General features: G+C 46.8%; 1 protein-coding gene across 1 annotated transcript; it reads left to right on the top strand.

Annotated features, from left to right (window-relative positions):
• Nucleotides 1–64,855: 64,855 nt before the first annotated feature.
• On the top strand, nt 64,856–126,885 carry PARP1 (poly(ADP-ribose) polymerase 1). Its single transcript, XM_044290258.1, has 27 exons — nt 64,856–65,130; nt 69,032–69,194; nt 69,380–69,501; nt 79,824–79,986; nt 93,103–93,224; nt 98,008–98,170; nt 98,343–98,458; nt 99,937–100,154; nt 106,293–106,389; nt 106,591–106,707; nt 106,986–107,162; nt 108,752–108,887; nt 108,971–109,111; nt 111,003–111,230; nt 111,363–111,431; nt 111,640–111,772; nt 112,360–112,555; nt 112,727–112,855; nt 113,402–113,485; nt 113,614–113,736; nt 113,826–113,954; nt 114,296–114,394; nt 115,620–115,772; nt 115,893–116,020; nt 117,851–117,912; nt 118,080–118,194; nt 126,366–126,885. The coding sequence occupies exons 1-27, from the start codon at nt 65,011–65,013 to the stop codon at nt 126,448–126,450; spliced, it is 3,588 nt and encodes a 1,195-aa protein (XP_044146193.1). The 5' UTR covers nt 64,856–65,010; the 3' UTR covers nt 126,451–126,885.
• The last annotated feature ends 17,294 nt before the right edge of the window (nt 126,886–144,179 follow it).

The raw sequence follows: 144,179 nt of genomic DNA, 5'->3' as shown, positions 1-144,179 counted from the left end.
AAGGTGTTTAATATACCTGCTTCAACAAAATATTAATTGAGGTCTGCGATATAACTGCTTCCACAAAATACTGATTAAGGGGATTGATATGCCTGCTTCCACAAATTACTAATTAACCACTTGCTATCTGGGCCATTTGCCCCCTTTCTGACCAGGCCTAATTTTGCTAAACTGACATATCTCACTTTATGTGGTAATAACTTTGGAACACCTTTACTTATCCAAGTCATTCAGAGACTGTTTTCTCGTGACACATTGTACTTCATGACAGTCATAAATTTGAGTCAATATATATCACCTTTATTTATGAAAAATCCCAAATTTACAAAAAAAATTGAAAAATTTGCAATTTTCTAAATTTCAATTTCTCTGCTTATAGAACAGAAAATGATACCTCATAAAATATTTATTACTTAACATTCCCCATATGTCTACTTTATGTTGGCATCTTTTTGGAAATGTTATTTTATTTTTTTAGGACGTTAGAAGGCTTAGAAGTTTAGAAGCAATTCTTCAAATTTTTAAGAAAATTGCCAAAACACACTTTTTAAGGACCAGTTCAGGTCTGAAGTCACTTTGTGGGGCCTACATGGTGGATACCCCCATAAATGACCCCATTGTAGAAACTACACCCCTCAAGTTACTTAAAACAGATTTTACAAACTTTGTTACCCTTTAGGCGTTCCACAAGAATTAAAGGAAAATGGAGATCAAATTTTTAAATTTCACTTTTTCGGCAGATTTTTCATTTTAATCCAATTTTTTCTTTAACACATCAATGGTTAACAGCCAAACAAAACTCAATATTTATTACCCAGATTCTGCGGTTTACAGAAACACCCCACATGTGGTCATAAACTGCTGTATGGGCACACGGCAGGGCGCAGAAGAAAAGAAACTCCACATGATTTTTAGATGCAATGTCCCATTTGAAGCCCCCTGATGCACCCTTACAGTAGAAACTCCCAAGAAGTGATCCCATTTTGGAAACTAGGGGATAAGGTGCCAGTTTAATTGCTACTATTTTTGGGTACATATGATTTTTTGATCATCCATTATAACACTTTATGGGGCAAGGTGACCAAAAAATTGGTTGTTTTAGCACAGTTTCTATTTATTTATTTTTACAGCGTTCACCTGAGGGGTTCAGTCAAATGACATTTTTATAGAGCAGATTGTTACGGATGTGGCGATACCTAATATGTATACTTTTTCTTATTTATTAAAGTTTTACACAATAATAGCATGAAACAAAAAAATTATGTTTTAATGTGTCCATGTTCTGAGAGCTATAGTTTTTTTATTTTTTGAGAGATTTTCTAATGTAGGGGCTCATTTTTTGCAGGATGAGGTGATGGTTTTATTGGTACCATTTTGTGGGACATACGTGTTTTTGATCACTTGGTGTTGCACTTTTTGTGATGTAAGGTGACAAAAATTGCTTGTTTTGACACCGTTCTTTTTTTCTTTTTTTTACGGTGTTCACCCGAGGGGTTAGGTCATGTGATATTTTATAGAGCTGGTTTTTACGGATGCGGCAATACCAAATATGTCTATTTTATTTTTTCTATTTTTAACTTTTTTTTTTTATTCCTTACTTGGGGAATTTTTTTTTTACATGTGAAACCTTTTTTTTATTTTATTTTTTCAACACTTTATTTTTATTTTTTTTATTTTACACTTTTCGTCCCCCCATAAGGTCATACAAGACCTCTGGGGGACATTTACTTCACTTTTTCATTTTTTTTTTCACTGTTGATTTCTCCTGTAACTCGGGCTGACATAGTAGCCCCAGTTACAGGAGAAATACACCCCCCAGAGAGGCTGTACAGCGCAATACAGCACTGTACAGCCTCAGTGCAGGGCTGATCGAGTTCTCTGAAAGACCTAACACAGCTCCTGCACTCTCCGGTCCCGGCGATCACATGACCGACGGGCCAGAACAGGAAGCACATAGCGCTTCCTGCTCTGCATACACAGCGCTCGGTCAGTGCTGTGTATGCAGCGATCCAGAAGGCAGGGACAACTGGGCAGTGTCCCTGCCTTCTCTTAGGGGTGCCCTGCTGTCACTGACAGCAGGCAACCCGATCAGCAGCTGCACGATTAGCGTGCAGCTGCAGTTTCTGAACGAACGTTCTGGAACGTCCATTCAGAAATAGAGATCCACCTCCCGGACGTTTATATCCTATGGGCGGACGGGAGGTGGTTAAGGGGATTAATATACCTGCTTCCACCATATATTGATTGAGGCCTGTGAGATACCTGCTTCCACAAAATACTGATTAAGGGGTTTGATATACCTGCTTCCGCCAAATATTGATTGAGGCCTGCGATGTACCTGCTTCCATAAAATTCTGATTAAGGGGATTGATATACCTGCTTCCACAAAATACTGATTGAGGGGAATTTATATAACGGTTTCCACCAAATATTGATTGAGTTCCACAAAATACTGATTAGGGGAATGATATACCTGCTTCCACAAATTACTGATTAAGGGGATTGATATACCTGCTTCCACAAAATATTGATTAAGGGGATTTCTATACAGTACCTGTTTTCACCAAATATTAATTGAGGCCTGCAAGATACCTGCTTCCACAAAATATTGATTGAGGGCTGCAATATATACCTGTTTCATAAAAATTCTGATTAAGGGGATTTATATACCTGCTTCCACCAAATATTGATTGAGCCCTGCGAGATGCCTGCTTCCACAAAATACTGATTAAGGGCTGCGATATACCTGCTTCCACAAAATATTGATTAAGGGGATTTATATACAGTACCTGTTTTCACCAAATATTGATTGAGGCCTGCGGTATACCGGCTTCCACAAAATACTGATTAAGGGGTTTGATATACCAATTTCCACCAAATATTGTTTAAGGCCTGCGATATACCTGCTTCCACAAAATACTGATTAAGGGGATTGATATACCTGCTTCCACCAAATATTGATTGAGGCCTGTGAGATACCTGCTTCCACAAAATACTGATTAAGGGGACTGATATACCTGCTTCCACAAAATACTGATTGAGGCCTGCGATATACCTGCTTCCACAAAATACTGATTGAGGCCTGTGAGATACCTGCTTCCACAAAAAATATGCAGTACGCAGCCCTGCAGGGTGAGCGAATGTGAGGTCACAGGGGTAGTTACTAAACCGAGGGTGTTCTTGGTACTCACAGTTTTTATATACCCTGGGCAGGCGTACAGCAGTGATGGAGAGGCTGGCACATGGATCCTCTGGGGCACTCTCTATGTATAGGGATCAGGCCGGGTGGTAGGTGAGGTGCCCTGGGTGTTGCAGGTTTAGTGCGCCGGTGGCAAGATCCCTTAAAGTTCGTGACGCCAGTGCCGGTAACGGTGGCACACCGATTTGTTGTAGGAATAATTGAGGAACACAAGTTGCAGTGAACCAGAACTTCTTTTTACTGAACAGTTCAACTATTTACAGTCTTTAGTTAGTTCCACATGTAAAAGGTTGGTAACAGGCAGGCTTCATATAAATGGCAGGCAAAGTCCTTGCAAGATACTCAGAGGGAATAACACTTACAGATCAGGCTGTATTTTCCTTAAGTCCTGTCTGGCTTTCTCCAAGGCCCGTATGCCCTATTGCTGGCTTTATCCTTGGGTAGGGAAACCTTCCTCTGGTATATATCCTCTTGCTGTAAAATATCCTTCTGCCCTTCAGCTCTCTACTCAGCTGGGTAAAAGTGGCTCTGCACTGTTCTTTTAAAGGAACTAGATATCTTCAGGAGGCAACTTCTTCCCCTGGATGCAAGCTAGGAACCTGGGATATCTAGCTGCATGTTAGAAGCTGATCTTAAGCTCCTCTCTAGCTAAATTGTTAATTTCACTCCCTTCTGGACTGACTATTTCCTGTCTGGGCCTAACTATATATACTAGGGGGTTCTCTAGCTCCCTCTACTGCCTAGGAGGAGGAACTATACCCCTAACAGGCCTGGTACAGGAGATAACAGAAAAATACCCATTAAAAATACCATATAAAATACAATGAACATGTTCCACAGGAGGAGGCGAACAATGTAACCCAATTTACCCTTCTGTAGTGCCCACATTTACGTAGTGGGACACTACATATTGATTAAGAGGTTTGATATACCTGTTTACACCAAATACTGATTAAGGGGTTTGATATACCGGTTTCCACCAAATATTAATTGAGGCCTGCGAAATACCTGCTTCCACAAAATATTGATTGAGGGCTGCAATATATACCTGTTTCCTTAAAATACTGATTAAGGGGATATATATACCTGCTTCCACCAAATATTTATTGAGGCCTGCGATATACCTGCCTCCACAAAATACTGATTAAGGGGTTTGATATATCTGTTTCCACCAAATATTAATTGAGGCCTGCGAGATACCTGCTTCCACAAAATATTGATTGGGGGCTGCAATATATACCTGTTTCCTTAAAATACTGATTAAGGGGATTTATATACCTGCTTCCACCAAATATTGATTGAGGTCTGTGATATACCTGCTTCCACAAAATACTGATTAAGAGGTTTGATATATCTACTTCCATCAAATATTTATTGAGGCCTGCGAGATACCTGCTTCTACAAAATACTGATTAAGGGGTTTAATATATCTGCTTCCACCAAATATTGATTGAGGCCTGCGAGATACTTGCTTCCACAAAATACTGATTAAGGGGTTTGATATACCTGCTTCCACCAACTATTGAATGAGGCCTGCGATATACCTGGTTTCACAAAATACTGATTAAGGGGATTGATATACCTGCTGCCACAAAATACTGATTGAGGGGATTTATATAACTGTTTCCACCAAATATTGATTGAGTTCCACAAAATACTGATTAGGAGAATGATATACCTGCTTCCACAAAATATTGATTGAGGCCTGTGATATACCTGCTTCCACAAAATACTGATTAAGGGGATTGATGTACCTGCTTCCACAAAATACTGACTGAGGGCTGCGATAGACCTGATTCCACAAAATACTGATTAAGGGAATTGATATATCTGCTTCGACCAAATATTGATTGAGGCCTGCGAGATACCTGCTTCCACAAAATACTGATTAAGGGGTTTAATATAACTGCTTCTACAAAATATGAATTGAGGTCTGCGATATAACTGCTTCCACAAAATACTGATTAAGGGGATTGATATACCTGCTTCCACAAAATACTGATTAAGGGGATTGATATACCTGCTTCCACCAAATATTGATTGAGGCCTGCAAGATACCCACTTCCACAAAATACTGATTAAAGGGTTTGATATACCTACTTCCACAAAATACTGATTGAGGTCTGTGATATACCTGTGTTCGCAAAATACTGATTAAGGGAATTGATATACCTGCTTCCACCAAATATTGATTGAGGCCTGCAAGATACCTGCTTCCACAAAATACTGATTAAGGGATTGATATACCTGCTTTCACAAAATACTGATTGAGGCCTGCGATATACCTGCTTCCACAAAATACTGATTGAGGGGATTGATATACCTGCTTCCACCAAAATTAGATTGAGGCCTGCGAGATACCTGCTTCCATGAAATACTGATTAAGGGGATTGAAATACCTGCTTCCACAAAATACTGATTGAGGTCTGCGATATACCTACTTAAAAAAAATACTGATTAAGGGCAGTGGCGTACCGCCCATATAGGCAGACCACGCCGTTGCTATGGGGCCCGGAGAGCACAGAAAGCCCCGCCCCCTCCGTTTATTTTAGCCAGTACTGTAGTACACACACTGTGGCGCAGGTGCAGCGGGCCCGCGGCACTTGCCTTTGATGGGCGGCATCCCCTTCAGCCACCCGCCCACCCCCGCTCGCATCTTGTATTCACCAGCCTCACTAGTCACTTCAGGAACTTGATTTTTCCGGCCAGGCTGCGGGTGTGTTCTAGTCTTCACACTGGCCAATCAGTGCAAGTCAGCTGCACAAAGAGGCAGCTGCTGATTGGCCAGTGTTTGCAGGCAGCAGAAGCGGCGCAATACATACCCATACAGAGCGTGACCAGAGTGAGAGAAGTAGGCTGCGCGCCCTGCACTCAGCCCAGCCCCAGACTAAAGGACTGCCCGCTCCTGACCGGACACGGAGTCCCGGACGGTGGTCTACTAATTGGTTGGTGCCTGTGGTTTGTTGTGTATGGGAAGGGAAGGGAAGGATTAATGAGCCTCCCCCCCGAGTCCTCTATGAGTCCCCCCAACCCTTAATGCCCCACCGAAATGCCCAGAGGGGTGGAGGAGTAGGAGGAAAGCACACTGTCCTGAGCATTTTGGGGGGCATTAGGGGTTGGAGGGGCTCATAGAGGACTCGGGGGGGGGGCTCATAGAGGACAGTGTGCTATCCTCCTACTACCTCCCTGGGCATTTGGGGTTGGAGGGGCTCATAGAGGCTCATAGAGGACTCAGGGGAGGGGGGAGGCTCATAGAGGACAGTGTGCTTTTCACCTATTCCCCCCCCCCCCCGGGCATTTTGGGGCATTAGGGGTTGGATAACTCCTTGCTGCTGATGCTGAGTGTACACATAGCCACCAATCATATTCCCCCAACCCCCCCCCCCCCCCAACACATCAGTCACCTTTGGGGGGAGATATGATTGGTGGCTATGTGCCCACATTTAGCATCAGCAGCAAGGAATTAAAGGGGTTTGGGGTAAGATAAGTGATGACAAAATGGCGCTGGTGGCAAAGGGGTTAAGATGTGGGGGGTGGCCTACGTCTGGCTTTAGCCAGTGGACACAGGAAGGAGGAGCGATGTGTATGCGGGCTCCTGCCCTGCACTCGTTCCGCTGTGCTCACATACATATTGCGTCCTGTGTCCACTGTCCTGTGCCCACTCTGCTAAAACCTGACATAGCCCACCTATGCCTGGCTTTACCAAAGCAGACAGGCAGGAGCAGTGATGTGTGATGTGATCATATTTATTGTATGTATGTGTGTGTGTCTGTCCCTGTGTGTGTGTCTGTCCCTGTGTGTGTGTCTGTCCCTGTGTCTGTGTTTGTGTCTCCATCACCATGCCCACAGTGTTCCTATGTCTTGACGCAGCTGCATTAGGACGTTCTGTGCGGGGCAAGAAGAAGGTGGAAGAGGAGGCAAATATGCCAGCATAGAGTCCTTGGGAGAGGCACATGGAGGCACACTAAGGACTAAGGTAACACTACAACATGATCTACACTAGTATTATCTGTGGTTTTACATAGGACTGCAGGTAACACTACCACATTATTAGCACTAGTGTTATCTGTGGTTTTACATACGACTGCAGGTAACACTACCACATTTTCGGTAATCAGAGAGCAATCACTGTGTTATCTGTATTCAGAGAGCTATTGCAATGAGCAGGACACCGGTACAGTGGGTCAGTTATGCAATGGGTCAGTTTATATGTGTAATAGTTTGTGGCGCCAATTGCAGCTTGCGCAGGTACTGTAGCAGGGCCCTTTAAGATGTTATAACTCACGTACCAGGTGAGGAATGCCAGAGGGGGATAATGTCTCTGTATAACAGTAGGTATAGTGTCAACTGTGTCTCCTACCTTGGTACGGCTGGACTCCTGGATCCTGGCTCACTTGCAATAAATTTGAGTGTGGTTAGCAGGAGTAATTGAGGAATAATTGAGATCCAAACCGGTAATAGAATCCAACTTGAGTTTACTTGGTGATATTCAGCTTTGATCCATACAGGTACAGCAATAGTCTAGGATCCCAGCAGGTGTCGGCAATATGTGGCAGGAATTTATCTATTCTGCTTCTTGTACATACGCCTAGTAGAATCTGGCAGGTATCTATCTTCTGCTCTGTCTTTGTTTGGGCCTGACTAGCTGAAGAGGTATCTATCTTCTCTTTGTCTGTGGATCTGTACTTACAGGACTGCTCGCAGGGTATGGTGTCTTCTTCCTGGAGATCTATAGTTCTGTAGATGGCTGCTTTCTTGTCAACCAGCTGAGATAGGTGACTCAGTCTGGGAAGATGGATCTTTACCTCAGCTGAGGCGAGATCCAGGGTTGGGATCCCTGTAACTGGGAGCTCCTACTAACACACCCTACCCCAGCAGGGGGTGGCTGGTACACTGACTACACTTCCTTCTCCTCCTCATGAGACAGGACATGGGACGTCCCACTTCTGCTCACACAGGGGAGCCTAGACTGGAATAGACTATTCCAGCCTAGATATATTAACTAAACATAGACTGCTTACACATTGCTGCCACCTGCTGGTGTACATGAAAAACTACAGCAATAATATAAAACAGGCATAGAAATTACATATAATGGAAAATGTAGATCAAGACTACACAAGATGATAATAATGTACACTTAACATATTATGAAGCAGGGTGACAGAAGTTTAGTGACATATTCAGGATGTTACACTATCACTTTTTTTGTGGTGTTACATAGGACTACAGGTGACATCTACTACATTATCTGTACTCAGAGAGTTATCACTGTGTTATTTGCAATGTTACATAGGACTGCAGATAAAACTTTTATGGAATATCCAAAGGAGTCCCATAGATTCAGAAAAATCCCCCCCCCCCCACCATACCAACCCGAACCCCACTGTGAATCCAATATGTGCAATAAATCAAGAACAAGCTTAAAATATGCCAGCACACTACTTACAATTTCCGCAATCATCCTCCTTTACCACATCAACAAATATCACTCAACTACCTCAAAATATAATACCAGAGGGTTTTTAAGGAATGGGAATACAATTGAGAGACAGAGAGAAATGGGGCTACAATCAAAAGATCTGAACTCAAGAGCAATACAGCTAGAGGATGGGAACCTAGGAATAAATGTAGTACAGAATGAAAGAACTGAGGGAGCAATGCAGATTATCAATAAAACTGAGATAGAACTCAAATCTGAGCATATAAGCCTTATACAAAAAGGCCTCTCATTCACCCCAGCACCGTACTTTAACTGTTTCATGTGGGTAAAGGATATCAACCTGTTTGCCCAGAAACTAGCACTATACAAGGAATTTAACTCTAAGGCCTCTTTCACACGGGCGTCATGTTTTTTGCCCGGATAAGAGGCTTGTGCGTTGCGGGAAAATGCGCGATTTTTCAGCGCGAGTGCAAAACATTGTCATGCGTTTTGCACTCGCGTGAGAAAAATCGCGCATGTTTGGTACCCAAACCCGAACTTCTTCACAGAAGTTCGGGCTTGGGATTGATGTTCTGAAGATTGTATTATTTTCCCTTATAACATGGTTATAAGGGAAAATAATAGCATTCTGAATACAGAATGCATAGTAAAACAGCGCTAGAGGGGTTAATTTTTTTTTTAACTCACCTTAGTCCACTTGATCGCGAAGCCCGGCATCTCCTTGTGTCTCCTCTGCTGAACAGGACCTGGGGTGAGCCGCTCCATTAAATACAGGTTAAGGACCTTTGATGACGTCACTCCGGTCATCACATGGTCTTTTAACATGGTGAATCACCATGGTAAAAGATCATGTGACGTACCATGTGATGACCGGAGTGACGTCATCAAAGGTCCTTAACCGGTATTTAATGGAGCGGCTCACCCCAGGTCCTGTTCAGCAGAGGAGACACAAGGAGATGCCGGCTTCGCGAGCAAGTGGACTAAGGTGAGTTAAATTATTTTTTATTTTTTTTTAACCCCTCCAGCCCTATTGTACTAAGCATTCTGTATTCAGAATGCTATTATTTTCCCTTATAACCATGTTATAAGGGAAAATAATAATGATCGGGTCTCCATCCCGATCGTCTCCTAGCAACCGTGCGTGAAAATCGCACCGCATCCGTACTTGCTTGCGGATGCTATGCGATTTTCACGCTTCCTATTCACTTCGATTTTCACGCGATGCAGGCCCCATAGGACAATATAGAGCATGCTGCGATTTTCACTCAACGCACAAGTGATGTGTGAAAATCACCGCTCATGTGCACAGCCCCATAGAAATGAATGGGTCAGGATTCAGTGCGGGTGCAATACGTTCACCGCACGCATCGCACCCGCACGGAAAACTCGCCCGTGTGAAAGGGGCCTAAGGAGCATGAAATGGAAAATATACAGAGACGTGAGAGAGAAGCAGTTGATACACTCAATTACTGTTGAGGGAAGGAGAAGGCGAAATAATAGCCCCCAATCCCCCATTCAGTACGTTGACCCCAATGTCAAAATGTACCCCCCCCCCCCACCTTTGGAAAACATGCGAATATCCAATCTTTTGTGGATGTGGTCACTAGGGACTTACGAAAAATTCGATAGAGAAGTAAGGAAAAGAACAAACAGCAGGTGGCGCTATACAGAGATGTTTTATTGAATAGGTCAGTGGCTAGACTACATTTTTTACTACATGCAATTACAATCCAGGCGCTGGTTTGAATACTGTAGAATATTTTTTTATTGGGACAACCCCTTTAAGAGCAGTCACTGAATGAATAATACTCTTAAGATTCTGTTAGGAAACAAGGAATCAAATTTTTGTCTTGGAGAAATGAAGGCGCGTCGCATTACTGGATTATCGGACATTCGTGGATATGTGGGTTTCAGTGCATTTTCTACACTGCAATCCGCAGATTTAAATACTTTATAATACAGTGCCTATTTTTCGCTGTGCAGATTGGAAATCACTTCTTGCCACGGTTTCCGCTGCGACCACACACGGTTTATCCCTGGTGTTCAGATTTGTGGCAGACGCCAGAGGTGAGCCCCGGTTTTCTGCCGCAAATGCAACAGCAAATAGACGTCAACGAGTTTAACGATTTATATTTACCCCATTCTAATATACAGTGGAGGAAATAATTATTTGACCCCTCACTGATTTTGTAAGTTTGTCCAATGACAAAGAAATGAAAAGTCTCAGAACAGTATCATTTCAATGGTAGGTTTATTGTAACAGTGGCAGATAGCACATCAAAAGGAAAATCGAAAAAATAACTTTAAATAAAAGATAGCAACTGATTTGCATTTCATTGAGTGAAATAAGTATTTGAACCCTCTAACAAAAAAGACTTAATACTTGGTGGAAAAACCCTTGTTTGCAAGCACAGAGGTCAAACGTTTCTTGTAATTGATGACCAAGTTTGCGCACATTTTAGGAGGAATGTTGGTCCACTCCTCTTTGCAGATCATCTCTAAATCCCTAAGGTTTCGAGGCTGTCTCTGTGCAACTCTGAGCTTGAGCTCCCTCCATAGGTTTTCGATTGGATTAAGGTCCGGAGACCGACTAGGCCACTCCATGACCTTAATGTGCTTCTTCTTGAGCCACTCCTTTGTTGCCTTTGCTGTATGTTTTGGGTCATTGTCGTGCTGGAACACCCATCCACGACCCATTTTCAGTTTCCTGGCAGAGGGAAGGAGGTTGTCGCTCAGGATTTCACGATACATGGCTCCGTCCATTTTCCCGTTTATGCGAATAAGTTGTCCTGTGCCCTTAGCAGAAAAACACCCCCAAAGCAAAATGTTTCCACCCCCATGCTTGACGGTGGGGACGGTGTTTTGGGGGTCATAGGCAGCATTTTTCTTCCTCCAAACACAGCGAGTTGAGTTAATGCCAAAGAGCTCTATTTTGGTCTCATCAGACCACAGCACCTTCTCCCAGTCACTCTCTGAATCATTCAGGTGTTCATTGGCAAACTTCAGACGGGCCTGCACATGTGCCTTCCTGAGCAAGGGGACCTTGCGAGCCCTGCAGGATTTTAATCCATTGCGGTGTAATGTGTTTCCAATGGTTTTCTTGGTGACTGTGGTCCCTGCTAATTTGAGGTCATTAACTAACTCCTCCCGTGTAGTTCTAGGATGCTTTTTCACCTTTCTCAGAACCATTGACACCCCACGAGGTGAGATCTTGCGTGGAGCCCCAGAGCGAGGTCGATTGATGGTCATTTTGTGCTCCTTCCATTTTCGAACAATCGCACCAACAGTTGTCACCTTCTCTCCCAGCTTCTTGCTAATGGTTTTGTAGCCCATTCCAGCCTTGTGCAGGTCTACAATTTTGTCTCTGACATCCTTGGACAGCTCTTTGGTCTTTTCCATGTTGGAGAGTTTGGAGTCTGCTTGATTGATTGATTCTGTGGACAGGTGTCTTTTATACAGGTGACTAGTTAAGACAGGTGTCCTTAATGAGGGTGACTAATTGAGTAGAAGTGTCTAACCACTCTGTGGGAGCCAGAACTCTTAATGGTTGGTAGGGGTTCAAATACTTATTTCACTCAATGAAATGCAAATCAGTTGCTATCTTTTATTTAAAGTTATTTTTTCGATTTTCCTTTTGATGTGCTATCTGCCACTGTTACAATAAACCTACCATTGAAATGATACTGTTCTGAGACTTTTCATTTCTTTGTCATTGGACAAACTTACAAAATCAGTGAGGGGTCAAATAATTATTTCCTCCACTGTATAGCCTAAGTAATAGTAGAGAAAGGAAGAAGACCCAATATGAAATCCTTACATGAAATGTGCGCATTCAATCTTTTTTTTTAAATCCTTTAGGCTACTTTCACACTAGCGGCACAGACCGTCGGGTGAACAGCCGCTAGTGAACGCGTGCCCCCGGACTGCCGCTCCATCCCCATTGACTATAATGGGGATGGGGTTCCGGTGGAGGCACGGAAGCGCATGGCAAGAGGCTGCCGGAATAAAACTACGACATGTCCGACATTTACGCTGCCGTGCCTCCGCCGGAAATCCGCCCCGCCCCCATTATAGTCTATGGGGACAGAGCGGCAGTCCGGGGCCACACGTTCACTAGCGGCAGGACGGATCCGACAGGCTGTTCACCCGACGGAACAGCCGGCTGGAGGTCCGTGCCGCTAGTGTGAAAGTAGCCTTAGCTGCTGGTTCAAAGTTTTGCGCATTGTGAAAATACCACCCAGCCCCGAACAACCGTCAGCGCCAGGATGCCATCACGCATCAAAGTGTGGCTATGGTTCAGATCCAAGCAGAATACCAGGTGCACTACACCTACAAGAACAACACCACAGGGGTGTGGATATATGCAACTGCTGAACTTCTTAGGGTCCTGTCAGCCTCAAATGAGCGCCGATAACGATGTACTAGTCGATCGATGCTTGTTTAATGGGAACCTGTCATCAACTTTATGCTGACCTCACTGATTTCAGCGCTGTGTCACTCATGAGCTAAAAGTAAGTGGTCGCCGAGAACCAGCATCATAATCATTAAAGCCCAGGCCTTAAAAAGAGTCACATCTACTTGAGAAGAGTCCTGGTTATTGATAATCTCCTGCTCTCCCCGACCATCAGCTGATGATTGGCAGTTCTCTCCTAGAGAGAAAGAGAGAAAACTAGGTAGAAGACTGTCAGCCATCAGCAGGTGGGCAGGAGAGCAGGAATTCATGAATAACCAGGACTCTTCTCTGGTGGCCGTGACTCTTTTCCAGGCCCAGTCTGCAATGATTGTGATGTTGGTTCTCGGCAACCGCTTACTTTTAACTTATAAATGCCAGACCGCTGAAATCAACTCATCTGTCACTACTTTATACTGTCAATAGTATGGGTACCATAAAGTTGATGACAGGTTCCCTTTAAAATGCCTTTCACATGGCCCAATGCACTAAACTAGGGATAAATGATCATTACTACGATCATTCATCCCCCATATTGATTGCAGCACATCTCCCGTTTAGACGGAGCCACGTGCTGCCGATAAATGCCGATTTTTGATGATGCAAAAAAGATTAGATCACCCGACAAACAAATGTCTGCTCATTGGTCGGGTGATTGGCAGCCGGTGTTCACGGACCGATTATGGGGAACACACGTTTGCACAAATAAGCACTGATCGACATGCCATGAAGCCTTCTGGATGATAAAATTAAGGGATCATGCATGCGAATGTGTGCCGGCCGTACCCGTGCTGCAGACCACAATGCACGGGAACGGACCGTGTGCCCACCGTCTGGTTCGCACAACCAAAAAGTAGTGCATGCGGAGCGGAGGCACGGACAGAAAACCCTTGGAAGCACTCCACAGTGCTTCCGTGGGCTTTAGATTCCACACCGCACCATATCTTCCAAGAGAGAGACAGCAATAATGCCACCTATATGACGGTATCCCCCATATAATTTCCAGCCACAGTGTCGCAATAGGATTGACAGCCACAGCGCTAACCACAGGACACCCCATTATTAGTGCCAGTCACAGTGCCCCTTCTCTTACCCGAGCATTGGTCATGACTTCATTGGCTGCTTAGTATTGGCAGGGATTGGCACTTGCCCTTGGCAATTTCCGATAAAATGCTTTCATAAGCAGGGCCGGCCTTTGGGGTGTGCGGGCTGTGCGGCCGCACAGGGCGCCATAGCAACAGGGGCGCCGGGCGGCCGACAGCCCGCAGTGACGCGAATATTTATTCTGCAGGGGGCAGGGCCTGCGGGCGGGCGGTGGACTTACAACACAGTCACACAGGGCGCCGGGCGGCAGCCTGCAGTGACGCAAATCTTTATTCTTCTGCGCTCCGGTCCGGACTGAAGGAGTGAGGAGGGGGCGGGGCTCGCGGCCGCTCTGAGCTCCGTTCTGCTGCCTGGCTGGCCTGCCTGTCTCTTTAAGAGAGCAGACCAGTGGCTGCTGGAGCGTAGCCACTGAGCTCCGCCCCCAGAGAGGAGACAGAGCGCGCCCAGCCAGCAGAGTCAGCAAGGCCCACGCGGCAGCACTAGTCTACAGCTAGAGAACAAGTAGATATTTTTTATTTGAAGAAATGATTATGATTTATGTGAATGTGCCAACAGTGCCATGGGGGATGGGGGGACGGGACAGAGATGTGCTGATGCTGCCCAAGTGGAGGGGACAGGGAGAAGTGTGCCAATGCCATGGTGACTGGGGGGGGGGGGACAGAGTCTCTGTTGTCCCGTCCCCACAGTCACCATGGCATTGGCACATTTCTCCTCCAGATGGGCAGCATCAGCACATCTCTGCCCCCCCCACCCCCGCTCCCCCAGTCACCATGGCATTGGCACATTTCTCCCTGTCCCCTCCAGATGGGCAGCATCAGCACATCTCTGTCCCCCCCCACCCCCGCGTCACCATGGCATTGACACATTTCTCCTCCAGATGGGCAGCATCAGCACATCTGTCCCCCCCCCCACCCCCGCGTCACCATGGCATTGGCACATTTCTCCCTGTCCCCTCCAGATGGGCAGCATCAGCACATGATGTGCTGATGATGCTGCCCATCTGGAGGGGACAGGGAGAAATGTGCCAATGCCATGGTGACGCATCTGGAGGGGACAGGGAGAAATGTGCCAATGCCATGGTGATGCGGGGGTGGGGGGGGACAGAGATGTGCTGATGCTGCCCATCTGGAGGGGACAGGGAGAAATGTGCCAATGCCATGGTGATGCGGGGGTGGGGGGGGACAGAGATGTGCTGATGCTGCCCATCTGGAGGGGACAGGGAGAAATGTGCCAATGCCATGGTGACTGGGCGGGGGGATGTGCTGCTGCCAGCCCACTGGCCCATCTGGAGTCGGAAAAGTGTGCAATGGGTGAGGGGGGGGGGGGGCTCAGAGAGGACCAGGGGGGGCTCATAGAGGACAGGGGGACAGTGTGCTTTCCTGCTACTACATCAACCCCCCCAGGGATTTTGGGGGCCATTAAGGGTTGGAATTTAACTCCTTTCTGCTGATGTTGAGTGTGCACATAGCCACCAATCATATTCCTCTCCCCCAGCACATCAGTTACCTTTAGGAAGGGGGGGGGGGGGATATGATTGGTGGCTATGTGCACAATCCGCATCATCCAACCACTAATGCCCCCAAAATACCCGGTGTGGGGGGGGGGTATGACAGGCAGTAGGAGCAATGTGTATGCGGGCCCTTGCCCTGCACTCGCTCAGCTGTGCTTGCATACATATCGTGCCCTGTGTCGACTGTCCTGTGCCCACTCTGCTAAAGCCTGGCATAGCCCAGCTATGCCCAGCTTTACCAAAGCAGACAGGCAGGAACTGTGATGTGATCATATTTATCATATGTATGTGTGTGTGTCCGTCCCTGTGTGTGTGTGTGTCTCTTCCTGTGTGTCACCATCACCATGCCCACTGTTCCTATGTCTTGACGCAGCTGCATCAGTACGTTCTGTGCGGAGGAAGAAGGAAGAGGAGGCAGCGCCGCCAGCATGGAGTCCGTGCGATAGACACAGGAAGGCACACTAAGGACTAAGGTAACACTACCACATTATCAGCACTAGTGTTATCTGCGGTTTTACATAGGACTGCAGGTAACACTACCACATTATCAGCACTAGTGTTATCTGTGGTTTTACATAGGACTGCAGGTAACACTACCACATTATCAGCACTAGTGTTATCTGTGGTTTTACATAGGACTGCAGGTAACACTACCACATTATCAGCACTAGTGTTATCTGTGGTGTTACATAGGACTGCAGGTGACAACTACTACATTATCTGTACTCAGAGTTATAACTGTGTTATATGTGGTGGTAAATAGGAGTGCAGATAAAACTTTTATGGTATATTCACAGGAGTCCCATAGATTCAGATACCGTATCGTGTAGTAGCAGGTAGCAGCATCATGGGTCCCAAAAAACTCTCTGGTATCCAAAATCGAAAACGTAAGGTGCTTATGAATTTAGAGGACCAGAAGAGTGCAGGGGCTTTAAAAAAGTTATTGGGAAGATCAGCACATAGTGCTTCCGAAGCAACTGAAGAAGAAAAACTAGATGACGTTAGCTGCAGCAGTCAAGCTGATGATGTCCATCTTGAGAAGAATGAACCTTCAACATCAAGTTCATGTCTACAAGATCTGGATTCAAGTGCTCTCTCTAACCCACTGTCTTCTAATAGTCCCCCTGACTCAGTGTCTTCTGAGAAAACATCTGAAAGTCTATCAGATCCTGCTTTATGGCCGAAATTAATTTCCAAGAATGTTGACCGTATTTTGGAATTTGGCCCTGTGCAGGTGACAAATATGGAGTTTAAAAAAGATGTTCATAATCGCCACTTCTCTGCTACATTCTATAAGCGAAAGTTAGAAAGTGGAGAAGAGCAGACAAGGCGATGGCTGGTGTACTCTCCATTTGCAAATAAAGCTTTTTGGTTTTCTTGCAAGTTATTTGACTGGAATGCAAAAAGTTATTTGGCTTCAGGAGGGTCAGAAGACTGGAGACATATGGCAAATATTCTCAAATCTCATGAAACCTCCAGCAGTCACTTTTTAGCTCAACAGATGTGGATGGAAACACAACTGAGATTGAAGTCCAAAAGTGCAATTGATCACAATTTGCAATCTCTTATGAGCCAAGAAAGAAAACATTGGAGATCAGTAATGGAGAGGCTACTAAACATTGTTCACTTTTTAACTGAGCGTAACTTGGCATTTAGAGGATCTTCAGATCGTTTGTTTACACCCAATAATGGCAATTTTCTTGGGCTTGTGGAATTACTGGGAAAATATGACAATGTGATGGCAGAGTACTTACGCCGTGTGGCCTCAAAGGAGACAGCAGACCACTACTGTGGAAAAACAATTCAAAATGAATTAATAATCCTAATGGCAAAACAGGTACTTGAGGACATTTTGGAACGTTGTAGAAAAGCAAAATATTACTCAATAATCCTGGATTGCACCCCAGATATTAGCCACAAGGAACAGATGTCATTTACAGTTAGATTTTTGGATAACAGCACTGGGGATTTGAAAGTAAAAGAACATTTTATTGGGTTTCAAACAGTAGATGACACAACTGGAAAGGGACTGGCTGACTTCCTCCTTCAATTTCTATCTGAAAAAAAACTGGATATTGATAATTGCTGTGGACAAGGGTACGATAATGGGGCAAATATGGCAGGAAAAAACTGTGGTGTCCAGTCAAGAGTTTTAAGTATTAACCCAAGAGCCATATTTGTACCATGTGGATGTCATTGCCTTAATCTCGTCATTGGTGATGCAGCACGGTCAGGCAAGGAATCACTAGAGCTGTTTGGAGTAATTCAACGCATTTATGTTTTATTCTCTGCATCTGTAAAGAGGTGGAAGATTTTGACAGACCATGTATCTGGCCTCACGTTAAAGCCTCTATGCACTACACGGTGGGAATGTCGGATCAACTGCCTTAAACCTTTCAGGCATAATCTTGTTGAGATACAGGATGCATTGATTGCATTGTCAGAGGAAGAACACGCAGAACCAAGTGTCTGTCACGAAGCTCTGACATTGTCTCAGCAGGTTGGCAATTTCAAATGTATTATGGCATTATGTGTTTGGTATGAGATATTGTACCAAGTCAATATTGTCAGTAAGGCAATGCAGCGCGAAACAGCGGACTTGATTTTGGTTACAGAGTTAATAGAGAAATGTAAACACTTTGTTCAAATCTTCAGAGACACTGGATTTGAAAGTGCATTCCTTATTGCAAAGGAAATAGCGCAAAAGCTTGAAGTTGAGCCTGTTTTTTTATCATCTGCTCGCATTTGAATGAAGAAGGCTTTATTCAATTATGAGGGGAAAGATGAACCTTTAACTAATCCAAAGGAGAGATTTAAAATTGAATTCTTCTATGCTTTAGTGGATACAACAATTATGTCATTGGATGAGCGTTTTGACCAGTTGAAAAATCATACCAAGGTTTGGGGATTCCTGTATACCATAAAGTGTCTCCCAGCAAGGGAGAATTTGGAGGAATGCTGCTTGATGTTACAGAAGGCTTTAGAGAAAGACAGCCAATCTCTTATCAGTGGAATCGACTTAGCAGAGGAGCTTTGGCACATTCAAGGCCTTATTCCCCAATGATCAACAACGCCACTGAATGTACTTAACTTCATTGTTAAGAATAGACTCACTGACACATTCCCAAACATCTGGATTGCACTACGCATACTACTGACAATCCCTGTTTCTGTGGCATCGGGAGAACGCAGCTTTTCTAAATTAAAGCTGATTAAAACTTACCTCAGATCAGGGGCTGACTGGCAACTTTTGGCCCAGGGGGCAAGTAACACCCAGAGGCCCACTGAGCCCCCCCCCACTTTCGTCAGCCATGTAAATTAGAACACAGTAAAACAAAATAAACTAGGCATGCTCCGATATATCGGCCGCCGAAACACATCAGCCGAAAATTGCATTTTTGGTATAATGCCGAAAGTGTCATTTTCTGGCTGATACAGTGTTGCGTCCGTGTATTCTCTCCTCCCCGCTGGGCGCTGCTCTGTGTCCCCCCCCATGACACTTGATGACTTTTGCAGGAGAAACTGTATATTGTGTGGCACAGTGTAGGCTATATGTGTATAACATAAACATATTTCATTTGAAAACTTACAGTTACTTGACCCTAGGGGATCTCGGACGTCACTTCCACACTTTGGCCGGGGGCTGATGTTGTGTTTTATCCTAATGAGAAAGATTTCATAATAAGGATTTGGAGAAGGGGCAGAGGGGTCACAGAGCAGGGAGAGGCTGGGGCTGCTACTAGGGGGTCATACCATGGGGGAGTAATAAAGCCCACCATAATGCCCCACCCCCCCAGTAGAAATAATTCTCCTTATAATAGACAGTGCACAAAATACCCCCTTGTAATATCCCCAGTTGAGCTAATGTCCCCATAGTGCCCCCTATAATGTGCCAGTAGCCACATAGGGCCCCCCTATAATGTGCCAGTAGCCACATAGGGCCCCCCTATAATGTGCCAGTAGCCACATAGGGCCCCCCTATAATGTGCCTGTAGCCATATGCCCCCCCATAATGTGCCAGTAGCCATAGGTCCCCTATAATCTGCCAGTAGCCATAGCCCCCCTATAATCTGCCAGTATCCATAGCCCCCCCTATAATCTGCCAGTAGCCATAGCCCCCCCTATAATCTGCCAGTAGCCATAGCCCCCCCTATAATCTGCCAGTAGCCATAGCCCCCCCCTATAATCTGCCAGTAGCCATAGCCCCCCCTATAATCTGCCAGTAGCCATAGCCCCCCTATAATCTGCCAGCAGCCATAGCCCCCCCTGTAATCTGCCAGTAGCCATAGGTCCCCCATAATGTGCCAGTAGCCATAGGTCCCCCATAATGTGCCAGTAGCCATAGGCCCCCCCTATAATCTGCCAGTAGCCATAGGCCCCCCACTAATGTGCCAGTAGCCAGATAGGGCCCCCCCACTAATGTGCCAGGAGTAGCCAGATAGGGGCCCCTCTATAATTTGCCAGGAGTAGCCAGATTGTGCCCCCCTGCCCCCCACCCCCCTCATAAAGTGCCAGCCCAGTAGCCAGATTAGGGGGGGGCCCCCTATAATGTGCCAGGAGTAGCCACCACTAGCCAGATTGTGCCCCCGTGCCCCCCACCCCCCTCATAAAGTGCCAGCCCAGTAGTAGCCAGATTAGGGGGGGCCCCCTATAATGTGCCAGGAGTAGCCACCACTAGCCAGATTGTGCCCCCCTGCCCCTCACCCCCCTCATAAAGTGCCAGCCCAGTAGTAGCCAGATTAGGGGGGGCCCCCTATAATGTGCCAGGAGTAGCCACTAGCCAGATTGTGCCCCCCTGCCCCCCCTCATAAAGTGCCAGCCCAGTAGTAGCCAGATTAGGGGGGGCCCCCTATAATGTGCCAGGAGTAGCCACCACTAGCCAGATTGTGCCCCCTGCCCCCCACCCCCCTCATAAAGTGCCAGCCCAGTAGTAGCCAGATTAGGGGGGGGCCCCCTATAATGTGCCAGGAGTAGCCACCACTAGCCAGATTGTGCCCCCGTGCCCCCCTGCCCCCCACCCCCCTCATAAAGTGCCAGCCCAGTAGTAGCCAGATTGGGGGGGGCCCCCCTATAATGTGCCAGGAGTAGCCACCACTAGCCAGATTGTGCCCCCTGCCCCCCACCCCCCTCATAAAGTGCCAGCCCAGTAGTAGCCAGATTAGGGGGGGGCCCCCCTATAATGTGCCAGGAGTAGCCACCACTAGCCAGATTGTGCCCCCGTGCCCCCCTGCCCCCCACCCCCCTCATAAAGTGCCAGCCCAGTAGTAGCCAGATTGGGGGGGGCCCCCCTATAATGTGCCAGGAGTAGCCACCACTAGCCAGATTGTGCCCCCATGCCCCCCTGCCCCCCACCCCCCTCATAAAGTGCCAGCCCAGTAGTAGCCAGATAGGGACAGAAATAAAGAAAAAAAAAAAAAATGTCAGTCAGACATACTTACCTCCCTGCTTCTCTGGACTACTCCGGTCCCGCCTCCAGCCAGGCGCCAGCACACACTGCATACTGCAATCACTTTACGGCAGCGGCTCAGTTAGGCCGCAGGACCGGCGCAGGTGGCGCGATGACGTCATCGCGCCGATGGCGTCATCGCGCCGCCTGCGCCGGTCCGGCGGCCTGTCTGATAGGCTGCCGCAACACGCCTCCACTGCTCCCCTGCTCCCCGTCTCCCTGGCATAAAGCGGATGTTTATTCCGGCCCGGCCGGCCGGCCGGGACAGCAAGCCAGGGAGGCCCGGGGGGCAATTGCCCCCCTGCCCCCCGGCCCAGTCCGCCCCTGCCTCAGATCCTCTATGAGTGATGAACGACTAACATCGTTATCAGTGCTGTCCATTGAAAATGACGTTTTCAAAACATTGGATCTTAACAGCACCATTGATGAATTTGCAAAGGCAAAAGCACGTAGAGTTGTGTTTTGAGCTTGTGCATGTGTAATCACTTGCGTACACAGTTAAATTGTACCTATTTTTTTGGCACTTTTACATTTAAAGCTTTATTTAAAAAGCTGGCACTTTTGTAGGTTTTATACTCTGGATTATTGCACTTTCAGACTCCTCTTTAAAAGTATTAGTGCAGGAAATAAATACCAAGTGATGAGGATCTGCAAGGGGTGTCTTAGTGCTCATTTTGAGTTTGTGGAGTTCTAGTTAACATTTTACTTTGTTACACGTGGTGCACTTTGTTATAGTAACAATCTAGTCTAGGTTTTGTGTTCTGTTTTTTGTTTTTACTTTTCTAGATGCACTTGAAAAAAAGGGTCTGCGGGGCAACCTGACACTTTCTTTTATAGACTCTATTTTAGTTTGACATTTATTGTTTACCACTTGATTGTCTACTGTTGTTTTATTTAATATGAATGATTATATTGTGCTTACATGTTTAATACCTTTTGAATAAAAGTTGTATTTTTATCATAGCTTGTAATCTGTTTTTTGGGGACTTAACGGAATGGAAGGTTTTAAATTGAGCAGATATTGGAGAAATGGGTGTGACCACTGAAAGGGTGTGGTTACTGAGGGGTGTGGTTACTGAGGGGCGTGGTTACTGAGGGGCGTGGTCACTATGGGGCGCTGTAAAGCTTTCTCGCACAGGGCGCCTAAAGGCCTAAGGCCGGCCCTGTTCATAAGTGACAGCTACAGTTCACCCACAAGAAAGACAGCCATAATGCCACCTATATGAAAGCAGCACCCCCCCCCCCCCAGGTGCATTCTTTTGCCCACGTACCTACAGCCAAAATACAAAAAGAAGACAGAGCCTGCCTTCATAGGTTCCAAGCAACGACTATGCTATCGTTTCCCAATTAGCCAAAGGAGAAAACAAAATAGTAACCTACATACACCTTCTGAGCTAAGGTGCACGTCCACCTTCTGAGCTAAGTGCTGGTGGACATGCTTGCTTGATCACTCTCCTGACTAGTGATGGACGAACATACTTAAAAAAAATTGTACCCCCTCACAGTAGTATTGCCCTCATTGTACAACCTTCACAGTAGTTTTGTGCAGATGTGTGCCCCGTCACAGTAGTTATGCCCACATTGTGCCCCCTCACAGTAGTTATGCCCTCTCTGTGCCCCCTTCATAGTAATAATCCCCATTGTGTCCCCTTATGAGTAAATAGATAGATAGATAGTTGGAACGTTTTTTGCTCACTATATAATTTATAAGCAAGAATAAAAATACAGAAAGTCATCATGGAAAGAAATGTGTCGTCCTCTTAAGTGAATCTTCCTGGCTTGAAAACACTTTAGAAGCAGATGGACTATGAGTCACCAAGAGTTTGGCAAGTCCTTGCAGCGTATATTGAATAATGAGGAGGCAGCTGGAGACGAGAATGTTTGAGGGTCTCTGCTAAGCTGTCAGATTTTAGGAATGACAGAAGCACAAACAGCCCTTCGGGAATGAGATGAACTTTTCTGCTGCACTTGGTGATCTGTACTTTCCTTACAAGAAGACTGGGAAAATATTTGTATGTATATTTAATAGGGCCAGGTATGACGGCTTCCACGGAGGAATATCTAGCTGAAATGTTCACAAAAGTATAAGATGTAAAGATATGATTTTTCAGCATGCAAGAAAAATTCTATTTTTACCATATGTGCTCTAATTATACATAACTTGATCAGATCTATCAAAAGGATTGCCTACGGAAAATCTTTTAATATTAATTTTGACCATCAGGTATCATTTTTATAAGATTTTTAATAAAAATTTAAAGGGGTTGTCCATAAAGTGGACAATCCGCTTAGGATTGGCCATTTGGACCCCCATGCATTTCAATACAAAATTATAGATGGAAGGACCTATATTGACATGGCGTCCATGCTGATAATATGTCATGTGACTGCACCGTGGTCAGCCATTGGCCACGGTGACATCACTATTAAGTGCAGTTTATGTTGCAGTGTACGCAGATATCAGCAAAGCAAACTCTAAAGACACGGGGTCAAGCAACGAAATATGAGTTCTCAAAAGTTAATGGGAATCCACAAATGTTGATACAGCTCTGGATGTGATCAGAGTGGAAACACATACAGGAGACTTTTCTAATGTGCTTGAAGTTGCCCTTTAAGAGCACACAATTTGCCTGTGCCCATGAAATCCAGACATTGCACATGGCATTTTACCAGCGCATTCTATCACAGCTCTCAGTTTCCATCTCACTTCAAATCATAAGCATGGAGGTATGGTGTCACAGATGCGGTGTGGGTGGGAAACTCCACACCGAGCACAGGAGGAAAGGGGATAGATACGAGGCCTGGAAACTAGGGTAAAGGAGAAGGTCACCTCCTAGAACAACCCTAATCCAAGTCCTGACTAACTATCAGTATGAACTGACCTCGATGGTAGGAAAGTTCATACACAGGCCAGGGTTCAGTCGTTTGGCCGACTACAGGTAAGACAGATTTTTCTGATCAGTGAACACTGTAATCGGATGGATCGCCCCTTCCAACCAATGATACCATTCCTCAAAAGCCAATTTAATAGCCAGTAACGCTCTGTTACCCACATCATAATTTCTCTCAGCGGGAGAGAGTTTTTAGAGAAAAATGCACATGGTCGCCATTTACCAGGTGATGGGCCCTGCAATAAAACTGCTCCTACCCCCACCTCGGACGCGTCTAATTCCACAATAAAAGTTTGTGATACATCCGGCTGCACCAATATAGGGGCAGAAGAGAAGCATTCTTTAATCGCAGAAAAGGCTTGCAACGCCGAATCAGACCATACAGACACATCTGTCCCTTTATTAGTCATGTCAGTTAAGGGTTTTACTATTGTCGAATAATTGTGAATACATTTTCGGTAATAGTTGGTGAACCCTAAAAAACCGCATAAGAGCCTTTAGATTTTTGGGTCGATCCCAGTCCAATATAGCACGGACTTTCTCTGGATCCATTTGAAAACCTGAAGATGACAGCAGGTAGCTGTCACGGATGGTGTTGCAGAAAACAAGAAGTAACAAATAACGACCCGACTGACTTGATCCCAAACTAAGGAACAAATGGGTGAGCCCTATAAAAGCCCTAGAGCTCTCCCTGACTGCTCAGACCATGTAAAGATCTTTATGATAGAAAGTTGCATGTCCACGTACCTAGACTGAGTGACACCTGCAAACCCTATAATAGTGAGGGGACACGACCACCGGCTCCCTGCACTTAATACGGAGGGAGTCAGGGTCACCTAGAATCAAGCCAACAGGAAAACACAAATACAGAAATAGACTTATCTGAAGAACCAGCAGTAGTAGCATCTAGCAGTGAACACAATCCAGGAAGTAGTATAAACTGCAAAGTGAGGCAGTATGGGAGGGGATATAAAGGAAGGCAATCACTGCTAATAGATGACAGCTGGAAGAGGGAGAAGAGATGTCAAAGCGAAACCAAAACAAAAGAACATCATGCAGGAGGTACTGAAGAACGTCTGTCAGAACTTCTCAGAGATCTGGCGGTGACAGTACCCCTCCCTCTACGAGTGGACTCCGGACACTCAGAGCCCACCTTCTCAGGATGGGAACTATGGAACGCCCTGATAAGACGAGTAGCCTTAATGTCTGCCACTGGGACCCACATCCTCTCCTCAGGACCATAACCCTCCCAATGAACAAGGTACTGGAGAGAACCGCGGATAATACGAGAATCCACAATCCTAGAGACCTGAAATTCAAGATTACCATCTGTAACGGATATCCTGGCCCCCCGACCGGGTACCTCCGTCGATAGATGCTCCTAGTGCTTCCCGAGGACTCCAAGCACTCCACTTGACACCGTACGCACTGCAGACCCCACGAACCGCCGAAGCTTGGTTGAGGTCTCACCATCTCCTACCCACCCTGGACCTACGACAAGGCTCCAGGCTCCAGTGGGCAGGCTCGGACTGGTCCACAGGGGTACAGGGGAATCCCCCGGTGGGCCCCTGGGCAAGGTGGGCCCCTAGTCTCCCACCCCCTGCACAAGTTGAACATAACACATTAGATTTACTGCACTACATACATATATTCAATGTACAGCACCTCAACCAGCCTATGTTCATGGTGGGCCCCCAAAATAAATTTTACTGGTGGGCCCTAGGTACCTCAGTCCGACACTGCCAGTGGGTGAACCTCTCCTAAAACCAGAGAGCAGGAACAGCTCTTACAAGAGCTAGTAGTTATGCCAGGGGAGTATAGCAAATGTTCAGTGTATAGCAATCCCCCAGTGTCGATCAGTTACCCAAACACCAGCCTCAACTTGGTAAAGGATAAAACAGGAACTCTATTTGAACACACAAGCATTGATTTATACACATCTTCCAACAAGGTTACCACCCACAGGGTTTTGTAAAAACAGCCAATCACATGCATTTACAGTATTCAAACCTTCCCAGCAATTGTACACAAAATCCCCTTCCCTCTGTCTGTAACGCAATCAACAAAATACAATGAGCATTGTCTGTGACGCAATTAACTAACACACTGGCATTGTCTGAGACGCAATTAACTACCACACTGGCATTGTCTGAGACGCAATCAACAAAATACAATTACCAAACGTAATGGGCTAACTTAATCACTCACAGACAGAAAACACATATTTTTCCCCAAAACACAGAAAACACCCCAAAACCCCACATATCCCCATAATGTATACATCCATGGATAGCTCTCATCTGGGTGAGCAACATATCCAAAAATCACCCAGAGCCGAGCAGGGGTTCCCGAATTCCATGGAAGTCACATTTGGCCGACCGCAAGCATGGCTTTCCTGCCCAAAACAGTTTCACAGATTTAAAGCTGTGTGGCCGGTCTGTCTTCTCCTTCAAAGATAGTATGGGCCATAATCCAGGGGCAAGAGGCTAGTAGCCAGGCCCCTCCAAAACCCAGTGGCGAGGTTGGTTTCGCCACACATCAACCACAATCGAAGGAGGAGGCAAAGAGGAGGGTACAGTGGGTTGGACATAAGGTTTTAATAGGGACTTGTGAAAAACATTATGGATCTTCCAAGTCTGAGGAAGATCAAGACGGAAGGCAACGGGATTGATGACGGACAAGATTTTGTAAGGCCGAATAAACTTAGGACCCAACTTCCAGGAGGGAACCTTCAACTTGTTATTCTTAGTAGACAACCACACCAGATCACCAACATTCAGGTCCGGACCAGGCACACGTCTCTTATCCGCCACACGCTTATATCTCTCACTCATGCTCTTTAGATTATCCTGAATCTTTTGCCAAATAGATGACAAAGACGAGGAGAATCTTTCCTCATCAGGTAAACCAGAAGACCCCTCTCCAGAGAATGTCCCAAACTGCGGATGAAACCCATATGCACCAAAAAATGGTGACTTATCAGAGGACTCCTGACGACAGTTATTTAAAGAAAAATCAGCAAGGGACAAAAAAGAACACCAATCCTCCTGATTCTCCGCCACAAAACAGCGCAGATATGTCTCCAGATTCTGATTGACGCGCTCTGTCTGGCCATTCGACTGCGGGTGGAAAGCAGAAGAGAATGACAGACGAACCCCCAAGCGAGAACAGAAAGCCTTCCAGAATCTGGAAACAAACTGCGTGCCCCTATCAGAGACTATGTCTGAAGGAATACCATGCAATTTGACAATGTGATCAACAAATGCTTGTGCCAGCGTTTTAGCATTGGGCAACCCAGGAAAAGGAATAAAATGCGCCATTTTGCTAAAACGGTCCACCACCACCAGAATCACAGTCTTCCCCGAGGAACGAGGCAGGTCCGTAATGAAGTCCATGGAGAGATGTGTCCAAGGACGGGAAGGAATGGGTAACGGGAGGAGAGGACCTGATGGCCGTGAATGAGGGACTTTGGCACGAGCGCAGGTCTCGCAGGCTGCCACAAAACCCTCAACCGACTTACGAAGAGCCGGCCACCAGAATCTCCGAGCAATGAGATCCACTGTGGCTCTACCCCCCGGGTGCCCAGCAAGGACAGAATCGTGGTGCTCCTTAAAAACCTTATGTCGTAAAGCGAGAGGCACAAACAACCTCCCAGGAGGACAAAGATCAGGAGCCTCTGCCTGGGCTGTCTGAACCTCTGCCTCCAATTCAGGATAAAGAGCAGAGACAACCACCCCTTCAGCCAAAATGGGACCCGGGTCTTCAAAGTTCCCCCCTCCCGGAAAACAACGTGACAGGGCATCCGCCTTCACATTCTTAACCCCAGGGCGGAACGTGACAACAAAATTAAACCTTGAAAAGAACAAAGACCATCTGGCCTGTCTCGGGTACAGACGCTTGGCTGACTCCAAGTAGGCCAGATTCTTATGGTCGGTAAACACGGTATAGGGTGTCTGGCTCCCTCTAGCCAATGGCGCCATTCCTCAAAAGCTAACTTGATGGCCAACAACTCCCTATATCCCACATCATAATTTCTCTCTGCGGAGGAGAGTTTCTTCGAGAAAAAGGCACACGGTCGCCATTTGGCAGGAGAGGGACCCTGAGACAAGACCGCACCCACACCCACCTCAGAAGCGTCCACCTCAACAATGAAAGGCAGAGAGACATCAGGTTGTACCAAGATGGGAGAGGAAGCAAAACTCTCATTGATACTAGAAAAGGCCTTACGCGCATCTACCGACCAGGAGGAAAAATCTACCCCCTTTTTAGTCATATCAGTGAGTGGTTTAACAAAAGAGGAATAATTCAAAATGAACTTCCTGTAATAATTGGCAAAACCCAAAAAACGCATCAGCGCCTTCTGATTTTCAGGAAGCTCCCAATCAAGCACAGCGCGGACCTTCTCGGAGTCCATGCGAAAACCAGAAGCGGAGAGAAGAAAACCCAGAAATTGAATTTCTGGAACCGCAAACACACATTTTTCCAGTTTAGCGTACAATTTATTCTCCCGCAGGATGAGCAAGACCTGACGTAAGAGGTCCCTATAAGTCTTGAAATCCGGAGAAAAAAAATCAAAATGTCATCTAGATACACTAGTACAAATTTCCCCATTAAATGATAAAAAATACTGTTCACAAAATGTTGGAAGACGGCTGGAGCATTCATCAAACCAAAAGGCATAACCAAATTCTCAAAATCTCCTTCTCTGACCCTGACCAGGTTTTATGCCCCTCTTAAATCCAACTTGGAAAAAACTTTAGCCCCAACAATCTGGTTAAAGAGGTCCGGGATCAGAGGAAGCGGATAAGGGTCATGAATTGTGATACTGTTCAGCTCCCTGAAATCCAGACATGGCTGTACCCCCCATATTTTTTTCTTTGTAGTATATATTGGAGGCATGGCGATCTCCATGCAGTCATGCACACCTGACCAGTTAGTATGCCCTGGAGGCTGGTTTTAAAGTCAGTATATAACTGAGTCTGCTTATATAGCACCTACCAGTAGCCATTTGGCTCCAGGAGAAGTATATAGTGGGCCCAGCATGCATGTTGGTACTTGCATCCCTGGATCCGATGAAAGCTGTAATGGCACTGGACGGGGTTAAAAGCAGAGTGTGCTTGGAGTGCATGCTGTACCTACACTCCCTGGACTTTGTGTGGCTGTCATGGCCCATAACAGGTAGGAACTAGTGTTAGGGACCACTCATGGAGGCCACCTTGACATGGTGAGTGGCTTATTACGCTTTGGCCAAAATGTACACCAATGCCTTATTCAACATCCAGCATAAAGGCAGGGCAGAGTGCTGGTTGCAGAGTGCGATTGCATTTGTGTTTTTGCGTTTGTATCTGTATTTCGCCATAGCAATCTGCACCTGCATAGGGTTGTGTGGGCTGTACCCCCCATATTTTTTTCTTTGTAGTATATATTGGAGGCGTGGCGATCTCCATGCAGTCATGCACACCTGACCAGTTAGTATGCCCTGGAGGCTGGTTTTAAAGTCAGTATAAAACTGAGTCTGCTTATATAGCACCTACCAGTAGCCATTTGGCTCCAGGAGAAGTATATAGTGGGCCCAGCATGCATGTTGGTACTTGCATCCCTGGATCCGATGAAAGCTGTAATGGTACCGGACGGGGTTAAAAGCAGAGTGTGCTTGGCGTGCATGCTGTACCTACACTCCCTGGACTATGTGTGGCTGTCATGGCCCATAACAGGTAGGAACTAATGTTAGGGACCACTCATAGAGGCGACCTTGACGTGGTGAGTGGCTTATTACGCTTTGGCCAAAATGTACACCAATGCCTTATTCAACATCCAGCATAAAGGCAGGGCAGAGTTGGTTGCAGAGTGCGATTGCATTTGTGTTTTTGCATGGTCTTAAAGAACCATCTTTTTTCTTGACAAAAAAAACCCAGCGGCAACAGGTGACTTCGAGGGTCGTATGTGTCCCTTTCTCAGACTCTCAGAGATATAAGCACGCATAGCGACCCTTTCAGGTTGGGAGAGATTGTATAAACGAGATTTAGGCAGCTTGGCGCCTGGGGTGAGATTAATAGGGCAATCGTACTCCCTGTGAGGGGGCAAGTCCTGAACACCACTCTCAGAAAACACATCCGAAAATTCAGAGAGAAGATGGTAGAGTCTTAGTAGAAACCTCAGAAACAGATGTCGTGAGGCAATTCTCTCTGCAAAAGTCATTCCAACCATTTATTTGCCTCGCTTGCCAATCAATGGTGGGGTTATGTTTAGTGAGCCAGGGTAGCCCCAACACCAGAGGAGTAGGTAATCCGCTTAGGACGAAACATGACACATCCTCAACATGAGCATCACCCACAGTCAAACGGATATTGTGAACTATGCCCTTTAACGATTTTTGAGAAAGTGGAACGGAATCAATAGCAAAAACAGGTATATCCTTTCCCAAAGTGCGCACCTGGAAACCATGTGTTATTGCAAATTGATTATCAATGAGATTGACAGCTGCTCCACTATCTACAAAAATCTCACAAACAATATTCTTGCTCTCTAGCGCCACCCTGGCAGGTAGGACAAAACGGGAACTACAAGCAAACTGAAAACCTTCAATTTCCGCATCAACCTTGCTAATAGTAACAGATGGAACGTTTTTAGAGGACTTTTTTCTTTTTGTTTCTTTATTACCGTCAAAAAACTCCCTGAATCTCCAATAGGGGCAAATATTTGCCAAATGATTTATACCTCCACAACAGAAACAAACCCTCCTCTGAGAGCTGAATCCTCTATCATTAGAGGCAAGCAAACTCAGCTGCATGGGCTCCTACTCAGAGAGGATTGAGAGCGACTGAGACCCCTGCGCACTGAATGAGACCGCCGCACTGTCCTTGGACTGAGTATGACAGGAAGGAGTGATCTCTCCTCCTCTCTCTAAGACGCCTGTCAATACGAACAGCCTGAGACATGGCAGACTCCAAGGAGGTAGGTATCTCATGAAAGGCAAATGCATCTTTCAATCCCTCTGAAAGACCATGGCAAAATTGACTTCGGAGTGCAGCATCATTCCAACCAGTATCAGCTGCCCATCTCCGAAATTCTGAACAGTATATCTCTGCGGACTGTTTAGATTCAGCTAGAGCAATACGATCCGGATCATCATATATCTGACCCAGGGCTACAAAAAATTCATCCACTGAACGGAGGGGCCGTGCCCCCACCGGCAGCGACAAGGCCCAGGACTGAGCGTTATCCCTGAGCAGCGAGATGATGATCCCCACCCTCCGCTCCTCATCACCAGAGGAGCGGAGTAGGCGAAAATGGAGTTTGCAAGCCTCTCTAAAACGAACAAAATTCTCACTACCCCCGGAGAACGTATCCGGAAGCAAGATTTTAGGCTCAGAACAAATTCCATGAACGCAATCAGAAACGGTCACCTGAAACTGAGAGACAGTTTTCCGGAGATCTGCTACCTCCAGTGAAAGACCCTGCATGCGGTCAATCAAGGCTGAAACCGGATTCATGCTTAAGACGGTTATGGCGGTTTATAATGTCGTGGATGGTGTTGCAAAAAACAAGAAGTAACAAATAAAGACCCAACTGACTTGATCCCAAACTAAGGAACAAATGGGTGAGCCCTATAAAAGCCCTAGAGCTCTCCCTGACTGCTCAGCCCATGCAAAGATCTTTATGATAGAAAGTTGCATGTCCACGTAGCTAGACTGAGTGACACCTGCAAACCCTATAATAGTGAGGGGACACAACCACTGGCTCCCTACACTTAATACAGAGGGAGTCAGGGTCACCTAGAATCAAGCCAACAGGAAAACACAAATACAGAAATAGACTAACTGAAGAACCAGCAGTAGTAACATCTAGCAGTGAACACAATCCAGGAAGTAGTATAAACCGCAAAGTGAGGCAGTATGGGAGGGGATATAAAGGAAGGCAATCACTGCTAATAGATGACAGCTGGAAGAGGGAGAAGAGATGTCAAAGCGAAACCAAAACAAAAGAACATCATGCAGGAGGTACTGAAGAACTTCTCAGAGATCTGGCGGTGACAGTAGCCCAATAACTGCACCTTGTGTACTGCAAAAACACACTTCTCTAATTTTGCATACAATTTATTATCTCTTATTATCTATAACAACTGTCTAACGTGATCCTGATGTATCTCCACGTCTGGAGAATAAATTAGAATGTCATCCAAATACACGACTACAAACCTCCCCAACAGGTGATGAAAAATGCCATTCACAAAATGCTGGAACAGCGCAGGAGCATTGGTCAATTCGAAAGGCATGACCAGGTTCTCAAAGTGCCCCTCAGGAGTATTAAAAGCCGTCCTTCATTCATCCCCTCCCTTGATCCTGGCCAGATTATATGCCCCCCTTAAGTCCAACTTGGAGAACACCTTGGCATCAACAATCTGGTTAAACAAATCAGGAATCAAAGGAAGAGGGTAAGGATCACGGATAGTAATCTGATTAAGTTCACGGAAATCCAGACATGGCTGAAGACCTCCGTCCTTTTTTTAACAAAAAAGAACCCTGCTGCCACTGGAGACTTGGAAGGTCTTATATGTCCTTTGGCCAAACTCTCGGTAATATACTCTCTCATGGCCTGCCTTTCAGGTTCAGAAAGGTTATACAACCTAGATTTAGGCAATTTAGTTCCGGGAATAAGGTTGATAGGACAATCATATTCCCGATGCGGAGGTAAATCCTGGCATCCACTCTCAGAAAACACGTTGGCAAACTCAGATATAAAAGAGGGTAAATTCTTGGTAGTTACAACAGAAAAAGATGTATTAAGACAATTGTCAATGCAATAATCACCCCAATCCAGAAACTGTCTAGCTGGCCAATCAATAGTTGGATTATGCTTTCTAAACCACGGTAAACCCAGAACCACCGGCGCAGGGAGACCTTCCAACACAAAACACGAGATAAATTCTTGATGAAAGTCACCCACTTTTAATCTGATATCATGCACCACTTGAGACAAACACTTCTGAGAAAGAGGTGCAGAATCAATAGCGAATACGGGAATGTATTTTTTCCTAATACACTGACAAACTGAGCATCAATTAGGTTCACCTCTGCCCCACTGTCGATAAACACCTCAAGCCCCACAGTCTTAGACTCTAGTGCCACCCCGGCGGTCAGGACAAATCAGGTACTACCAGTAAAAGACAAATGCACATTTTCTAACTCTCCTCTTACTCCTCTAAGAGTCAAATGAGAATTAAAAGTCTTTTCTCTCCTTTTGCCGTTGCATGTCTGGACATACATTGATAAAATGTCCCTTTTTTCCGCAGAAAAAACACACTCCCTTTCTATTACCAGTGGATCCAGGGGTAGCTCCCCCTAACTGCATGGGTTCGTCTCCCGATTCAAACTCATGAGCAGCTACACCCAAAGTGTCAGAGGAAGACGATACGTTATGTAATAGAACGTCCTGAGAGAGTGGGCCCTTCGATCTCTCTCTCAGGCGTCTATCAATACGTACAGCAAGAGACATAGCAGCTTCCAAAGATTTAGGATTCTCATGAAAGGCCAAAGCGTCCTTCAGCCTTTCAGATAATTCCTGACAGAACTGACTACGGAGAGCCGGATCATTCCACTCAGTATCCGTAGCCCACCTCCTAAACTCAGAGCAATAGATCTCCGCAGAACGCTCTCCCTGCCGTAAACCATGTAACTTGGTCTCGGCCAGGGAGATCCTATCCGGGTCATCATAGATGAGACCTAAAGCTCTGATAAATGTATCCACCGATCGGAGGGACTGTTATCCAGTTGGCAGAGAAAAAGCCCCCTTTAAGCAACAGAATAATCACACCCACTCTCTGGCTCTCATTCCCAGATGAGTGTGGACGTAGATTAAAATACAATTTTCACGCTTCCCTGAACCAAATAAAATTTTCACTTCCCCCCGAGAATCTATCCGGGAGGGCAACTTTAGTTTCGGGACAGGCCTGGTAACCACCACTAGAATCAGTCGCCTATGGTCTCTGAATCTGTGAGACGGTTGTGCGGAGGTCAACTACCTCCAGAGACATCCCCTGCAGCTGTCCGGCCACTGCAGCGATAGGCATCCATGGCTGAACTGATACAGACAAACATAAATGACGGTTATTCAGCGGTTTATTATGTCACGGGTGCGGTGTGGGTGGGAAACTCCACACCGAGCACAGGAGTAAAGGGGATAGGAACGAGGCCTGGAAACTCTGGTAAAGGAGAAGTTCACGTCCTAGAACAACCCTAATACAAGTCCTGATTAACTTTCAATACGAACTGACCTCGATGGTAGGAAAGTTCATACACAGGAACCTAGAGACCTAACACATCCTGTAGGGCCCTGGTATAGTGATAGGACTTGAGACAACCTATTCCTCCGCCAGAAGGATGAACAGGAGTCTCCCTCAGGCCTAGAAACAAAAAACAGGGAAATACAACAAACAAAATACAAAGGCAACGCCAGGAGCTTAAATGAGATCCAAAGTGCAGAAACTGAAGCTATAAACCGCACCCCCAAAAGGGGTAAGCAGCAATAAATAGGGGAAGTTAAATTACCAAATCAACAACACCTGCTAGAGGAGGTGTGGTCATACCAAAACAACACAGACACAAATGATCCACAAGGAACCATTCAGATTAACCCACGTGTTGCCAATCTCTCTGATCTCCTGGCACCTATCACGGGAGTGTCTATGACATATGGACGGTCTCGCCTCTAGTTTCATTTTGTCTTTTCAAGTTCTGCCAAAAAAAGAGTTAAAATGCTATACTTCCGTACATTTCTGACCATCCAATATTTATTTGCCGCTCGGGCAGGAAAAGAAAAAGTTACATTGTCTTAAAGGGGTTGTCCATTTTGGAGGATCTTGCTTTGTTGTCTCCATAATAAGTTTGTCACAGAATGTCCTGAGGCAAGTGTTTATTTCTTCTGCGGTGCGATTTGAATTTGTGGGGGCTGACGGCCGCGCCCATACTGCGCCATTCACCAGTGGTGAGGGCAGTGCATCGCTTCTGATCCGCCACACGGCCACCGCTGCATCTCCCTGTCGCGTGCGCGTGGGAAAGGGGGGTGCTCAGCCAATAGCAGGCCACGACGGGGATGAGCCATCATAGCATAGTGATGCTAGGGAGGCTCGTCCCTATTCAGGCCCAACCCCCCCGGTGGCTGGATGTTTTGATCCACACAATGGAGAGATGCAGCTGCGCCCGTGTGGGGATCATAAGCAATGGTAAGTATAACCTATATCAGAGGTCCGGGCATTGGGAAGGGGAAGGGGGGTCATTATAGTGGTTGGATAACCCCTTGAAATATAGGCATATAGGCTCACAGGTGTTCAAAAAGTTACAAAACGGGGCTGTGTAACTTTTTAACGCCAGTTTCAGGGGGTCATAATAACTTATCCTCGCTGCCTTCACTTTTACACCCGCAATTAGGGGTCACCTGTACAGGCAGAGAATTTAGAGCATTGGATTAGATAAGGAAAGTTCTGATCCCTACAACAATAATATAACAAAAATGAACACTGAACACTATACATTTCTGTACAAAAAAAGGAAATGATGGGTACAGTAAAAAGTATTACAGTTCCATACTAGTATTTGCTGAGTGATATCAGTGTTACACTGTCACCTGGTGGATAAAAGGTGTATTACATCTCAGACTCCAGTAAAAATCTGCGTAGTCTGATCCTGCAGTCTCATGCTTTCTTCCGCTTGTCCCCTACTCAAGGCCAAGGTACATTTGTCAGGTTAGCCAGAAATAGAGGATAGATCTGGCGTCAGCTTCCTTTGGCAGTCCAGCTGCTGTGACACTACAACTCCCAGCATGCATATTTGCTTGGCTGTTCTTTTTACTTTAATAGCAGTGAATGGCGCATCCTGGGAGTTGTAGTTTCTGAACAGCTGGAGTGCCGGAGGTTGCTGAACTCTGGGATAGATAGAAAGAAACAGGAGTGCAGGGTTAGGCTACTTTCACACTAGCGTTTCTATTTTCCGGTAATGAGATCTGTCATAGGGTCTCAATACCTGAGAAAAGCGCTTCCGTTTTGTCCCCATTCATTGTCATTGGGGACAAAACGTAACTGAACAGAACAGAGTGGCGCTCCAAAATGCATTTCGTTCCGTTTGGTTGCGTTCCCATACCGGAGAGCAGCATGCTGCGGTTTGCTTTCCGTCCTGGGATGCGGCGCAAAACGGATCCGGCATCACCCCCAATGTAAGTCAAAGGGGACGGATCCGTTTTCTCTGACACAATCTTACACAATAGAAACGCATCCGTCCCCCATTGACTTTTAATGAAGTTCATGACGGACCCGTCTTGGCGATGTTAAAGATAATACAACCGGATCCGTTTATAACGGATGCAGACGGTTGTATTATCAGTAACGGAAGCGTTTTTGGCTATCCCTGCCGGATCCAGCAAAAACGCAAGTGTGAAAGTAGCCTTAGACTACACAGAGTTTGCTTGTTGTCTGTTACCATGGAGACGTATAGTCTGCATAGGAGCTGTGGAAACAAAACGGCAGGAAGTAATTCATACCTGTTTGAAAAGGCCACGCCCCAAACTGATAAGCCACGCCCCACCTATGTGAAGCCACGCCCCCATCGCTGACCCCATGGGGGGGGGAGAACTTGTGGAGGGGCCAGGGGTGTCCTGGAGGGGCTGGGGGGTGTACTGGAGCCAGCCATTCCCCCCTTCACAGTATTTATTAACCCCTTTCAGCAATGCCCGGCGACCCACAGCACAGACCCGTGAGTACCTCAGCGCAGCTGCGCTCCTCAGGGTCTGTTCCGCCACTTCCCGCGTGGCCGCACAAACTAGAATTGACTGGCGCGATGCAGGCGCTGCCGTGCCGGACGTGTGAAGTGACGTCAGTGCGCTCTGCGCTGTGAGGGATCCTTAAAGTGCCCCGTACTCGCCGAGTCTAGAGTCGCCGATAACCACAAAAAAGGAGGACTTCTGGCCGTCCATCCTGGCCTTGTGCCGGACGGAGGACCAGGAGTTTAAAAACCGGATGTCTGGCCACCCTACCGCTGATCAGCTGTCTGACGTCTACCTCACTTATGGTGTCCAGTGCAGATGTCCCTTCTGGTGCCCATGATAACTGGCTGGAGCTACAGATATGCCGGGCACTACAGGGGCAACTGCAGCAATAGTGCACAATGTCCTGCAGCAGCACCCAGGGGTGAAGAGGACCGCAAGGTGCAGGGCAGTATCTGGTCTGTGGATTGTACTATATACGGGGGTCTGGTTTGGGATTTGTATTTGTGTAATTAGGGGATCTTTCTGGGGTATACATATAGGGGGTGTAGAGGAAGCTGCAGCACCCGGGCCCTGGTGCCTAAAGGGGCCCAAAGGCCCCTCTGCCACATATGAACACACCAGTATTTCGAATGGCACATGGTCAATGGGGGACAATGTGCTCAGGAGCTTCGAGTCTGGTCTAAGGTCTGTATTTGTTTTGGGGGTCTGGTCTAGGGGTCTATTACTTGGGTTGGCATTAGCTTAGGGTGTCTGGGATGTCTATTACTTTAGGGGCTCTGGGTCTGCATTAGTTTTGGGGGTCTAGGGCATCTGTTTTACTTTAGGGGATCCAGGTCTGCATTGCCTTGGTGATTTGAGGCCTCTGCAGTATTTTAGGGCTCTGGGTTTGCATTACTTTATGGGGCCTGGGGTCCTTGTATTACTTTATGGGGGATGAGGTCTCTGTATTGCTTTATGGGGGATGGGGTTTTTGTATTACTTTATGGGGCCTGGGGTCTTTGCATTACTTTATGGGGGCTGGGGTCCTTGCACAGTCCTGATCAAAAGTTTAAGACCACTTGAAAAATGGCAAAAAAATCCTATTTAGCATGGCTGGATCTTAACAAGGTTCCAAGTAGAGATTCAACATGCAACAAGAAGAAATGGGAGTGAGACAAAACATTTTTGAGCATTAATTTAATGAAAACAACGAATAAACTGAAACAGGCTGTTTTTCAGCTGATCAAAAGTTTAGGACCACACCTCAAGAAACCCCTAAACCCCCCCAAAACATAAATCTAGGATCAAGCAAACAGGAAAACACAAATGAATGAACAGACTTGTCTGTAGAAGGATCAGTTGTAGCATCCAGCATGTACACACTCCAGGAATTTGTATAAACCGCAAAGTGATGCAGTATGGGAGGGGATTTAAAGGGATGCAATCAGTGCAACTAGATGACAGCTGAGAGAGGCTAACGAGATGACAAAACGAAAGCAAAACAAAAGAACCTCAAGCAGGAGGTTCTGAAGAACGTCTGTCAGAGCTTCTCAGATGTCTGGCGGTGACAGCTGTGTGGCCGTACAGTAGTTTACGGCCACATATGGGGTGTTTCTGTAAACGGCAGAGTCAGGGCAATAAAGATACAGTCTTGTTTGGCTGTTAACCCTTGCTTTGTTAGTGGAAAAAATGGGTTAAAATGGAAAATTAGGCAAAAAAATGAAATTCTCAAATTTCATCCCCATTTGCCAATAACTCTTGTGCAACACCTAAAGGGTTAACTAAGTTTGTAAAATCAGGTTTGAATACCTTGAGAGGTGTAGTTTACAGAATGGGGTCATTTTTGGGTGGTTTCTATTATGTAAGCCTCGCAAAGTGACTTCAGACCTGAACTGGTCCCTAAAAATTGGGTTTTTGTAAATTTCTGAAAAATTTCAAGATTTGCTTCTAAACTTCTAAGCCTTGTAACATCCCCAAAAAATAAAATATAATTCCCAAAATAATTCAAACATGAAGTAGACATATGGGGAATGTAAAGTCATCACAATTTTTTGGGGTATTACTATGTATTACAGAAGTAGAGAAACTGAAACTTTGAAATTTGCTAATTTTTCCCAATTTTTGGTAAATTAGGTATTTTTTTATGCAAAAAAAAATTTTTTTTTACTTCATTTTACCAGTGTCATAAAGTACAATATGTGACGAAAAAACAATCTCAGAACGGCCTGGATAAGTCAAAGCGTTTTAAAGTTATCACCACTTATAGTGACACTGGTCAGATTTGCAAAAAATGGCCTGGTCCTTAAGGTGAAATAGGGCTGAGTCCTTAAGGGGTTAAAGGCATGTGGTCCTAAACTTTTGATCAGCTGAAAAACAGCCTGTTTCGGTTTATTCGTTGTTTTCATTAAATTGAAAGCTCAAAAAATGTTTTGTCTCACTCCCATTTCTTCTTGTTGCATGTTCAAGCTCTACTTGGAACCTTGTTAAGATCCAACAATGTAAAATATGATTTTTTGCCATTTTTGGTATTAAACTTTTGATCAGGATTGTATTGCTTTATGGGGGGTGGGGTCTTTGTATTACTTTATGGGGCCTGGGGTCTCTGTATTACTTTCAGGGGTCTAGAGTCTCTGTATTACTTTAGGGGGTCGTGTCTGGGTTTTGGGAGTCTGTCATGGGCATAGCTATAGTGCTTTTTGTAATCACCCTGTCACTTCTCAAATTTGGCAATTTTGAGGGGGGCACCAGTAGAAGGGACTAAATGGGACACATGTAAAGTGGGGGCACTGTGGCTAGTATGTTAGGGGGCAGTGAGGCTGGCATTTGTGGAGCCACTGTGGCTGTCACCTTTGGCGTCAGTGTGGAAAGCTCTTATGTTACCAGTATTGCCGGCATTTGTAGGGGCAGCGTGCTGTCAATTAGGGGGCACAGTGGCTGCTAGTTATGGAGACAGTGGTTGACAGTTACAGGGTTGCGGGTGGCACTTATATGGCTGTCTCTTATTGGCTGTCTCTTATGGAATCACCCTGGATTAATTTTATGGGGGCACTGGGGCTGTCAGTTATGGGGGCACTGCGGATGTCAGTTATGGGGGCGCTGCGGATGTCAGTTATGGGGGCAGTGGGACTGTCAGTTATGGGGGCATTGGAGCTGTCAGTTATGGGGACACTGGAGCTGTCAGTTATGGGGGCACCGGAGCTGTCAGTTATGGGGGCACTGGGGCTGTCAGTTATGGGGGCACTGCAGATGTCAGTTATGGGGGCACTGCAGATGTCAGTTATGGGGGCACTGCAGATGTCAGTTATAGGGGCAGTGAGGCTGTCAGTTATGATGGCCCTGGGCTGTCAGTTATGGGGGCCCCGGAGCTGACAGTTATGGGGACACTGTGGATGTCAGTTATGGTCAAGCTCAAGACCCTCAGGCCATCAAATATAGGAACCGAATGTGCGGCGCGCCCTCATTTTATAGGGGGTCTCCTCTTATGACACGTATTTGTGATGTCATGGTGACTACAAGCATCTATCACTAACGTTTATGATGTCATCTCAGTGTTCCGAAGGGTTAACCCTTTAGTGACCGTCAATGTGCCTTGCTACAGAGGCCATTAACCCCTTCCCAACCAGTACATATCAATATACAGCAGTATATTTATATATAGTATACTGTATTTTTTTCGGTCCCCTGGCGGTCCTGCTTCGGGAGGTGGGGGAGCAGGTATGTTCTGTAACCGACAGCCACTGATCCAGATACCAAAAACCTGGAACAGTGGCTCTTATTTAACCCCTTCCAGGCTGCACCATGCAAATGAACAGACCAACGGCAACTCTGAATCAGGAGGGAGATCTGCAGTTGATACGGCCTGCGATATTCCAGACATTTACCAGAGTCCGGATCACAGCATCAGATGTGTAAAACCTGCGGAGCGCTTCTCTAGCGATGCCCGTTACATGCCACAGTGATGGCGACTATAACTACAGAGGAAGTTCTCATAGTTTCCATCAGAACAGACTTTGTTGGGGGCCTAAAAAAAAAAAGTTTAAAAAATAAAAATTCTAAACATTGCCTACCCCAAATTAACCCTTTAATGACCAGGAAATGTTCTTTTGTTTGTTTTTCACTCCCAGCCCTCCCAAAACCATTTTTTTTTGTAATTCACGTAGCCGTATAAGGACTTTTTGCGTGACAAGACACACCTTCTAATGGCACCATATACGCTTGCATAAAATGTAGTGGGATGCGGGGAAGAAATTCGAATTTTTTTTACACCATTTACTATGCGGTAAAACTGACCAGTTGCTTTTATACTCCAGGTCTGTACCACGTATGTATCGTTTTTCCTGCATTTTAAGGCCTCATGCACGCAGCCGTTCCCCAATGCACGGGAAACAGCCATGCGTCTGCCGCAGACGGATCCAGACCCATTGAAGTTGAAAAGTTCAAATTTTTTGTGGTGCCGAGGCACGGAGAGAATCCGCGGGGTTCCTTGCCTCCGTTCCGCACTGCTCCGTATCCTGCGGATTGTGGACCCATTCAAGTGAATAGGTCCGCATCTGTGATGTGGTGTGCACACGTCCGGTGCCCGTATATTACGGACCCTTTGTTTATAGGGCCTCAATATGGGCACGGCCGGGGAACTGAGGCCCAATACTGAAAAAAAAAACTTTGAAAAAAATTTTTTTTTCTTTTCATTGTTGACCCCTCTAACTTTTTGGTAGCTATGTGTACTGAGATGTGTGAGGACTAATTTTTTGTGGGCAATCTTTACTTTTTAATTACTTTTTGATCAATTTTTATTTCATTTTGTGTGGGAGGTGAATTGATCAGAAAACAGTCAAATGAGCCATTTTGACTTTTTTCCGCTTTGACGTTTTCCGTATGAAAAAATATTTTTATATTTTGATAGTATGGGCATTTTCACATGATGTGTGTGTGTGTGTATATATATATATATATATATATATAAATTTTTTTAATATTTTTTTACACCTTTTTATTTACACTTTGGGGAAAGGGGGGTGATTTGAATTTTTATTTTAAATTATTTTTTTTACTTTTTGTTTTTACACTTCTTTCTAGGCCTCTTTCAGACGAGCGAGTTTTCCGTGACGTGAACGCATAGCACCCGCACTGAATCCTGACCCCTGCAATTTTCGGGACCAACTAATTTTCCTTTGTGATGTCATGGAACTGCGTCCGTAAGTTAATTATAAACACTGACCACTATGTTTATCAATACACACTGTATGTTGACTATGTTAGGTAATGTAAATTGTAACAATTTGTAAATTATGTCATAGTTGCCAATAGCAACCAAGCAGATTCCTCCTTTCATTTGCAATAGTAGGTGAACAACATTACAAGTGGAATCTGATTATTTGCTATGGGCAGCTATGCCACTTCTAATTTCCCCAAAGTTGTTATATGACCACTTATGTAATATGTTGGTTAATTAAGGCTACTATCACACTAGCATTAAAGTTTTCCGGTATTGCGTTCCGTCATAGGAGCTCAATACCGGAAAAAAACGCTTAGGTTTTCTCCCAATGCATTCTGAATGGAAAGCAATCCATTCAGTATGCATTAGGGTTGTTCCGATACCCAATCGATACTTTTAGCCCGGGATTTGTCTTTTATCGTTACTAGGCTGTGCTACAGCACAGCCCAGTATCAGAGAACATGGATCGCGCTGCTCTCAGCATGCGCCATGTTCCCTCAGCAGCACAGGGAAGAAGGCAGCAGGGCGCTGCCATCCACGGCAATTAACCCCTCCGCACCTGAGGGGTTAACTGCTGCTGACCGCAGCGAACTGTCAGAGGTCGGGTGTCGGCAATGTGTTTCTGCCGCCGGCTATATTTGTATATTAAACGTTAATTATCATTGGCGCAGTGCGCCATACCCCTTTCCCCCATCCCCAGTATTCAAATCATTGGTGGCAGTGGCCACAGAGTCCCCTCACCTCCTCTTATTGGTGGCAGTGGCAGTTCTGATCGGAGCCCCAGCAGTGTAATCCCGGGGCTCCGATCGGTTACCATGGCAGCCAGGATGCTACTGAAAGGGAACCTGTCACCGGGATTTTGAAGTGATAGAAGTGAATGGGGCTGCGTGAAAATCGCAAGCATCTGCAAGCAATTGCGGACGTGATGCGATTTTTACACATGGTTGCTAGGAGATAATAGGGATGAAAGCAACCCTGGACCCCATTAAAGTGTATTCACTGTATTGAATACAGAATGCATAGTACAATAGCGCTGGAGGGGTTAAAAAAATAATAATAATAATTTAACTCACCTTAATCCACTTGTTCAAGCAGCCCGGCTTCTCTTCTGTCTTCTTCTTTGCTGTGCAGGAGGAAAATGACCTGTGGTGACGTCACTGTGCTCATCACATGGTCTGTCATATGATCCATCACCATGGTGATGGATCATGTGATGGACCATGTGATGAGCGCAGTGATGTCATCAAAGGTCCTTTAGCCAGGTCCTGAAGAAAGAAGACAGAAGAGAAGCCGGGCTGCGCGAACAAGTGAATGAGGTGAGTTAAATTATATATATGTTTTTTTTAACCCCTCCAGCGCTTTTGTACTATGCATTCTGTTTTAAGAATGCTATTATTTTCCCTTATAACCATGTTATAAGGGAAAATAATACAATCTACACAACACCGATCCCAAACCAGAACTTCAGTAAAGAAGTTCGGGTCTGGGTACCACAGTCAGTTTTTTATCACGCGTGTGCAAAACACATTGCACCCGCGTGATAAAAACTGAACAACGGAACGCAATCGCAGTCGAAACTGACTGCAATTGCGTACCTACTCGCGCGGGTTTACCGCAATGCACCCGGGACGCACCCTGAGCCAAAACGTGACGCCCGTGTGAAAGAGGCCTAAGGGGGGAAATAGTTATTAAATAAACTGTAAAAAAAAAAAAAGTAAAAAAAACCACACACGAAAATATTAAGTATAAATCGACCTAGGGGTGGGCGATATGGCCTAAAATCTATATTGCGATATAATTTTAAGCATGTGCGATATGCGATATATATTGCGATATATTGTTTTCTATATTGGGGGGGGGGGTGTTTAAATTTTATTTATTTTTTACTTTTTATTTATTAACTATTGGCCTCCTTAAGGGCTAGAACCCTTGTCATATTCACCCTAATAGAGCTCTATTAGGGTGAATAGGACTTTACACTCTCCCTGCTGCCCTGTGCATAGTGCACACAACAGCAGGGAGCTGACCATGGCGCCAGCCTCTCATGTGCTCCCCCAGCCTCTCATGTGCTCCCCCCCAGCCTCTGATCTGCCCCCCCCAGCCTCTGATCTGCCCCCCCCAGCCTCTGATCTGCCCCTCCCCAGCCTCTGATCTGCCCCTCCCCAGCCTCTGATCTGCCCCTCCCCAGCCTCTGATCTGCCCCTCCCCAGCCTCTGATCTGCCCCTCCCCAGCCTCTGATCTGCCCCTCCCCAGCCTCTGATCTGCCCCTCCCCAGCCTCTGATCTGCCCCTCCCCAGCCTCTGATCTGCCCCTCCCCAGCCTATGATCTGCCCCTCCCCAGCCTATGATCTGCTCCCCCAGCCGCTGATCTGCCCCCCTTCCCCAGCCTCTGATCTTCTCCCCAGCCTCTGATCTGCCCCCCTTCCCCAGCCTCTGATCTTCTCCCCAGCCTCTGATCTGCCCCCCTTCCCCAGCCTCTGATCTGCCCCCCTTCCCCAGCCTCTGATCTGCCCCCCTTCCCCAGCCTCTGATCTTCTCCCCAGCCTCTGATCTTCTCCCCAGCCTCTGATCTGCCCCCCTTCCCCAGCCTCTGATCTTCTCCCCAGCCTCTGATCTGCCCCCCTTCCCCAGCCTCTGATCTGCCCCCCTTCCCCAGCCTCTGATCTGCCCCCCTTCCCCAGCCTCTGATCTGCCCCCCTTCCCCAGCCTCTGATCTTCTCCCCAGCCTCTGATCTGCCCCCCCTTCCCCAGCCTCTGATCTGCCCCCCTTCCCCAGCCTCTGATCTTCTCCCCAGCCTCTGATCTGCCCCCCTTCCCCAGCCTCTGATCTTCTCCCCAGCCTCTGATCTGCCCCCCTTCCCCAGCCTCTGATCTGCCCCCCTTCCCCAGCCTCTGATCTTCTCCCCAGCCTCTGATCTGCCCCCCTTCCCCAGCCTCTGATCTGCCTCCCTTCCCCAACCTCTGATCTGCCCCCTCTGATAACGCAAACCCCCCCTCCCTCCCTCGCCAGTATTAATCATTGGTGGCAGTGGCCACAGGGTCCGATCGGTTACCATGGCAGCCAGGAGTCACGCTGCTGAAGTCCTGGCTGCCATGGTATGTTAGTGAGCAGAGAGCAGCGCATTATACTCACGTGCGCTGTGGCCGCCGGTCGCTCCTTCTCATAGGTCTATGCAGGCGCATTGCTAATGCTGTAAGCATTAGCTATCCGCCGCACAGACAGAAGAAGGAGCGACCGCCGGCCACAGCGCACGTGAGTATAATGCGCTGCTCTCTGCTCACTAACATACCATGGCAGCCAGGACTTCAGCAGCGTGACTCCTGGCTGCCATGGTAACCGATCGGAGCCCCAGCATTACACTGCTGGGGCTCCGATCGGAACTGCAAACTGCCACCAATGATGGGGGGGAGGAGGGGGACCCTGAGGGATATGGCCGGCACATTCATTGGTAGTGCAGTGGCCACAGTCCCTCCCCTCCTCCTCCTCGGTCCTCATTGGTGTTCAGCGGCAGCCGCGCACAGTGGGGAGGGAGGGACTCCCTCCTCCTTCCTCCTCCCTCCGCTGTGCCGGCCGGCTCAGAACATGGTGCGCGCGATCATATCGCGGTCCGGCGATATAGGCGATATGGCGAAAATCCATATCGTGGCCCAAATTCATATCGCATATCGCCTATATCGCCTATATCGCCCACCCCTAAATCGACCCTTTCCTAATTTTACATAAAAAATATATAAACAATAAAAATAAATAAAATATTACATATCGCCACATTCGAAAAGTCCAAACTATTAAAATAATAAAAAATATCTTTTATGCGGTGAATGCCGTAAAAGAAAAAAATTTTAAGAAAAACCGTGATTCGCCATATTCTTTCTTTTTTTCTTTTAGTCACCTTGCCCCCCCCCCCAAAAGATAGGACCGGACTGTTCGATTATGAGCCGGACATTCTATAAAATGCGGAATGCATGTGGCTTTTTTTGGCGTTTTATTTTTTCCCGCGTGGTATCGAACGGTATCAAGTATCTGTCACAACCAGACAGCTGAGAAGCTCTGACAGAGGCCTTTCAGAACCTCCTCCTTGAGTTTCTGTGTTGTGGTATTCAGCTCCTCCTCTCGTCAGCCTCTCTCAGCTGTCATGTAGTTGGACTAATTGCTTCCCTTTAAATTCTTCCCCAGAAGGCTTTTCTGGGCGGCTTATACTACTTCCTGGAGTGTGTGTGCACGCTGACTCTGTCCTCCTGTTTGCTTCAAAGCTAAGTGTTGTACCTTTATCTGTTATTATCTGTCTGCTGGATCCCAGGTGACCCTGACTCCCTCCGTATCTTGTGTAGGGAGCCGGTGGTCGTGTCCCCTCACTATTGTAGGGTGCTCAGGGCTTTATAGTCAAGGTTCATGGATATGCAAACCTCCACCATTCGGATCTTTGCATAGGCTGAGCAGCCAGGGAAAGTGCCAGGTCTTCTACAGGGGTCTCCCTTTTGTTCCTTAGCTGTTGGATCCAGCGAGTCATTTATGCATGTTGCTTTGCCTTGTTTCCTGTACACCGTCCGTGACATTATAAGCCGCCATAACCGTCTCAAGCATGGATCCGGTTTCACTTTTGGCTGAACGCTTCCAGGGTCTTTCATTGGAGGTAGCTGATCTCCGTAAGACTTTTTCTCAGCTTCAAGTGACCGGTTCAGCTTGCGTTCATGGAGTTTGTTCTGAGCCTAAGATCTCGCTCCCGGATACGTTCTCCGGGGGTAGTGAGAATTTTGTGCGTTTTAGAGAGGCTTGCAAACTCCATTTTCGCCTTCTTCCCCATTCTTCTGGTGATGAGGAACGGAGGGTGGGGATCATTATATCGCTGCTCAGGGGTAACGCTCAGTCCTGGGCCTTTTCGCTGCCGGTGAGGGCACGGCCTCTCCGTTCAGTGGATGAATTCTTTTTAGCCCTGGGTCAGATATATGATGATCCGGATCGTATTGCTCTGGCTGAGTCTAAACTACGTCTATTATGCCAGGGTAAACAATCCGCAGAAATATACTGCTCAGAATTTCGGAGATGGGCAGCTGATACTGGTTGGAATGATGCTGCACTCCGAAGTCAATTTTGCCATGGTCTTTCAGAGGGATTGAAAGATGCATTTGCCTTTCATGAGAGGCCTATTTCTTTGGACTCTGCTATGTCTCAGGCCGTTCGTATTGACAGGCGTCTTAGAGAGAGAGGAGAGATCTCTCCTTCCTGTCATACTCGGTCCCAGGACTGTGCAGCGGTCCCATTCTCTGCGCAGGGGTCTCAGTCGCCGTCAGCCCCTTCTGAGCAGGAGCCCATGCAGCTGGGGTTGATTGCTTCTGACAATAGAAGATTCAGCCCGCATGGGACGGTTTGTTTTTGTTGTGGAGGTATTAATCATTTGGCAAATATTTGTCCCTCTAGGAGATTCAGGCAGTTTTCTGGGAATAATAAAGAAACAAACAGGAAAAAATCTTTTAAAAATGTTCCGTCTGTTACTATTGGCAGGGTTGAGGCGGAAATTGAAGGTTTTCCATTTGCTTGTAGTTCCCGTTTTGTCCTGACGGCTAGGGTGGCGCTAGAGAGCAAGAACATTTTTTGTGAGATTTTTGTGGATAGTGGAGCAGCGGTTAATCTCATTGATAATCAATTTGCGATAACTCATGGTTTCCAGGTGCGCACTTTGGGAAAGGATATTCCTGTTTTTGCTATCGATTCCGCTCCACTTTCTCAAAAATCATTAAAGGGCATAGTTCACAATATCCGTTTAATTGTGAGTGATGCTCATGTTGAGGATGTGTCATGTTTCGTCCTTAGCGGTTTACCGACCTCCTCTAGGTGTTGGGGCTAGCCCTGGCTCACTAAGCATAACCCCACCATTGATTGGCAAGCGAGGCAAATAAATGGTTGGAGTGACTTTTGCAGAGAGAATTGCCTCACTGACATCTGTTTCTGAGGTTGCTACTAAGACTGTACCATCTTTTCTCTCTGAATTTTCGGATGTCTTCTCTGAGAGTGGAGTTCAGGATTTGCCCCCGCACAGGGAGTACGATTGCCCTATTAATCTCATCCCAGACGCCAAGCTGCCTAAATCTCGTTTATACAATCTTTCCCAACCTGAGAGGATCGCTATGCGTGCTTATATCTCTGAGAGTCTGAGAAAAGGACACATACGACCCTCGAAGTCACCTGTTGCCGCTGGTTTTTTCTTTGTTAAGAAAAAAGATGGTTCTTTAAGACCTTGTCTGGATTTCAGGGAGCTGAACAGTATCACAATTCGTGACCCTTATCCGCTTCCTCTGATCCCGGACCTATTTAACCAGGTTGTTGGGGCTAAAGTCTTTTCCAAATTAGATCTAAGAGGGGCATACAACCTGGTCAGGGTCAGAGAAGGGGACGAATGGAAGACGGTCTTCAATACCCCTGAGGGCCATTTTGAAAATTTGGTTATGCCTTTTGGTTTGATGAATGCCCCAGCCGGTTTTCAGCATTTCGTGAACAGCATTTTTTATCATTTGATGGGAAAATTTGTATTGGTGTATTTGGATGACATTTTGATTTTTTCTCCCGATTTCAAAACTCATAAGGAACATTTACGTCAGGTCTTGCTCATCCTGCGGGAGAATAAATTATATGCGAAACTGGAAAAATGTGTGTTTGCGGTTCCAGAAATTCAATTTCTGGGGTTTCTTCTCTCCGCTTCTGGTTTTCGCATGGACCCCAAGAAGGTCCGCGCTGTGCTTGAGTGGGAGCTTCCTGAGAATCAAAAGGCACTGATGCGTTTTTTGGGCTTTGCCAATTATTACAGGAAGTTCATTTTGAATTATTCTTCTATTGTTAAACCACTCACTGATATGACCAGAAAGGGGGTAGATTTTTCTTCTTGGTCAGTAGAGGCGCGTAAGGCTTTTTCTAATGTCAAGGAGAGTTTTGCTTCCGCTCCCATCTTGGTGCAACCTGATGTTTCTTTACCCTTCATAGTTGAGGTTGATGCTTCTGAGGTGGGTGTGGGGGCGGTCTTGTCTCAGGGTTCCTCTCCGGCCAATTGGCGACCGTGTGCCTTTTTCTCAAGAAAACTCTCCTCCGCAGAGAGAAATTACGATGTGGGAGATAGGGAATTGTTGGCCATCAAGTTGGCTTTTGAGGAATGGCGCCATTGGCTAGAGGGAGCCAGACACCCTATTACCGTATTTACTGACCATAAAAATCTGGCCTACTTGGAGTCAGCCAAGCGTCTGAACCCAAGACAGGCCAGATGGTCGTTGTTCTTTTCTAGGTTTAATTTTGTTGTCACGTTCCGCCCTGGAGTTAAGAATGTGAAGGCAGATGCCCTGTCACGTTGTTTTCCGGGAGGCGGGAATTTTGAAGACCCGGGTCCCATTTTGGCTGAAGGTGTGGTGGTCTCTGCTCTTTTTCCTGAATTGGAGGCAGAGGTGCAGGCAGCCCAGTCAGAGGCTCCTGATCTTTGTCCTCCTGGGAGGTTGTTTGTGCCTCTCGCTTTAAGACACAAGATTTTTAAAGAACACCACGATACGGTCCTTGCTGGGCACCCGGGGGTAAGAGCCACACTGGATCTCATCGCTCGGAGATTCTGGTGGCCTGCGCTTCGTAAGTCGGTTGAGGGTTTTGTGGCAGCCTGCGAGACTTGCGCTCGTGCCAAAGTCCCTCATTCACGGCCATCAGGTCCTCTCCTTCCCTTACCCATTCCTTCCCGTCCTTGGACACATCTGTCCATGGACTTCATAACGGACCTGCCTCGTTCCTCGGGGAAGACTGTGATTCTGGTGGTGGTGGACCGTTTTAGCAAAATGGTGCATTTCATCCCTTTTCCTGGTTTGCCCAATGCTAAGACGCTGGCGCAGGCATTTGTTGATCACATTGTCAAATTGCACGGTATTCCTTCAGACATAGTCTCTGATAGGGGCACGCAGTTTGTTTCCAGATTCTGGAAGGCTTTCTGTTCTCGCTTGGGGGTTCGGTTGTCATTCTCTTCTGCTTTCCACCCGCAGTCGAATGGCCAGACAGAGCGCGTCAATCAGAACCTGGAGACATATCTGCGTTGTTTTGTGGCGGAGAATCAAGAGGATTGGTGTTCTTTTTTGTCCCTTGCTGAGTTTGCTTTAAATAACCGTCGTCAGGAGTCCTCTGATAAGTCACCATTTTTTGGTGCATATGGGTTTCATCCACAGTTTGGGACTTTCTCGGGAGAGGGGTCTTCTGGTTTACCTGATGAGGACAGATTCTCCTCGTCTTTGTCATCTATTTGGCAAAAGATTCAGGATAATCTAAAGAGCATGAGTGAGAGATATAAGCGTGTGGCTGATAAGAGACGTGTGCTTGGTCCGGACCTGAATGTTGGTGATCTGGTGTGGTTGTCTACCAAGAATATCAAATTGAAGGTTCCCTCCTGGAAGTTGGGTCCTAGGTTTATTGGGCCTTACAAAATCCTGTCTGTCATCAATCCTGTTGCATACCGTCTTGATCTTCCTCAGACTTGGAAGATCCATAATGTTTTTCATAAGTCCTTATTGAAACCTTATGTTCAACCCATTGTACCCTCGCCTTTGCCTCCTCCTCCGATTATGGTTGATGGGAATCTTGAATTTCAGGTCTCTAGGATTGTGGATTCTCGTCTTGTCCGCGGTTCTCTTCAGTACCTTGTTCAGTGGGAGGGGTATGGTCCTGAGGAGAGGATGTGGGTCCCAGTGACGGACATTAAGGCCTCTCGTCTCATCAGGGCTTTCCATAGGTCCCATCCTGAGAAGGTGGGTTCTGAGTGTCCGGAGTCCACTCGTAGAGGGAGGGGTACTGTCACAACCAGACAGCTGAGAAGCTCTGACAGAGGCCTTTCAGAACCTCCTCCTTGAGTTTCTGTGTTGTGGTATTCAGCTCCTCCTCTCGTTAGCCTCTCTCAGCTGTCATGTGTTGGACTAATTGCTTCCCTTTAAATTCTTCCCCAGAAGGCTTTTCTGGGCGGCTTATACTACTTCCTGGAGTGTGTGTGCACGCTGACTCTGTCCTCCTGTTTGCTTCAAAGCTAAGTGTTGTACCTTTATCTGTTATTATCTGTCTGCTGGATCCCAGGTGACCCTGACTCCCTCCGTATCTTGTGTAGGGAGCCGGTGGTCGTGTCCCCTCACTATTGTAGGGTGCTCAGGGCTTTATAGTCAAGGTTCGTGGATATGCAAACCTCCACCATTCGGATCTTTGCATAGGCTAAGCAGCCAGGGAAAGTGCCAGGTCTTCTGCAGGGGTCTCCCTTGGTTCCTTAGTTTTTGGATCCAGCGAGTCGTTTATACATGTTGCTTTGCCTTGTTTCCTGTACACCGTCCGTGACAGTATCGCAATACTTTTTTATGGTATCGAAACCAAATCAAAATTTTGCCATCGAAATAACCCTAGTATGCATCAGGATGTCTTCAGTTCAGTCCCTTTTACGGTATTTGGCCGTAGAAAATACCATGCTGCGGTATTTTCTACGGACAAAATTCCGGAACACATTAATTTCCATTGAAATGTATTAATGCCGGATCCGGTACCAAGTGTTCTGGAAAAACGGATCTGGTTTCCCGGTCTGCAAATGCGCAGACCTTTTAAATCTGTGAAAAAGATAAATACCGGATCCGTTTTTCCGGATGACACCGGAGAGACAGATCCGGTATTGCAATGCATTTGTCCGGAAACAAATTATATCTGTTTGCAAATTGCATACAGATTTCCGGATCCGGCAGGCAGTTCCGGCAACGCTAGTGTGAAAGTACCCTTAATGTAATGCTATGTGCTAAATGTATATTGCTGATGATACGAATATGTTTCACTGGACTATTTGTATAAAAAAAGTGTGTGTTTATTTACATGTTTTTTTTTTTTATTGTGAAGAACGGAGGACAACCTTCAGGAGGAACCTGAAGAGGCCGCTCCGCACCACTCCAGCGCCTGCGAGGAGGAGACTACCTTGTCACAACCTCCTCCAGAGAGTGGGGTAGGACCCAGCACCTCTGCGGCCTCTCGTCCTGCAGCTTCAGGAGTGGATCCCCCCCACTTTTTCGTTACCCTGCCGAAGCTCTGGTCAATAGCCAGGTCCTGGACTATTTGTCTAGAGCTCAGCAGGAGGACCACTTAGATCTCTATGCCCGAAGTCTGGCCCATTATTTATGGATTGTGCTTCCAAAACGATTATTGAGAACTGAAGCGGCTCTCGGAAACGTTCTGGAAGCAGCCACTCCTCCGAATGAACCCACTGGCATTTTTCTGGCCCTGGAGAATTGGCGCATCCATGGGCACATCACTGGCCTCCAGCCAATGCCCCAGGTTCCCCATGTGCCGCCACAATTCCCTCCTACAAGGGAACATTCTGGCTACGGATGAGCGAATCGACTTCGCATAAAACCTTGTTTTAATACTGTACAGAGCGAGCGCTCCATACAGTATTAGAATGTATTGGCTCCGATTAACTGAAGTTATTACTTTGCGAAGTCTCGTGCGGGAAATGTTTTTTACAGTATTAATCAATTTATGAAGTTATTATGCAAAGTCTCGTGAGATTTCGCGAAGTAATAACTTTGGATCATCGGAGCCAATACATTCTAATACTGTATGGAGCGCTCGCTCATCCCTAATTATGGCCAACTGTATCATGCCGACATGTCATATGGCCAGCCTGTCCCCTCTGCATCACAAGCTGGGCCATCTCAGCATCTGGCCCCCCTTCACAACCCTCCTACCATGGCCCTCAGTTTCAGGGAGGGGAGGAATAAAAAAAATAAAAGTTTTTATTTATAGCGTCCCTTCAGTGAACGGTATCGATAGTGGGACGCAATTACGTTTTTGTTTACTCAGTGAAATCCGTTTCACGTTCCACCATCGCCGTCTGGGTGTTTTTTTAATTTTTATTTTGTATTTATTGTTTGTTAATACAGAACTACTTTGTGTTGAAATAAACAGAGTTTTGTTTTCAGGCATTTTATTTGTTCTCTTTAACCCCTTAAGGACATAGGACGTACCGGTACGCCCTATTTCCCGAGTCCTTAAGGACCAAGGACGAACCGGTACGTCCTAACGTTAAAAATCGGCATTCCGGCGCCCCAGGGGTTAATTTGTACAGGATGCCGGCTGAAATCATTCAGCCAGCATCCTGTCAAAACGCCAGAGGGGGGTCATGTGACCCCCCCGTGCCGGCGATCGCAGCAAACCGCAGGTCAATTCAGACCTGCGGTTTGCTGCGCTTTTTGCAGTTTCTGATCCCCGCGGTCCCTGACCGCGGGGATCAGAAACTTCAGAGTGCCTAAAATCAATATTGTGCACCCTCCCCCCCTGCACGATTTGATGGCGGCGGGTGGTGCAGGGGGGGGGGGGGGGGGGGGGTCGCAGGCGGTGGGGGCGTTGCGGGAGGCGGGCGGTGCGGCAGGCGGGATCGCGATCCCCCGCCCGCCTCCCATTGCATAATCGTTGGCGTCTAGTGAGTATACCAGGGTGCCAGCACATTGCTGGCACCCTGGTATAAACGGCTGACATCGTTGATGCGATGTCAGCCGTTTAACCCTTTCCATACAGCGGTCCGTACGGACCGCTGTATGGAAAAGGTTAACAGCGCAGGGAGCTCCCTCCCTCTCCGATCGGGGGGCTGCTGTGCCTTTGCAGCCCCCCAATGGGAGAGGGAGAGAGCCCCCCGAAGCCCCGTCCTCACCCTTCCCCGTCTGCGAAGTTGTGGCAGACGGGGAAGGTTCCCATGGCAACAGGATGCCTGCTCAGGCGTCCTGCTGTCCATGGTGCTGAACAGATCTGTGCTGAAAGCATAGATCTGTTCAGTGTAAGTAAAATACAGTACAGAAACCTATATAGGTTCTGTACTGTATTTTACAGACATCAGACCCACTGGATCTTCAAGAACCAAGTGGGTCTGGGTCAAAAAAATAAAAAAAAGTGAAAAAAGTTTATGCGGTGAATGCTGTAAAAAAAAAAAAAACACATTTATCACTGAATAAAAAAAAATTAAAAAAAATACACTACACATATTAGGTATCGCCGCGTCCGTAACGACCTGATCTATAAAACGGTCATGTTACTTTCCCCGCACAGTGAACGCCATAAAAAAAAAAAAAATAAAAACTATGAGAAAATTGAAATTTTGCCCACCTTACTTCCCAAAAAAGGTAATAAAAGTGATCAAAAAAGTCGCATGTACGCCAAAGTAGTACCAATCAAACCGTCATCTCATCCCGCAAAAAATGAGACCCTACTCAAGATAATCGCCCAAAAACTGAAAAAACTATGGCTCTTAGACTATGGAAACACTAAAACATGATTTTTTTTTGTTTCAAAAATAAAATCATTGTGTAAAACGTACATAAATAAAATAAAGTATACATATTAGGTATCGCCGCGTCCGTATCGACCGGCTCTATATAAATATCACATGACCTAACCCCTCAGATGACCACCGTAAAAAAAAAAAAATGTAAAAAAGCTATTTTTTGCCATCTTACGTCACAAAAAGTGTAATAGCAAGCGATCAAAAAGTCATATGCACACCAAAATAGTGCCAATCAAACCGTCATCTCATCCCGCAAAAAATTAGACCCTACTCAAGATAATCGCCCAAAAACTGAAAAAACTATGGCTCTTAGACTATGGAGACACTAAACAATTTTTTGGTTTTAAAAATGAAGTTATTGTATATAACTTACATAAATAAAAAAAATTGTATACATATTAGGTATCGCCGCGTCCGTGACAACCTGCTCTATAAAATTACCACGTGATCTAACCTGTCAGATGAATGTTGTAAATAACAAAAAAAAACGTGCCAAAAAAGCTATTTCTTGTTACCTTGCCGCACAAAAAGTGTAATATAGAGCAACCAAAAATCATATGTACCCTAAACTAGTACCAACAATACTGCCACCCTATTCCGTACTTTCTAAAATGGGGTCACTTTTTTGGAGTTTCTACTCTAGGGGTGCATCAGGGGGGCTTCAAATGGGACATGGTGTCAAAAAACCAGTCCAGCAAAATCTGCCTTCCAAAAACCGTATGGCATTCCTTTTCTTCTGCGCCCTGCCATGTGCCCGTACAGCAGTTTACGACCACATATGGGGTGTTTCTGTAAACTACAGAATCAGGGCCATAAATAATAAGTTTTGTTTGGCTGTTAACCCTTGCCTTGTAACTGGAAAAAAAATATTAAAATGGAAAATCTGCCAAAAAAGTGAAATTTTATCTCTATTTTCCATTAAATCTTGTGCAACACCTAAAGGGTTAACAAAGTTTGTAGAATCAGTTTTGAATACCTTGAGGGGTGTCGTTTCTTAGATGGGGTCACTTTTATGGAGTTTCTACTCTAGGGGTGCATCAGGGGGGCTTCTAATGGGACATGGTGTCAAAAAAACTGTCCAGCAAAACCTGCCTTCCAAAAACCAAACGGCGCACCTTTCACTCTACGCCCCGCTGTGTGGCCGTACAGTAGTTTATGGCCACATATGGGGTGTTTCTGTAAACAGCAGAGTCAGGGCAATAAAGATACAGTCTTGTTTGGCTGTTAACCCTTGCTTTGTTAGTGGAAAAAATGGGTTAAAATTGAAAATTAGGCAAAAAAATGAAATTCTCAAATTTCATCCCTATTTGCCAATAACTCTTGTGCAACACCTAAAGGGTTAACGAAGTTTGTAAAATCAGTTTTGAATACCTTGAGGGGTGTAGTTTATAGAATGGGGTCATTTTTGGGCGGTTTCTATTATGTAAGCCTCACAAAGTGACTTCAGAGCTGTAGTGGTCCCTAAAAATTGGGTTTTTGTAAATTTCTGAAAAATTTCAAGATTTGCTTCTAAACTTCTAAGCCTTGTAACATCCCCAAAAAATAAAAAATAATTCCCAAAATAATTCAAACATGAAGTAGACATATGGGGAATGTTAAGTCATCATAATTTTTGGGGGTATTACTATGTATTACAGAAGTAGAGAAACAGGCAATGGGCCCCTATCCAGAGGAGGGGGGGGGAGTATACTTATTTAAAATATAGCTTTTAATATATATTAAAGTAGACAGGATAAAAAGGACTCACTAAACATAAGAAACATACATACACGAATAGGACCAAATTAGTGATACCCAGCTGGTGCAGATAAAAAATTCTGCTCCGTCGGTGAGGACGCGAGCAGTCTTACCAGACCCTTAGTAGATAGTGGGTAAGGTTCCTTGATGACAGGAGACAGGAAACACTGGGTGTGTGCCGGCGGGATGGAGGTGCTTCTCCTGTGTAATTGGGTGGATCAGGAAGTAGGAGGGGTCCTATATATCCCTATCAAGATGAAAGGGGCTATTATGCTACTACCTGTCTACACAGAGCACTCGCCTTGGAAAAGGCGACCCCGTCCGGTAGCCTGTCCCTATATTGGACCTGTACCCAGGTCAATGCCCATGAACTTTAACCGGGCCACAGGGGTTTCATTAGTTTGGGATTATTATATCCCCCAGACCGTCCTGCACAGGACCACCCCTCCTGTGCCACTCTGCATCCCACCCTGGATTAAGCAGACTCTGCATCCCACCCTGGGTTTAGCAGACCACAGGCCTTTATAGCCTGTTCCTTTTCCCCAGTGTCAAATTAGCCTTAGGTTAGATACCTGCGGCTACACTGTTACCTCCTGCAGTCATTCCCCTGAAGAAGTCACGGACAGAAACGTGCCACGTCGGGAGACCACTGGAAGTATCACCATCCATCCATCACTGGTAAATTAATTCTGTAGTTTTAGGGTACAGGTCCAATATAGGGACAGGCTACCGGACGGGGTCGCCTTTTCCAAGGCGAGTGCTCTGTGTAGACAGGTAGTAGCATAATAGCCCCTTTCATCTTGATAGGGATATATAGGACCCCTCCTACTTCCTGATCCACCCAATTACACAGGAGAAGCACCTCCATCCCGCCGGCACACACCCAGTGTTTCCTGTCTCCTGTCATCAAGGAACCTTACCCACTATCTACTAAGGGTCTGGTAAGACTGCTCGCGTCCTCACCGACGGAGCAGAATTTTTTATCTGCACCAGCTGGGTATCACTAATTTGGTCCTATTCGTGTATGTATGTTTCTTATGTTTAGTGAGTCCTTTTTATCCTGTCTACTTTAATATATATTAAAAGCTATATTTTAAATAAGTATACTCCCCCCCTCCTCTGGATAGGGGCCCATTGCCTGTTTGTCACTTCGGAGTGTATTCAAAGCCTGAATTCATCAGTGCTCTGATCAGTCTTTGTTCAGAAGTAGAGAAACTGAAACTTTGAAATTTGCTAATTTTTCCCAATTTTTGGTAAATTAGGTATTTTATTATGCAAAAAAATTAATTTTTTTGACTTTATTTTACCAGTGTCATGAAGTACAATATGTGACGAAAAAACTATCTCAGAACGGCCTGGATAAGTCAAAGCGTTTTAAAGTTATCAGCACTTAAAGTGACACTGGTCAGATTTGCAAAAAAGGGCCTGGTCCTTAAGGTGATAATGAGCCTGGTCCTTAAGGGGTTAATATACCGTATACAGTGCATAATGATATTTATGTAGCACAAACACACAGAACACATTAATAATGGTAAACGTTTAATATACATTAATATAACAAAAATACACTTACTATATAAACATGATTTATCAATCATTTACACACACAAATATTAATTTGGTTATACACAATCTAAACTAATTGAAACACTTTATTTGACATATTTTTATTTATAATACATATATTGTATATTGTGCCACACAATATACAGTATACCTCTACACTGTGCCCCACAATATACAGTATACCTCTACACTGTGCCACACAATGTACAGTATACCTCTACACTGTGCCCCACAATATACAGTATACCTCTACACTGTGCCACACAATATACAGTATACCTCTACACTGTGCCCCACAATATACAGTATACCTCTACACTGTGCCACACAATGTACAGTATACCTCTACACTGTGCCACACAATATACAGTATACCTCTACACTGTGCCCCACAATATACAGTATACCGCTACACTGTGCCCCACAATATACAGTATACCTCTACACTGTGCCCCACAATATACAGTATACCTCTACACTGTGCCCCACAATATACAGTATACCTCTACACTGTGCCCCACAATATACCTCTACACTGTGCCCCACAATATACAGTATACCTCTACACTGTGCCCCACAATATACAGTATACCTCTACACTGTGCCCCACAATATACCTCTACACTGTGCCCCACAATATACAGTACACCTCTACACTGTGCCCCACAATATACAGTATACCTCTACACTGTGCCACACAATATACAGTATACCTCTACACTGTGCCCCACAATATACAGTATACCTCTACACTGTGCCCCACAATATACCTCTACACTGTGCCCCACAATATACAGTACACCTCTACACTGTGCCCCACAATATACAGTATACCTCTACACTGTGCCCCACAATATACAGTATACCGCTACACTGTGCCCCACAATATACAGTATACCTCTACACTGTGCCCCACAATATACAGTATACCTCTACACTGTGCCACACAATATACAGTATACCGCTACACTGTGCCCCACAATATACAGTATACCTCTACACTGTGCCCCACAATATACAGTATACCTCTACACTGTGCCCCACAATATACAGTATACCTCTACACTGTGCCCCACAATATACAGTATACCTCTACACTGTGCCCCACAATATACAGTATACCTCTACACTGTCCCACACAATATACAGTATACCTCTACACTGTCCCACACAATACACAGTATACCGCTACACTGTGCCCCACAATATACAGTATACCTCTACACTGTGCCCCACAATATACAGTATACCTCTACACTGTGCCCCACAATATACAGTATACCTCTACACTGTGCCCCACAATATACAGTATACCGCTACACTGTGCCCCACAATATACAGTATACCTCTACACTGTGCCCCACAATATACAGTATACCTCTACACTGTGCCCCACAATATACAGTATACCTCTACACTGTGCCCCACAATATACAGTATACCGCTACACTGTGCCACACAATATACAGTATACCGCTACACTGTGCCCCACAATATACAGTATACCTCTACACTGTGTCCCACAATATACAGTATACCTCTACACTGTGCCACACAATATACAGTATACCTCTACACTGTGCCACACAATATACAGTATACCGCTACACTGTGCCCCACAATATACAGTATACCGCTACACTGTGCCACACAATATACAGTATACCTCTACACCGTGCCACACATTATACAGTATACCTCTACACTGTGCCACACAATGTACAGTATACCGCTACACTGTACTACACAATATACAGTATACCGCTACACAATATACCTCTATTTTACTACCTCCTGACTTCCTGTCGCACTGCTAATGACGTGAGGAAGCGTTCTGACAGCGCCCTCCACAGATCCCCCACAACACAGCGCCCTCGACAGATCCCCCACAACACAGCGTCCTCCACAGATCCCCCACAACACAGCACCCTCCACAGATCCCCCCATAACAGCGTCCTCCACAGATCCCCCATATAACAGCGCCCGCCACAGATCCCCCATATAACAGCGCCCGCCACAGATCCCCCACAACACAGCGCCCTCCACAGATCCCCCACAACACAGCGCCCTCCACAGATCCCCCACAACACAGCGCCCTCCACAGATCCCCCACAACACAGCGCCCTCCACAGATCCCCCACAACACAGCGCCCTCCACAGATCCCCCACAACACAGCGCCCTCCACAGATCCCCCACAACACAGCGCCCTCCACAGATCCCCCACAACACAGCGCCCTCCACAGATCCCCCACAACACAGCGCCCTCCACAGATCCCCCACAACACAGCGCCCTCGACAGATCCCCCACAACACAGTGCCCTCCACAGATCCCCCACAACACAGCGCCCTCCACAGATCCCCCACAACACAGCGCCCTCCACAGATCCCCCACAACACAGCGCCCTCCACAGATCCCCCACAACACGGCGCCAATTGCAGAACTACCTAACACCTTGTAATAGACTGGCATACATCCTGCATATCAGATATTTACATTACAATTCATAACAGTAGCAAAATTAGTTATGACGTAGCAAGGAAAAAAATGTAATGGTTGGGGGTCACCACAACATGAGGAACTGTATTAAGGGGTCACGGCTTTAGAAAGGTTGAGAACCACTGATCTAGAGGATGGTTCCGTTTTTTTTCACGTGCGTTAAAAGCGCATTCAATCCGTATGTCACCTGCGTGGAAAAAACGCAATAACACAACACAGTCGCATACAAAACGGACAGCACACACCAGCAAACTCGCCCGATTATCACTGAGCGCATCCGGGCCTAATCCGTCGCGCTCGTGTGCAAGAGGCCTTATGGTTCCCATAGGGAACTATGACAGTCATCAGATTGCTGATGTGCCTATAGAGCCCTGCCACAAGCCGGGGCTCCATAGGAACTAATATGCTGCAGCTTCCTGTCACACAGGAGGACGGGGCTGGCGCATACACGCTCCCCGGCAGGTGGAGCACACCCAGAGGCGCGCGCTTCTGGGCTTTAGGGCATCTGCAGGGTTAAAATTCTGAGACTGGCAGTTGTGCCGGGTGTCTGCTGTGTTACGGCCATGGCGCGGCTAATCATGAAAGTGGGCGCCATTTTTAACCACCTCCCGACCGCCTAACGCACCGATGCGTCCGGGAGGTGGTTGATTTACTCCTCCTGGACGCATCGGCGCGTCATCTCACGATACCCGAGATTTCCTGTGAACGCGCGCACGCAGGCGCGCGCGCTCACAGGAACGGAAGGTAAGCGAGTGGATCTCCAGCCTGCCAGCGGCGATCGCTCGCTGGCAGGCTGGAGATGTGATTTTTTTTAACCCCTAACAGGTATATTAGATGCTGTTTTGATAACAGCGTCTAATATACCTGCTACCTGGTCCTCTGGTGGTCCCTTTTGTTTGGATCGACAACCAGAGGACACAGGTAGCTCAGTAAAGTCGCACCAAACACCACACTACACTACACTACACCCCCCCCCCCCGTCACTTATTAACCCCTTATGAACCCCTGATCACCCCATATAAACTCCCTGATCACCTCCGTCATTGATCACCCCCCTGTCATTGATCACCCCCCTGTCAGGCTCCATTCAGACGTCCGTATGATTTTTACGGATCCATGGATACATGGATCGGATCCGCAAAACACATGCGGACGTCTGAATGGAGCCTTACAGGGGGGTGATCAATGACAGACGGGTGATCACCCATATACACTCCCTGATCACCCCCTGTCATTGATCACCCCCCTGTAAGGCTCCATTCAGACGTCCGCATGTGTTTTGCGGATCCGATCCATGTATCCATGGATCCGTAAAAATCATACGGACGTCTGAATGGAGCCTTACAGGGGGGTGATCAATGACAGGGGCGTGATCACCCATATACACTCCCTGATCACCCCCTGTCATTGATCACCCCCCTGTAAGGCTCCATTCAGACGTCCGCATGTGTTTTGCAGATCCGATCCATGTATCCATAAAAATCATACGGACGTCTGAATGGAGCCTTACCAGGGGGGTGATCAATGACAGGGGGGTGATCAGGGAGTCTATATGGGTGATCACCCCCCTGTCATTGATCACCCCCCTGTCATTGATCACCCCCCTGTCATTGATCACCCCCTGTAAGACTCCATTCAGACATTTTTTTGGCCCAAGTTAGCGGAAATATATATATTTTTTTGTTTGTTTTTTCTTACTCATATTCCACTAACTTGTGTCAAAAAATAAAATCTCACATGAACTCTCCATACCCCTCACGGAATCCAAATGCGTAACATTTTTTAGACATTTATATTCCAGACTTCTTCTCACGCTTTAGGGCCCCTAAAAAGCCATGGCAGTATAAATACCCCACATGTGACCCCATTTCGGAAAGAAGACACCCCAAGGTATTCGCTGAGGGGCATATTGAGTCCATGAAAGATTGAAATTTTTGTCCCAAGTTAGCGGAAAGTGAGAAAAAAAAAAAAAAAAAAAATCAATTTCCGCTAACTTATGCAAAAAAAAAAAAAAAAATTCTATGAACTCGCCAGGCCCCTCATTGAATACCTTGGGGTGTCTTCTTTCCAAAGTGGGGTCACATGTGGGGTATTTATACTGCCCTGGCTTTTTAGGGGCCCGAAAGTGTGAGAAGTCTGGGATCCAAATGTCTAAAAATGCCCTCCTAAAAGGAATTTGGGCACCTTTGCGCATCTAGGCTGCAAAAAAGTGTCACACATGTGGTATCGCCGTACTCAGGAGAAGTTGGGGAATGTGTTTTGGGGTGTCATTTTACATATACCCATGCTGGGTGAGAAAAATATCTTGGTCAAATGCCAACTTTGTATAAAAAAATGGGAAAAGTTGTCTTTTGCCAAGATATTTATCTCACCCAGCATGGTTATATGTAAAATGACACCCCAAAACACATTCCCCAACTTCTCCTGAGCACGGCGATACCAGATGTGTGACACTTTTTTGCAGCCAAGGTGGGCAAAGGGGCACATATTCCAAAGTGCACCTTTCGGATTTCGCAGGCCATTTTTTTACACATTTTGATTGCAAGGTACTTCTCACACATTTGGGCCCCTAAATTGCCAGGTGTCACGGAATGTGTACAGGTAACAAGGCAAAACAACATGCATAAATGACTCGCTGGATCCAAAAGCTAAGGAACGAAAGGGAGACCCCTGCAGAAGACCTGGCACTTTCCCTGGCTGCTCAGCCTATGCATAGATCCGAATGGTGGAGGTATGCATATCCACGTACCTTGACTATATAACCCCTGAGCACCCTACAATAGTGAGGGGACACGACCACCGGCTCCCTACACCAGACACGGAGGGAGTCAGGGTCACCTGCGATCCAGCAAACAGAAAATAACAGATAACAGTTTAACACTTAACTTTGTAGAGGAGAGGAGAACCAGATGGGCATGCACACATACTCCAGGAAGAAATATAAGCCGCCCAGAAAAGCCTTCTGGGGAAGAATTTAAAGGGAAGCAATTAGTCCAACACATGACAGCTGAGAGAGACTAACGAGAGGAGGAGATGAATACCACAACACAGAAACTCAAGGGGGAGGTTCTGAAAGGCCTCTGTCAGAGCTTCTCAGCTGTCTGGTTGTGACACCAGGGCAGTATAACTACGCCACAAGTGACCCCATTTTGGAAAGAAGACACCCCAAGGTATTCCGTGAGGGGCATGGCGAGTTCCTAGAATTTTTTATTTTTTGTTGCAAGTTAGTGGAATATGAGACTTTGTAAGAAAAAAAAAATTAAAATAAAAATCATCATTTTCCGCTAACTTGTGACAAAAAATAAAAAGTTCTATGAACTCACTATGCCCATCAGCGAATACCTTAGGGTGTCTACTTTCCGAAATGGGGTCATTTGTGGGGGTTTTCTACTGTCTGGGCATTGTAGAACCTCAGGAAACATGACAGGTGCTCAGAAAGTCAGAGCTGTTTCAAAAAGCGGAAATTCACATTTTTGTACCATAGTTTATAAACGCTATAACTTTTACCCAAACCATTTTTTTTGCCCAAACATTTTTTTTTATCAAAGACATGTAGAACAATAAATTTAGCGAAAAATTTATATATGGATGTCGTTTTTTTTTGCAAAATTTTACAGCTGAAAGTGAAAAATGTCATTTTTTTGCAAAAAAATCGTAAAATTTCGATTAATAACAAAAAAAGTAAAAATGTCAGCAGCAATGAAATACCACCAAATGAAAGCTCTATTAGTGAGAAGAAAAGGAGGTAAAATTCATTTGGGTGGTAAGTTGCATGACCGAGCAATAAACGGTGAAAGTAGTGTAGTGCCGAAGTGTAAAAAGTGGCCTGGTCATGAAGGGGGTTTTAGCTAGCGGGGTTGAAGTGGTTAAATGCCGATGTGAATTTACTGTTGGCAGTCAGAAATGGGTTAAAATAAAAATGAACGATAAAAAAAAAAAATCATAAGCATTGCTGTGTCCAAAAACAATTAAAATATAAAAATATTTATCCCATACGGATACAACAGGAAAAAAAATATCAAAATGGCTGATTCCATTAAGAAGTCACAATAAAAACTACAGATCGTCCTTCAAAACACGAGCCTCACACAGCGCCATAGACAGAACTATAGAAACCGCGACCGGTCAGAACATGGCGATGCAAAGAAAAAAATAATCATTTTTCCCCAGTTATTGGGAAAGTACTTGACGCGGAGAATAAGGGGAACAGGTCAGTTTCACCGCATACAAAACGCCATAAAAACAAAACCCGGAAAACTGTGGAGGAATTGCGTTTCTTTTTTTCCAGCGTCCTACTACATCGTATGCAATATTAAATGGCACCAATAGAAAGCGCAACTTGTCCCGCAAAAAAACAAGTCCTCCATGCTACGGGAACTGAAGAAAATATATAATGATTTAAAAGTTATGGCTCCAGGAAGGCGGGGAGTGAAAAACGAAAAAATAAATAAAAAAAATAATGAAAATAATGTGGCCACCCTGTCTATAGCTGACCTATGTTTCTTTTTTTCCAGCGTCCTACTACATCGTATGCAATATTAAATGGCGCCAAAAAAACAAGTCCTCCATGCTTCGTGAACTGAATTTTTTAAGTTATGGCTCCAGGAAGGCAGGGAATGAAAGCAAGACAAGTCACGTGGTTTTGAAGATGGAAAAATAAACAGCAACAGCCCAAGTAACCAGACCACGTGACGCGCCCTGTCCCAGCCCCGTTATCTTCTCTTCCTAGCAGGGGGGAGTAGTCGATGACCGATCTCTCGACAACTGTGTGAAGCGCCGGGCTGGCTCGGTGCTCGTCTTCTTCTGCCTGGTTTGTTGTGTGGCGGGCTCCTGGCTCCACGCCGCTGGTCCCCCCTGGGCTGTGAGTGAGTCTTCTGCCCGGTCATCTCCTCTCCTTTCCTGCAGTCATGGCCGACGCCTCCGAGAAGCTTTACCGGGCCGAGTACGCCAAGAGCAGCCGGGCCTCCTGCAAGAAGTGCGGGGACAACATCTCCAAGGAGTCGCTGCGGCTCGCCATCATGGTGCAGGTAAAGCATGCGGCCGCGTCTGGCTGGGTAGAGGCAGGTATTGGGAGGGGGTGCAGGCCTCCACATAGCAGAGCTGTGTGCCCCGGGGGATGACTTCCTGTGCAAAGTGCCAGCTGCCCCTTTAAGACGTGTTATTATGTAATTGTAGCCTGGGTGCTAAAACTTTTGCATGGGGACAACCCTGGCACCTGGTAGACCAATGCAGACCCATTACTGTGCATTTAAAGGGGTGTTCCAGGTGCCATACATGGAGTCACTGTATGGACAAGGGTGTGTAAACTTATGCACAGGGGTCCATACTTAGATCTTGCCCCCTTGGACATTCTCCTCGGTGCATCCCTACAGCACATTACACGTTCCTGATCCAATAAAAGGCGCTGAAAGGGTGTTTAGACTTAGACAATTTTTCAAGTGGCTTGAGGCTTAGGGAGAGCGATGGGGGGAGTAGTACGCAGCCTGTCCATAGGGTCACTGTGTGCGTGTAAACTAATGCAAAGTCATCTAGAAACTGGGTTAGAGAGCGCAGTTTGCAACTGAAAGGGGGTTTGCAGGAGCAATGGTATGCAAGTCATCCCCCCCCCCCCCCCCCATAGGATTACAGTATGGACAGGGTTGTGTTAGGCTGCTTTCACACTAGCGTTCGGGTGTCCGCTCGTGAGCTCCGTTTGAAGGGGCTCACGAGCGGACCCGAACGCAGCCGTCCAGCCCTGATGCAGTCTGAATGGAGCGGATCCGCTCAGACTGCATCAGTCTGGCGGCGTTCAGCCTCCGCTCCGCTCGCCTCCGCACGGACAGGCGGACAGCTGAACGCTGCTTGCTGCGTTCGGGTGTCCGCCTGGCCGTGCGGATCCGTGCGGATCCGTCCAGACTTACAATGTAAGTCAATGGGGACGGATCCGTTTGAAGATGCCACAATGTGGCTCAATCTTCAAGCGGATCCGTCCCCCATTGACTTTACATTGAAAGTCTGAACGGATCCGTCCCAGGCTATTTTCACACTTAGCTGTTCTATGCTAAAATAATGCAGACGGATCCGCCCGAACGCTAGTGTGAAAGTAGCCTATGGCTACTTTCACACTAGCGTTCGTCGGTCCGCTCGTGAGTTCCGTTTGAAGGGGCTCACGAGCGGACCCGAACGCAGCCGTCCAGCCCTGATGCAGTCTGAATGGAGCGGATCCGCTCAGACTGCATCAGTCTGGCGGCGTTCAGCCTCCGCTCCGCTCGCCTCCGCACGGACAGGCGGACAGCTGAACGCTGCTTGCAGCGTTCGGGTGTCCGCCTGGCCGTGCGGAGGCGTGCGGATCCGTCCAGACTTACAATGTAAGTCAATGGGGACGGATCCGTTTGAAGATGCCACAATATGGCTCAATCTTCAGGCGGATCCGTCCCCCATTGACTTTACATTGAAAGTCTGGACGGATCCGTACGAGGCTATTTTCACACTTAGGCTGTTATATGCTAAAATAATGCAGACGGATCCGTACTGAACGGAGCCTCCGTCTGCATTATTATGATCGGATCCGTTCAGAACGGATCCGATCGAACGCTAGTGTGAAAGTAGCCTTAACTGTAGTCTATGGACTATTACCCCCATCATCCTACACTCGTCTCTACTCTTCATTTCCTGTAGATTGATTAGCAGGACAGGATATAATGCACCGGCTCTTTCCTCTGCTGACGGGTCTAATACACTTGCATTATCCTGGAGCATCTATCGTGACTCTAGGTTGTGACATTCCTCTATTATTCCTTCTAGAAGTTAGGAATGAATTACCAGCAGTTTGCCAGTTGTTACCAGTTGGGGGCGTGTCCCTGCATAGTCGGTGTTCTCCACGGACAGCACACGTCCCCATTCATTTTAATGTGTGTATTCACACTTGAGTTTTTTTTTTCTACCACGGTCGGTGGTTTTAGCGCGGACGCATGCTCTATTTTGCCCCTCTATTGGTCCGTGATAACCACGGATGCAACACGGACGCCGTTCGTGTTGCCTCCGTGTTTCACGGATTATTAGGAAGAGATGCTTTGAAAATTATTTTTCAGCTGTGCAGGGTCAGTGAAACACGGATCCATCACGGAGGCGTCACGGACACGGACGGCAGTGACTGGGTAGTTTCAGACTGTTGGAAACTTCGCTGCTACTAGAAAAAATATACCAGGTGTACGTCTCAGTGGTAGGTCCTATCACGGGCAGGGTGGAGGCGCTAAAATTAATATGCTTTATTACAACGTAATTAAAAACGGGGAAAATGTCTCACAATTCACAAGCAAACTTAAATAGAGAAAACCGTACGGCAAAACGCTGTTGCCTAGTGCGCCGGCGTGGGCTAGTAAGGTATCGGATATAGAAAGAAGGTGGGTGATAAAAATATAGGTCTGAGAAGCCTAGAGGGTCCGTAACTCACAATATACCACACTGCCCAGGGTATCTTAGAAGCGATGACCACCCCAGGGAAGCCTCTTAGAAGACCTGACCACATAGAGCGTCGATGCATTTCATCATCGGGAGCACGTGGTGAGATGATACACAAAGCTGCCACACACACCAAAAATGTGGACAGCACACAGTGTGGTATCTGCATCAGTATGTCCTATTCTTGTCCGTTTTAGGCATTGTTACAATGGATCCACAAAAAAAAACTGATGGCATACGGATCAGTTCAGTCCCTCTTACGTTTTTTGGGGTTTTTTTGGCTGGAGAAAATACCGCAGCATGCTGCAGTTTTCTCTCTGGCCAAAAATCCTAAACGCTTGCCGGATCCGGCATTAATTAATTTCCTGGAGATGGGTATAAACTACTGGAAAACCCCCTTTAAATTTATCCTACCGGTTTGTGTATGCAGCTCCTATTCAGAACTGTGTGTTTCCGTGGTTACAGATGACAAACGGGTCTGGCGTAGTCCAATCCTGCAGTTGTGTTCTCCCTCTTTCTGGTAAGGGGGGGGGGGGGGGATGAAATAAAGGTGTATCAATTTGATTCCATTTCCGAGATTTCTGCTTGCTGTCAGTGAATGTGAAAACCTCTACAGGCCTAATACTTTTTCACAGCTGAGGGTTTGTTGCTACTGTATCCAGTCTAGACAGACCTCTGTAAGCTGAACTGATACATTGTATCAGTCAGGACAGCAGAGAGGAGTGTGCTGCCTGTGTGACTACTTCACAGAGGATTGATTAGACTGGATATAATTGTACCAAACCTACAGCTGTGAGAAGTACTAAGTATTGGCTTCACCAAGTCCCTAAATGTCAGGTCCCCCCTGGCTGTGCAGCAATACCCCTACGTTGTGGTAGTAGTCGGATCTGCCAGTCAGAACCCTAGGAAAGCTGGAACGCTGCCCTTGTAGGGGAGGTAACGGCGGCTGCGCAGTTCACATTGCGGGGTGTGCACCCTCCTAGTTCCTTGCAGCTCTGTGGTCGCTCCCCATTGTGGTGTGTGGAACCTTCACCGCACAAGTCTGGGGACGTCAAGGGCTTAGAGGGGTATTCTCATCTGGCACATTCATGGTCTATCACTAGGGCATGCCATCAATGTCAGATGGTTGCAGGTCCTTCTTCTGGGACCCAATGCCATCTCCAGAACTGAAGTGAACAGAGAGCACACTGCGCATGCGCCACCACCCTCTGTTCACTAGTAGAGGAGTTTCAAAAAATAGCCAAGCGCCGGCTCACCTGTTTCCGGCAGCCCGTAGAGGTGAATGGAGAAGGGGCCGCACTTCCTCTGCTATTAGGTGAATGGAGCAGCGCTTGCGCTGTGCACTTTCCATTCACCGCATTGGGACTTCCAAAAACAGCCGAGCATGCTCACTCAGCTGTATCCGGAACTCCCATAGCTATGAATTGTGAGCACGCTGTTTAACCCTACAGAACCGATGTGATTGTCGTTGCTTTCTTTCCCCCGTAGTCTCCCGTGTTTGATGGGAAGGTCCCGCACTGGCACCACTACCTCTGCTTTTGGAAGCGGGCGCGAGTCTTATCTCAGGCGGAAATCGATGGCTTCACCGACCTGCGCTGGGAGGACCAGGAGAAGATCAAGAAGGCAATTGAGACCGGGGGAGCTGCAGGCGGTAGGTTGTGAATAAAGCTGGAAAGTTCTGCAACTCTTTAAAATATTTTGTTTCCTTTCTTCTGGCTCGGTGCTCGTCTTCTTCTGCCTGGTTTGTTGTGTGGCGGGCTCCTGGCTCCACGCCGCTGGTCCCCCCTGGGCTGTGAGTGAGTCTTCTGCCCGGTCATCTCCTCTCCTTTCCTGCAGTCATGGCCGACGCCTCCGAGAAGCTTTACTGGGCCGAGTACGCCAAGAGCAGCCGGGCCTCCTGCAAGAAGTGCGGGGACAACATCTCCAAGGAGTCGCTGCGGCTCGCCATCATGGTGGAGGTAAAGCATGCGGCTGCGTCTGGCTGGGTAGAGGCAGGTATTGGGAGGGGGTGCAGGCCTCCACATAGCAGAGCTGTGTGCCCCGCGGGATGACTTCCTGTGCAAAGTGCCAGCTGCCCCTTTAAGACGTGTTATTATGTAATTATAGCCTGGGTGCTAAAACTTTTGCATGGGGACAACCCTGCCACCTGGTAGACCAATGCAGACCCATTACTGTGCATTTAAAGGGGTGTTCCAGGTGCCATATATAGGGTCACTGTATGGAGAAGGGTGTGTAAACTTATGCACAGGGGTCCATACTTAGATCTTGCCCCCTTGGACATTCTCCTCGGTGTATCCCTACAGCACATTATACGTTCCTGATCCAATAGGAGGCGCTGAAAGGGTGTTTAGACTTAGACAATTTTTCAAGTGGCTTGAGCCTTAGGGAGAGCGATGGGGGGAGTATAACGCAGCCTGTCCATAGGGTCACTGTGTGCGTGTAAACTAATGCAAAGTCATCTAGAAACTGGGTTAGAGAGCGCAGTTTGCAACTGAAAGGGGGTTTGCAGGAGCAATGGTATGCAAGTCACCCCCCCCCCCCCCCCCCATAGGATTACAGTATGGACAGGGGTGTGTAAACTAACGCAACGGCACCTAGAAAGTCCACCAGAGGGAGGGTTGCATCCCAGGTTGTATGTGCTTAAAGGCGGTTTCCAAGGGTTTTAACCACCTCCGGACCGCCTAACGCACGGATGCGTCCGGAAGGTGGTTGATTCATTCCTCCTGGACGCATCCGTGCGTCATCTCGCGATAGCCGAGATTTCCTGTGATCGCGCGGGCTCACAGGAACGGAAGATAAGCGAGTGGATCTCCAGCCTGCCAGCGGCGATCGCTCGCTGGCAGGCTGGAGATGTGATTTTTTTTAACCCCTAACAGGTATATTAGACGCTGTTTTGATAACAGCTTCTAATATACCTCCTACCTGGTCCTCTGGTGGTCCCTTTTTGTTTGGATCGACCACCAGAGGACACAGGCAGCTCAGTAAAGTAGCACCAAACACCACTACACCCCCCCCCCCCCCCCCGTCACTTATTAACCCTTTATGAACCACTGATCACCCCCCTGTAAGGCTCCATTCAGACATTTTTTTGGCCCAAGTTAGCGGAAATTTATTTATTTTTTTATTATTATTTTTTTTTCTTACAAAGTCTCATATTCCACTAACTTGTGTCAAAAAATAAAATCTCACATGAACTCACCATACCCCTCACGGAATCCAAATGCGTTTCGGAAAGAAGACACCCCAAGGTATTCCGTGAGGGGCATATTGAGTCCATGAAAGATTTAAATTTTTGTCCCAAGTTAGCGGAAAGGGAGACTTTGTGAGGAAAAAACAAAAAAAAAATCTATTTCCGCTAACTTGTGCCCCCAAAAAAAAAATTCTATGAACTCGCCATGCCCCTGATTGAATACCTTGGGGTGTCTTCTTTCCAAAATGGGGTCACATGTGGGGTATTTATACTGCCCTGGCGTTTTAGGGGCCATAAAGCGTGAGAAGAAGTCTGGGATCCAAATGTCTAAAAATGCCCTCCTAAAAGGAATTTGGGCCCCTTTGCGCATCTAGGCTGCAAAAAAGTGTCACACATCTGGTATCGCCGTACTCAGGAGAAGTTGGGCAATGTGTTTTTGGGGTGTCATTTTACATATACCCATGCTGGGTGAGAAAAATATCTTGGTCAAATGCCAACTTTGTATAAAAAAAAAAATGGGAAAAGTTGTCTTTTGCCAAGATATTTCTCTCACCCAGCATGGGTATATGTAAAATGACACCCCAAAACACATTCCCCAACTTCTCCTGAGTACGGCGATACCAGATGTGTGACACTTTTTTGCAGCCAAGGTGGGCAAAGGGGCACACATTCCAAAGAGCACCTTTAGGATTTCACCGGCCATTTTTCCATTTCATCCACCATGACGGCCCACATTGAGATTGACCCTTGACCTCTGTAGGGGCAGGAACACATAGAGAGTTTAAGAACCCCCCACCCCTCCACCTCCTCAGTGCTTTCCTGCCCCTACAGGGGCCAACACGTGGAGAGTTCCTCCTTCATGGAGGATAAAATAACCTTATTTTCTTTACAGGTTCTCCAGCTGGCCTCCCGCGGCAGGGGCTAAGGCTGGCCAGCTAGGAGCATCGAGGACCCTCGTCTTGGCTTATGCTGAGGCCTGTGGTCCTCCCCATACCTTCACACTTCCTTCCCTTCTTGAGGAAGCAGTTGGAGGTGCCGGCTTCTCGGCGCACGCCGCGCTCGGCGTCCTTTCCTTCTGGAGGGCCGAGCTCTAACGTCCGGCAGGGGGAGCAGGTGCGGCGCATGGAGCGTCTCTATGGGCGGGCCGGGCGACGCACGTATCCCTTAGTAGGCTGGTGCGGCGCAGGCCTACGCCGTCAAGCAGGGCGCAGCTAGATGACGTCAGACGCCGGGATTTTTAAAAGAGAAGACCGCGGTTCCTTTTGGCCCTTCGCCTGCTACACCGCGATGTCTGAGACACCTGCTCCCCGCCAGGAAGGTCCCGATCCTTCTGCCACCAGTACCGTGAGTCCCCTTCTGGGGGGTGTATATTTCAGTTTTTTTAAGTCTGAATTACTAATGCTGGGATATCTGGTTGCTTCCTTCTGCAGGGCAGCAAGGAGTTAAAAACCAAAACAAAACCCTTAAAATGCTGTGCTTGTTCCAAGCGTCTCCCTGAAAATTATAAAAAGAGGCTATGCAAAACTTGCACTTCGGAGATTTGGAAAGAGGAGCAACCAGATATACTCTCGGAAATGAAGTCTTTTATTTCAGACGAGATCAAGTCCTCCTTAGCCTCCTTATCTACCCCCCCATCCCTTCTAAGAAACGCAAAGTATCTGCTATTTCTTCTTCTGATGGCGAAGAGGTTGAAGTGGCCTCCGTCTCAGTCCAGACAATTTCCTAATGAGGAACCCTTGTCGGACGGAGAGATTCTTGAAGAGGATAAAAAATACTTTTTTTCCGCCGATGAAATGGAGGAGCTGCTCCGAGCAGTCAGGTCCACTATGGGCATTGAAGATACTCCTAAGCCCCGTACGGTACAGGATGAGATGTTTGGGGGTCTTAGATCTAGGTCTTCTATTGTTTTCCCCATCAATGAAAACATAAAAGAAATGATATTGGAGGAATGGTCAGATCCAGAAAAGAGACTTGGCGTTCCTAAAGAATTTAGGAATAGGCTCTGCTTTGACCCGTCTGAAAGCAAAGTATACAATCAGACGCCTAAGGTCGATTTGCAAGTGGCCAAAGTAGTAAAAAAGACCGCCCTACCCTTTGAGGATTCCTCTCAGCTAGGCGATCCTATGGATAGAAAGGCAGATGGCCTCCTAAAAAAATCCTGGGAGGCAGCTATGTTTGGGGTAAAAACTAATATTTCTGCTACCTCGGTTGCCAGAGCGATGTATATATGGCTTGGAGAACTGGACGAACATCTGAAAAACAAGACTCCAAGAGAAGAGATCAGGGATTCTCTCCCCCTTCTCCGCTCCGCCACAGCATTTTTGGCCGATGCGTCTGCAGAGTCCATCAGGTTTTCCGCCAGGGATGCTGCTCTATCTAATGCAGCCCGACGGGCTTTATGGATGAAAGCCTGGTCTGGAGACAAGGCATCCAAGGCCAAGCTTTGTTCCATCCCCTTTTCAGGGGAATTTGTCTTCGGCCCCACTCTGGATAAGATCCTAGAGGGAGCAGCAGACAAGAAGAAGGGTTTTCCAGAGGACAAAGAACCAAAAAAGAAGCCCTTTCGTCAGTACCAACCCCAGCAGAGATCCTACAGGGGGAAAGGGAAGTCTGGCCGATGGAGTTATCCAAAAGGGGGAAGAGGAAGAGGCTTTATCCTCAATCCCCAGAATAGGCAACCTAAACAGCAATGACGCCAGGGTAGGGGGGCGACTGATGGGTTTTCTATCCTCCTGGAGTCAGGTAACTTCAAATCCCTGGGTGCTAAACGTAATCTCCCAGGGTTACAGGATAGAGTTCACATCAGTCCCCCCAAGAAGATTCTGCATCACACCTCAGAGCAGATCAGATCTTCGGAGGATCTGGCAGGGCGTCCAGGACCTCTTAGAGCTAGGGGTAATTCGAAAGGTTCCTATCACAGAAGAAAGGAGAGGCTTCTATTCCAGTCTTTTTGTAGTAAAAAAACCAGACCAATCCTTTCGCACGATAATAAACCTGAAACCCCTAAACAAGTCTATCCTATACAGGAGGTTCAGGATGGAGACCATCCCATCCACAATCCCTCTGATTCCAAAAGGGGCATTCATGTCGTCAATCGATCTAAAGGACGCTTATTACCATGTCCCCATCCATCATCTTTCCCAAAAATACCTAAGATTCGCTCTAAGAGGACCAGACAGGTCTATCCATCACTTCCAATATGTCGCCCTCCCTTTCGGTATCTCCTCGGCCCCCAGGGTCTTCACAAAAATCGTGGTAGAGATGGTGGCCTGCCTTCGCCAGGAAGGAATCACAATCATTCCTTATCTCGACGACTTTTTAATTCTAGGCAAGACAGAATCCGAGAACCTTTTGGCAACCCAAAGATTCTCGGAACTCTTAAAGAACCTCGGATGGATTATAAATATAAAAAAATCCACCCTAACTCCGTCCATGAGAATAAAGTTCCTGGGCGTGGAATTAGATTCATCCCTGTTGATGACCTTCCTCCCTCAGGACAAAGCCACTGCACTGACAGAGAAAATCAGAACATTCCAGAGGGCGCGCAACTGCTCCATCAGAAAGGCCATGAGTCTCCTGGGAAGCCTAACCGCCTGCATTCCCTCGGTGGCATGGTGCCAAAGCCACACAAGAGTAATCCAAAATTGGATCTTAACTATTTGGGACGGAAGACAAGTAAGTCTAGACAGGGTTTTTCGGATCCCTCAGGCCGTGAAAACAGACTTGGATTGGTGGAAAGTAAAAAGAAGACTGCTAGGAGGCCTTCAGTGGCGGAATCATCCCGTCGTTCAAGTAATCACGGACGCAAGCCTCGGCGGCTGGGGAGCAAAGATAGGAGATCATCTTCTACAGGGTACCTGGCCCGCCAAGATAAGAGAGAGATCCTCCAACTACCGAGAACTATACGCAGTCCTGGAAGCATTACTAAAAGGAGAGTGTCTTCTAAAAGGGCGACATCTAAAAATAATGTCAGACAATACCACAACGGTGGCTTATCTGCGTCACCAAGGAGGGACAAGGTCACGGCCTCTTGGCGAGATAGCAGAAAGAATTTTCTCCTGGGCAGAAGAGAATGCTTTATCTCTGTCCGCCATCCACCTAAGGGGCTGCGAAAACGCAGTAGCAGACTTTCTGAGCAGAGAGATAGTAGATCCAGGAGAATGGTCTCTGAACAGGAATATCTTCCAGAAAATCTCGGAAAGATGGGGCTGTCCAGAGGTAGACTTATTCGCCTCCAGAAAAAATGCGCAGGTAGACTGTTTTTGCTCCCTAAACCCAGGAGACAATCCATGGGCAATCGATGCCCTATCAATACAATGGAATTGGAGACTAGCCTACGCCTTTCCCCCAATACCACTACTACCTCGGGTCGTCCAGAAGCTCCAGGAGGAACCGACTACTCTCATCCTGATAGCTCCTCTATGGCCAAAGAGAAGTTGGTTCTCCACTCTAAGACAGCTATCGCTGGAAGATCCGTGGGAGATTCCCTTCCAGAGGGATATTCTAGTCCAGGGCCCTCTTCTTCATCCAGACCCAGGCATATTCAGGCTGTCAGCCTGGATCCTGAGAGCGAGACGCTAAGAAGCAGAGGACTTTCGGAAAAGGTGATACTTACTCTGAGGGCAAGTAGAAAAAAGGTGACCTCCTCCATCTACCTTAAGATCTGGAAGAAATACTGTTCCTGGTTAGGAGTTGAGAGCCCAGACACCACCTCTCCTCCCATCAACAGAATTTTGGACTTTCTACAGTGCGGCCTTGAGTTAGGCCTTAGACCTAGTACTTTGAAGGTCCAAATTTCTGCCCTCAGCTCCTTCTATGACTGCAGCCTGGCCAACCACAGATGGATCAGAAGATTCTTCAGAGCGGTTTCAAGATTGAGACCCTCTCTGAGATCCAGAACTCCGACTTGGGATCTTAACATCGTACTAGAGGGCCTAACAAAACCTCCATTTGTACCTTTGTCGGAGATCTCCTTAAAACACCTTTCCCTCAAAACTGCCTTTCTGATCGCTATCACCTCAGCCAGACGCATTGGAGAGATTCAGGCCTTGTCTTGTAGAGAGCCCTACCTCCAAATTAACAAAGATCACATCCGTCTAACTCTCGACCCAGGTTTTCTCCCTAAGGTAGTCTCTCCTTTCCATCTAGAGCAGGAGATCTTCCTACCCTCTTTCCCTAGGTCCGAACATTCAGGGTCTAGTGATAGGTTACATCTCCTGGATGTTAGGGACATAGTTATCCGTTACCTGGACTCTACCAGAGATTTCAGGGTGGATGACAATCTTCTTATTCAGTTTTCAGGGAAAAATAAAGGAAAGAAGTTAGCCAGGTCTTCCATAGCCAGATGGATCAAATCCACTATTGAATGCTGCTACAAAATCCAGAACAAACCCAGTCCTGGTAATGTTAAAGCCCATTCTACTAGGGCCACTGCCTCTTCTTGGGCCGAGAAAGGAGGGGTCTCGCTGGACCAGATCTGTAAAGCCGCAACCTGGTCTAGCACTAATACTTTTGTAAGACACTATCGTCTTAATCTTCCGGACGCGAATGAAGCTCTTTTCGGCCGGAAGGTTCTACAGGCGATATCCCCACCCATTTAGTTATCTGATATGTCTCAATGTGGGCCGTCATGGTGGATGAAATGGAAAAACCGCAATTAGACTTACCGGTAATTCCGTTTCCTTGAATCCACCATGACGGCCCATACTATTCCCCTTCCCTAAAAAAAAAAAAAAAAAAAAAAAAGGGATTTTTTGGATATAAGTTGCATGTACATGCAGATAATTATTTAGGAGTTTAAGGGTATGGATCAATATCCTTTTACTTTTGTTCCACCTTTCGGGTAATTGTAAAGCACTGAGGAGGTGGAGGGGTGGGGGGTTCTTAAACTCTCTCTATGTGTTCCTGCCCCTACAGAGGTCAAGGGTCAATCTCAATGTGGGCCGTCATGGTGGATTCAAGGAAACGGAATTACCGGTAAGTCTAATTGCGTTTTTTTTTACACATTTTGATTTCAAACTACTTACCACACATTAGGGCCCCTAGAATGCCAGGGCAGTATAACTACCCCACAAGTGACCCCATTTTGGAAAGAAGACACCCCAAGGTATTCCGTGAGGGGCACGGCGAGTTCCTAGAATTTTTTTATTTTTTGTCACAAGTTAGCGGAAAATGAGACTTTGTAAGAAAAAAATAAAATAAAAAATAAATCATCATTTTCCGCTAACTTGTGACAAAAAATCAAAAGTTCTATGAACTCACTATGCCCATGAGTGAATACCTTAGGGTGTCTACTTTCCGAAATGGGGTCATTTGTGGGGTTTTTCTACTGTCTGGGCATTGTAGAACCTCAGGAAACATGACAGGTGCTCAGAAAGTCAGAGCTGCTTCAAAAAGCGGAAATTCACATTTTTGTACCATAGTTTGTAATTGCTATAACTTTTACCCAAACCATTTTTTTTTTTTTTTTTTTAACCAAACATTTTTTTTTTAATCAAAGACATGTAGAACAATAAATTTTGCGAAAAATTTATATTTGGATGTCGTTTTTTTTGCAAATCGCTGTCCCTCAGAGAACAATAGCCTGAAGTGCACAAGGGGAGCTCTGGTCATTCCTGGACCCCTGAAGCTGTATGTGTGTGGGGGGGGGGGGGGGGTGTATATGACCCCTCCCTGTGGGGCAGGGGGTTGTGTTATCAGATCTTCCTCAGGGATCTGGTGATCCCGATCAGCAGGACAGCAGAGCTCATCAATCAGTGTTGGCATGTCTGTTATTAGCAGCTGGCTCAATGGACTATTACCCCCATCATCCTACACTCGTCTCTACTCTTCATTTCCTGCAGATTGATTAGCAGGACAGGATATAATGCACCGGCTCTTTCCTCTGCTGACGGGTCTAATACACTTGCATTATCCTGGAGCATCTATCATGACTCTAGGTTGTGACATTCCTCTATTATTCCTTCTAGAAGTTAGGAATGAATTACCAGCAGTTTGCCAGTTGTTACCAGTTGGGGGCGTGTCCCTGCATAGTCTGTGTTCTCCACGGACAGCACACGTCCCCATTCATTTTAATGTGTGTATTCACACTTGAGGTTTTTTTTTTTTTAACCACGGTCGGTGGTTTTAGCGCGGACGCATGCTCTATTTTGCCCGTCTATTGGTCCGTGATAAGCACGTATGCAACACGGACGCCGTTCGTGTTGCCTCCGTGTTTCACGGATTATTAGGAAGAGATGCTTTGAAAAATTTTTTCAGCTGTGCAGGGTCAGTGAAACACGGATCCATCACGGAGGCGACACGGACGGCAGTGACTGGGTAGTTTCAGACTGCTGGAAACTTCACTGCTACTAGATATACCAGGTATACGTCTCAGGTGTAGGTCCTATCACGGGCAGGGTGGAGGCGCTAAAATTAATATGCTTTATTACAACGTAATTAAAAACGGGGAAAATGTCTCACAATTCACAAGCAAACTTAAATGAGAGAAAACCGTACGGCAAAACGCTGTTGCCTAGTGCGCCGGCGTTGGCTAGTAAGGTATCGGATATAGAAAGAAGGTGGGCGGTAAAAATATAGGTCTGAGAAGCCTAGAGGGTCCGTAACTCACAATATACCACACTGCCCAGGGTATCTTAGAAGCGATGACCACCCCAGGGAAGGCTCTCAGAAGCCCTGACCACATAGAGCGTCTACGCATTTCATCATCGGGAGCACGTGGTCAGATGATACACGAAGCTGCCACACACACCAAAAGTGTGGACAGCACACCGTGTGGTATCTGCATCAGTATGTCCGTTCCGTAGCCCGCAAAAAAAAATAGAACATGTCCTATTCTTGTCCGTTTTAGGCATTGTTACAATGGATCCACAAAAAACAACTGATGGCATACGGATCAGTTCAGTCCCTCTTACGTTTTTTTGCTGGAGAAAATACCGCAGAATGCCGGATCCGGCATTAATTAATTTCCTGGAGATGGGTATAAACTACTGGAAAACCCCCTTTAAATTTATCCTACCGGTTTGTGTATGCAGCTCCTATTCAGAACTGTGTGTTTCCGTGGTTACAGATGACAAACTGGTCTGGCGTAGTCCAATCCTGCAGTTGTGTTCTCCCTCTTTCTGGTAAGGGGGGGGGGAGATGAAATGAAGGTGTATCAATTTGATTCCATTTCCAAGATTTCTGCTTGCTGTCAGTGAATGTGAAAACCTCTACAGGCCTAATACTTTTTCACAGCTGAGGGTTTGTTGCTACTGTATCCAGTCTAGACAGACCTCTGTAAGCTGAACTGATACATTGTATCAGTCAGGACAGCAGAGAGGAGTGTGCTGCCTGTGTGACTACTTCAGAGGATTGATTAGACTGGATATAATTGTACCAAACCCTCAGCTGTGAGAAGTACTATGTATTGGCTTCACCAAGTCCCTGAATGTCAGGTCCCCCCTGACTGTGCAGCAATACCCCTCTCCTACGTTGTGATAGTAGTCGGATCTGCCAGTCAGAACCCTAGGAAAGCTGGAACGCTGCCCTTGTAGGGGAGGTAACGGCGGCTGCGCAGTTCACATTGCGGGGTGTGCACCCTCCTAGTTCCTTGCAGCTCTGTGGTCGCTCCCCATTGTGGTGTGTGGAACCTTCACCGCACAAGTCTGGGGACGTCAAGGGCTTAGAGGGGTATTCTCATCTGGCACATTCATGGCCTATCACTAGGGCATGCCATCAATGTCAGATGGTTGCAGGTCCTTCTTCTGGGACCCATTGCCATCTCCAGAACTGAAGTGAACAGAGAGCACACTGCGCATGCGCCACCACCCTCTGTTCACTACTAGAGGAGTTTCAAAAATAGCCAAGCGACGACTCGCCTGTTTCCGGCAGCCCGTAGAGGTGAATGGAGAAGGGGCCGCACTTGCTCTGCTATCAGGTGAATGGAGCAGCGCTTGCGCTGTGCACTTTCCATTCACCGCATTGGGACTTCCAAAAACAGCCGAGCATGCTCACTCAGCTGTATCCGGAACTCCCATAGCTATGAATTGTGAGCACGCTGTTTAAACCTACAGAACCGATGTGATTGTCGTTGCTTTCTTTCCCCCGTAGTCTCCCGTGTTTGATGGGAAGGTCCCGCACTGGCACCACTACCTCTGCTTCTGGACGCGGGCGCGAGTCTTATCTCAGGCGGAAATCGATGGCTTCACCGACCTGCGCTGGGAGGACCAGGAGAAGATCAAGAAGGCAATTGAGACCGGGGGAGCTGCAGGCGGTAGGTTGTGAATAAAGCTGGAAAGTTCTGCTACTCTTTAAAATATTTTGTTTCCTTTCTTCCGGCTGTCAGTGAATGGAAACCGTTGTCATGATCACATTGCCACGTCTGAAAAGTCCAAACTATTAAAATATAAAATAAAAAAATCTATGTGGTGAACGCCTTATAGAAATATTTTTTTTTCTTCAAAAATGAAAACGCACAGAATATCGGTATAAGCTATCGGCTATTGGCCTGAAAGTTCAGAGGTTATTGGTATCGACTCAAAAAAATTGTATCGGTTGATCCCTAGTCTCTTCCAGATGGCGGACTATATACTAGGGCAATCATCATCACTCATCGGTATGTATGTAGTTGTGCAGCACTAAACACACACACATTTTCGGGGGCCAGCTGTATGGCAGAAAGAAAAACCCTCCATTTGCTCGAAAAAAAATTCCAAAGGCGCACTCCACAAACCTTCTGCCCCTACTTAAGCGATAGTTAAGTGCGCCTCTTTTCATCCAAACCTCGCCTAGGAAAGGGACGCATGAGGAGGGTAGAAAGGCCTCGTCCCCTACAGCCACATAGGGCGCAGGTGGACCAGAGGAGCCAGGAAGGTTTGCTTGCCGTGGTACGTCCAGTTGGTTGGACTGAAGCCACCGACCCATTCTGGAAGCCCCTGAAGATACGAGCATCTGCAGTACTTCCATAGGACCCAATATCTACAACTATAAACCTGTAGTTTGTGTCAGCCAAGGCCAACAAAACTACAGAGAAAAACTGCTTATAATTATAGAATCGGGACCCTTAGTTCGGTGGCTTCTTAACCCGTATGTGCTTCCCGTCAAGGGCACCTATACAGTTTGGAAATTGTACCCTCTCCCGGAAGCCCTGGGCTATATGAAGCCACTGCTGCCTGGCTGGACTTGGCAGCACCAAAGCTTTGAGCCTCAACTAAATGGTGGCACATGTAGCCCGTACCACACCAGCAATTGTGGAGGTCCCCATTCTAAACTAAAAATGTAAGGAAGAAAAAGAGTTGCCCGTCGCCAGATATCTGAAAAGAAAAACAAATATAATTAGCACCATTAATACACAAAAGATCACGTTTCCCCAAAAATTCGGCTACTTTCACACTGGCGTTTTGGCTTTCCGTTCGTTGTGAGATCCATTCAGGGCTCTCACACGCGGTCCAAAACGGATCAGTTTTGCCCTAATGTATTCTGAATGGAAAAGGATCCGCTCAGAATGTATCAGTTTGCCTCCGTTCCGTCTCAATTCCTCTTTTGGTGTCCGTCTGATGAAACTGAGCCAAACGGATCCGTCCTGACACACAATGTAAGTCAATGGGGACGGATCCGTTTTCACTGGCACAATAGAAACCGGATCCGTCCTCCACTGACTTTCAATAGTGTTCAAGACTGATCCGTCTCGGCTATGCTAAAGATAATACAAACGGATCCGTTCTGAACGGATCAGTCCACGACGGATCCACACAAAACGCGAGTGTGAAAGTAGCGTCTTATGGGCAGGTGCGTCTTATAGGGCGAAATATACGGTAAGTACTTGTAACGGATCTCCTGGCACCCCGATCGGGTACCTCAGTCGATAGATGCTCCTAGTGCTTTCCGAGGACTCCAAGCACTCCACTTGACACCGTACGCACTGCAGACCCCACGAACTGCCGAAGCTTGGTTGAGGTCTCCTACCCACCCTGGACCTACGACCAGGCTCCAGTGGGGGAACCTCTCCTAAATCCCGAGAGCAGGAACAGCTCTTACAAGAGCTAGTAGTTATGCCAGGGGAGTATAGCAAATCTCCAGCGTATAGCAATCCCCCAGTGTCGATCAGTTACCCAAACACCAGCCTCAACATGATGAAGGGTAAAATAGGAACTCTTTATTGAGGGCTACTCGCCCGTATTTATGCAGGTCTAGTGGACACGCCCCTAGGGGACCAGATGGAAGACTGTGACACAGGACAGATATGCAGCAATTCAGGATACAGACACCACACATCCCCACAATGCATCATGGTCTCCTCCTCTCTGCCCTGGAGACACCCGAGGAGCAATCCAATTATCTCTCAGGACAAAGGGAAATCGCCAATACACATGTGGAGACAACAGGACCGAAAATCGCCATTTAAACATACAATGTCACAACCTTTACAGTAAACACAGACATTTAACATATCCCCACATAGCTCAAGTCTGAGTGCATATCATTAGGTGAATGGCACTCAGACTACACGAATACAATACTATTAGCTATCTGGGTACCCTCACATAACATACAATAAAATTCCAAAGACAGAAAAACACATGAACTTATATAACTATGCCGCTATTGCATAAAACCGGTGCATACAACATGGGACCGTAATCACATGGTAAGAGGCTGGCAAGTAGTCCTCTCCAAGCACTCGTGGCAACCTCAAAAGAGGGGAGTTTGTCACAGTACTGATACATAGAACAGGTAATGTTCAGAATACACAGGCCACGGATCAAACTGCTATGTATTGTCAAACAGTGGATCATTCATGTATGAGTCTTACCTTAAAGCAGGCATGCTCAACCTGCGGCCCTCCAGCTGTTGTAAAACTACAACTCCCACCATGCCCTGCTGTAGGCTGTTTGGGAATAATGGGAGTTGTAGTTTTGCAACAGCTGGAGGGCTGCAGGTTGAGCATGCCTGCCTTAAAGTAATAATGAATGAAGTATGCGAGGAAGAAAATGATAGCGGCACTCGCCCGACTGCAGCAAACAGTTTCTTTAATCCTTGAAAAGTGTATACAAGGTAACAGCAGGCTGGGGCGGATACAGGCGTGTGTGAGCAGGCTGGGGCGGATACAGGCGTGTGTGAGCAGGCTGGGGCGGATACAGGCGTGTGTGAGCAGGCTGGGGCGGATACAGGCGTGTGTGAGCAGGCTGGGGCGGATACAGGCGTGTGTGAGCAGGCTGGGCCGGATACAGGCGTGTGTGAGCAGGCTGGGCCGGATACAGGCGTGTGTGAGCAGGCTGGGCCGGATACAGGCGTGTGTGAGCAGGCTGGGCCGGATACAGGCGTGTGTGAGCAGGCTGGGCCGGATACAGGCGTGTGTGAGCAGGCTGGGCCGGATACAGGCGTGTGTGAGCAGGCTGGGCCGGATACAGGCGTGTGTAGGGCGGATACAGGCGTGTGTGAGCAGGCTGGGGCGGATACAGGCGTGTGTGAGCAGGCTGGGGCGGATACAGGCGTGTGTGAGCAGGCTGGGGCGGATACAGGCGTGTGTGAGCAGGCTGGGGCGGATACAGGCGTGTGTGAGCAGGCTGGGGCGGATACAGGCGTGTGTGTGCTGAGTGGTTAGCTGGCGACGGCCGTTTCGCGCTTCCTCTGGCCTGCTGAGGGACTCCGCCGTATGTTGGTGTCCTGGAAAGTCGAGGCAGGCCGCAACTCCCCCAACAGCCGATCAGAGGCAGCGAGCGACATGCGGCAATAATGATAGAACTTTACAGGGTGCGCACCGAGGTCAGAGTACAAACCAACAAATTTCCCTTTGCCGAATGATAGGATGCACCCACATCCGCTTCCTCCTCTATCATTACTGGACGATCTCCAAAACAGCGGAAGACCAGCCAGTGCAAGAACACATGGTCAGTGGGTGGTAAGGTGAAAGTGGACATCCTGCAAAGGAAAATCCAAAAACCCAACACACAAACCAGCACTGGCGGATTCAAGGGGGAGGGGGCAACGGGGCAATTGCACCCCCCTGAGCTGGCGGCGCGTCTCTGGTGAAAAGTGCGGGGGGGGGGGGCAGCGGTAGGGCACAGGGAGATGAACGCTTCCATTATAGAAGCGCTCCTCTCCATAGTCATCTGTGTCGCCGTCCTACAGGTGGATGCTGTGGGGCAGGGGAGGCGTCTCCCTTCCCCGTTCCTCTGATAGGCTGCACTAGGCCTGCATCGCATCCCTGACATGGAGGTAAGTATAACTGGTTTATTATATGTACAATACTTTTACTGGCACATGATGGGGGGCCTCTTGTTACTGGCACATGGTGGGGAGGCTCTTGTTACTGGCACATGATTGGGGGGCATCTATGGGGGCACATCTTACAAGTATATGATTGGGGGCACTTTTTACTGGCACATTATTGGTGGGCACTATAGGGGCATCTACTGAGGCCACAAAGAAGGGGTATTTTATATGGAGGGCTCTGTACAGTAGAATTTTATACTGGGACACATTATGGTGGGTACTATGGGGAAGGGGGGAGAGGAGTACTATGGGGAAGGGGGGAGAGGAGTACTATGGGGGCAAATTAAGGGGGACACTGAGGGCATCTACTGGGGCATTTTATACTGGTACATTATGGGGGGCACTAGGAGGAAGGGGAGAGGAGCACTATGGGGGCATTGTATAGGGGTATTTTATACTGGCACATTATGGGGGCACTATGAGGACATTAGCTCAACTGGGGGCATTACAAGGGGGTATTTTTTGCACTGTCACATCATAAGGGGAATTATTTCTACTGGGGGGGACATTATGGTGGGCTTTATTACTCCCCCGTGGTATGAGCCCCTAGTAGCAGCACCAGCCTCTCCCTGCTCTGCTGTCCCTCTGCCCCTTCTCCAAATCATTCTCATTAGGATAGAGCACAACATCAGCTCCGCCGACCCCCGGCCAAAGTGTGGAAGTGGCGTCCGAGATCCCCAAGGGCCAAGTAACTGTAAGTTTTCATGTGAAATATGTTTATGTTATACACATAGGCTACACTGGGCCCCACAATATACAGTATACCGCTACACTGTGCCCCACAATATACAGTATACCTCTACACTGTGCCCCACAATATACAGTATACCTCTACACTGCCACACAATATACAGTATACCTCTACACTGTGCCCCACAATATACAGTATACCGCTACACTGTGCGACACAATATACAGTATACCGCTACACTGTGCCACACAATATACCTCTACACTGTGCCACACAATATACAGTATACCTCTACACTGTGCCACACAATATACAGTATACCTCTACACTGTGCCCCACAATATACAGTATACCGCTACACTGTGCCCCACAATGTACAGTATACCTCTACACTGTGCCCCACAATGTACAGTATAACCGCTAACTGTGCCCCACAATGTACAGTATACCTCTACACTGTGCCCCACAATGTACAGTATACCGCTACACTGTGCCCCACAATATACAGTATACCGCTACACCTGTGCCCCACAATATACAGTATACCTCTACACTGTGCCCACAATATACAGTATACCTCTACACTGTGCCCACAATATACAGTATACCTCTACACTGTGCCACACAATATACAGTATACCTCTACACTGTGCCCCACAATACAGTTATACCTCTACACTGTGACACAATATACAGTATACCGCTACACTGTGCCACACAATGTCCCGTATACCTCTACACTGTGCCCCACCAATTACAGTATACCTCTACACCTGTGCCACACAATATACAGTTATACCTCCTACACCTGTGTCCCCACAATATACAGACCTCCTACACGGTGCACCACAATATACAGTATACCTCTACACTGTGACCCACAATATACAGTTACTCTACACTGTACCAACACCATATACAGTATACCTCTACACCTGTGCATACACAATATATGCAGTATACCTCTACACCTGTTGCCCCACAATATACCAGTATTTACCTCTACCACCTGTGCCACACAATATACAGTATACCTCTACACTGTGCCCCTGTGCCACACAATATACAGTATACCTCTACACTGTACCCACAATATACAGTAACCTCTACAACGGTGCTACACATATACAGTATACCTCTACACTGTTGCCCCGCAATATACAGTATACCTCTACACTGTGCCCCGCAATATACAGTATACCTCTACACTGTGCCACACAATATACAGTATACCTCTACACTGTGCCACACAATGTACAGTATACCTCTGCACTGTGCCCCACAATATACAGTATTACCGCTACACTGTGCCCCACAATATACAGTATATACCGCTACACTGTGCCCACAATATACAGTATACCTCTACACTGTACCCCACAATATACAGTATACCGCTACACTGTGCCCCACAATATACAGTATACCTCTACACTGTGCCACACAATATAAAGTATAAACCTCTACACTGTTGCCACACAATATAAAGTATACCTCTACACTGTGCCATCACAATATACGTATACCTCTACAACTGTGCCCACACAATATACAGTATACCTCTACACTGTGCCCCACAATATACAGTATACCTCTACACTGTGCTCCACAACAATATACAGTATACCTCTACACTGTGCTCCACAATATACAGTATACCTCTACACTGTGCCCCGCAATATACAGTATACCTCTACACTGTGCCCCACAATATACAGTATACCTCTACACTGTGCCCCACAATATACAGTATACCTCTACACTGTGCCCCACAATATACAGTATACCTCTACACTGTGCCCCACAATATACCTCTACACTGTGCCCCACAATATACAGTATACCTCTGCACTGTGCCACACAATATACAGTATACCTCTACACTGTGCCCCACAATATACAGTATTAGGGATCGACCGATTATCGGATTTACCGATATTATCGGCCGATATTCAGGATTTTGAACACTATCGGTATCGGCATCTATTTTGCCGATATTCCGATAGTGTATGGGAACACAGATCGCGCTGCTGACAGCGCTCTCCGTGTTCCCCTTAGCAGCTCAGGGGAGAAGGAGCAGTGTCTCCTCCCCCTGTGCTGCTGCTGCCGCTGCCGCCAATGAGAGGACAGGGGACAGGAGGAGGGGAGGAGCTATGGCCACTGCTCCACCAATGAAGATTAATCTATCATTCATTCATATACAGGAGGCGGGAGCTGCAGGATCACATAGCCGGCTCCCGGCCTCTATGAGCTGTAGATGCGATCTGCGGTAGTTAACTCCTCAGGTGCCGCGGATCGCAGCTACTGCTCATAGAGGCCGGGAGTCGGCTATGTGATCCTGCAGCCAGCTCCCGCCTCCTGTATATGAAATTAAGCTTCATTGGTGGCGCAGTGCGCCCCCCAGTATCAGACATTGGTGGCGCAGTGCGCCCCCCCAAGCCCCCCAGTATCAGACATTGGTGGCGCAGTGTGCCCCCCCCCAGTATTAAGCATTGGTGGCGCAGTGCGCCCCCCCCCCTCCCCCCCAGTATTAAGCAGTGGTGGCGCATAGGGCCCCCCACCCCAGTCGCAGTGCGCCCCTCCACAGGATCCCCTCTCCCTTGCTCCTCCGATCCGAGCCCCAGCAGTGTAATGCTGGGGCTCCGATCGGTTACCATGGCAGCCAGGACGCTATTGAAGCCCTGGCTGCCATGATAAGCTCCATGCTGCTGTGTGCACAGAGCACAGAGCAGCAGGGACAGTGTGAGATCCTATTCACCCTGATAGATCTCTATCAGGGTGAATAGGACAAGGGTTCTAGTCCCTAAGGGGGCTAAAAGTTAGTTAAAAAAAAAAAAGTTACAAAAAAAATAATAAAAACACCAAAATATAAATGAAAAAGATAAAAAAAAAAAAAATACACATTAACAATAAACATTAATTTTCAGCAGATTTGTGGGAATTTTTTTTTTTTTTTCAAAAATGAAAATTCCCAGAATATCGGTATAAATTATCGGCTATCGGCCTGAAAGTTCACAAATTATCGGTATCGGTATCGGCCCTAAAAAATCAATATCGGTCGATCCCTATACAGTATACCTCTACACTGTGCCACACAATATACAGTATACCTCTACACTGTGCCCCACAATATACCTCTACACTGTGCCCCACAATATACAGTATACCTCTGCACTGTGCCACACAATATACAGTATACCTCTGCACTGTGCCACACAATATACAGTATACCTCTAGACTGTGCCACACAATATACAGTATACCTCTACACTGTGCCCCACAATATACAGTATACCTCTACACTGTGCTACACAATATAGACTATACCTCTACACTGTGCCCCACAATATACAGTATACCGCTACACTGTGCCCCACAATATACAGTATACCTCTGCACTGTGCCCCACAATGTACAGTATACCGCTACACTGTGCCCCACAATATACAGTATACCGCTACACTGTGCCACACAATATAAAGTATACCTCTACACTGTGCCCCACATTATACAGTATACCTCTAACACTGTGCCCCACAATATACATTATACCTCTACACTGTGCCACACAATATACAGTATACCTCTACACTGCGCCACACAATATACATATCCCGCTACACTGCGCAACAATATACAGTACCGCTACACTGCGCCACACAATATACAGTATACCGCTACACTGCGCCACACAATATAAAGTATACCTCTACACTGTGCCACACATATACAGTATAACGCTACACTGTGGCCACACAATATACAGTATACCGCTACACTGTGGCCACACAATATACAGTATACCGCTACTGTTCCACACAATATACAGTATACCGCTACACTGTGCCCACACAATAATACAGTATACCGCTACAACTGTGCCACACAATATACAGTATACCGCTACACTGTGCCACCAAATACAGTATACCGCTACACTGTGCCCACAATATACAGTATACCGCTACACTGTGCCCCACAATATATCATTATACCTCTACACTGTGCCACACAATATACAGTATACCGCTACACTGTGCCACACAATATACCAGTATACCTCTACACTGTGTCCACACAATTACAGTATACCGCTACACTGTGCCACACAATATACAGTATACCTCTACACTGTGCCCCACAATATACCGCTACACTGTGCCTCACAAGATACAGTATACCTCTACACTGTGCCTCACAATATACAGTATACCTCTACACTGTGCCACACAATATACAGTATACCTCTACACTGTGCCACACAATATACATTATACCTCTACACTGTGCCGCACAATATACAGTATACCTCTACACTGTGCCACACAATATACAGTATACCTCTACACTGTGCCCACAATATACAGTATACCGCTACACTGTGCCACACAATATACAGTATACCTCTACACTGTGCCCACAATATACAGTATACCGCTACACTGTGCCTACACAATATACAGTATACCTCTACACTGTGCCCACAATATACAGTAGTACCTCTACACTGTGGCCACACAATATACAGTATACCGCACACTGTGCCGCACAATATACAGTATACCTCTACACTGTGCCACACAATATACAGTATTACCTCTACACTGTGCCAGCACAATATACAGTATACCTCTACACTGTGCCGCACAATATACAGTATACCTCTACACTGTGCCACACAATATACAGTATACCTCTACACTGTGCCGCACAATATACAGTATACCGCTACACTGTGCCACACAATATAAAGTATACCTCTACACCCTTGTTCTGTGGCGGCGGACAGAAAATAATCTGGAAGTGCCCCTCCCGAGACCAGGCTCTGGATCCGCCACTGCAAACCAGCCAATCAAATCTCCTAAAAAAAATGGAGCTGTCCAAAAAACCAATGAACGCTGGGAGTATTTATATGTGTTTGCAGTAACAGGTGAATCTAGAGGATGGTTCCGGTTTTTTTTCACGTGCGTTAAAAGCGCATGCAATCCGCATGTCAGAAAGTGTTTGAAGGAATAGCTCACTCTTATGTAAAACAGGACCAGGTGCTCTAGGCCAGAAAACTGTATCACCCTTACAGATAGGATTAAGAAAATAAATATATTGAATTGGACTGGCACTCTGTATGTGTGGTAATATGGAATAAATATAATAAATGGTATAATATAAGTGATCACAATTTAATTCATAAACATAATATAATGCAATAAAATACACAATGTAATAAAAAATAATAAAAGCAGATATACGCTAAAAATTAATAGATGGCAGCACTGGTATATGTTGATACCTTTGTTAATTCATATAATATGGTTAGTATCCTATAATGAGCAAAAAGGTTGGATGAAGTAGGTGTCCTTTCAATCACATTAGAAAGTCCAAAACAATCCCATGTAGATGTAAAGTCCAATAATTGTATGGCTTGTGCAAAGGATTCAGCACCTATGTATTGACTCCTAAATAGCGGTATATAGCAGTCGCTGAAATATGATACTCCAGGTAAGAGAGTTATATCAGATCTTACCTTGAGCCGACTGAAGTGGACACAAACAGTCACTCACGTGTATGCTGCAGATAATCCCACGTTTAAGGCCGGAGCAATGTGGTCTATGGCGTGCTGTGGTGGACGCTAGAATGGTGCGGTCTGTAGCGTGTTGCTGGCTTGGCCGTCTGTATCACAGTGTGTACTGCGTCCCACGTGGTTCGTGACGTACCTCCAGTCCGGGATTTTAGCAGAGTATCGTGTGACCTGGTATACGGCAGTCAGAGTACCGAAGACTATGTTCGGCGAGATCTGGATATAGTTGTTCACTGGAGCGCTCCAGTAGTTGCAAAGAAATATTCTCAGATTACGATTCCATCTGAGTAATAAAAAAGGCCTTAATTCTGATGGGAGTATATCAGCTGGTTACGCCAGACGCGTTTCGGGGACCTCTTCCCCTTCCTCAGTGGCAGCTGATCTCCCAAAGTTTGGAATGAGTTTATATAGACTGCATAGAGAGACATAAAAGGTGGTTTGGATTCTCAATTCCAGTTTTTTGTTCTTTGTTCCATTTATCATAGGTACTTGCAAAAAGCGGTTTGGATTGTTTATTTCAATATTCCATTTATCATAGGTGCATAGATGATAAATGGAATATTGAAATAAACAATCCAAACCGCTTTTTGCAAGTACCTATGATAAATGGAACAAAGAACAAAAAACTGGAATTGAGAATCCAAACCACCTTTTATGTCTCTCTATGCAGTCTATATAAACTCATTCCAAACTTTGGGAGATCAGCTGCCACTGAGGAAGGGGAAGAGGTCCCCGAAACGCGTCTGGCGTAACCAGCTGATATACTCCCATCAGAATTAAGGCCTTTTTTATTACTCAGATGGAATCGTAATCTGAGAATATTTCTTTGCAACTACTGGAGCGCTCCAGTGAACAACTATATCCAGATCTCGCCGAACATAGTCTTCGGTACTCTGACTGCCGTATACCAGGTCACACGATACTCTGCTAAAATCCCGGACTGGAGGTACGTCACGAACCACGTGGGACGCAGTACACACTGTGATACAGACGGCCAAGCCAGCAACACGCTACAGACCGCACCATTCTAGCGTCCACCACAGCACGCCATAGACCACATTGCTCCGGCCTTAAACGTGGGATTATCTGCAGCATACACGTGAGTGACTGTTTGTGTCCACTTCAGTCGGCTCAAGGTAAGATCTGATATAACTCTCTTACCTGGAGTATCATATTTCAGCGACTGCTATATACCGCTATTTAGGAGTCAATACATAGGTGCTGAATCCTTTGCACAAGCCATACAATTATTGGACTTTACATCTACATGGGATTGTTTTGGACTTTCTAATGTGATTGAAAGGACACCTACTTCATCCAACCTTTTTGCTCATTATAGGATACTAACCATATTATATGAATTAACAAAGGTATCAACATATACCAGTGCTGCCATCTATTAATTTTTAGCGTATATCTGCTTTTATTATTTTTTATTACATTGTGTATTTTATTGCATTATATTATGTTTATGAATTAAATTGTGATCACTTATATTATACCATTTATTATATTTATTCCATATTACCACACATACAGAGTGCCAGTCCAATTCAATATATTTATTTTCGCAATCCGCATGTCACCTGCGTGGAAAAAACGCAATAACACAACACAGTCGCATACAAAACGGACAGCACACACCAGCAAACTCGCCCGATTATCACTGAGCGCATCCGGACCTAATCCGTCACGCTCGTGTGCAAGAGGCCTTATGGTTCCCATAGGGAACTATGACAAGCAGTCATCAGATTGCTTATGTGCCTATAGAGCCCTGCCACAAGCCGGGGCTCCATAGGAACTAATATGCTGCAGCTTCCTGTCACACAGGAGGACGGGGCTGCCGCATACACGCTCCCCGGCAGGTGGAGCACACCCAGAGGCGCGCGCTTCTGGGCTTTAGGGCATCTGCAGGGTTAAAATTCTGAGACTGGCGGCTAATCATGAAAGTGGACGCCATTTTTAAATGCCGATGTGAATTTACTGTTGGCAGTCAGAAATGGGTTAAAATAAAAATGAACGATCAAAAAAAAAATCATAAGCATCGCTGTGTCCAAAAACAATTAAAATATAAAAATATTTATCCCATACGGCGAATGGTACAACAGGAAAAAAAAATAATCTAAATGACTGATTCGCAGTTTTTTCATCACTTCATCTCCTCTAAAAAAATATTGAATAAAAAGGGATTAAAAAGTCACAATAAGAACTACAGATCGTCCTGCAAAACACGAGCCTCACACAGCGCCATAGACAGAACTATAGAAACCGCGACCGGTCAGAACATGGCGATGCAAGGAAAAAAAATTCCCCAGTTATTGGGAAAGTACTTGACGCAGAGAATAAGGGGAACAGGTCAGTTTCACCGCATACGGAACGCCATAAAAACAAAACCCGGAAAACTGTGGAGGAATTGCGTTTCTTTTTTTCCAGCGTCCTACTACATCGTATGCAATATTAAATGGAACCTATGTAATGGGTTCTCTCACCCTGGGGTGGGCTTTTTCCCAGTGGGATAAGGAACCCCTCTAACCAAGAGAGGAAAGGGGGGGCAAGACAAGTCACGTGGTTTTGAAGAAGGAAAAAAAAAATAGCAACAGCCCAAGTAACCAGACCACGTGACGCGCCCTGTCCCAGCCCCGTTATCTTCTCTTCCTAGCCTCTTCTACCTAGCAGGGGGGAGTAGTCGATGACCGATCTCTCGACAATTGTGTGAAGCGCCGGGCTGGCTCGGTGCTCGTCTTCCTTTGCCTGGTTTGTTGTGTGGCGGGCTCCTGGCTCCACGCCGCTGGTCCCCCCTGGGCTGTGAGTGAGTCTTCTGCCCGGTCATCTCCTCTCCTTTCCTGCAGTCATGGCCGACGCCTCCGAGAAGCTTTACCGGGCCGAGTACGCCAAGAGCAGCCGGGCCTCCTGCAAGAAGTGCGGGGACAACATCTCCAAGGAGTCGCTGCGGCTCGCCATCATGGTGCAGGTAAAGCATGCGGCCGCGTCTGGTTGGGTAGAGGCAGGTATTGGGAGGGGGTGCAGGCCTCCACATAGCAGAGCTGTGTGCCCCGGGGGATGACTTCCTGTGCAAAGTGCCAGCTGCCCCTTTAAGACGTGTTATTATGTAATTGTAGCCTGGGTGCTAAAACTTTTGCATGGGGACAACCCTGGCACCTGGTAGACCAATGCAGACCCATTACTGTGCACTTATATAGGGTCACTGTATGGACAAGGGTGTGTAAACTTATGCACAGGGGTCCATACTTAGATCTTGGACATTCTCCTCGGTGCATCCCTACAGCACATTATACGTTCCTGATCCAATAGGAGGCGCTGAAAGGGTGTTTAGACTTAGACAATTTTTCAAGTGGCTTGAGGCTTAGGGAGAGCGATGGGGGGAGTAGTACGCAGCCTGTCTATAGGGTCACTGTGTGCGTGTAAACTAATGCAAAGTCATCTAGAAACTGGGTTAGAGAGCGCAGTTTGCAACTGAAAGGGGGTTTGCAGGAGCAATGGTATGCAAGTCATCCCCCCCATAGGATTACAGTATGGACAGGGGTGTGTAAACTAACGCAACGGCACCTAGAAAGCCCACCAGAGGGGGATTGCATCCCAGGTCGTATGTGCTTAAAGGCGGTTTCCAAGGGTTTTAATACCTGTTCATCCATGGGCGTGTAAACTAACGCACAGGCAAGCGATCAGGACAGGAAGTAGATTTGTTCCGCTTACATGTTGGGAGTTGTAGTCTCACCACTGAGAGCGAGACGGCGCACTGTATTGGCCTCTAAATATAATTACAGCTGCTTCCGTTCAACGCCAGCAAGCAGAGATTTTGAAATTGGTGACCAGGGAGACGACTCAATATGAATGGGCTGCTGACCCCAGGTTATAATCGAGGGGGGAGGGGGGGGGGGCTGATGTAGACACATGGAGGTAAAGGTCTGGGGGGGGGATTCTGCACTTCCTATCGCTGTCCCCCCCCCCCCCCCCCCCCCCCCAGGTGGCTGATAACAGAGAACAATAGCCTGAAGTGCACAGGATGCAGGGGGCGCTCTGGTCATTACTGGACCCCTGAAGCTGTATGTGGGGGTGGGGGGTATATGACCCTTCCCTGTGGGGCAGGGGGTTGTGTTATCAGATCTTCCTCAGGGATCTGGTGATCCCGATCAGCAGAGCTCATCAATCAGTGTTGGCATGTCTGTAATTAGCAGCTGGCTCAATGGACTATTACCCCCCTCATCCTACACTCGTCTCTACTCTTCGTTTCCTGTAGATTGATTAGCATGACAGGATATAATGCACCGGCTCTTTCCTCTGCTGACGGGTCTAATACACTTGCATTCTCCTGGAGCATCTATCGTGACTCTAGGTTGTGACATTCCTCTATTATTCCTTCTAGAAGTTAGGAATGAATTACCAGCAGTTTGCCAGTTGTTACCAGTTGGGGGCGTGTCCCTGCATAGTCGGTGTTCTCCACGGACAGCACACGTCCCCATTCATTTTAATGTGTGTATTCACACTTGAGTTTTTTTTTTTTTTACCACGGTCGGTGGTTTGAGCGCGGACGCATGCTCTATTTTGCCCGTCTATTGGTCCGTGATAACCACGGATGCAACACTGACGCCGTTCGTGTTGCCTCCGTGTTTCACGGATTATTAGGAAGAGATGCTTTGAAAATTATTTTTCAGCTGTGCAGGGTCAGTGAAACACGGATCAATCACGGAGGCGTCACGGACGGCAGTGACTGGGTGGTTTCAGACTGTTGGAAACTTCACTGCTACTAGATATACCAGGTGTACGTCTCAGTGGTAGGTCCTATCTCGGGCAGGGTGGAGGCGCTAAAATTAATATACTTTATTACAACGTAATTAAAAACGGGGAAAATGTCTCACAATTCACAAGCAAACTTAAATGAGAGAAAACCGTACGGCAAAACGCTGTTGCCTAGTGCGCCGGCGTGGGCTAGTAAGGTGTCGGATATAGAAAGAAGGTGGGCGGTAAAAATATAGGTCTGAGAAGCCTAGAGGGTCCGTAACTCACAATATACCACACTGCCCAGGGTATCTTAGAAGCGATGACCACCCCAGGGAAGGCTCTCAGAAGACCTGACCACATAGAGCGTCGACGCATTTCATCATCGGGAGCACGTGGTCAGATGATACACGAAGCTGCCACACACACCAAAAATGCGGACAGCACACAGTGTGGTATCTGCATCAGTATGTCCGTTCCGTAGCCCGCAAAAAAAAATAGAACATGTCCTATTCTTGGATGGCATACGGATCAGTTCAGTCCCTCTTACGTTTTTTTTTTGCCTGGAGAAAATACCGCAGCATGCTGCAGTTTTCTCTCCGGACAAAAATCCTAAACACTTGCCGAATCCGGCATTAATTTCTATTGAAATGCATTAATGCCAGATCCGGCCCCAAGTGTTCCCGCAAAACGGATCCAGTTTCAGACTGTGCAGGGACCCCCCCAACTGGTAACACCCAGCTGGACCTGCATTGCAAACTGCTGGTAATTCATCAGTAACTTCTAGAACATGTCTCGGCAGACTCCGGCGCTCCAGCAGAATCCTCCTTTAACTTCTATGGGAGTTGCAAGAATAGTGTGGAAGTGTGCATGCTGGGAGTTGTAGTTTCACAGCAGCTGGAGTGCCGAAGGTTGCTGATCCTTTGTTCTAGAAGGAATAATAGAGAAATTGCACAACATAGTCCCAGGCATGGCCAACCTGCTACTCTCCAGCTGTTGTAAAACTACAACTCCCACCATGCCCTGCTGTAGGCTGATAGCTATGGGCATGCTGGGAGTTGTAGTTTTGCAACAGCTGGACAGCCTCAGGTTGGCCATCCCTGACATAGTCGATGCTTCAGACTAGTTATTACACGGGGAACGCAAGTAGTTAGTAAATAGGACCTGTCAGGGGAGGGGACGGGTCCTTGCTGCTTTGGACGCTGTAACAAAAGCAAATGCCCCGGATGTAAAATGCGGTCAGTAGTGATAATTGGGGCACTTTATTTGACTGGACAGGTGAGGTCCAGTTTTTGGATTGTAGGATTTCTTCGTCAAGAAGATAGGGTAGGTCATCAGTATCTGTTGGGGGTCCGACTCCTGTTTGAAGAGGCCTCGGTGACCACCACCTCTTCCTCGTCACATGATCTAGGCGCAGTGAATGAGCTGCAATACCAAGAACAGCCACTACCGACGTATGGCGCTGTGCTTGGTGAGCTGTGAGGAGGCCGCAGCAATATCCGGCCTCTATAAAGAACTGATCCGCGGGGATGTCAGAGCCCCGCCGATCTGATACCCATCCTGGAGATGGGTATAAACTACTGGAAACCCCCTTTAAGTTTAATCCTACCGGTTTGTGTATGCAGCTCCGATTCAGAACTGTGTGTTTCCGTGGTTACAGATGACAAATGGGTCTGGCGTAGTCCAATCCTGCAGTTGTTCTCCCTCTTTCTGGTAAGGGGGGGGGGGGGGGAGATGCAATGAAGGTGTATCAATTTGTTTCCATTTCCAAGATTTCTGCTTGCTGTCAGTGAATGTGAAAACCTCTACAGGCCTAATACTTTTTCACAGCTGAGGGTTTGTCACTACTGTATCCAGTCTAGACAGACCTCTGTAAGCAGAACTGATACATTGTATCAGTCAGGACAGCAGAGAGGAGTGTGCTGCCTGTGTGACTACTTCACAGAGGATTGATTAGACTGGATGCAATTGTACCAAACCCTCAGCTGTGAGAAGTACTAAGTATTGGCTTCCCCAAGTCCCTAAGGGTACATGCACACGTTCAGGATTCATGTGCGGAGAATCCGCACTGAAATCCGCAGGTGTTCGCAGGCAAATCTGTGCGGTCAATCGGCATTAATTGGTGCGGATTTCACTAAGTGAATGAAGGAAATCCGGTCAGGAAAAAAATAATTAATTGACATGTCGCGGATTTTAAGATCCGCACCGCAGGTCAAAATCCGCGCGGAAAAAATCTGCATCGTGTGCATTGAGAATTTCAAATTCTCATAGAATACAATGTACATGACCTACGGTGCGGATTTTCCGCACGCAAAATCCGCACGCAATCCTGATCGTGTGCAGGGGGCCTAAATGTCAGGTCCCCCCTGGCTGTGCAGCAATACCCCTCTCCTCCTACGTTGTGATAGTAGTCGGATCTGCCAGTCAGAACCCTAGGAAAGCTGGAACGCTGCCCTTGTAGGGGAGGTAACGGCGGCTGCGCAGTTCACATTGCGGGGTGTGCACCCTCCTAGTTCCTTGCAGCTCTGTGGTCGCTCCCCATTGTGGTGTGTGGAACCTTCACCGCACAAGTCTGGGGACGTCAAGGGCTTAGAGGGGTATTCTCATCTGGCACATTCATGGCCTATCACTAGGACATGCCATCAATGTCAGATGGTTGCAGGTCCTTCTTCTGGGACCCATTGCCATCTCCAGAACTGAAGAGAACAGAGAGCACACTGCGCATGCGCCACCACCCTCTGTTCACTACTAGAGGAGTTTCAAAAATAGCCAAGCGCCGGCTCACCTGTTTCCGGCAGCCCGTAGAGGTGAATAAAGAAGGGGCCGCACTTGCTCTGCTATTAGGTGAATGGAGCAGCGCTTGCGCTGTGCACTTTCCATTCACCGCATTGGGGCTTCCAAAAACAGCCGAGCATGCTCGCTCAGCTGTATCCGGAACTCCCATAGCTATGAATTGTGAGCACGCTGTTTAAACCTACAGAACCCATGTGATTGTCGTTGCTTTCTTTCCCCCGTAGTCTCCCATGTTTGATGGGAAGGTCCCGCACTGGCACCACTACCTCTGCTTCTGGAAGCGGGCGCGAGTCTTATCTCAGGCGGAAATCGATGGCTTCACCGACCTGCGCTGGGAGGACCAGGAGAAGATCAAGAAGGCAATTGAGACCGGGGGAGCTGCAGGCGGTAGGTTGTGAATAAAGCTGGAAAGTTCTGCAACTCTTTAAAATATTTTGTTTCCTTTCTTCTGGCTGTCAGTGAATGGAAACCTTTGTCGTGATCATGCCCTGCTGACAAAACTACTTCCCTTCCTGGCATGTTGGCGTGTTTCTGACTGATTACATGTTGTTCCCCACAGGACCTGGAGGTGATGGCAAAGGCGGTAAAGCGAATATGACACTGAATGATTTTGCAGCTGAATATGCAAAGTCCAACAGAAGCACCTGCAAAGGCTGCGAGGAGAAGATAGAGAAGGTAACGGGCGGATGGTTTAACATGTTGTCCCATGACAACGGTCAGATAGGGCAGGGATGTCAAACTTGTGGCCCTCCTAAACTACAACTTCTTCCATCATGCTCGGCTTACAGCTATTAGGGCATGCTGGGAATTGTAGTTTTGCAACCTCTGGGCGGGAGGGGGGCCACGAGTTTGACCCTTGGGATAGGGGATAAGCGTCTAATCGTTGGGGGTCTGATCACTGGGTCTCCTGCCGATCAAGAGAACAGATGCCCCATGTTCCCCATTTTAATGGAGCGGCAGCCATGCATGTGTGCTTCTGCTCCATACATATCCGTGGGACTGCCGGAGGTCGCTGAGGGCTACCAGAGGCCTCGCAGAGTTCAGTAGACTGGTAGCACACATGCGTGACTTCTGCCCTACTGGGGGAGCTTGCAATGTGCACTTTACAGTATCTCAGCTCCCTCTCATGGTGGCAGCAGACAGACCAATGCATCCTTAGTGTCCATTCAGACGTCCCTGGTGTTTTGCGTAAAACACTGACGCCGCACATCGCTGGTACTAAATAGAGGATTCCTATTCTTGTCCGAAGCTGCGGACAACAATAGGACATGCTCTATCTTTTTGCGGAGCCGCGGACTAGAAATGCGGCACTGGCCAAAAGGATATTAACAACTTGAACAGGAGGGTGTCCCATGGGGGAGGCTGGCAGTGGTTGCAGGAGGGCGTCCCATGGGGGAGGCTGGCAGTGGTTGCAGGAGGGTGTCCCATGGGGGAGGCTGGCAGTGGTTGCAGGAGGGTGTCCCATGGGGGAGGCTGGCAGTGGTTGCAGGAGGGTGTCCCATGGGGGAGGCTGGCAGTGGTTGCAGGAGGGTGTCCCATGGGGGAGGCTGGCAGTGGTTGCAGGAGGGTGTCCCATGGGGGAGGCTGGCAGTGGTTGCAGGAGGGTGTCCCATGGGGGAGGCTGGCAGTGGTTGCAGGAGGGTGTCCCATGGGGGAGGCTGGCAGTGGTTGATGGAGGGTGTCCCATGGGGGAGGCTGGCAGTGGTTGCAGGAGGGTGTCCCATGGGGGAGGCTGGCAGTGGTTGCAGGAGGGTGTCCCATGGGGAAGGCTGGCAGCGGTTGCAGGAGGGTGCCCCATGGGGGAGGCTGGCAGTGGTTGCAGGAGGGTGCCCCATGGGGGAGGCTGGCAGTGGTTGCAGGAGGGTGCCCCATGGGGGAGGCTGGCAGTGGTTGCAGGAGGGTGTCCCATGGGGGGAGGCTGGCAGTGGTTGCAGGAGGGTGTCCCATGGGGGGAGGCTGGCAGTGGTTGCAGGAGGGTGTCCAGTTTGCACTTACAGTATGAAGCACTAATGTATAAAGAAACCGATCCTTGGACAGATCTTATTTTTTTTTTTTTGGCGGGGGGCAGGGAATACAGAACAACCCATCTCCTATGTGAAGAGGCGTGTGCCCCCTCGGGTTCATGGTCGCTGACCTGTGTGTTGCCTTTGCAGGGTCAGGTCAGGTTATCGAAGAAGAGCCTGGATGTGGAGCGCCCTCAGCTGGGCATGATCGACCGCTGGTATCACCCGGACTGTTTTGTGAGCCGCAGGGAGGAGCTCGGGTTCCTCTCCATCTACAGCGCCAGCCAGATGAAGGGCTTCAGCATCCTCAGTGCCGAAGACAAGGAGACGCTGAAAGCCAAGCTCCCGGCAGTGAAGACCGAGGCCGGGTAAGTGTGTGCCACCTGTACACAGTGTATCTCCACAAGTCGTTACAGTGTGTCATGGCTCATGTTTGACAGATCGGTGGAGACGTTCTGCTTGACAACCACAATCTATTTCGCATTATAGGAGGTCATCTAATCGGTTAGGGGGTGTGCCTTGATACAATCAGCAGAATAGGGAGTGCAGCTCTAGAGTATGATACAGGATGTAACTCAGGAGCAGTACAGTATGTATGTACACAGTGACTGCACCAGCAGAATAGTGAGTGCAGCTCTGGAGTATAATACAGGATGTAACTCAGGATCAGTACAGGATAAGTAATGTATGTACACAGTGACTGCACCAGCAGAATAGTGAGTGCAGCTCTGGAGTATAATACAGGATAGTAATGTACTGTATGTACACAGTGACTGCACTAGCTATCGAAAACTGTCTGACAATCCCAGTGGTCACTGTAGTGGCTGCCATGAGAGGTTGTGAACATTGAAGCAGCTGAATCAAATATGTGATTATTTCTATATAATGTTTATTTGGAGATAATGATTCCTGCTCGGTGCTCAGATCAGTGATGAGAGCGGCGTGTGCGCTGTGAAGTGCATGCTCCAGAAACCAGATATTATGAGGTAGATCATACAGGCGGCTAAAGTAAATTCTATATTGATGGTTCTCTAATTTGTTATGGGTCTTGGGATGCGGCGATGCAAAGAAAAATAGTATTTAATAAAAAATAAAAGGGTTTTCCTTTTGTAGTAAAATGTAAAAAAAAACATGTATTGAGTAAAGTTATCATGGTATTTGTGCCAAAAGATGAACACTGCAAAATTTATAACATAAATAGTTTAATACAAGTTAATCGATGGGTTGTGTACCCCAAAATGTTGCCATAAAAAAAAAAAAAAACTTGCTTGATCATTAAGGCTGGCGACCAAGGGGTTAAAGATTTTATTTATTTTTTAAATAATTTTTTTTGTAGTTCTCTTATATTCAGGATAGGTCATTAATACCTGATCGTTGGGAGTCTGGCGATCAGCTGTTTGAAGGGGCTGAGGAGCTCTGGTGAGCGCAGCCGCCTCCTCTTCCTAGGCCGGTGATGTCAGGTTCATTGGCCTATGTGCAGCTCGGTCCCATTCAAGTGAAGGGGATTGACCTGCAATACCAATCACAGCCACTATACAATGTGCGGCGCTGTGCTTGAAATGATATGAACGGCCCCAATGTATATGGAAAAAATACATTCTTGCACAACAAATAAGCTTCATTTACATAAAACCGGAGGACCCCTTTAAAAAAAACTTGAATGAACAGAATGCCATTGGCAGGTTATAAAAGCCGCAGGGGGCGCTCAGTGCAGACGAGCAATGGAGGTCTCCTTGTGCTGTCTGGTCGGGGTGACTGCAGCGTTGCGGCACAGGAAGACTTTCTTGAAGGTGTTTCTGAAGGACTTGAGCTTGTACACGTACATGACGGGGTTGAGGGCGGAGTTGGCGTGGGTGAGAATGATGCCGATATCCAGGATGACAGGGGGGATATAGCACTGCGGGCAGAGCAGGCTGATACCATTCATGACGTGCAGGGGAGCCCAGCATAACATGAAGAAGAAAATAATGGTGAAGAGGGACGTGGCCGTCTTAAACTCCTTCATCCCCGCTCCGTGTTTGCCCGCGTTACCCAGGTGCACGCCCACCGCTGTGCCATGCAGCTGCTTTCTTACTGCCGAGTAGATCTGGGTGTAGATCACAAGCATAATGATAACAGGTAAGTAGAAGACGACTAAGGAAAAGAAGTATACCAGGTAAGTCATGTCAATGACGTGGACAAAGACGCAGTAGCCGTGCAGGGGCGGGGGCTTATGCCAGCCCATGAGGGGCATCAGGCCGCTGAGAAACGCCACGATCCAGGCTGTGACGATGAGGATTAACGTGTTGCTGGGGGTCATTAGGCTCTTGTACCTCAGCGGGTTGAGAATGGCGATGTAGCGGTCCACCGAGATGGCCAGGAGGCTGAAGGTGGAGCTCATGGTCAGCATGATTAGAATGGAAAGCATCAGCAAGCAGAGCTCCAGCTTGTATCGGGGGATGCCCATGGAGGTCAGGATGGCGCAGGGGATGGCAAACGCCCCCACACACACGTCTGCCACGGACAGTGACACTAGGAAGTAGTTTGTCACTGTCCACAGCTTTCGGTCTTGCAAGACGGCTATGCACACCAGGGTGTTTCCCAATGCGGCCGAGACGGCGATCACAATCTCCCCGGCTGTGTAAGGGACGTTCACGGTGAATACGAGGTCGGTGACTGCGGCGGTGCTGACGTTCATTGTGCTGGAAGCAGAAAGGAATGACGTTACACGATGTGAGCGTGGGCTCAGTTCACACCAGCATCATGGCATCGGTTTAAAACGGAGCCGGCAAATAGAACTATACTGAAAGGTGATGGTCATAGCGTATTAGGGCGAGGCCAGGACTATACTTTCCAAAACTGGGACTGGATCGGAAAAAAATAAAATAAAAAATTGCCCCCTAAGTGGAAACCAGTATCTGGGTCTGGGGTGTCATTCTGCCCCTTGACACATAATGCCGTACATGTACAGCATTATGCGCCCGCAATTGTATGGAGTAGGTTGTAGCGGGTGCCGGCTGTATCGTACTGCAGACTCCCGGTTACAATGACTAGGAATGGCGATCATGCTGAACGCGGTCATTTTAACCCCTCAAATGCAGAGTTCGATGCCGGTCTCGGCATCTGAGGTGAGGCAAAGGGAGCCTCCGATCAGAGCTCGCTCATTGGAATTGTTAGTCTGGACGCTGCCGAAGCCTTTCCGGCCTGCCATGGTAAGCTGTCTGCTGTGCTGTGCACGAGGCACAGCTCAGCAGGGAGAGCTTCAGAGTCCGATTCACCCTAATAGATCTCTATTGGGGTGAATAGGACAAGGGATCAAAAGATCCTAAGGGCACTAATAGTTATTGAATGAAAAGTTTATATTTTTATTTTATTTTTTTGTTTGTAACCCCCCAATTTTACATATAAAAATAAATAATAATAAATAAAAAAATGTTAGGTATCTCCATGTCTAAACTATTAAAATATTTGAAAAAGAATTTGTAGTGAACTGCGTAACGGAAAAAAAAATGACTCCTACAGGATTTGCCGTTTTTAATTAACTTTTCCCAACCCTAAAAAAATTGAATAACGGTGATGGAAAAGTCGTACGTACCACAATGGTACCATTAAGAACAAAAGTTTGTTACACAAAACACAAACTCTCATGCAGCTCTGTAGACGAAATATAAAAAAAATTATAACTCAGAAAATGGAGATGCAAAGAAAATGTATTTTTATTTTTTTTCCCCAAAGGTTTTACGGTAATAAAAAAATAAAAAATAAGTAAACAAAAACGATAGAAGTTTGGTAGCGCTGTAATCGTATTGAGCACACAGTGAATGCTGTGATGTCAAAACCCCAAAAAAGCTTAATTATTTAATTTTTTTCAATTTAACCCCACAAATAATTTTCCCCCCAATACAAGACATAGTAAATTAAATGGTGTCATCAAAAAGTGCATGTTGTCCTGCAAAAAAATAGGCCCTCATATGGCTATGTGAACGGAAAAATAAGTGATGGCTACTGGAACGTGGGGAGGAAAACTCAAAAATGAAAATAGGCCTGGTCTTTTAAAAGGTTAAAATTGTTAATCCACTTTTAAGGGTCCATTCACACGTCCGCAAATGGGTCCGCATCCGTTCAGCAATATCGGGAACCGGTGCGGACCCATTCATTCTCTATGGGGCCGGAAGAGATACAGAGAGCACACCATGTGCTCTCCGCATCCGCACTTCCGGAGCGCAGCTCTGGAAAACAATAGAACATGTCCTATTGTCCGCAATTGGGGGGGGGGGGGCGCATCCATGTGTATTGCGGATCCGAAATGCAATACGGATGTGTGAATGGACCCTAAACAACATGATTTTACAGTTTTAGCCTCATGTTCTGTAAATGTAATGTACAAAAGAAACTTGTAATACATTACTTATCCTGTACTGACCCTGATTTACATCCTGTATTATACTCCAGAGCTGCACTCACTATTCTGCTGGTGGAGTCACTGTGTACATACATTACATTACTGATCCTGAGATCCATCCTGTATTATACTCCAGAGCTGCACTCACTATTCTGCTGGTGCAGTCACTGTGTACATACATTACATTACTTATCCTGTACTGATCCTGAGTTACATCCTGTATTATACTCCAGAGCTGCACTCACTATTCTGCTGGTGCAGTCACTGTGTACATACATTACATTACTTATCCTGTACTGATCCTGAGTTACATCCTGTATTATACTCCAGAGCTGCACTCACTATTCTGCTGGTGCAGTCACTGTGTACACACATTACATTACTTATCCTGTACTGATCCTGAGTTACACCCTGTATTATACTCCAGAGCTGCACTCACTATTCTGCTGGTGCAGTCACTGTGTACATACATTACATTACTTATCCTGACTTACAGATCTGCTCCATGTGCGGTTCACGTCCTGGGATGATCCTCCTGTGTTCTCGCTGTCGGTGGGTCCCTGGTCCTGTATTTATCAGCGCCTTCTCTCCTCGCAGCAGATGCTCCTCGTCATCATTAGTGAAGGTGTTGAGCGCTGATTTGATGAATTACCTCAGTAATTAGACGCGGAGGCTCTAATGTCCCCTTATGTCCGCTCGGGAGGATACAGCAGCGTCCCTCTCCTGGTATACGGCGGTCACACCTCGACATCAGGAAGGCTTAATTAGGGGGAGAGGCGTCACAGGTTACAGACTCCAGAGCATCGGGCCGTGTCACAGGTTTCCTCATTATTACTGCCGCTCGGGGTTGATTTCCATGATAGAGGCGTTATACTCAGCACCTGGCAGAAAGTATTCAACACCCCTAGATATTTGGTTTTGTTTGTGAATTTTACCTTGAATCGTGGCAGAGGTTTAGTTTTATTTTCAAACTTGAATGCATAAGTATTCACCCCCATTCAGTTTAGGAACATTTTGGCAGAATTTACGGACTGGGGTCTCTGAATAACGCTCTGTCTCCTGGAGGGTTCACCATCTCTGGCTAGAGTTCTATGTGGTCACTAACTGCGGTATAACGGTGACATTACTGTATTTGGCGCTTCAATGTGTTGAAGAAATGAAACATGGGCAGAATAGTGAGTGCAGCTCTGGAGTATAATACAGGATGGATCTCAGGATCAGTAATGTACTGTATGTACACAGTGACTCCACCAGCAAAATAGTGAGTGCAGCTCTGGAGTATAATACAGGCTGTAACTCAGGATCAGTACAGGATAAGTAATGTATGTAAGTACACAGTGACTCCACCAGCAGAATAGTGAGTGCAGCTCTGGAGTATAATACAGGATGTAACTCGGGATCAGTACAGGATAAGTAATGTATGTACACAGTGACTGCACCAGCAGAATAGTGAGTGCAGCTCTGGAGTATAATACAGGAAGTAACTCAGGATCAGTACAGGATAAGTAATGTATGTACACAGTGACTGCACCAGCAGAATAGTGAGTGCAGCTCTGGAGTATAATACAGGATGTAACTCAGGATCAGTACAGGATAAGTAATGTAATGTATGTACACAGTGACTCCACCAGCAGAATAGTGAGTGCAGCTCTGGAGTATAATACAGGATGTAACTCGGGATCAGTACAGGATAAGTAATGTATGTACACAGTGACTGCACCAGCAGAATAGTGAGTGCAGCTCTGGAGTATAATACAGGATGTAACTCGGGATCAGTACAGGATAAGTAATGTATGTACTCAGTGACTCCACCAGCAGAATAGTGAGTGCAGCTCTGGAGTATAATACAGGATGTAACTCGGGATCAGTACAGGATAAGTAATGTATGGACACAGTGATTGCACCAGCAGAATAGTGAGTGCAGCTCTGGAGTGTAATACAGAATGTAACTCGGGATAAGTGTACACAGTGACTCAACTTGCGATGCGGTTTATTTGTGTATATTAATAGTACTTATTGTTTATAAGATAAGTATGTGCTTTTTGTATATATTGGGAATCCTCAGATCGTCTCCTGGTCGGTGTGATAACAAGTCCACCTAAGTCTTTCTTTAACATTTCTTTAGGAAAAGAAAAGGAGATGAGCTGGACGGATCTGCCGTTTCCAAAAAGAAATTAAAGAAGGAGAAGGAAAAGGAATCAAAACTTGAGAAATTGCTCAAGGTGAGTGAAAGGGACGCACAATTACTCCTGGCTGGTACCACTGGACTTGTCAGTAAACGCCTTCCTTATCTACAAATATATGCATACATTTTCCAGAGGAATAATAGAGGGACCGTGAAATGCCATTTTTTTTTTTTTTTTGCGTAATCATTGACATATTTTCTTTCTTTACATCAATTCTCTCCTTTTCTCCCGACACAGGAACAGACGGAGCTCATCTGGAGCATAAAGGATGAGCTGAAGAAGGTTTGCAGCACCAACGACATGAAGGAGCTGCTTATCGCCAATAAACAGCAGGTCCCATCTGGGGAGACGAATGTAAGTGGTAATACCGTAATCCAGATACATGTAGATCATCACTTTATAGCCATTTCTGGAGAGTTTACCTGTGAGCGAGGAAGAAGTTGTTAAATGGCAGCAAGCGGAGATAATGAAACCTCTTAAGAATTGTTAACGTCTATTGGAAAATAGTGTAAAAATAAATATTATTTGTGGGTGCGCAATAATGTGACGTCACGGGTGTGCCTTGGGTGGCAGACTTGCAGAATATATTGCTGTACAATTTCTAAAGTCTGTTCACTTCTGTGGTGCTGCAGATCCTGGACCGGGTGGCGGACGGCATGGCGTTTGGTGCTTTGCTCCCTTGTGAGGAATGTAAGGGACAGTTTGTGTTCAAGACCGATGGCTACTACTGTACAGGAGATATCAGCGCCTGGACAAAATGTGTTGCTAAAACACAGACTCCTGACAGAAAGGACTGGGTGACACCTAAGGTAAAGTACTTCTATATTATCTGCCTCCTATGTAGTCCTGTCCTCAGCAGAGCAGTACTGACAAGATTGTGTGTAATCCTGCCCCATACCTGCAAGAATACTACAATACTGCTCCTGTGTACAAGAATATAACTACTATAATACTGCTCCTATGTACAAGAATATAACTACTATAATACTGCTCCTATGTACAAGAACATAACTACTATAATACTGCCTCCTATGTACAAGAATATAACTACTATAATACTGCCTCCTATGTACAAGAATATAACTACTATAATACTGCCTCCTATGTACAAGAATATAACTGCTATAATACTGCTCCTATGTGCAAGAATATAACTGCTATAATACTGCTCCTGTGTACAAGAATATAACTACTATAATACTGCCTCCTATGTACAAGAATATAACTACTATAATACTGCTCCTATGTACAAGAATATAACTACCATAATACTGCCTCCTATGTACAAGAATATAACTACTATAATACCGCCCCTATGTACAGGAATATAACTACTATAATACTGCTCCCATGTACAAGAATATAACTACTATAATATTGCTCCTATGTGCAAGAATATAACTGCTATAATACTGCTCCTGTATACAAGAATATAACTACTATAATACTGCTCCTATGTACAAGAATATAACTACTATAATACTGCCTCCTATGTACAAGAATATAACTACTATAATACTGCTCCTATGTACAAGAATATAACTACTATAATACTGCTCCTATGTGCAAGAATATAACTGCTATAATACTGCTCCTGTATACAAGAATATAACTACTATAATACTGCTCCTATGTACAAGAATATAACTACTATAATACTGCTCCTATGTACAAGAATATAACTACTATAATACTGCTCCTATGTGCAAGAATATAACTGCTATAATACTGCTCCTGTATACAAGAATATAACTACTATAATACTGCTCCTATGTACAAGAACATAACTACTATAATACTGCCTCCTATGTACAAGAATATAACTACTATAATACTGCTCCTATAAGAATATAACTACTATAATACTGCTCTATGTACAAGAATATAACTACTATAATACTGCTCCTATGTACAAGAATATAACTACTATAATACTGCCTCCTATGTACAAGAATATAACTACTATAATACTGCCTCCTATGTACAAGAATATAACTACTATAATACTGCCTCCTATGTACAAGAATATAACTACTATAATACTGCTCCTATGTACAAGAATATAACTACTATAATACTGCCTCCTATGTACAAGAATATAACTACTATAATACTGCTCCTATGTACAAGAATATAACTACTATAATACTGCTCCTATAAGAATATAACTACTATAATACTGCTCTATGTACAAGAATATAACTACTATAATACTGCCTCCTATGTACAAGAATATAACTACTATAATACCGCCCCCTGTTGACTTGTATGTGGATCTATAATAATTTTCAGGAGTTTTGATTAGCCATCTTATACATGGGCATCAGGACTGAGCTTGCCGCTTTATCTCCAGTTTTAGTGACGTTTCTCCCTCTTTCTTACGTTTTCCTGTTTCTAGGAGTTCCATGAGGTTCCGTATTTGAAGAAGTTCAAGTTTAAGAGACAGGACCGCGGCTTCCCTCCTGCGGCCCCCCTCCCGGTCTCTGCTCCTGTCTCTACCGCCCCGGCTGTTAAAGAGGAGCCCTTACCTGAAGGTGAGTGGCCGTCTGCACTTTTTCTGCTGTCAGTGAATATTGAGGTGGTGACCTCCGCAGTTAAATGTTTTTTTCTTTTTTAGGTAAACCGTTGACCAAAATGGTGATTCTGGTACTGGGTAAACTGTCCAAGAACAAAGAGGAGATACGGGCTTCGATAGAAGAGCTGGGCGGAAAGACAACCGGATCTGTGAATAAAGCCACGGTCTGCATCAGCAGCCAGAGTAAGTGCCAGTCACAGCTTCTACCGTACTGCAGTTTCCCTCCGTTCTTTGGTCCTTCCTTTGCCCCCTCCTCCTCTCTGCATTATTTTCTGTTTGCCCCTTGATTTTTCTGCTCCTCTCTTGACCTGTCCCTCACCTTCTTTGCTCCTTTGTCGGTTTGCCCCTTGCCCTGTCTACTTCTCGCTCCCTGCTCCCCCCTTTGCCTTCCCTGCTTGTTTCCATGGTTATGACCACCTGGCAATCCAGTAGTGGTGGTCGTGCTTGGACACTAGGAAAAAGCTCTGGCCTATGTGCACTCCCGCGGTCCTGGCTGACACTTTTTCTTACACGACCACTTTCTCTACTTGATAAGGCTGGGTTCACACCTGAGCGTTTTACAGCGCGTTCCTACGCGCTGTAAAACGCTCAACAAGGAGAAACTAATGATTCCCTATGGGAATGGTTCTCACCTGGGCGTTTTACAGGGCGTACGATCGCGCTGTAAAACGCCCGACGCCCCAAGAAGTACATGAGCTTCTTTGGGGGGTCTTGTCGCGCGTTCCCGTACATAGACTTCCGGGAACGCGCGACAATGGGCGTTCGCTTGTCTCTGTATGCGCGATTGCAAACGCCGGTACAATCGCGCATACAGAGCGCTCCTTTCAGAACGCTCAGGTGTGAACCCAGCGTAAATGCTGTTTGCTGACGTGAGACAACCCCTTTAACCACCTATTTTGCCTGAGCACTACTTGGGTGGAAGGGGCAATGGATGGTGGGGTCCTGCTTTAGCTGCTGAAATCTTCTCATTGCCATAAGCTAGAGACATGGGCCGGATCTTTGAAAACTGGCATTCCATGCTTTAAAGGGAACCTGTCACCTGGATTTTGTGTATAGAGCTGAGGACATGGGCTGCTAGATGGCCGCTAGCACATCCGCAATACCCAGTCCCCATAGCTCTGTGTGCTTTTATTGTGTAAAAAACACGATTTGATACATATGCAAATTAACCTGAGATGAGTCCTGTGCGTGACTCATCTAAGGGACAGGACTCATCTCAGGTTAATTTGCATATGTATCAAATTTTTTTTTTTACACAATAAAAGCACACAGAGCTATGGGGACTGGATATTGCGGATGTGCTAGCGGCCATCTAGCAACCCATGTTCTCAACCCTATACACAAAATCCTGGTGACAGGTTCCCTTTAATAAAGGAACATGATCACAACAGGAAGCAGGAGAGTCGGGAATAAATGCACTAAAACCTGTGTTTACTTTCACTTACAGCTGCATTCACTGCATCCCGATTTCTAACAGCGATATCTTCCCATTTACTGAAGATATTGCTGTCATTCTGGTAGTGTTTGAATGCTTGGAATACCCATATCTCTAGCTCCTAACGATCCAGAGATATGAGCAGCTAAAACAGCCGCCCCCCTCCTCTTCAGTCTGGAGGAGGGGGCAGTTGCAGAGCAAACAGCCTGCAGGAGGAAAGGAAAAATAGTAAAAAGTCTATAGAAATGTGGTATTATCATCATTGTAGTGACCCACATAATAAAGTTATGTTATTTATACCACACAATGAACGCCGTAAGTAAATTTCACAAAATAATGTTAAAATTGCTTTATTTTTTTTATATCTTTCCCCCTTAAAATAAATGTATAAGTTATTTAATATGATAGCGAGATCATCCCAAAATGGTTTCACATTTAGAAGAAAAAAAAAAAAAAAGTTGACTTGGAATACAGAGGGGAAAAATGTTACTGGTCCTAATGTCTAAAATTAATTGTCGCTAAAGGGTTAAAAATGCAACAAGATTTTCTAAAAAGTGACATTTTTGGGAGGGTTTTCCTGATTTTTAGCGTGACTGTTAGGAGGTTAAGGTAACATGCTTGTGTCTTGACCATCCACAGAGGAGGTGGAGAAGATGAATAAGAAGATGGAAGAAGTAAAAGCTGCCAACGTGCGAGTGGTGAGCGAGAACTTCCTCAAGGAAGTGCAGTCTGGGAAGAGCATCCAGGAACTACTGACCCAGCACGGGATTTCTACCTGGGGGGCAGAGGTGAAGATGGAAGTGGAGCCCAAGCCAAAACCCAAGTCTACCGCAGGAAAGAGCGCGGGGAAAGTGAAGGAGGAGCAGGGTGAGTAGGAAAAATGTCTAAAATCCCAGAGCCAGAATAGATCGGATTTTATTATTATATTTATTTTTCCCCCCATGTTTTCATGTAAAGATCACTGATTTGCAGATAACCAAGAATAATTTCCTGTTTTAGGGGGCAGCAAATCCGAGAAAAAAATGAAACTGACTGTCAAAGGAGGAGCAGCTGTCGACCCCGATTCTGGTAAGCCGTTCTTCAGGGTGTGTTCACATGCAGCAGGTTTGTTGCATTGTTTTCGGCTACTGTCCGATCAATCTTAATGGAGTTGATTCTGCGGCAGGTGTGTGGCTTTCTGCGACAAATCTGCCGCGTGTGAATGGACCCCTGAGCTGTAGCGGGCGAGGGCTCCCATGGATCTGCTGTGTCTGAAATGTCGAGTTTTTCCTTTCAGGGCTGGAAAATTCATCTCACGTGCTGGAGAAGAGCGGCAAGATCTTCAGCGCCACTCTCGGCCTGGTAGATATAACCCGAGGGACCAACTCTTACTACAAACTGCAGCTAATTGAACACGACAGAGACTCCAGGTGTGTAATCCCTGTCTCTGCCCTGGTGGAGATGACGGCATTCTTCTGGGAATTACCATATTTTTTCATCAGAACCCCAAGATCCTTCAGACTTCTAATCAGAACCCCCCCCCCCCCAAGATCCTTTAGACCTCCAATCAGATCCCCATATTTTATCAGACCTAATAATTAATTAACTTGCCTCTCCTTCTCCGGATAGCTCCACCATTCTTCAGATCCACCGGTCTCTTTCACTCAACGCTCCCTGGCCTTCTTCTGGTCTCCGTGCTGCACTGTGACCTGACATCGCACAGAATCGGGCCATAGTGAGTCCTACATGCATGCACTATGCCCTGAACACTGTAGGTCGTGCAGCACTGGGTCCAGAGGAAGACTAGAGAGCCTTCCTTGAGTACAGCCATCCATGGCGGTGTTCCACTCGCCGCTCCCAGCACCTCCTGCATACTAATGAGTGCTTTCATAATGGACGTGCTCTTGAATATAGTCACTCCATGAGGCTCACTACATTTCATTCCCCTCCCCTAAAAATACAGTACGTTGCACAGGCTTGTAACAAGCGTTTTAATTTTTTGTGGTGCTCTCTGCAGGTACTGGGTCTTCCGTTCCTGGGGTCGCGTAGGCACGGTTATCGGCAGTAATAAACTAGAAGAAATGACCTCCAAAGAAGAAGCCATTGACCATTTCTTGAACCTGTACCAAGAAAAGACGGGCAATGCGTGGCATTCGACAAATTTCACAAAGTACCCCAACAAGTTCTACCCCCTGGAGATTGACTACGGACAGGTACATAATTATGGAGGGTCCAGTGTATTCCGCCTGGACCGCCGCTATTTTAGGCAATGTATGAGGCTCTGTACCATACACATAAAGGGATCCACCAGATTCTGACACCGTTTATATATTTGCCTTATACCTGCTCAGTTTGATCAGTAAATTTTTACTTGTGTTTTGCAGGAGGAAGATGTTGTGAAGAAGCTCTCCGAAGGAGCCGGTACGAAATCCAAACTCCCCAAGGCTGTGCAGGAGCTCATCAAGATGATATTTGACGTGGAGAGCATGAAGAAGGCCATGGTGGAGTTTGAGGTATTTTTCCCTCCTGGTCTTTAGATTTAAAATACACAACTCAGTGGGTTTCCCACACACAGATATTCATTTACTCTGTGCCCCCTGGTGTTACGTACATATTATGGTGCCCATTGCTATTGCATGCCTGTCATGTTGCCCCCTTGCTATTGCACACTTGACATGGCGCCCCCTGACGTAAATGTCCACGTTATGTGCGCAGTGCTGGTGGTCACACGTGCTCAGTAAATCAGTCAATTTGAATGAAGTAGCAGACAGGCATGTCCGCTGCCTCCATTCAAGGGGAACACAGACCTCCGTTCTAGTGGCCAGCGAGGTCCCCGGTGGTTGGACCCCAGCCGGTCAAACATTTCTTATGCTGTGGATAGGGCATAAGTTGTGGGATGTAACAGCAGGGGGCTCCTTGAGGAGCATCTACCAAAGAGATGGGGGATTTGGCGTCCTAACAAGTGGGTAGCCTAGCCAACAGATGGAGAGTCGAAGACCGCTGCTGCGCTGTATGCGTCGTCTGCTTAGGCTAATAAGAAATTCTCCTCTTTGTTGCAGATTGATCTCCAGAAGATGCCATTGGGCAAACTTAGCAAGCGCCAGATTCAGAGCGCCTATTCCATTCTGAACGAAGTGCAGCAGGTGAGTCGTGTCTCCTGCAGATATGCTTTGTAATGAAGTGTCTAAAATAAATGTGGACAGTGTTGAGGTTTTGTGTAATTTACCGGTTTACCATTAGATGGCGCTTTTTGTTTTAATCTATATTTTAGGCTGTATCGGACAGTTCCACCGAAGCCAAACTCCTGGATCTGTCCAATCGCTTCTACACATTAATACCACATGACTTTGGAATGAAAAAGCCGCCTCTTCTGGACAATGTGGACTACATCCAGGTCCGTGATTTCACTCGCATTCTCTGCGCTGGTCATATGCCCGAACGGTTCATGCAATTTGCACAATGTATCTTTTAATGTGTTTCCAGGCTAAGGTGCAGATGTTGGACAATCTGCTGGACATCGAAGTGGCGTACAGTCTCTTACGAGGCGGCACGGATGACACCGAGAAAGATCCAATCGATGTGAAATATGAAAAGATCAAAACTGACATTGAGGTATTGAAGCCTCTAAAGATGGAAACTTTTTGTAGACTTGTGTAAAATACAATATACCTCTTTAAAGCATTTTGCTATGTAACTGTACATGAGGGGGGGTGAGTCATAAGTACCACCCCTGGATATTAGTGCAATGCTATATGGTTTTTACAAGGGAGCTGGGTCCGTTACGCATGCCTCTGATTCACCGTGCATGCGATGCAACATTCATGGCACTGCTGGTAATTTGGTGGGATTCCCAGCGGTCGGATCTCCATTATCATAGTGGGGTCCCCGTAAGTGGAGTCTGGGAAACCTATGGCATGTGGAAAACATTGAGGTATTCTTTCTTCTCTTTACAGGTGGTTGACAAGAACTCAGAGGAGGCCAAGATAATTCATCAGTATGTGAAGAACACTCACGCTGAGACCCACAATGCATATGACCTGGAGGTTCTGGATGTGAGTATCTTACAGAAACATTGCTTTTAAAGTGTCCCTAAATCTATTGTAAATGTGATGTAAAGAATATAAATATATATATATATATTTTTTACTTTTTCTGCAGTTCAGATGCCTATCATGCATTACATTCCGTACCCTGCTGCGTATGGGATTATGGATTCCGCTAGGGCCACACCAAGCGCTGTACAGGCCGGAGCATTGCTAGCCCCCCCCCCCCCCCACGTGCCAGTGCTGCTCTGCCAAAGCCAGGCATAGGTGGGCAGTGTCAGGCTTTAGCAGAGTGGGCACATGCAGGAAGAGCGATGAGCAGAGCAAGCACAGGGCAGGAGCTCACATGGAACATCGCTCCTCCTGCCTGTGTCTGCTCTGCTAAACCAAGACATAGCCCATCAATGCCAGGCTTAAGCAGGGCAGCGCTGGTACAGGCAGGAGGAGGAGTGCTCCGGTCTGTACAACCTGCAGTGCGGCCCCGGGAGAATTCATACACTGCGTTATACAGGTGTACACATTGCAAAGCACACTGCAGGTCCCTATTCCTCTAGGAAAAGTTTAAAAAAATAAAGTATATTGGAAACATTCTTTACATCACATTTAGAATAGGTTTTAATTAAGTATAGATGAAAGCTTGAGTACACTTTAATTAAAGGCTATGGACACCCTTGGAGCTGTTCTTTTAATTGGGCTGAACGTTTTATAATAGGGCTTATATTAAAGATGTTGCGTTGGCTTCTGCAGCTTCTGTGTATCGCCGTATATTGCAGCTGCCAAAGGCCATTCTATGATAAATCGCTGGTTTTCTAACCTTCAGTCCCTCACTCTTTTCTATTATGAATGAACTAAGCTGATTTATGAGAAAATCAAACCCATGAATCTGCTTTGAACAGGAAAGAGAGGGCCTGGAGCCTGAGCGGATTTCATGGGAAACAGCAGCTGTGATGTACAGTGAAACACAGAGGCCGAATTAAGCAAAAAAAAATGTTGTATAAAGACCTATAGCAAAAAAAAAAAATGTCTTTAGCCCCAAATATGTCCAAATCTATATAAACAATGACTCCAAATGTGTCCACCGCCTAACCTGTGTGTTTCAGTGACACACCGCTAATGGCACGTATATGTGAACAGGAATTCTCCATCTCTCGATCCACAAAAATAAAAGCATTTTGGGTCTTTCATAAATGATTTTTTTTTTTTTTTCTCGATTCCTTTGTTTCCTGTATAAAAGATTTTCAAGATTGCGCGAGAAGGAGAGAGGCAGCGGTACAAGCCATTCCGGCAGCTGCACAACCGCCAGCTGCTGTGGCACGGGTCCCGCGCCACAAACTTTGCTGGAATCTTATCCCAGGGTCTCCGAATCGCTCCACCTGAAGCACCTGTTGTGAGTACACATGTTAATGCTGCGAAGACGTGAGAAATAACAGGGGAATTAATTCAAGTTCCTATGCCGCACATCAGTGTCTATATGGCGGTGACGTCATGTCCTTGTTTCTTGTTGCAGACCGGTTACATGTTTGGTAAAGGTATCTACTTTGCCGACATGGTGTCTAAAAGTGCAAACTACTGTCATACAATGCCTGGTAATCCGATAGGCCTGATTCTGCTGGGAGAAGTCGCTCTCGGAAACATGTAAGTAAAATCATTTTTTTTTTTTTTTTCCTTTAAAACCTACTTGAAGGAATTGTCCATGTTTAGTAGATTAAAGGGATTGTCTCATCATGGACAATGGGGGCATATCGCTAGGATATGCTCCCATTGTCCTATAGGTGCTGGGACTGGGACCCCCACCTATATCGAGAACTGAGCCCCGCAAGGTGGTGGGTGGAGGACTCCGGTCAGGCCACCAACAATCCGGCTCTCCATAAAAGTGAATGGGACCATACCGCCCCCGCTCCCATTCATTTCTATGGGGTCGACGGAAATAGCCGAGCCAGCTCTCTGCTATTTTCACCGGCCCCATAGAAATGAATGAAGGGCGGCTGTGCATGCGCAGTGCGCCCTCCTTCACTTGCGGGGCTCCGTTTTCTATATAGGTGAGGCTCCCAGCCCCAGCGGTGGGACCCGCACCCGCACCTATAAGACAATGGGGGCATATCCTAGTGATATGCCCCCATTGTCCATAATGAGACAACCCCTTTAAGGGCCTATCCTCAGGGTAGACCATCTATCTAATCGGTTGGGGTCGCCCCTGTTCCCAAGTTGCTCCAGCGCTGACTCCGCCATCTCTTGTGTAGTGGACAGAGCAGATTGCTGCAGTTCTGCTCCAATTCACTGTGTGCTCGCGAACAGCTGATCGCTGGGGGTCGAGGGCGTCAGACCCCTGCAGATAAGATATTGATGGCCTAAAAATCCTGGCTTTCCCATAACCAACATTTACCCCAAGCCCATAGGATAAGGGGATACATTTGTAATCGCTGGAGGTCTGACTGTTAGGACTCTCCCCAATCACGAGAATGGGGGATTTGATCCCCCTATGTGATGCGCATATATTACCCCCATTTCATTCACTTCTGAGGGCACTCCTGAGTACATGCGAATGGAGCAGTGGTCACACATGCCTACTGCTGCATGGGGAAGAACCCTGTTTCTGTGATTGGTGGTGGTTGTATCAGTCAGACCCCCCCCCCCCCAATAATTATATATTTATCACTAGGCTTGAGCAAATCGACCTTTGCATCATAGATCCGGCGTTGATTTGTTCAAAAACTTAATTTTCAATGCTGTTTCCATACGGCATTAAAATGTATTGGCTCTGTGGAGCCAAAGTTCATATCGCCCGAAGTCGCGCAAGACTTTTTTTAATGTGGTTTGTCGCATTGGTACATTCCATGTCCATATGCGCTGCAAGGACCTATACATGTTAGGCTACGTTCACATCATCGTTTTCTTTTGCGGTATTGAGTTCCGTCATAGGATCTTAATACTGGAGGAAAACGCCTTAGTTTTGTCCCCACTTATTGGGGACAAAACTCAGCAGAGTGCACCAGCATGCATTCCGTTCCGTTTGTTTGCCTTCCCATGCCAGACAGAAAAAACCCTGAAAGCGGCGTTTTTGATTGCCTCATGGGATGCGGAACAAGATCCGGCTTGAAACGCAATGCAAGTCTATGGTACAAGATCCGTTTTCTCGGACACAAAAGAAAACCGATCCGGCGCCCATTAACTTACAATAGTTGTAGCGACGGACACGCCATGGCTGTTTGAGAGAATACATTTATAACGGATGCAGCCGGTTGTATTATCATAACGTAAGCGTTTTTGCTGATCCATGGCGGGTCCAGCAGAAATGCAGATGTGAAAGTAGCCTTATAGCGGGGGTGGTACATGATTGTAATTCACAATGCAGAGGCTCAACCTGCCGCGGATTATCACCCCCTTATCTATACGATCTAGGTGGGCGCCATAGGAAGGGATTGTCCAAAGCAGCCATTACTCCTAACCTCTTATCCTTATTTCCAGGCATGAATTAAAAGCTGCTGCTCACATCGCAAAAGTACCTAAGGGTAAACACAGTGTGAAAGGTAAGTACTGAGGGGCGCACGCCGGTGATGTGTATATGTGCGCGCGGTATGTGTAGCGCCCTGCCTTTGCGTGCTATGCAAGCCCGATCCCGACACGGCCGCAGTCATCCCAGTTTTCCTCTTCTGCGTCTTGTCAATGTGTCCGTCTGACTTTTTTCTCTTTGTAGGTTTGGGTAGAACGGCCCCGGATCCTGCTGCCACCGTACAGCTCGATGGAGTGGACGTTCCTATGGGGAAAGGGGTTTCCACCAACATCGCGGACACCAGTCTGCTCTATAACGAGTATCCTTTTTTTCCTGATGCTTTTCCTTATGGACACAACAGTCTCCAGAGGATGGATCTCCATAGCCGCCGGCTGCCTTTAAGAATATGCCGCTGAAAAGTGGCGATTCCAAGGCCGCCGGGGGGGGGGGGCAGAATCTTAGCTGCGACGGCGAATTTGTCGTGTCTGTGTTGTACAACTATAAGGTTTGCGACGTCCCAAAAAATACCTGCAATTTGCCATCTACGCTACACGGCGACTTCAGATGCCCGACACGCAGATAGCAAGTAATGTTTGAGAATGTGGTTGCGTTACTATGCGACGGCGGCGAAAAGTCACATTCTGCTAGGTATTTGGTCGCGGATCACACATGGCTTTTCCTGCATAAAGTTCAGTGTGTGACTTATTCACGACATAATTTATTTAAATATTTTTTTTGTGTGTTGCGCACAGGCAAGAGTTTGTGTGAATTTAACCCCTTTTAGCCCTGGAGGATTTTCCCTGCCTTCCCCATATGAGGGCTTGTTTTTTGCGGGACAAGTTGTTGTACTTTTTAACTGCACCATTTACCGTTACAGATCTCAAAGCCCTGCTTTCAGAGCAAACCTATGGCTCCCGGGTTTTTTCCGTGGTCATAATTGACCACAGCATCTGTAGGGTTAAATGTCTTCAATTGGCGTTATTGCCTACACAGCAGACACCCTGTATCTATGACGCTCGCTAGCAGTTGACGTTTTTATAGACCAGACGTCCGTGTTGCATGTACGATAGAATTCCGGAAAAAAAGCTTAAAGGGTCTCTCCGGGACTTCAATGTGGGTACAACTCCCAGCATCCTCTCCGATCAACTGTTTTGAATGAACCACAGTGCCAGGACTTGGGCTTGCACCCTCTTCATAGTCTGCCGAGGTATAGCTCCGTCCATTGTGTAGTGGCCGTGCTTGGTATTGCAGCCCACGCCCATTCACTTAAATGGGACGGATCTTGCACAAAGGCCTTGTGACCGATGCATGTGACCTCACTCCCCTAAGTGCTGCAGACAGTCAGCAGGGGGCGCTGAGGGTCGGACCCTGCACTGACCAGCTACTGATGACCTAGCCTGAGAATGTATCGTCTGTATTTAACTCACAGAAAACCCCTTTAACGCATTTGTTGTCTCCTGGCCTAAGGACGCATTCACACGAACGTGCTTTTGGTTCCCCATCCGAGCCTTTTTTCTTTTTTCTTTTTTTTGTGGCCCCGGAAAAAAGATAGATTAATGTCCTATTCTTGTCCATTTTGCGGACAAGAATAGGCATTTCTATAATAGGCCGCCCGTTCCGCAAATTGTGGAAGGCGCATGGTGGTATCTGTGTATTGCGGACCGCAAAACACAGCACGTAAAGCAGATTATCAGGGCTGGAGAGATTTTTGCTGCAAATGAAGAATTACCTAGAGCAGGGATGCTCAACCTGCGGCCCTCCAGCTGTTGCAAAACTACAACTCCCAGCATGCCTGAACAGCCTACAGCAGGGCATTGTGGGAGTTGTAGTTTTAAAACAGCTGGAGGGCCGCAGGTTGAGCATCCCTGCTCTAGACTGAATGCAGCAGCAACAAACCCTCAGCTCTGAAAAGTATTTTAGTTCTCTGAATTTACCTGGTTAGGGGTATGTCCACACTGAATGGCAAAAATCAGAATCCATGTATGTTGATGTTTGTTGCGGAGTTCACCCGCAAAAGGTGAAATCCGTGGTAAATTCGCAGAACTGATTTGCCACAGCCACGTATCAATGAGATTAGTTCCGGTCCTTTCCGCTTTGCTGCAGCCGTATCCCACTGCAGTTTTTCCGGATGGTAAATAACCTACCCTTACTGACAGCAAGCAGAGATATTGAAAATGGTGAAAGAAAAGTATGTAAGAAACCTGCAGCTGTGCAAAAAAGGCCTCATGCACACGACCGTATGTATTTCTCGCCCATTTTCCTTGGGGGACACAGACCTTGGGTATAGCTCAGCTCCCTAGGAGGCGTGACACTAAGTAAAACTGTTAAGCCCCTCCTCCATCAGCTATACCCTCAGCCTGGAGATAGAGGCTACCAGTTTTAGCTTAGTGTCCAAGGAGGCAAGACACTCCCTGCTACTGCAGGGCTGTTTTCTCCTTGTTATTTTTACTTTTTCTTCTAATTTTGTTATTTTATTTTTTCCTAGGGATACCAGAGACGCATTTGACCTCTCTGCTCTCCCGGGGTTGAGCTGCGCCAGTGCCAACTTATCTGCACTGCTGCCTCCCCCACAGAAGCAATAGGAGGATCTGGGCAGCAATGGCTCCCCTACATCCCGCCAGCTAGGGGGTCGCCCGCACGCCAAGCCCCTCTTCCAGCTTCCTGCCACTGCGGTGCCAGTGGCTGAAGGGGCGACCCTGCTGGAAAGGACTGAGGGTGAAGACGTCGCACGGTGAGATGGCTATTCCAGCCCATACCCCGTCCCTATCTGCAGCATCTACCCCTCTGGGTAAGGGGGGCACCCGTGGTCGCTCATTCTGAGCGCTCATCTGCAGGACAATGCAGCACAGCAGCATCCTCAGCACCCCCACGCTTTTCCCCCCCACGCTGCTATCTTTCTCCCCCCCCCTCCCCCTCATCGGGGCTGACTCCATTTTTCTCTTCTCTCTCTCCCCCTTCCCGCCGAGAACGGGGGGCGGGGCTTAGCGGTCCCGGCAGGGGGCGGGGCTTCCGCGCGTCATTTTGGGGGCGGAGCTACGTTCTCCTTCACAGGAGACATTTCAAGCGCTGGAGGGGGCGGAGCTTGTTCCCCGCGCTTTCTGCTGAGGTTTCCCGCGCTTCCTCACTCCTGACAGGAAGCTGGGACACGGTGGGGGACTCTAACCTCCTGTGTACATCGCTCGGCTTCTGTGGGCGCTCTCTGCTGCTCTCTGCTGCTCACTGCTGTTCACTGCTTCTCTGCTGCTGCTGATCTGGGCCATCTCCTGACGTTCTTCTGAGGCACTGGTAGGACAGTTAACCCTCTCCTAACCCTCCTGGTCATAGCTGCTATAACCCTTTGTGGTCTCTATATTAGAGTACAACCACACTTCAGCATGTCAGATCCCACAGGTGCCCCCAAACCCTGGTACCATGCCTGTACCGCCTGTAAGGAACTTTTTCCGCGTGGGCAATCTGAGCCGCATTGCCTTGCATGTCAGGCCCCGGTGCAGGGCCCGCTTCCCGCTGCGCCCCCCGGTGCCTCTGAACCCCCTGACTGGGCTAGGTCTCTGTCTCAGGCGGTGGAAAGCCTTACACACGTAGTGGGCCGTCTCGTGGATAGACCGCCTCTCCCGCAGGCTGCCACAATCCCTGTCGCACCCGCTGGGACTACCGTTTCTGCCGCCCCCACTGGTTCCCTGCCTCCCAGCGAATCTTCCAGGGCCCGGCATACTCAGAAACGTTCAAGGGTTGAGCGCACATCTTCTCCAGATGCTTCGCTCTCTCCGCCATGCGTGCGAGCTCAGTCAAGTCTATCCTCTCAAAGGGATACGCTTTCTGAGGGAGAACTGGCGGATTCGGACGTGGACATGGACTCAGAGCTTCCGTCCAAATTGGCGTCCGCGGTGGGGCATCTTGTCACTAGCATCCGTGATACCTTTCAGCTACACGATGACCCCCCCAGCTCTGAACAGGCCGGCGTGTCCTTTCTCCGCCCCAAACAGGCCTCCAAGGTTTTTCCCATACACGCTGATTTTTCTTCTGTGGTATCCAAGGCTTGGACTCGGCCTAACGTCCGCTTTATTACACCCAAAAAGCTGGACATTTGTTATCCCTTTCCAGCGGATTCTGTGACCACGTGGACATCCCCGCCTAAGGTTGATCCTCCCGTGGCTCGCCTGTCCAAAAGCACTACTATTCCTGTACAGGACGGATCTTCCCTCCAGTCTGTTGAGGACCGTCGTACGGAATCCCTCTCCAAGGCCATATTTACTGCCTCTGGTTCGGCCCTTAGACCGGTCTTTGCCTCCGCCTGGGTTGGCAAAGCGGTCTCTGAATGGGGTTTGCAACTGGAACGGGAGTTAGGGTCGGACGTCCCTGTTCAGGACCTCCGTTCCTTAGCCCAACTAATTGTTCAGGCCGGAAAATTCGTCTGTGAGGCCTCCCTTGATGCGGGTGCCCTCATTGCCCGTTCCTCTGCCCTGGCAGTTTCTGTCAGGAGGGAACTCTGGCTGAAGGTTTGGGCGGCGGACGCCGCTTCCAAACGCTCTTTGGCCGGCCTACCATTCACGGGTTCCCGCCTGTTCGGAACCCGTCTGGACGAACTTATATCAGAGGCCACGGGTGGGAAGAGTACTCACCTCCCCCAGTCCAGGCCAATGGGCGCCCCCCGTGGTCGCGCTGGTTCGTCCCGTTTTCGGTCCTTTCGCAAGCCCACCGGGTCTAGACCCGCGGCCAGTTCTTCTTCCTCTGGCCCAGCCCAGGATAGACGCAAGAAGCCGTTTTTTCGGACGCAACCTACCTGGCGCAAGTCCCAGCCTGCACGGGCTCCCACAGGCCAGCAGCCCTCTGCCTGAAGGTGCGCCCCCACCCACCCGGGTGGGGGGCCGCCTTCTCCTATTCAGGAACGTATGGCGGGCCCACATCTCAGACGCATGGGCGCTCGAGATTGTATCTTGCGGATACAAAATCGAATTTGCGTCCATTCCGCCAGACCGTTTCTTCCGATCCCGTCCTCCGCGAGATCCCGTACGAGTGGCCGCCTTCTTCGCGGCCATTCACTCTCTAATGGACAAGGGTGTCGTCGCCCCCGTGCCTCCGACGGAAAGGTTCAGGGGGTTCTACTCGAACCTCTTTGTGGTTCCCAAGAAGGAAGGCTCAGTGCGTCCGATCTTGGACCTAAAACGCCTGAACCGTTTTCTCCGACTGCAGAGATTCCGGATGGAGTCTCTCAGGTCCGCAGTGGCCTCCCTGGAAAGAGGGGATTTCATGGCCTCAATCGACATTCAGGATGCATACCTCCACGTTCCGGTTGCTCCATGTCATCACCGCTTCCTGCGCTTTGCGGTGGGGGACGATCACTTCCAATTCGTCGCCCTTCCCTTTGGTCTGGCGACTGCTCCTCGAGTGTTCACCAAGGTCCTGGCCCCTGTCTTGGCCCTTCTACGTTCAAGAAGTGTTTTTCTTCTCCCATACTTGGACGACATCCTGGTCAAGGCACCCTCCTTCTCTCAGACATCCCGCAGTGTGGAACTCACTCTGGAGACCCTGACGCGGTTCGGTTGGATTATCAACCACCCCAAATCTTCCCTTACCCCCTCCAGACGGCTGATCTTCCTGGGGATGCTCCTGGATACAGAGTTGGCGGAGGTCCGCCTTCCGTCGGACAAGCGTCTGGCCCTTCGCTGGTCGGTTCGCAGTCTCCTCCGTCATCACCGCCCTTCCCTCAGATCCAGCATGCGGTTGTTGGGAAAGATGGTTGCCTGTTTCGAAGTGGTGCCGTTCGCACAATTCCGATCCCGCACCTTTCAGAGGGCAATTCTGTCGGCCTGGGACAAATCACTGAGGAGTCTGGACAGGACCTTTCTTCTGCCTCCCCTGGCTCGAGCTTCCCTCGGCTGGTGGTTGCATATCCCTCTATGGGGGAAGTCCTTCCTTCCACTGAACTGGCTGGTGATTACCACAGATGCCAGCTTACGGGGGTGGGGGGGGGGTTTTCCCTCCCCGGTCCGTCCAGGGCGTTTGGTCTCTATCGGAGTCCAGACTTCCAATCAATATTCTGGAACTGAGGGCGATTCTTCTGTCCCTCAGACACTGGACCCATCTGCTGAGGGCCACCCTGTTCGGATCCAATCGGACAATGCCACGGCTGTGGCATACATAAACCATCAGGGAGGCACTCGCAGCGCTGCAGCGATGCAAGAGGTGACCCTCATTCTCCTCTGGGCGGAGACGCACGTGCCGGCCTTATCTGCGATTTACATCCCGGGGGTGGACAACTGGGCGGCGGATTTCCTCAGCCGGTCCACCATCGACCCGGGAGAATGGTCCCTGCACCCAGAGGTGTTCGAAGCCCTTTGTCTTCGCTGGGGTCGCCCCGACGTGGACCTCATGGCCTCCAAATTCAACCACAAGGTCCCCCTATACCTGGCCAGGGCACGGGACCCGAAGGCATACGGCGCCGACGCGCTCGTCCTTCCGTGGCGCGAATTCTCCCTTCTGTACGTCTTTCCTCCTTTTCCCCTCCTGCCACGGGCTCTTCGGAGGATCGCGGCAGAGGGCGTCCCCGCGATTCTAATCGCCCCGGATTGGCCCCGCCGGTCTTGGTACGCCGACCTAATGTTGCTGTTGGCAGACGCACCGTGGCCACTGCCCTCCAGGGAAGACCTTCTCTCTCAGGGACCGATCTTCCACGAGCATTTAGGCTCGCTACGTTTGACGGCGTGGCTATTGAGACCGCCGTCTTAACGCGACGGGGTTTCTCCGCGGACGTAGTCCGCACCATGATCCGGGCTCGTAAGCCCGTATCCTCTAGGATCTACTATCGGGTTTGGAGGTCCTATCTGGGGTTCTGTGAGTCCCGGAGCATCCCACCTCTCCGGTTTTCTCTTCCCACAATCCTGTCCTTCCTCCAGTCGGGTCTGGACCTGGGGCTGTGCCTCAGTTCTCTGAAGGGTCAGATTTCGGCGCTGTCTATTCTTCTCCAGCGTCCCCTGGCCCCTCTAGGGCCAATTAAGACCTTTTTACAAGGGGTGGCTCACTCTGTTCCGCCGTACCGCCCTCCAATTCCTTCCTGGGACCTGAATGTGGTGCTCTCGGCGCTCCAATCAGCCCCCTTCGAGCCTTTACGGGAGGTCTCCCTTCGCCTTCTGTCCTGCAAGGTCATCTTTCTTGTGGCCGTCACGTCTCTCCGACGGGTGTCGGAGTTAGCGGCTCTTTCTTGCTCCGAACCTTTCCTGATCTTCCACCAGGATAAGGTTGTGCTTCGGCCTGTCCCGACTTTCCTGCCAAAGGTGGTCTCCGCCTTTCACATCAATGAGGACATCGTCCTTCCGTCGCTCTGTCCCTCTCCTTCCCACCCCAGAGAACGGGAACTGCACCGTCTGGATGTGGTCAGGGCGTTGAGGATTTACTTGGAGGTCACCGGGTCCTTTCGGCGCACGGACTCCCTGTTTGTGGTTCCGGAGGGTTCGCGCAAAGGGTTGGCGGTCTCCAAGGTGGCTATTGCCCGTTTCATTAAACTGGCGGTGTCTGAGGCTTATCGAGCCAAGGGCAGACCTCCGCCTTTTGGCGTCACTGCTCATTCCACCAGAGCAGTCGGAGCTTCCTGGGCGCAGAGGCATCGGGCCTCGGCTGAACAGTTGTGCAAAGCAGCCACTTGGTCCTCTCTGCACACTTTCACAAAGTTCTATAGGGTGCATACGCATGCATCAGCGGATGCTGCGTTGGGCCGCCTGGTTTTGCAGGCAGCGGTTTCCTGATGCTCTGGTGGTGTTCCGCCTTGGGTTTGTGGTCCCTCCCTTCTTGGACTGCTCTTGAACGTCCCAAGGTCTGTGTCCCCCAAGGAAAATGGGCGAGAAAAGGAGATTTTTGTATAACTTACCAGTTAAATCTCTTTCTCGCTCTTCCTTGGGGGACACAGCACCCACCCTTCTGTGTTTGGTTACAGGGTTATGGTCTGGCGCCCCGTTGGGTTGCTGGCTGGTTGTTTCCGTTATTGGTTGTTATCCTTTCACTACTTGGACACGCAACTGGTAGCCTCTATCTCCAGGCTGAGGGTATAGCTGATGGAGGAGGGGCTTAACAGTTTTACTTAGTGTCACGCCTCCTAGGGAGCTGAGCTATACCCAAGGTCTGTGTCCCCCAAGGAAGAGCGAGAAAGAGATTTAACTGGTAAGTTATACAAAAATCTCCTTTTTGCGATCCACAAAAAATACGTTTGACGTCCTTGTGCATTCTGTATTTTACGGAACGGAACAGCTGGCCCCTAATAGAGCAGTCCTATCCTTGTCCGTAATGTGGACATTAATAGCGCATGTTCTATTCCCTTGTGGAATGCACATGGAGTACCTTCTGTTGAAATGAATGGTTCCGCATACGGTCAAAAAAACGGACCAGACACTGAAAGAAAATACATTCGTGTACATGAGGCCTAAAGCTGTTCTGATCAGGCTAAGCTCGTCATTTCTGACCAGATCCGTTTTTGTCTGCCTTAACTCTTTCCCCTTTCAGATATATTGTTTACGACATTGCCCAAGTCAATCTGAAGTATCTGCTGAAGCTGAAGTTCAACTATAAAGGGGGGATGATGTGGTGATGATCCTGCTGCCCACCTCGACCTTTGTGGATATTCGAAACCTTTAGACCTAGTACTGACCTATAAAGGGTCCTCCCGTGCAGATCTCACTTACATATATTCCTACACTGGCCAGCAGGGGGCGATACAACAAACACGCACTGATACCTTGGTATGTCCCGTCTGCTTCCTGGCTTCAGGTTGTTGTATAGTCGGAACGATTATCCTGTCAAATAGCCGATGGGGAAGCTTCCCAGAGGTGACTGGTAGACCCTCCTCAGATGCAACCCACCGCCCCAGTTGAATAAGTCTCTATGGCCTCCTGCATGCGAACGTGTGCTTCCCGTTGCCGTATTGCGGGACCGCATTTGCAATACACGGGCGCCGTTCCGTGGGCATTCCGCATCACGGATGCGGACCTATTCACTTCAACGGGTCCGCAAATCCGGAGATGCGGAACGGAAGCACTACGGAGTTTCGTCCCATACTTCAGTTCCGCAAAAAGATGGGACATGTTCTATCTTTTTGCGTAACGCGCGGTTCGCGGACCCATTAAAGTGAATGGGTCCGCGATCCGCTGTGGCTGCCCCACGGTCGGTGTTCGTGCATTGCAGCCCGCAGCACGGCCACGGGTCGTACACGTTCGTGTGCAGGAGGCCTAAGTCTGTATGTTTTTAAGAGGTTGTGGTCCTTCCCTGGAGACTGGTTCAGGTCATTATGACGCTGGGGGGGCGCCTTGTCTCTGGAGGGCTGTTCTTGTTGGATTCGTTCTTCCAGATTTTTTTTTTTTTCTTTTTTTTTTTTTCTTATTTTTTTTGTTCAATTTTTTTCTTTTTGTAAGGACTGCCGATATTTTTTAACGTCACTGATGTTTTAGTGATTTTGCTCACTGAGGCTGCTTCTACTGTGTATCGTCCAGGATGGACATGAAATAAAGCCGCTCTCTCCCTCCCCTAATTGTGTCCTTGCCTTTTTTATTTATTTATATTGTCTCGATGCATCTAAAATGAAGCATGGAGCAGCCTTGCAACAGTGTTTCTTTAAAAATGTCCGGTTTTGTGTATACAGCTCCTACACTGATCTGTTCGTACCCATGGTAACAGACTACAAACAAACCCTGTGTAGTCTGATCCAGCAGTCATACTTTATTTTACCTTCTTAGCCCACAGACCTAATGTTATCATAAGATTGGGAACAGGGAGGATGCCTGGACGGTCAGACTACTCGGTTTATCTGTTACCATGGAGACACAGATCTGCTTAACCCTTTCTGAACCTCCGGTCTTTAAAAATAGATAGCCGCCGGGTTTCTGCTGTTTCATACAGCAGACAACCGGGTATAATGTCTGCGATCGGCGATAATGCCAATTGTAGGCATTTAACCCCCTCGGATGCCGTGGTCGAATGTGACCACAGCATCTAAAAGCACAAAACTCGGAAGCGCTGCGCTTCAGGACCTGGAATGGTTCCCCCCACTCGGCAATTGGAAGAGCCGTTTGTTGTGAAAGGCCAGAGCCTCCAGTGCCTTTCACAGGCAGCAGCGCAACATTGGAATATACTGGATCCTCTATTTATCAATGGATCTGTTCTCCTAGCAATATGCCACCAATGTGCAAGATGAGACAACCCCTTTAATGAGCATTTCTGAATCCCAGAAGAGATGCTGGCTTTCATTGACAATTTTTAGCAAGGGCGTGTATACTTCTGCATTGCTCCAATGCGGCCAAAATAAAATAAAGCAACTTTGTAAATAAATTTAAGTTCACCTACCTTTTCTGCCTGCTGCTCCTGTGCAGACGTATGAATCTCCACGGTAACGGACGACAATCCCGGTGTAGTCTGACTCTACAGTAATGTAACTCTCTAATCGTCATCTTCTTGGTAACACTATAGACTATATATGAATAATAATGTAACTGGAGCCACATAAGTCTGCATGTGAGCTGTGAACATGAAACGGTCGTTTTTTCTTTTGCAAGTCGGTGATTTACTGAATTGGTCCTATTGTAACTAGGATGCAGCAGTGGAGCAATGAAATTAATGGTCGTTTCCCCAATTGTATGAACGCATTTTTCATTCCATAAGACGCTCTGGATGTAGAGGAGGAAAATAATATTTTTCAATCAGACTTCAGATCTCAGGTCAGACATAAAACTAATAAACTTCAGTTTGCTGCTCCGGACGGTGCCACCACTCTCTAGCATGCTCTTCCTGTACTCGCCGCTCCCTGGTCGTCCTCTGGCCCCCGCTGCACTGTGACCTGACCATACAACGTAAGGTACTATTGCCCGCCTACGTGCACTACGTCCAGACACTGTAGGAGAAGTGCAGAGCGGGCCGGAAGAAGCCCAGGAGCCGTGAGTACATCCAGCGCAACACTTGTCGCTACTAATGATCACTAGTATTTGCTCCATAAGATGCACTGCCATTTGCCCTCCGCTTTTGGGCGGGGGAGTGCGTCTTATGGAGAGGAAAAATACAGCACAGTCACAAATGGGTTAAAGCCCTGTAGGTACAACTAGACAAAGGTTAATAAGCAGCAATGATCAATTAACCAATCACAATGGCCCTTAGGCCTCTTGCACAAGGCCGTTGAGCTCCCGTGGGTGTATTGCGGGCCGCATACAATACACATGGGGCACCGGCCATGTGCATTCTGCATCACGGATGTGGACCCATTCACTTGAATGGCTCCGGAGATACGGAAGGACTACAGAGTGGTTCCGATCCGTGCTCCCGTTGTGCAAAAAAAAAAAAAAATAGACCTTGTTCTATCTTTTTGCGGAACGGATGGATCACGGACCCATTCAAGTTGAATGGTTCTGGATCCGTCCTGACCGCCGCACGGACTTGCCTGTGCATTGGGGATCACAACGGCCGTGTGCAGGAGGCCTTCTAAAGCTGAGCAGGAGGTAGGATCCAGTGTGTCTACCTGCACGTCCCCATGTTACCCAGCCACTAGACATTTCTCAGAACCTCAGTATAAACAGACTTAAGTTTCATTAATTTGCTGTAATTCAGTTGCCTCCCCGTCAGCATTTTGTCTACTGCCACAGTTTTACCAGGATAACAATAATTCTGACAGGGTCCCTAAGGATGCAAGGTGTGACTTCCATCCGATGATGACTGGTGGGTAAAGGTAGCAGTCCCATCTGCAGCAAGCTGATCTGGTGGGACCGAAAAAGACCGCTGCGTGCAATGCATTTATGCTGGAGAGCGGCCGGATCACCGCCAGACCTCATTACAGTCGATGGGGATCCAGCAACTCCCAAACAGCCTGCCGGAGATGTGAACGTGGCCAAAGAAGTCCTCTAAACAACAGCTTCTGATGATTCTGCACATAACCATGCAGCTGCTCCAGAATTGTGGTTTCTGGATCATCTATACAGATTGTCCAGTCTCAAGAGCACAAATAACTGGGTTCATCATGAAGTAGAGAGTCATACATACTAGGAGGCATATCTCATAGAGCAGTGTTCCTCAACTCCAGTCTCAGCAGGGGTGGACTGGCCAAAGACCCTACAGAAAATTTTCCCAGGGGACCACCCAAGCCCCCCCTCATGGCTGCCGGCCAGGTACATAAAGATCTGATGCTCTCAGCATTAATTAATTTAGGAGCCTCAGGTACTTATGGACCTGAACGGAGGTACTGTGTTGTTTGGTTCTGCTGAGGCAGTATTTTTTTTTTTTTGCTTCACTGTGGTACTGGGTTCTGCTGGGCTGTATTTTGTGCTGTACTATGGTCTTGCTGGCGTCACCTTCTGTTGGCCCTGCCTACTTGCGTTGGCTCACTTTCTGGCAATTTGGACCTGCCTACAAATGGGCCCCGAGGACTGGAGTTGAGGAACACTGTCAGAGACAATCTACACCCTCCGTAGAACACGTTTTAAGAGCCTAAAGATGGGGCTTTTTGGAGGTATCCATCAACTCACAAAGAGATAAAGTTGTGGCTAAACCCCACCATCTGCTACATGGCAAGTTTCTCGAGCCCTAGCCTCAGTGCCTGAAACTCGGGTGCACATGTGGGTCCAGAAAATGTGGCAGAAGAAAAGGTTGTAGTTGCACCTGAAAGATCTCATTAAAGAGGACCTTTCATCAGAATTAAACTTCTAAAGTAACTATACAGGCATGTAGAGCAACGCCCAGGGACCCCCCTGCACTTACTGGTATACCTGGGTGCCGCTCTGTTCTCCGGTAATTGCCTCCGTTATCTTTACAGTTAGGCTCCACCCAGTGGAACCTGCCGTCGGCTCATTCTCCCATGCTGCAGCGCTGGCCAATCACAGCGCTCAGCTCTCTCTCAGGCTATGAGCTGAGCGTTGTGATTGGCCAGCGCTGCAGCATGGGAGAATGAGCCGACGGCAGGTTCCACTGGGTGGAGCCTAACTGTAAAGATACCGGAGGCAATTACCGGAGAACGGAGCGGCGCCCAGGTATACCAGTAAGTGCAGGGGGGTCCCTGGGCGCCGGCTCTACACACCTGTATAGTTACTTTAGAAGTTTAATTCTGATGAAAGGTCCTCTTTAATGTTGCTAATGCAGGTCCCACAAACCTACCTTAAAGGCTATGTACACCTTTGGTGGCATTTTTTTTAATATATTATTGCATTATACTAATTTTGAGCTGAAAATCATTTTTTCAATTGGTCTTTATTAAAAATATTGAGCCGTTTTCCCTGCACAGCTTTGAGTTTATCTAGTAGCTGGTTCTGAATTTTCTCTCTGCTCTAGCTGTGGCCTACGCTTGTGCAGCTCCCTGAGGCACTTACCCACAGAAGGGAATGTAGTGGTAAAAGCGCCGGAAGCGCAGCACATGGCGCCTGCGCGAGATATGGATCTGCATTGGAGTGATGTCAAGTGAGGGTGCCTTTGGGAGATTAGAGGAGGAGTTGATAGTGGGAAAGACTGGCAGTTCTGGACACTTTGAAAAGTAAAGCCCGTCCGGCTGGGCACTTGGGAGCTAATTTGCAAGAACTGATTGATTTGTCATTTTGTGGGAATGTCACATGTGTTGTCCACACCAGTGGTTCTCAACCTGCCAGTACGGATACCCCGAGGAGTACGCGGGGCTGCCCTAACAGCAGTCACTGCTGTTGCTAGGGCCTTTCAGTATTCGGGGCATTTCACATGGCTTTGTGCACCCTACATTTTTAATGGGTCCACGATTAGCACATTGTGGCCTAAGATAGGACACGTGCTATCTTTTACGGTGCAGCCACATGGACCACATTGCATCATGTGGACGACTGGGAGCATGTGCATCAGTGACCTGGAGAAGAGATGGCACCAGGTGCAGTATGGGACAAAGGCGGCCTTGTCTGATGAATCACGTTACAGTATGTGGGCGGCCGGGTGTGTCTGGGGAAGAGATGGCATCACATGCACTATGGGGAGAAGGTAGCCTGGTCTGATGAATCAGGTTACAGCATGTGGATGGCCAAGTGCGTGTGTGTCACTTAGCAGGGGAATAAAAGACCCTACCATAGACCTGGCCATAGACTCTACAGGTGAATTTCCCGTTGGGCCGATGCCCCCCCCAGAGGCCCAACCAGGTCCTCCTCTCTGCCGCTGACCGGGTACATAATGAGCTCTCAACAGTAATTAACGCTGTGAGAATCAGGTACTCATGTACCCGGCCAGCAACCATACATGTCATCCTGAATTCATCTGCTGTGGCCCACGTCTCACCTCCTAAGCCCCTTGCTCCATAGACAACTGAAGGAGGAGGACAGAAGATGGTAGCTATTGATGGCCACCACAGAGGATCAGCTTTGGAGGAAGTATATTGTGCTACACTGTGTTGAAGGGCAGACTGGAAACTTAAAGTGGCCCTTGAAAAAATACTAAAAGTGGCCCCATTTTGTAGTCTGGTCCAAATTGATGGAAGGCAAGGCCAACAATACCATATTGTGGCACATTATACCACCCCAACAGAGCCAAATACCATAGTCCATCACAAAATACTGCCATGGCCCCCAAAACTTACATTGGCTGGCTGTGAGGAGAGTCCAGGAGTTTCCCTGGGCATAGGCCCACCGGGACATTTCCCTGTTAGTTCTATGGCCAATCTGCCCCTGACTGTGTTATTTGGTTCTTCTGGGATGGTATTGTGCACCATGGTATTGTTGACCCCACCTACTTGTGTTGCCTCGCCTTTGAACTTGCCTAAAAAATGGGGCCACTTTAAGTTCCCAGGCGCAGCAATGTGTGAATCCATGACCACGATCTCCACTATATAGAAAGCCGCTCACCAGAGGCCCCTACACCCTTCCCTCTTCGTCCACCGGCAGCACACCATGGGTTAACTCGACCTCATCAGATCCTTGGACCGCCCACCTAGTTAAACAATTAGAGATAGTTAGATAGTACCTATATAGCCGGTCACCTAGCCGCATCCCCTTGTGTTTTTTTAATGTCCTCAGCAGACTGGCCGTCACTCGTGTGGCCAGTTAGGACCATGCCCGCCTGTTTGAAGTGTCTTCGGTGCGCCATGTATATTCCCTGGCGCGTTTTTTCCATGATTCCAGCAGCGCCCCGGCAGTAACGAAGGGACCGGAAGTCTTGTCCCTAACTTCCGGTGCGGTGGAACGCACCATGTGGAACGCAGGCGCTGGGCGTCTGACGTCACAGGAAGTTCCGGTTTGGGCGCCAAATTTGAATTATATAAGCTGGGTAAGCCTCTAGCTCACTGCCCTTGTGCCTGGCAGCAGAGCTTTTGCGTTTTTTAAGGTAAATTGCCTGTCCTGTGTCAGGCAGCCTTCTCCTCCTGCAATTTCAAGACTATAATTTATTTCTTTTTTGCAGATGTCCAGCTCCAGCAGTAAGAGGTCTAGGAAGACCAAACACAGGCTCTGCCGTGCTTGTGAACAACCCCTTCCTGATAAGTGCTTGGAAGATGTGTGTGCCGACTGCCTGGAGAGCTCCCCTTTAAGGTCCGCAAAAAAACCTAAGAAGCAGGTTCTATGCATTTCCTGTATCCAGCCGCTCCCTGAGGATGCTGTGTCTAACATCTGCAAAAACTGCGCTCATTCTGATGATGTATCAGATTCCGATACCAGAAAGCTGATGTCCTTACTCAAGGCCTTTTTAGAAAAGTCCAGTAAGAAGAAGCAGAAATCAAAGCGTTATGTTTCTCCAGCTTCCTCTGATCAGACTTCCCGTTCTGAAGGAGAAGTATCGTCAGATTCGGATCCAGAATTGCCGGTGTTGGAGGACAATTTCTTGTTTAATAAAAATGATGCCAACCTCCTTATTAAAGAAGTCAAGAACATCATGGAGTCCAAAAAAGAGAAGCCCTCTGAACAGAATGAAGAGAACCTCTTCTACTTCCCTAAAAAGAAAGTTACGGTTTTTCCCAGCCATCCAGTGCTGAACTCCATTATGCACAAGGAATGGGAACATCCTGTCGGTAAAATCAACCTAGGATCCAGATTCAGGGCCGCGTATAAGACGGACCCGGCCGAATCCACAAGCTGGGAAGCCCCTGCTAGAGTAGATCCTTCCGTTACAAGGCTTGCTAAGAAATCCTTCTTTCCTAGTGATGACTCTTCCTTACTAAAGGACCCTATGGATAAGAAGGCGGATGGCCTCCTGAAGAGACTCCATACTTATATGGCCTCCCTGAATAAGGCAGCTATGGCCACGGTTCCAGTGGCACGTGCACTGCGCGTCTGGCTGAGTCACCTTGGAAGGGATATTGAGGATGGAGTTTCCCGTGACGAATTACTCCAACAATTGCCGACTCTAAAACTGGCTGCGGAATTCTTATGCGATTTCCCTGTTGATTCCCTGAGGCTGACAGCAAAAAATATGGCCTTGGCCAACTCCGTAAGAAGAGCCACATGGCTGAAGTTGTGGTCTGGTGACCCTGCGTCTAAGAGCAACTTGTGTTCCTTGCCCTTTGAGCCTGGCAAGCTGTTTGGTTCCCATCTGGACAAGCTCCTGGAGTCCAACACTGAGGATAAGGTCCTCAACTTCCCTCAAGTTAAGAAGAAAGAAAAAGCTAAGTTTTTTCGTCCCTATAAGAGCCAGGATTATAGAAGATCCAGCTTCAGAGGACGCCCTCACAGGGGAAGATCAAGCAATAGGCCGGGTGCAGAGGGATATAGGAAGAAGTCGGATGACTCCAAGCAGCCCAAAACCGAATTCTGACACCAAAAGTCAAGTAGGAGGCCGATTGTCCCATTTTTATTCAGAATGGAAACAAATAACGTCAGACAGCTGGTCTCTCCAGATAGTAAAGGAGGGATACGATTTAGAATTCTGCCGGTCCCCTCGAGATCGTTTCGTCCTGAACGAGAAAAATCAATGTCTCTTCCATCTTCTGCAGGAGTTCCTGGAAAAGGGCGCTCTAGAACCAGTACCCTTCAATCAAAAAGGGAAAGGAGTATACTCCAGAATATTCGCTGTCCCCAAAGCGGACGGGGGAAACAGACTGATTATAGACCTACGATACCTGAACCATCACATGAGGAAGATACACTTCAAGATGGAAACAATAAGGTCCATCACAGCAGTACTCAGACGGAATCAATTCTTGGGGTCCTTGGATCTCAAGGACGCATATCTCCATATACCAATAAAGAACTCGGCGAGAAGATTCTTGAGGGTGGCAATCCAGGTCAAGAGGAAAACCCTTCACTTTCAGTTCAAGGCACTTCCGTTTGGTCTGTGTTCTGCACCAAGAGTATTTACGAAGATGGCAGTCGTCATAGCAGCAGAGTTACGCCTTCAGGGAATCCTCGTCTTTCCCTACCTGGACGATTGGCTCATTGCAGCAGATTCCAGAGACATTCTGCAAGTGCATCTCAAGACAGCAATAGAGCTTCTTCAATCCCTGGGCTTCTTGATAAACTGGAAGAAGTCGGACATCACCCCCTCTACCTCCAAGAAGTTCCTCGGTCTCCTAATAAATACGAACTCCATGATGTTATACTTAACTCCGGCGAGGGTAGAAGTCTTGAGAAAAGAAATAAAGACCCTAATGACCCTACGTTCCCCCTCTGTCCGCAGGGTTATGAAGACCTTAGGCCATATGACAGCGACATCAGATGCGGTACCATGGGCCTTGATATACGCCAGAGACCTCCAGCAGGATATGTTGAGAACCTGGCATTACACTCGGCACAATCTAGAGGCGAGAGTAAATATAAGAACCTCAACCGTACAAGGTCTAAAGTGGTGGCTTTCATCCAAGAATCTCTCCCGGGGGAAAGTATTCCTATTCAAGTCTCCGGTAGAAATCACCACGGATGCCTCCAGCAGTGGTTGGGGAGCACACTTTCAGGACAAATGGATCCAGGGGGAATGGTCGACGCTTCAGAAGAAGCGTTCTTCAAACTACAGAGAACTGAAGGCAATATTTCTTGCCCTGCTCCACTTCCAGCCGTTCATCGAGAGAAAATATGTGATGATCCGTTCAGACAATTTTCCAGCAGTGTTCTACCTGAACAAACAAGGAGGTACAAGGAATGCTGCGCTTCTGAATCTGTGCAAGGAGATCTTCCTTTGGGCAGAAGTACATCTCTCAGAATTAAGAGCGACGCATATAAAAGGTTGTTTGAATACTCGAGCGGATCTCTTGAGTCGGAAGAAGATCAGTCAGTCGGAATGGGAATTGAATCCTGTTATATTCCAACAAATCGTAAGCAGATGGGGGTGTCCGGATTGGGATCTCATGGCATCCAAGGAAAACCGGAAATTGACCAACTACTGCTCTCTAAACAGGAGGGATCGGCCCACAGTGGTGGATGCGTTCTCCATCAGTTGGAAACACCTATTCGTCTATCTCTTCCCACCTGTTCCTCTCATCCTCAGGGTTCTGAGGAAGATCCTGCTGGAGAGACCCCAAGCCATCCTAATAGCCCCATTCTGGCCCAGAAGGTCCTGGTTCCCTCTCCTGCTTCAGATGTCGAAGAGAGAATACTGGAAGCTACCGCTAGTTCCCAACTTACTTCTTCAGAACGGCCTGTACCATCAACATCTGGACAGGCTACACCTTACGGCCTGGAGACTGAGAGAGCCAGACTAGAACGGGAAGGTCTTACCGAATCAGTGATTTCTATCCTACTGTGCTCTCGCAAAAATTCCACTAATATGAAATATGCAAGAATCTGGAAAAAGTTTGTGGCCTGGTCAACAGAATCTAACTATCCAGAAGTTACAGTCAAGTCCATTCTACAATTCCTCCAAGAGGGTTTCCAGAAGGGTTTTAAGCCCAATACCCTAAAAGCTCATATGACGGCAATCAACGTGATGACAGAGAATACATTTCTTAATCACCCTCTCATATCGAGATTCTTCAAAGCCATAAGGAAACTGAAGCCAACCTTGAGAGAACCTGTCCCTGTGTGGGATCTCTCCCTGGTCCTTAGGAAGTTGTTGACTCCGCCTTTTGAGCCCCTTCAAGATACAGACCTTAAATGGTTGTCTTATAAAGTATTATTCCTGGTGGCTATTACCTCAGCAAAGCGCCTAGGAGAACTACAGGCCTTATCCTCGAGACATCCCTATCTTAGATTCCTGCCCGACGGTGTATTGTTGCGTACTATGCCCTCTTTTATACCGAAGATCTCTTCCACGGGCAATGTGAATAGAGAAGCTTTCCTACCTGTATTTATGCCTGACCCTGCTAACGATCAGGAGGAACGCTTACATACTCTAGATGTTAAAAGAGCCATTGAAATCTATTTGGAGAGAACAGCAGATTTCAGGAATGCAGAAAGCCTATTTGTGTCCTTTTCGGGATCAAGAAAGGGTCATCAGCCATCTAAAGACACCCTGGCTAGATGGATAAAGTCTACGATTTTAGAAGCATACGAATTAGAAGGTCTCTCTTCTCCGTTCCCTCTAAGAGCACATTCAACAAGAGCCACCGCGGTCTCCTGGGCGGAACAAGCGCAAGTCTCTATCCAAGACATCTGTAACGCTGCGTCCTGGTCCAAGTCTCTCACCTTTGTCAAGCACTATCGGCTGGACATCAACGCTAAAAGCTCAACCTTCGGCACTGGAGTGTTGAATGCAGCCTTGCAGATTGATGCCCCCCCTTCGTGATCTATAAAAATCCCATGGTGTGCTGCCGGAGGACGAAGAGGGAAAGGAAAAATACGTACCTGGGATTTTACTTTCCTTGAGTCCGGAGGCAGCACATATATACCCTCCCAAATAAAGTTCTTTCATTAGCATGAGTTTTTGTCTGAATCTATTTTTTAAAACACAAGGGGATGCGGCTAGGTGACCGGCTATATAGGTACTATCTAACTATCTCTAATTGTTTAACTAGGTGGGCGGTCCAAGGATCTGATGAGGTCGAGTTAACCCATGGTGTGCTGCCTCCGGACTCAAGGAAAGTAAAATCCCAGGTACGTATTTTTCCTCTTCTCACCATGACTCCATTTGTGGAGTTGGGTGGCTGAGGGTGACTATTTGAGGTCTTTATTTAGTTGTCAGTTAGGCCTGCTCGTATTGGTTGGGCCAGGTATGCAGTTCTAATCTTAAGTAGGACCAGCAGTCGGTCTTAATATGTTACGGTGGGAGGAGAGGTATCTCATTCTGTCGTGGCGTTCACTCTGCTTAACAGAGTTCAATGGCGGAATCACAGTCCATATATTCTGCTTAATTATTTGGTATTATATTGGGTTTCGTTCTTCGTTGTTGTCTGTTCCGTGCCTGTCTGTCTTGTTCCCTATTGTGCTTACCTTCCCCTTCTCTCCCTCCCTCCCCCTTTTTGTTTCCTTATATATCAATATATCTATATATGTTGTCATGCATTTTCATAAGTGTACAGTCTTATCTAAAGATATTATAGTCTAAATATACGTTACCAGTGATTGGAGAAAACTCCGATCCGATGGTATAAAAGGGACTCCTGACTTTACATTGAAAGTCAATGGGGACGGATCCGTTTGCAATTGCACCATATTGTGTCAACGTCAAACGGATCCGTCCCCATTGACTTGCATTGTAATTCAGGACGGATCCGTTTGGCTCCGCACGGCCAGGCGGACACCAAAACGACTTTTTTTTTCATTTCCGTGGATCCTCCAAAAATCAAGGAAGACCCACGGACGAAAAAACGGTCACGGACCAACGGACCCCGTTTTGCGGACCGTAAAAAAAATACTGTCGTGTACATGAGGCCTTAATCTGTGTTTTGTCATGTTATAACCTGTTGGTAAACAGAAGATCCTGAATTTCTCTTGATATATTAATTATTGGTCTGTTTGCTAAAAATATAGCAATTGCATTTTAATCATATGTAACTTTAAAGGGAACCTGTCACCGGGATGTTGTGTATAGAGCTGAGGACATGGGTTGCTAGATGGCCGCTAGCACATCCGCAATATCCAGTCCCCATAGCTCTGTGTGCTTTTATTGTGTAAAAAAAAAAACGATTTGATACATATGCAAATTAACATAAAAGAGTCATATCTTACTTGTGTGACCAGAGAAGAGTCATATTTTCAAGCTCTGACTCATCTCAGGTTAATTTGCATATGTATCAAATCGGTTTTTTTACACAATAAAAGCACACAGAGCTATGGGGACTGGGTATTGCGGATGTGCTAGCGGCCATCTAGCAACCCATGTCCTCAGCTCTATACCCAAAATCCCGGTGACAGGTTCCCTTTAAGTCGTTCTGTATTGGTGAAGTGATGGTGTTTGGTTACAGCACCATCTAGTGGTGGTGATGGGTATCACAGTTTACAATCTGTATGTCTTAAAATTGTCGGTATTTTTATTGCATTTATATGCAATCTGTAAATAAATTTTATATTTTTGCATAATTGATTGCCCTTTTTCTTTTTTCATTAATTGCATAAATTTAATTTAGAGTCTCAAGATAAAAGAAAAGTCATTTTTATGTCCGCCTAGTGGATTTCCTGACTGATTTCCATATTTTATTGACATTTTATCTCTTATATAAGATATTTATATTTTATATAAAAGATATAGTTTTGACAATGTTGGTATGATAGGTTCATACAATGCTAATGGTCTCAATGAGTCCTGTAAGAGGAACCGAATCCTGTACAGTCCTCGTAAACATTGCAGCTTTGGACGACTTTGTGGATGGCTTGCCGATCGTTCTTGGATAGGGATCTCAACATCCCTCTGGGTGCTTCATTAGACATATCCTCGAGTAGGTCCTCTCATTCCTTGGGGGGCTGTTCATAGATTCCGGAGACACCTACATTCCCTATAGCTGGTTGATATCTGGCAGATCCTGTTTCCTTCCACTGTTGTGCCTTTTCATAGGTAAATGCATTGATATTCAATTTATTCTAGTCAAGATGAATGTTCATTACCTTTAAGAGCCAAGCTCGACTATATTTACAATTTTGTATGTCTTGAGTAGGCCAAAGTAAGGTCGTACAAAGGTTTCTACTTTTTAGTGTTATTCTTCTCATGAATGTACCAGTCTGAGAAGAGGCCTCCTTGTCTACTTCTTAATTTATGACGGGAGATAAAGATAAGCTCTATGAGAAAACAAGGCCATTCAAGTTATTTATGATTCTTAAATCAACAGTGTGAGAAACATTCAGAGAGACGCCTAGAGGTCTGTCTCTAATTGCTACAAGTGTCAGAATTAATCCCTATAGCTTTGAATTAAAGCTTTTAAGGTCAAAATGTATAGAATATGTTTTATTCAGACTTACATAAGTTAACCCTTTATACTATGATGTAAATAGCTTAGACAGCAGTGCCACCTAGGTATGAGTAGGTGACATTACAACAGTAGCAAAAGTGCATTCTGGGTAAGGTTATGATGTCATTTCTTATCAATAGTCACGCCCATCCGACAATGATTGGAAAGTTCCAAACTAGGAAGGTGTGTCTAATTGATAAGTTTGTGATCATAAACCATACACAGGGGGGGAGAAAAGACACACACAAGAAAGGGAGGAGAAGGAGACAAGTTGAGCTCTCTAGAGGTGTCTATCAGGATGAAAGCCATGGTTACATGTGCTATGATGGACCACCCAGCTTTCCTAGGAGCAGAAGTGAGATTTCTACTAGGACTTGGTAAGAGACACAGAAAATGATATTTTTTAATTTTATTAAGACTAATTTGATAGTGTGGGTGAAATTATACCATCTAGATTGGCGAATAAATAAATAAATTAATTAATTGATCATCTCCATATTGAGATGTAGTCTTAGGATATTGTGAGGCTTCATTCTACCTGCAGAAGAATCAAGACTCATAATCTATCAAAGCATTAAATAATTGCTTAGATATATATATATTGATAGAATATTCTTCGCCAAGCTAAGTGATGGATTCCCACAGGAAAGACTTGTTTCAAGTCCTTCCCATTTAAGATATGATCTAACAAAGATCCTAGATCCCTGTTATTTGTCTTAATAGATTTACCAAAGTTGTAATGTGTGAAAATAGTCCAGGATGGGGCGGAAGGATACAGTTATCTCTTCTAAGCTAAATCCTTGAATGGATTTGCCCATCTTGAGGTCATGTGATGTGTAGTTGGTTAGAGGGGGGCGGAATGTATTTAGCATTCCATATTGATGTCTAGTATTAGACATGCCCGTCCTGATATCATGAGGTTTTCTCTGAACAGAAGTAATGTATATAACTTATGTTTATATTTTGATATCCTAACCTAATAATAGCTTGGTTATAATGTGACAAGTTATTTCCACTCACATGTATTGTTAAGCTTGTAATGCTTTATATTAACGCTATGTATATTCATTTGCATGTATCATTGTGTTTATTTACTTATATATGTTTATAACCTTGTAACCAATAAATCTTCATATTTTTATAAACCTGTGTATTATTGTATAATGCAGAACGACATGTTTATCATTAACGTCATCTCACGTCAAAAAGAACTTATTTATCTGAGGAAATAGTCGGACTCAGATGTGAATTGTATCAATTAGGTTGTCTACAATTCACCAGGTCATGATTTTAAGAATTTATGATAAATTAAAAAATGTTATGGTTATTTTTATGCCCATAATTAATAATTCTTAATTGAATTATTACCCCCCGACACCACGAAAGACTTTTTTTTTTCTACTACTCACAACTCATATCATCCCTAAAATGTGTGGTGAGGGGTAGGCGCATGTCTCATGCCTTCAGGTTGGAAAAAATGCAGCTGCACAGGCAACTTGCGCGATTTATGTGGAACTATTCGTCAGCACCACTTACCCAAGAGTGCAGACCTCAATCTTTATTATTTGATACGGTTTAAAGGCCATGTACACCTTTCTTTTTTATTGTATTGTGCTTATTTTGAGATTTGAATCATTTTTACAATTGGTCTTTATGGCAAATGTTGAGCCCCTTTCTCTGTCCAGCCTTGAGATTCTCTAGTAGCAGGATTGGAACTTTTACCCTGTTCCGTCAGGCAGCTCAGCTCAAGGGGTCCTTATCTCTGATCTTATAAACCAGGGATCAGCAACCTCCGGCACTCCAGCTGTTGTGAAACCACAACTTCCAGCATGCTTAGCTGTTCATGGAACTCCTATAGAAATGAATGAAGCATGCTGGGAGTTGTAGTTTTACAACAGCTGGAGAGCCAGAGGTTGCTGACTTATAGCTCCAACGTGGAATCACCAGGTAAAACTTGTCTCCGGGTCTGCAAGTTGTGATCTTTTTTCCCGCAAGGTACATTCATTTATCCACAACTACTAAAGTTCCACCTTTATCGGAGGGCTTAATAATGTCTTTGTTGTTGCTTTGTTCTTCAAGGGATACTCTCTCTCCTCTTTGGGATGTTTAACCACTTCAGCCCCGCTAGGTGAAACCCCCTTCATGACCAGGCCACTTTTTACACTTCGGCACTACACTACTTTCACCGTTTATCGCTCGGTCATGCAACTTACCACCCAAATGAATTTTACCTCCTTTTCTTCTCACTAATGGAGCTTTCATTTGGTGGTATTTTATTGCTGCTGACATTTTTACTTTTTTTGTTATTAATCAAAATGTAACGATTTTTTTGCAAAAAAATGACATTTTTCACTTTCAGCTGTGAAATTTTGCAAAAAAAACGACATCCATATATAAATTTTTCACTAAATTTATAGTTCTACATGTCTTTGATAAAAAAAAAATGTTTGGGCAAAAAAAAAATGGTTTGGGTAAAAGTTATAGCATTTACAAACTATGGTACAAAAATGTGAATTTCCGCTTTTTGAAACGGCTCTGATTTTCTGAGCACCTGTCATGTTTCCTGAGGTTCTACAATGCCCAAACAGTAGAAAAACCCCACAAATAACCCCATTTCGGAAAGTAGACACCCTAAGGTATTCGCTGATGGGCATAGTGAGTTCATAGAACTTTTTATTTTTTGTCACAAGTTAGCGGAAAATGATGATGATTTTTTTATTTTTATTTTTTTCTTACAAAGTCTCATATTCCACTAACTTGCGACAAAAAATAAAAAATTCTAGGAACTCACCATGCCCCTCACAGAATACCTTGGGGTGTCTTCTTTCCAAAATGGGGTCACTTGTGGGGTAGTTATACTGCCCTGGCAATTTAGGGGCCCAAATGTGTGAGAAGAACTTTGCAATCAAAATGTGTAAGAAATGACCGGTGAAATCCGAAAGGTGCACTTTGGAATATGTGCCCCTTTGCCCACCTTGGCAGCAAAAAAGTGTCACACATCTGGTATCGCCGTACTCAGGAGAAGTTGGGGAATGTGTTTTGGGCTGTCATTTTACATATACCCATGCTGGGTGAGAGAAATATCTTGGCAAAAGACAACTTTTCCCATTTTTTTATACAAAGTTGGCATTTGACCAAGATATTTTTCTCACCCAGCATGGGTATATGTAAAATGACACCCCAAAACACATTCCCCAACTTCTCCTGAGTACGGCGATACCAGATGTGTCACACTTTTTTGCTGCCAAGGTGGGCAAAGGGGCACATATTCCAAAGTGCACCTTTCGGATTTTGCAGGGCATTTTTTACACATTTTGATTGCAAAGTTCTTCTCACACATTTGGGCCCCTAAATTGCCAGGGCAGTATAACTACGCCACAAGTGACCCCATTTTGGAAAGAAGACACCCCAAGGTATTCCGTGAGGGGCACGGCGAGTTCCTAGAATTTTTTATTTTTTGTCACAAGTTAGCGGAAAATGATGATTTTTTTTTTTTTCTCTTTTTTCCTTACAAAGTCTCATATTCCACTAACTTGCGACAAAAAATAAAAAATTCTAGGAACTCGCCATGCCCCTCACGGAATACCTTGGGGTGTCTTCTTTCCAAAATGGGGTCACTTGTGGCGTAGTTATACTGCCCTGGCAATTTAGGGGCCCAAATGTGTGAGAAGAACTTTGCAATCAAAATGTGTAAGAAATGACCGGTGAAATCCGAAAGGTGCACTTTGGAATATGTGCCCCTTTGCCCACCTTGGCAGCAAAAAAGTGTCACACATCTGGTATCGCCGTACTCAGGAGAAGTTGGGGAATGTGTTTTGGGCTGTCATTTTACATATACCCATGCTGGGTGAGAGAAATATCTTGGCAAAAGACAACTTTTCCCATTTTTTTATACAAAGTTGGCATTTGACCAAGATATTTTTCTCACCCAGCATGGGTATATGTAAAATGACACCCCAAAACACATTCCCCAACTTCTCCTGAGTACGGCGATACCAGATGTGTGACACTTTTTTGCTGCCAAGGTGGGCAAAGGGGCACATATTCCAAAGTGCACCTTTCGGATTTCACCGGTCATTTCTTACACATTTTGATTGCAAAGT

Source organism: Bufo gargarizans, chromosome 4, assembly GCF_014858855.1.
Source record: "Bufo gargarizans isolate SCDJY-AF-19 chromosome 4, ASM1485885v1, whole genome shotgun sequence".
Classification (NCBI taxonomy): domain Eukaryota; kingdom Metazoa; phylum Chordata; class Amphibia; order Anura; family Bufonidae; genus Bufo; species Bufo gargarizans.
The sequence above is the reverse complement of the archived record's forward strand: the minus strand, read 5'-3'. Positions and strand labels throughout refer to the sequence as shown.

What these genes read in the sequence shown, in the direction of transcription:
- PARP1 (XM_044290258.1), top strand. Translation starts at nt 65,011, where the DNA reads ATGGCCGACGCCTCCGAGAAGCTTTACCGGGCCGAGTACGCCAAGAGC. An exon ending in AGGCCATGGTGGAGTTTGAG is followed by an intron (nt 112,856 to 113,401) that starts GTATTTTTCCCT and finishes TCTTTGTTGCAG; the next exon opens with ATTGATCTCCAGAAGATGCC. An exon ending in GAAGTCGCTCTCGGAAACAT is followed by an intron (nt 116,021 to 117,850) that starts GTAAGTAAAATC and finishes CCTTATTTCCAG; the next exon opens with GCATGAATTAAAAGCTGCTG.